Source organism: Tachypleus tridentatus, chromosome 12 (assembly GCF_004210375.1).
Source record: "Tachypleus tridentatus isolate NWPU-2018 chromosome 12, ASM421037v1, whole genome shotgun sequence".
NCBI classification, from domain to species: Eukaryota; Metazoa; Arthropoda; class Merostomata; order Xiphosura; family Limulidae; genus Tachypleus; species Tachypleus tridentatus.
The window spans coordinates 56,995,879-57,140,057 of NC_134836.1; the positions used below are offsets into that span (position 1 = coordinate 56,995,879).

The 144,179-nt window shown below is 34.7% G+C and overlaps 1 protein-coding gene across 1 annotated transcript; it reads left to right on the plus strand.

Moving 5' to 3' along the window:
• Positions 1-11,095: 11,095 nt before the first annotated feature.
• On the plus strand, positions 11,096-110,182 carry LOC143235627 (lysosomal protective protein-like). Its single transcript, XM_076473860.1, has 4 exons — positions 11,096-11,114; positions 13,092-13,286; positions 13,976-14,138; positions 110,033-110,182. The coding sequence occupies exons 2-4, from the start codon at positions 13,120-13,122 to the stop codon at positions 110,180-110,182; spliced, it is 480 nt and encodes a 159-aa protein (XP_076329975.1). The 5' UTR covers positions 11,096-11,114; positions 13,092-13,119.
• The last annotated feature ends 33,997 nt before the right edge of the window (positions 110,183-144,179 follow it).

A 144,179-nucleotide genomic window follows, 5' to 3' on the forward strand; every position in this document is an offset into this window, starting at 1 on the left:
GGATGGAAGAATGACCCATCTCATGAAAAACCCATTTGTAAGAAACATAAAATTAGTATTGTGTCCATAAGCCCACCACGGGGATTCGAACCCGTGACCGTCAAGTTACGAGTCCAACACCTTAACACGCCTGACCCCTACCGGGCAAAAACGTTTGAAATCTTTTCTCTTTTTCTGACTTACAATCGGATATTAATTAATGGATGACCTGATAGCATATTTCTATGAATTGTGGGAAGTTATTTCCATTTATGAAAGATCCGGCATGTTCAGGTGGTTAAGGCACTCAACTCGTAACTTGAGGGTCGCGGGTTTGAATCCCATCACATCAAACATGCTCGCCTTTTCAGCTGTGGGGGCGTTATAATGTGACGGTCAATCCCATTTTTCGTTGATAGAAGAGTAGCCCAAGAGTTGGCGGTGGGTGATGATAACTGCCTTCCCTCTACTCTTACATTACTAAATTAGTGACGACTAGCGCAGATAGCCCTCGTGTAGATTTGTGCAAAATTCAAAACCAACCAACCAAGCCAACCTTTCATAAATGCAACACGAAAGAATAGTATTGGGCCAATTTGAATAAATTATACTTTTGGTCACACACAAATATCCTGTATAAGTCCATGTTAAGAGTAAATAACGTAATATAAATACAAAAATAAAGTTCATATGAAAACAAGACAATTATTATGAAAAAATCAATAACCAAATGCAAGATATGATTAATTTTTGAAAAGTCCAAATATCATCAGAGTGAGTGCCTTCAAATTCTTGTATTTTTACAAGAATTTTTCTGGGCATGCGTGCTACGTTGGTGGGAATGAACTGCGCGGGAAACGCACGAACATTTCTGCACGTTAAACACGTCGTGTTTGAACAAACAAACTATGTAGTTTGCATTCATTTATGATTGGCCCGGCATGGCCAGCTGGTTAAAGCACTCGACTCGTAATTCAAGGGTCGCGGGTTTGAATCCCCATAACATCAAACATGCTCGCCCTTTCAGCCGTGGGGGCGTTATAATGTGACGGTCAATCCCACTATACATTGGTAAAAGAGTAGCCCAAGAGTTGGCGGTGGGTGGTGATGACTAGCTACCTTCCCTCTAGTCTTACACTGCTAAATTAGTGACGGTTAGCGCAAATATCCCTCGTGTGGTTTTGTGCAAAATTCAAAACAAACCAAGCCACTTATTATAAAATATCGGTGTAGTAGAAGACAGTAATAAATATCTCATAAGCCCCGAATACATCTGAACAGAAAGTCACTTACGTGATATTCTTTATTACGATGTCAAGTAACTTGCATTACTTTGAATTCTTACCAATCTCAAAAGGGTTAAGTAAATAATAAGTTAGGATATAACTTTTCGAACTCACCAATATAAAATATATGCAATCCAAGTCACCGCTGATGACTGTCCTCCGAAATTCTTAGCTTTTGTCTATTGATTGAGAGAAAATTCCAAAATATCAACTGAACATTTGTCGACATCATTTGTAAATGAATGTTCCAAGTTTCAAGTGATTAGTTTGAAACAACAACAAGTCAGATTTTATCTTCTCTGTAGACCTACAGACATACGAGACAGCTCTAACTCAGTTGTCCGTCCAGTTGCAAGTACTGTCGCCACTACATGTGCAATTATATCGCGTTTCCGGAAGTGAATGGAATGATATGGGAGTTCCGTAGTATATCTCGGGTAACATCAATTTTGCTAACTAGTTATGTATTTATAACAATAAAAATAACTTCACACTGCTTCCCTTTTTGGTGATTTTAGCCGGTTTCAACGTATTCAGTGTAATCACACACGTAAATCGAAAACCGATTCACTTTCCGCTTCAGAAATGGGGTTTCAAAGAAACAAAATAAAACATGTAAATACACACACATTTATATATCTATCTATACATACATATGTATGTAGGCGTTTTAATTTTGACAGTTTTCTGTAATGTTAAACCATTTAGTCTGTTGTTGCTCGCACAACAATTGCATTTATATGAAGTGTTTTTGTTTTTTAAGTTAGTGTTTATAAATATATATACTTGTATTTCAAAGCGTTGTTTTTGTATAGAAATACGGATTTTTTTAAAATACTCTCATTTACCTTCGATTAATAATTTGTTTACTTCATCTCAGAAAATAAACGTTATATTTAGTGTACAATCCTTACAACACAAGATCAAAAATAGTACCTAGTTTCCACTGTCATAAAGTGACCTTGTTGGGCGTCGTGCCAAAATTTGAAATATTATTTCCCAGAATGCGCTGACTGGTAGAAATAAACTATTTAACTCTACGATTCAAAATCGTTTCTCAGATTTGAAGTACATGAAATGTAAATAATGATACAGCTGTATATAACAGTAATGGTTTTAGAGGTTTCAGCGTTTCCATATTCACCTGAATCAATATCATACACCTCACTTTCTTCTAATCTAATTCGATTTTGACCTCTCAGGGCACGTGTCCATCTCATAACTGTTCTCTCTAGACTTTCGCTTCCGATTAATATGATTTTCTTCATTCGAGCAAAATTCAAAAGTAAGTAACATCTATAAACACCACCAACGTCATCTTTCATTCTTATGTTTATGTTCCTATCAAGGCATGTTACAGATTTCACTTATCAGTATATATTTCGATCAGAATAAGAAGTTGTTTTTTCATAAGTTGTCTTATTGGATGACGGGTTTTTTCATAAGTTGTCTTATTGGATGACGGTTATGTAGTCTTTCGCCTCCAATCCGTTTTTTTGATTTTGGCGTTTGATTTTTTTTTGCCAAAATTTGGATCGATTTTTCGCGACCAGGGATCTTAAAAAAACAAGAAGTTTCAATATTTGATTAACGTATTAACGTTATACAACGTATAACACAAATAATGTTATCAATTTTACAAAACGAGTTTTTGATTAACCGGAAAAAAATTCTCGCTGTGGAAATTATTACTTTAAGCATTACCATTACAAAACCAAACGTAATATGTTACAAAGGGATGGAGGTGTAACAAAAACACGTTCTCAAATACGTATTTACATGCATATAAAACATAATCCATAATTGTAGCTCAAGCACCATAAAAGTAACTCGTAAATTTACATCTCAATTCTTCATGATGTCTTTCGCAAAATTTTACAGCACATTTTCAAGACCACTTGTATGTTGTGGTAGTATATATATGTGTAAATATAATAACACAAAAGTGCTCACTGTCACACTAACAGAGGATAATATAAGCGACACAACTTGAATTAATTCATTTGGTACGTCGGAATTTACTGTTTTTTTGTTTTGTTATGTTTGAATTTCGCGCAAAGCTACTAGAGGGCTATCTGCGCTAGCCGTCCCTAATTGAGCAGTGTAAAAGTAGAAAGAAGGCAGCTAGTCATCACCACCCACCGCCAACTGTTGCGCTGTTGTTTTATCAACGAATAGTAGGATTGGCTGTTATATTATAACGCCCCCACGGCTGAAAAGGCGAGCATGTTTGGTGCGACGGGGATTCGAACCCGCGACCCTCGGATTACGAGTCGAACGCCTTAACCCACCTGGCTATGCCGGGCCCGATATTAACTGGTATATTCACTGTTCCTTCTGATTATTCGGCATAAGTAACATAGAACATGCATACGAGCAAGAAAGAAAACATAGCTTGTTGTGATAATTTTAGATACGGTTTGTTGCCTCAGGTAAACAGCATTTTTGTGTGGATGTGTGTGATGCAATTTTCACCCCAGGAGCACAACTAAATAACTCATTTGTTGCATCACAATCTCAGACTTCGCCCCAAACTGGAAGTTATATGTGATCGGTTTTAGTTTCTGATGAAGTTCGCGCAAAGCTACACGAGGGTTATTAGAGCTAGTCGTCCCTAATTTAATAGAGAAAGATTAAAGATAAGGCAAGTCATTATCACCCTCCAGGGCCAACTCTTGGACTACTCTTTTGTCAACGAATATTGAGATTGATACCGTAACATTATAACGCCCATACGATTAAAAGCGTTATCATATTTTGTGGGGCGGGGATTCGAACCCGTGACCCTCAGTTGCTACTCAATATTCTCTGACTACCTAGCCATGGCCGGACCATAATGTTTGAACATGGAAGACCATGATATAGTTTTCTATTGTTAAGGTTTATCTTTAGGTTTAAATTTAACTGTGAATTACAATATTTTATTTTATCTCTGGATATATACGCTAAAAACCCTCAGGACTACATAATATGCTGAATTTGCATTTATCCAGTTTGTTTTGTTTGTTTTCTTATGGCAAAGCCACATCGGGCTATCTGCTCAGCCCACCGAGGGGAATCGAACCCCTGATGTTAGCGTTGTATGCATTTATTCAGATTATCAGAGATTGTGTAAAATAACCAGGAACACTTTCACCAACAAGAAAAGTAAAATCATAGTTAGTTATTGTTTCTATGATGCTGGATTGTTTTTTAAACCCTATGTGGCTCAGCTGTAAATTTAACGGCTTAAACCCGAAATCTACGGTGTTGTTTTATTTTGTTGATTTTATCGTACAAAACGGAAGTCCCGATTATGTATAAACTACCCTGATAAGCACGATTCTTTATTTATTTATTTATATAATACAATGCAACATATGCCACGACTTCAATATTAAACAAACATGCAGAAAAATGGAAACCAGAATCAAAGAACACAAAAAAACATCTTCACACGTTTTTGAACACTGCAAATCAAATAAACACAACATAACCATAGAAAACACCCAGGCTTCAAGAAGGGAAACAAATATAAACAAACATAAAATCAAAAAAGCTCTACTTATACAACAACTAAAACCACATTTAAACCAATGTAAAGGAGCACCTTTATACCTATATTAATTAATAATCTAACATCTAACTGCAACGCCCCCTATAATTCCGTACTCATTCATACTCTGGTCCCGAAGACACGTTTTCGGCAACGATCAGTTGCAAACTCTCTCTTTGTTAACCTGAAGATGACTTAGGAAGGTCGAAACGTTGTTCTCTGCTTTATTAGTAAAAGTGTTAATATTCTTACCAACCGTTTGAGATACATTTTTTACTTTGAGGACCAGTGGCGTATTTCGGTACAGACTAGAGGGGCTCAGCCCTAAAGCCCATGGTCTTAATAAAGGCCCATTGATAATTTTATTCTATGTAAAATTACATGGGCTGTAGGACCCACAAATTCTTAAATCCGTCACTAAGGAGGACAGTGGTAAATCCTTTTTAAAATCTGGGGAGAAAGCGGATAATTCAATGTGGTTTTACTCTAAAACAAACAAAGACAAACACTGCTCCAGTAAACGTTCACAAACGTTTGTTAAGAGTTGACTTCATTAATCAGCTTATGATGTTGAATTTATCGCAGCTACAAATGCGTAAATGCTGTGTACTGTTCAACCCTGAAGAAAAAAAAGGCCCACCTTTTGAAAGCACTCTTGTTAAGTGATTTCATATTTTTGCCTTCATCAACATAAGTTATTAGCAGAGAAGGCTTTGATACCTTGGAGAGTTCTCATTTGTTGAGCAACATCTTGGTTTTAGCTCTGCTTACACGTTTTTACCATTGTTATAAGTAAAAAAAAAGTTATAATATATATATATATATATATATACACACACAGTACTGTGCAACAGTCTTAAGACAAGAGAATATATTGTCATTCTTTCTATTTTATGTGGATAATTCTTCCACACTATTATAGAATGTAAATTTCAACACTATGGTAATACTTCACTGATCCAAGTTGACAAATGAATGATCCAGGATGAGAATACTTATTATTCTTAAGAATTCCCATATACTTGTATCCAAGGGTATGTCATAAGGGTTCTGTTTGGATAAACATGCTGAGCCAACTTAGGGTCTGAAATGACTATACAGTGCTTTAACTATATAGAAATAAGCTAGCAAAGAATTAGCATATGGTACCGGTATATGGTACTGGTATATGCTGGAAGAAATAAATTTAATAACACTCCACAAACAAACCTTGATTAAAACAGTGTTTAACACTGTATAGCACCTACAACGAAGCATAGGTGAAGAGTGTTCTTTGCTTATATGACAGGAGATATTTTTACAAAACAGATGGAACTAGCGCAAGTCATAACGCGATCTTTTTAAAAATCACTATTGATGTCTCCATTACTGTACATTACAAAGCTGTTTATATACATTTGTATTTAAGCATCAGTTCCTTCCATTCCGGGACCCAGCATGGCCAGGTGGTTAAGGCACTCGACTCGTAATCCGAGGATCGCGGATTCGAATCACCGCCACACCAAACATGCTCGCCATTTCAGCCGTGGGGGCGTTATAATGTGACGATCAATCCCACATGAGTTGGCGGTGGATGGTGATGACTGTCTTTCCTCTAGTTTTACACTTCTAAATTAGGAACGGCTAGCGTAGATAGCCCTCGTTTAAATTTGCGCGAAATTCAACCCAAATCAAACAAACAAACAAACTTATCTTTCCATTCCCTGAAACCGAGCACGCTTTCGTAGCGAAAGACCATACATCAGACACGTGCGTACTATCCTACCCTTAATTTCTTTTATGCGTTAAAGGAATTTGAAAGGCTATTTGGTTTCATTTCAAATTACAAACCGAAACAGGGCAACAAAACTGGACCGTGTGAACGAATTAACTTCTGATTAACTCACTAAATTATCGACTTATCCATTAATACATCTACATTTCGCGTAAATAGCCAATCCTGAATATTAAGAGCATTATTTATTGTATTTGCAGCGTCAGTATGCAATGGCACCCTTCACCACCAAGTTTTCAAACAATTATCTTCCACGACCGTAATAAAAGTAATGACATGGGGGTACGTGATTTACAACAAGCGCTCACAAAAATTCTGATTGCTGAAGCCTAAAATATAAATTTATTTTAAAATAAATTATCAAACTTCACGTTGAATTAATAAATGTTTCTATTTTAAGTCAGTCCACCGCTGGTACAGCAGTATGCCTAGGGACTTACAACGCTAAAATCAGGGGTTCAATTCTCTCTCGGTGGGTTCGGTAGATAGTCCAACGTGGTATTGCTATAAGAAAACACAACACACCTATTTTAAGTTATTACAGCTTCCGTTAACATCGCTTTTAAAACATAGTTTATGTTCTTCGTCTTGACAAATTTTACCGCTTTCGACTCGTAATCTGAAGGCCACGAGTTCGAATCCCTGCCACACCAAACATGCTCGCCCTTTCAGTCGTGGGGGCGTTATATGGTGACAGTCAATCTTACTATTCGTTGGTAAGAGGGTAGCCTAAGAGTTGGCGGTGGGTGCTGATGACTATCTGCCTTCTCTCTAGTCTTAGACTGCAAAATTAGCGCAGATAGCTCTCGTGTAGCTTTGTGCGAAATTCAAAAAACAAACCCAAATCTAAACAAACCCATTTCACTGAGAAAATAATATTCATTTTTTATTTCTCTTGTTTTGTTATATCATTTATTTATTTTAGTAACTGTATATAAATGATTTCTGAATATTATTGTTTCATTTCTGCCAGGCCCTTTTAGTTATATTTTATTTAACAACTACTGACTTATTTTGAGCAAAAATTCACTTGTTGCTGGAGTGAATGGGAGAGACCTGTATTTAGCTCTTGAAGCTAAAATGTTACCAAAAAGAACCAATCACGTCTTTCATTCTACCATTTTTCCTTCCGTTTCTGGCCCCCGCTGGTACATCGGTAAGTTTACGGACTTACAACGCTAAAATCAGGGGTTAGATTCCTCTCCGAAGAATCAGCAGGTAGCCCAATGTGGCTTTGCTATTAGAAAACACACACACGTATACCTTCCGTTTTTAGTTATTTTTGTTATTGTAATTAGGTCTAAATGAATTAGCGTGTTTTCACTGCAAAAAATTTCGTTTGAAAATTGTTTCTGCGACGTCATGTACGTATGGTAACGGCCTTGACAATCGAGCAACATTGAAGTGATTTATTTTTCAGGTTTTTAAGACAACATGTGATACGCTATTGGTCGAACGCAGCAAAGAATCTACACCGCTATTGGTCGAACGCGGCAAAGAATCTACAGCATGGGTAAAATAAAGTTAATTTTAAATACTTAATAATTGTATATCTGACTTTTGTCAGATGTAATTTGATGTTTGAACCTGTATGAAAATATTTAAGTTTAGTTTAACTTGAATGTGAAATCCATGCCCACTGTACTGTCTCTTGTTCAATTGTTCATTTTTAAGTTGCATTCGATGTTTAGTACTTAGATACAACAGTTTAAAAATGTTGTATTATAAAACCAGAACTTGTAAAATTTTCTAATCTTTGCATTAGTTGTATTTATAATTGTCTGTATTTTTACATAAACTTTAAACATATGTCGTTTTGGCACCTAAGCCTGATGGAAGATACGTCTGAAATATAGCAAATAAAATAAATTATTGTTACTGTGTCTTATTGACGTATATTTTAACTTTTCCCTATATTTCAGTATCTCTAGTGACTCAGTGACAAGTTTGCAGCTTAAAATCGGTTTTCGATACCACTGGTCGGCACAGCAGAGATATTCCATTGCGTAGTTTTGTGTTTAACAACAAACCAATATTTATTTAAATATTCTTTTTGTGTTTAGGCTTCTCGATTTCTACCGAGTTTTACCTCTACGGATATTACGCACCGAGTATTTATATATACGCATGTTTGTATGTTTCCTTAGGCTTATTATTTCAATAAGAATAAGGTTGATACAGAGAGAATAAAAGTAAAGTAGAAGGATTGGATCTGTCCAAACTGACATTAAATCGTGGTGTATTTGATATATTATTACTTATATTATATGCTCATTACGTTCATTAGAAGCTTTCATAAATTGCTCACTCAGTTAGAAGTAGTACCAGTACGTGTAAATTGCAGCTTTCAAGTTCTTAATCCTATAATATATTAATATTTGTGTCATTTGATTTTTTTGAAAAACAGTATGAAATTGGAACTTTTATTGTGTGCATATTTTATTTTTTATCATGAAATTCATACCTAGTGTAATGATTCTTGTTGAGTTGCACCTGAGGCTGAAATTATGTTACTTAAATGTCAGTTTTAAGTTATAACTTGTAAATAATTGTTATTCGCACATTGAATTTTCCAGTTAAACTTAAAGATTTTTAATTCTGTCAGACAAGTTTCAAGTTACATTAAATGATCAGTTTCACTAGTTCTCATGCTTTAATATTCATGCCTATGCAAACGTAACGTGAAACAACAAGGGTCCATTTACTGATTTAGTTGGAGCTTAAGGCTATATAACTTTTCACACCCACCATAGAGAAAGTTATAAATTTAAGTCTGCACTATATTGGCATATATTTTGGAAATCATTCATTCTCTTCATAAAATTTTGTTTAGTACTAACCACAACTCATTCCTTAAACCTGTTTCTGTTTCAAATGGTCTTCTGGATAAGGCACTTGACTTTCTATCTGCAGGCTATGACTTGAATTCAATCACCAAGTGTCCAGACATGACCAGGTGGTTAGAGAGCTGGACTTGCAACCTAAGTGTTGCCAGATCAAATCCTCGTCCTACTGAACAAGCTTGCCGTTTTAGCCATGAGTGCATTATAATATGACAGTCAAACTCATATTTGTTGGTAAGAGTAGCCCAAAAGTTGGTGTTTGGTGGTGACGACTAGTTGTCTTCTCTGTTGCCTCTCACTGCTTAATTAGGGACATGTAACCATTGTGTAGCTTTGTCCAAATTCAAAACAAACCAAACTCATCACCAAACATACTCACCCTCTTCAAATATCGGGGATGTTATAATTTTATGGTCAAACTCACCAGCGGTAAGTAGTTACCCAAGAGATGGTTATGGGTAATGTTGATTAGCTGGTTTCCCTCTCTTCTATGTCATTGATCCCTTGAGTAATATTGTAGAATCCATTAAAATTACCTTATCTATGTCATTAATACCTTAGATAATATTGTAGTATCCATTAAAGTTATCTCTTCTATGTCATTAACCCTTGGATAATATTGTTGAATTCATTAAAGTTACCTCATCTGTCATTAATCCCTTGGATAATATTGTAGTATCCATTAAAGTTACTTCATCTATGTCATTAATCCATTGGATAGTATTGTAGTATCCATTAAAGTTACTTCATCTATGTCATTAACCCTTGGATAATATTGTTGAATCCATTAAAGTTACCTCATCTGTCATTAATCCCTTGGGTAATATTGTCGTATCCATTAAAGTTACTTCATCTATATCATTAATCCCTTGGATAATATTGTAGTATCCATTAAAGTTATCTCATTTATGTCATTAACCCTTGGATAATATTGTAGAATCCATTAAAGTTACCTCATCTGTCATTAATCCCTTGGATAATATTGTAGTATCCATTAAAGTTACCTCATATATGTCATTGATCCCTTAGATAATATTGTCGTATCCATTAAAGTAACCTCATCTATGTCATTGATCCCTTGGATAATATTGTAGAATCCATTAAAGTTACCTCGGATATTTTTACTGTTTTTTTCTCAAGGGAAAGTAAGAGATCTTCAAACCACAGGTGCAAGCTTACTGAACAGTTAAGAACTTCTTAAACAACCATCATTACATGATTAATCTGTACAAGTGTTACGGACACTCACTAAAACACTGGAAACTACAAGGGATTGTTTCAGAATAAGTCCCATAATGTTTCAAATTAACAGTACCTTTATGAATTTTGTACATATGGCTGTAACCTATACCTATAAGAGAATTCATACATACTTACAACTATCCTAATAAAATGGTTGTTCTATTAATGAAGGTATTTTTAGCCCCACTGAGGATGTTGAGGTGGTACTTAATTTTTCTCAATTAATTAGTAAATTGTTGACAAATAACTTTTAATTATGAAAAGTGCAAGGTAGTGTATTATATTTATTAAACTCTGGATTCTGTGTTATATCTACAAACACATGGGAACCATCTGAATAATATGACTGAAGAAAAAGGACTTTGATACAGTAGCGAACAAGTCATCCACACTAGTATCAATGCTAATTGAACTTTAGGATGTTCTTATAGGAAAAGTGGTTATAATGTAAAAAGGTAATTATTACAATACAAGTTGCTTGTCAGGTCTCTCTGAAAATATTGTATAAAGTTTTGCTCTTGTAATCTAAGAAATGATATTAACTTATTAGAAAGGTTTCAGAGAAGTGTTACTTGGATAATTCAGGAGATGGAACGGTAGGTTAAAATCTGATAGCATGTATTAGGAAGGTTAAGTGCTGTTTTCTACATGCTGTATTCTGTACGCCATAAATTGAGAGGAAGAACACAAGAACTGAGACGACCACACAGATTCTATTTAAGTTTTACTGTAGAATGAGTTGTTCTTAGCACTGGTAGAAGTCAATGATTTATGGCATTTTAAGATGGGATTTGATGATTTCCTAGAAAATAAAAGGGGACTTTACATTTTGATTTAACATCAAATGTAAGTGTACAAGAATAACCTAGAGGAATCCAGTGGCTCCTAGTTGTTATGTACAAGAATAACCTTGAGGAATCCAGTGGCTCCTAGTTTGTATGCACAAGAATAACCTTGAAGAATCCAGTGGCTCCTAGTTGTAATGTACAAGAATAACCTTGAGGAATCCAGTGGTTTCTACTTGGCATGTTTGACAAAAACCTAGAGGAATCCAGTAGTTCCTAGTTGTTATGTACAAGAATAACCTTGAGGAATCCAGTGGCTCTTAGTTGGTATGTTCAAGAATAACCTTAAGGAATGTAGTGGCTCCTAGTTGTTATGTACAAGAATATCCTTGAGGAATTTAGTGGCTCCTAGTTGGCATGTTCAAGAATAACCTAGAGGAATCCAGTGGTTCTTAGTTGTTATGTACAAGAATAACCTTGAGAAATCCAGTGGCTCCTAGTTGGTATGTTTAAGAATAACCTTGAGGAATCCAGTGGCTCCTAGCTGTTATGTACAAGAATAACCTTGAGGAATCCAGTGGCTTCTAGTTGGTATGTTCAAGAATAACCTTAAGGAATCCAGTGGCTCCTAGTTGTTATGTACAAGAATAACGTTGAGGAATCTAGTGGCTCCATGTTGGTATGTTCAAGAATAACCTTGAGGATTCCAGTGGCTCCTAGTTGTTATGTACAAGAATAACCTTGAGGAATCCAGTGGCTCCTAGTTGTTATGTACAAGAACAACCTTGATGATCCAGTGGTCCCTAGTTATTAATAAGGCATGATGCGATGTAGAATACAGAATGTGTCTCTTAAGTCTGATTCTTTATTGAATGATTAATATTTTACTGTTATATTTTAAATAAATTGTCTAATTTACTCTAAAAATATGAGTGGCATGCTTTGAATGACTCATTTCTTGACATTTTTAACTTTCTCTAATTAAGGGTTGATCCTTCTGTGCTTATATTATGATTCAATATGAACATTACCAGTAAATATTCTTAACTACAGAATAATCTCAATGATTTTTTCTAATATGAAAGGATTTTATATACACAGGTTATATTAGAAATAACTGATAAATGATGTTTTATAAGTTCTAATATAAACAGTTTTGTTGTGGATGTTGGAACTGTTGCATGGATTGAAACATCAGTGTTTATAAAACTTTCTAAGTGCTGTGTACATGTGACTGTTACATTGGAATGAAAACTTTATACCTTAATAAGGTACTTTGTAACCCCCAGTTGCATAGGTTTCAAATTCATACTTTTATAAGTTACTTTATAATTCAAAATCTTGTAGACTTCTAGGTTATCAGATGTGAAATTTGTTGTGTACGAATACTGACATAGTTTTAAAAAAATGCAGAAAGATGGCATTACATGGTCATGACAAAATTTTAGCTTGTGTTTGTAATGTTCATAATAAAGTAGGCCAGTTTAGAATATAACAACTTGAATATGTCTATAGTGTTTAAATTTATTAACATTTTTAATTGAGTTATTAATTTTCTTAAGCTGAGATATTCGTAGGTGTACTGTACTGTAAGTAAAGTTGTATTAAAACATAGTGTTAATAATGCATTTGGTGTTTTAATTTCAGAAAATTAAATAAATACCTAGCTGTGAGAATGAAACAACATCTTGTTTTGTTGGTCCTTGGATTGAGTTTGATTCAAAATGTATGTAATTCTAATCCCGATGAGATTCACCGACTGCCAGGACTTGTCAAACCACCAAACTTCAAGCAGTATTCGGGGTATTTGAATGCTACAGGAGAGAAAATGCTTCATTACTGGTACATAAATTTTACCTTTATCTATAAACCACAATAAGTCACAAATAATTGTGGAATATTATCAGTACCTTAATAAACATTACAAGTTATAATGAAATAATTATTTATATATAAAGCAACACCTGTCATCTTCCTTTAAATATCAGAGTAACATAAACAGTTGTATAGATTTGATGTTTCTTAAGTTATTCTGAGAAGTTTGAGAACTGAATGTTCACTGTTGAATATTGTGTTTTTGTACAAAATGATTTGCTACAATATTATAAACCACCTATTCTTTTGAAGGTATAGTAAGTTTCTATTTTGGAATTTTTCTTTTTTTAGTTTTCATTTCAGTTTTAATAGACATGAACCTTAATTAATATCACTTCTGTAACCACTTCAAAGCTTCAACAAAAGACTGAATACAATTTTATAAACAGTTAATTTGATAATGGCTTGTTAATTAACTTTATTATAGAAGTAAGATTAATTTTGTTGGGATGATTTAAGATGTTATGTTGATAAAATAAGAACTATATAGTTCACTTTAAATGTTTCAAAACAGTTTTGGAACTTTTCCTGTAATGTGTTTAAACAAATCATAACATGATATTTGACAGTAAGATTAAAGAGAATCATAGTGATGTTCATTTGATTTTAATTTGAACAAAATAAGTTGTTTTAACTCTTTCTTTTACATATTAAAGGTTTGTTGAAAGCCAGAAGTCTCCTACAAATGACCCAGTGGTGCTTTGGATGAATGGTGGTCCAGGTTGTAGTTCTCTGGATGGACTTCTTAATGAATTAGGACCCTTCCATGTAAAGAAAGATGGAAAGACCTTGTATGATAATCCTTACAGTTGGAATAAGGTTAGTATCTAGTTGTCTGTTTCTCATCTGGAGTTATGAATACTACATTTTATGGTATTCAGTTTTTACAATTTTGTTGTACAAGTATGAATTTTATAAGTTTACTTATTTGTACTTGCGACATTTTATACAATTCATGAGAAAAAATATTACTTTTAAATGTAACAATATAAGAAACATTTTACTTTCAGTTGCAGATTTAATTTGTTTTTAGAAGTTACAAACCAATGTTCTGTCAAAACATACATGTTCCACCATGAATAAAGTTCTTCCTTGTATATCAGCCGTTCTGAGATACGCTCATAAAATACAGTGTTTTACAATTATGTTTTAAATAAATAGTATCACCTAATATCCAATAGATGTCGCAAGCGTACTGTATCTTACACGGAAGGCAAATATCACAGAAGTGATAAAAGAATCCAAGAGCACATTTAACTAATTACCAACGATTAGTACGCTGGTTTGTCCATTGCGTGACTAACTGGGTGTCAAACCTTTTAGTGCATCTCTCCAAGGGTGCAGCGCAAGTGAAGGGTTTAACAGTTCATCACTCAATGTATTAAGAACCAATCTCAATGATCGACTTTCCCAAACAACTCGCAACCGAAGTAATTAGATATAAACAGGCGGTAATTAAATAATGTAACACACTAAGTTTCAAAATTGAAACTTTAATTAAGTCCTCTTATCTTGGAATGAATTACTAAGTTAAGTTTTCAGACAACAGATTGTTGAAGAAGTTTAACACTGTGGCACGTTTCACATGATATTGTTAGGTATAGACAAAGCTGTCTTAGAAACTTCTGTGTCTTAGACAAGAAACTGGTCATTAGTTCTAAAGTGGCTAAACCATGAAAAACAAGAAGTAATTCTAAAAATATTGTTTGCTCTTTTGGTTTAATATTTCATCTAAGAACGTTAAATTAACAAATCCTAATGACAAGTTACCTTAAAGCGGTGAAAAAAACAATTTAGAAAGAAGTATTTCATTACTTTGTTAATTATAAACTTTATAAAAATATTAAACGTACCCGTGTTTTACGTTAGCTTCTAAATGAGGGTGGCAGATTCGAATTCCCGTCGCACTAAACATGCTCGTTCTTTCAGCCGTGGGAGCGTTATAATGTGACGGTCAATCCCATTATTCGTTGGTAAAAGAGTAGCCTAAAAGTAGGCGGTGGGTAGCGATGACTAGCTGCCTTCCCTGTAGTCCTACACTGCTAAATTAGGGACGGCTAGCGCAGATAGTCTTCGTGTAGCTTTGCGCGAAAAGCAAAAACGAGCAGTCTTACCGCTGTACCAGCGGGGGAACCAAATAACACAAACGCGAGTGTGACTTTGGCAAAATCAAACAAACAAACAAAAAGTAGCAATACCATGTATAACGTGCCACAGCGTTGAACTCCTTTAACAATTTTACGAATTTTTTTATCTAAACCCTCACACGTAACTTAATTCATTGTGCGAAATTCAAACCATTATTATTGCCCTGTTGTTTCTAAGCTAATACTGTTGTGGCAACACATTTGGCATGAACTAGTTGAACCTCAGAATGAAAGTTTCAGAGACAACGTGTTATGGGCCCTAATTTAGGCGTATATTATGATATAAAAAACAGCTTTCAGTGTTTCACACTTGCTTCACAACGATGGGAAAAAAATAACGAATTTTGATTCACCCTGTATTGAAACATCTAATTTGTTTTGGTATACTACCTCTGACGTTGTTTTGGGTATACAACAGATTTTAATAGCATTTTTAAAGATATGTTCTTAAATGAGGCCATTCATAATATTGTTGTTCAGGTTCTCTTGAATTAGTTTCCAAAATAATATCAAATCCACCGTATTAATTTCTTCAATAACATTCTCTGTCGCTTGGCATGGCCAGGTGGGTTAAGGCGTGCGACTCTTAATCTGAGGTTCGCGGGTTCGAATCCCAGTCGCATCAAACATGTTTGCCCTTTCAGCCGTGGGGGCATTATGATGTGACGGTCAATCCCACTATTCGTTGGTAAAAGAGTTGCCCAAGAGTTGGCGGTGGGTGGTGATGACTAGCTGCCTTTCCTCTAGTCTTACACTGCAAAAGTACGGACGGAGAGCGCAGATAGCACTCGTGTATCTTTGCGTGAAATTCAAAAACAAACATTCTCTGCAGGCTACGTTTATTTTGACGTAAGCTGTAGGCCTGAGTTCTGAAACAACGTTTAACTGAACTGAAATTAATTGTGCTTGTATCAAAGTTATTTCTGAAATTCCTCAACTAAACGAATAAAGTAAATGAATATATTCGATAATTATCATTACTAACTGAATCACGTACTAATCACTGATTAATCCATTTTACTCTGATATTTATATTGTTTTCGTTTTCTATACATAACACGGAATTTCTAGGTCATAATGTCACCATTATGATGTAATGACACACTTTCTCAAACAAGCAAAACTAAATTAAAATATTAAATACGTGTTTTACAACAACATTATGCAAGGTAGGCCCATAACACTTAATTACACACCAAATAAAAATTATGTTTTATTCTTTCTATTTTGAAGTACTTGGCTTTCCGTCGACTTCTGAATCATAGTGTACATACAAAAATCAAATCTAGAATAGATTTAATATTACTACATCTTTGTTTACTGGCGCCATCTATATAAATATAATAGTACTGTCTGTTGTGCGTCCATGTAAATACTTCGTAGAGTGTGGATGGATCTTCACCAAAATTGATATGAAGGTTCATTAATATCAAGGGTAAATCCACACAAATTTTTAATTTTTATTTTACGAGTGTTTTTTGCGGTTTTTTTTTCACATCACTTTGCCTCTTTTGATGGATCTTCACCAAATTTGGCATGAAGGTTTCTTGGGTCCATGATGAGATACATTCAAATTTACGATTTCACATTTTGTGTTTTGCTGTTTTTATGGGTGTTTTAGGTTTCTTTTAAAATTATATATAAGGGAAACAACTTTTGATGTCCCAAGATAACCATTCATTAATCATGAATTTACGTAACTTCCGTCCAGGGTACAGGTACCCCAACTAGTACATATAACTACAGATATTGAGATCGTTAATTATATCCGTGAAACAAATTACAATAAAAAATGGTGTATTTTTACTTGGATTTAAATTCTACGTTAATGATAAACTTATGTATCAAACAATCCATACAGGTGAAATCTTTAGTAGATGGAAAGTATCGTAAATTAGATTTCCTAAGGAAAGACCAAATATTAATAATGTAGACCTTGTTGAAGGGTGAATAAACTTATACTACAGACATAAGAGAAGAAACAATCTTTCAAAAAAGGACGTGAATATGGGGCCAATATACATCCTTTAACAACAGTACAAATAAGATGGAGATGATGTGTCTATTATCCTTATACGACACCACAGGCACATAGTGTAGTGGAATGTTCACAGACAAAAACGGATAAATTCATTTGTGATTGAATGGTCAGGTAATTGTTACCTGTTATATAATATAGAAATGATGCAAATACCATCTCTATTATCTTTGTATTGTTTTTGTCGGATTGATATTTTCAGGGCGTAATAGTAACATTGTTCATACCAGAATTACAATGTTATTGTTGTTTTTTAAATTACTATTTGTTATTAATAGTACTTATAAAAGCGGATAATCCGTGTGGAACTATGTCACCTCATTGGAATTGTTTTAATTTTTGATGTATTATATAATACAAAGAAACAACAGAAAAAAGAACAAGGAATTCAAACTTTTAACTACGATATTTACAGACATTACCAGAACCTGTGACTTGGTCATTACATAGATATTGTTATAAAAGGAAACAATGTTTAGTATTGTAAGCTTCTGATAATTTATTAAGGATATATTTAACATATAATTTTGACGAAAAGGTCGAGCCATCCTCATGTAGACAGTGTTAACTACCGTTTGTTTGTTTGTTTTGAGTTTTTACCTGAAGCTACTAGAGGGTTATCTGCGCTAGCCGTCCCTAATTTAGCAGTGTAAGACTAGAGGGAAGGCAGCTAGTCATCACCACCCACCATCAACTCTTAGGCTACTATTTTACCAACGAATAGCGGGATTGACCGTCACATTATAACGCCCCCACGGCTGAAAGGGCGAGCATGTTTGATGCGACAGAGATTCGAACCCGCGACCCTCGGATTACGAGTCGAGCACCTTAACCACCTGGCCATGCAGGGGCCCGCTACCTTTTGCCTGGTATTTATCTCATGCTCTTTCCATCTTAGGATTATTAGAATTTCGGTTCCTAGCTTTATATGAGACTTACGGTTACATATATATCTCATTATGTGGCAGATGTAAAGGTAAAACCGGTTTTCTAAACAGTTCGAGACAGATTCTTTGTAGGCACATCTAATAAGAATGTATTTCTGTGGGCACATTTCAGTGGTGTTGATTCTTATCTGTTGATAATAACAGAAATAAATATTTTGTGTAGTCCTCTTAATGATGTAGTTGAAGCAATTATTGTATTAGTTTACTGGAGCTAGACGTAGCTTAAAGTTAGTCGATGTACTTTTATAGTTGAGACCGGTACTTACATTCGGCGTGATAACTGAATGGGTGGTTTAACTTACGCTATGACAGATAACGTAATGATCAAATGTTCAGCGGAACAGGAACTTAAGTAACTGATCACGTGAAGGATAAATAACTGAAACGTCGTTTAATAATCGCGTTGTTTCCTCAGAAAGGTAATATAGTTTAAGATGTTTTAAACACTGAGGCCAATCGCAGAATGTTTTGAATACCGACATAAATAAATAATTTGGTATCATTATTATTTTGTAGTTTGAAAACTAGCATATATTTGGCGTTATGCTGTATATTTTATGCTCTTACAAATTTCATTTATCTGACTATGTACGTGAGCATTAGGGTTTTGTAATCTGGTGGTGGAGGTAGTCTTCCACCGTCTCGTCCTTCTGGATCTTATATATAAGAAGTGGTGTGGAAGCATTTGATACGTATGACAGTGGAATATAAGTGGAATGACAATGGAATATTATAATAAGCAAATTTTGAACAAAGTTTCAAAAATAAAGTTATTGAGTTGTGAAATCGTATGATTTTTTTTTTAGCTTTCATTGGATAGCTTTGGGTTGAGAAAGTATTTTACGTAGAGGAGTGAACAACGTTTCGACCTTCTTCAGTCATACTAAAAAAATTTTCTCAACCCAAACGAGCCGTTTTTACATAAATATTTCTCTACAAGTGGGTTTTCTCGACATCACTGATTGGCTAGCTTGTTTATTTGTTTGTTTTGAATTTCGCGCAAAGCTGCCCTTAGGGCTATCTGCGCTAGCCGTCCCTAATGTAGCAGTGTAAGACTAGAGGGAAGGCAGCTAGTCATCAGCATCCACCGCCAACTCTTGGGCTACTCTTTTACTTAATAATAGTGGGATTGACCGTTACATTATAACGCTCTCACGACTGAAAGGGTGAGCATGTCTGGTGCTATCGGGATTCGAACCCGCTACCCTCATAAAACGAGTCGAACACCTTAACCCACCTTGCCACATTGGCTAGCTTCCTACTGCTTGTACCCTTCATTCAAACCAACTGTGTCCTGATTTAATTTTGGAAATACCATTGTTCAAATCTGACGAAATTGATAAATATACCCTTTACAACTGTATATTTCGTCAACAATGAAACCAATCACTACCAATATTTATGACAGGACATGCGTGAAAGTTTTAGAATCTCGAAGAATTATTTTTTTCCAGTTTACCAACTGTTGCACGGTTGAAATATATTAACTGACATCTCGTTTTTCCATGATGCTGCAGAAACAGAATAGACTCGAGGACCGGATACGCGTCACAGGATATGAAATATAATACTTTGATAAAAGTGAGAGGACTGTTAGGTAGAAACTAAAGAAGCGGTAACTGAATCCATATGATCTTGAACTCTTCCAAAGCTAAACGCTGTTTTAAGAAATTATAAATTAAGTGTATCACGCACAAATTGTAGAATGAACGTTTATGTTAAATCAGGAAATGGAGGTGAGATTTTAACAGCAACACAGTCGTAGGTTATCCTCACTCTCGGGGTGATGCTGGATAGAATTATACAATGAAATAGCAAATACCACTCGTGACAAGCTCATGCTATTGAGTGGAGCATTTAAGGCTAAGTTTGCACACAAGACAAACCAGATTCATCGTGTTCTGAGCCAGAATTCTAAGAAAATGAAAAGAATTGTTACTATATTAAAGACCTAAGAGAAATAAAGATAATTCGTATTATTTGCACACACCTGGAACTTAACTATCAGTCAAGCAAATTACAAACTTAGTGCTAATATACTAACTTCTAGTCCTATGATGCTTAAAAATCAAATAATAATTACTTTGGAAATATGACAGTGTATGTTTTAAAGTCTAACCTAAATTATACCACATTAAACTTTATGAATGTTATGGTATAATATTTATAATTTTTTTTTAATACACATAAAACATGTTTAGGAGATTTGGAAGAACATCACCTTAAAACATGTTTTTATGTAGATATATTTTTATGTTGATATGTTTTTGAAACCATATGCGACAGAAAAACAAATAAAATGGACAAAATAATATGCTAACTGACATGTACTAACGGCTGAAATACCGAAAGAGGCACTTCGCATTTAACACTGTCGGTAAGTTATAACTGTTATGATCAACTTTGTTGTTCAGTTAAATATAATTCCTCAGGCAGTTAGTGCTACTTACTGGTAACTTTCTCTCTAGCCCAGCATGGCCAGGTGGTCAAGGCACTTGACTCGTAATCTGAGGATCGCTGGTTCCAATCCCCCTCGCACCAAACATGTTCGCCCTTTCAGCCGTGGGGGCGTTATAATGTGCTGTCAATCCTATTATTCGTTGGTAAAAGAGTAGCCCAAGAGTTGCCGGTGGGTGGTGATGACTAGCTGCCTTCCCTGTAGTTTTACACTGCTAAATTAGGGACGGCTAGCGCAGATAGCCCTCGTGTAGCTTTGCACGAAATTCAAAACAAACAATAAAGTCTAACCAGGTCGGTCAGTGCTTGTGAACCTTGAGGTGTCTGACCTTGTGGCCGTTGTAAATGCTAATGTCGTTTTTGTATTATTATTATTATTTTATTCTTTTTCAAAGCCTGTATGAGAAACTATAAAGGCTTAAAACAGATAGTTACACATTTCTGGTTGTGTTTGTTTGTTTGTTTTGGAATTTCGCACAAAGCTACTCGAGGGCTATCTGCGCTAGCCGTCCCTAATTTTGCAGTGTAAGACTATAGGGAAGGCAACTAGTCATCACCACCCACCGCCAACTCTTGGGCTACTCTTTTACCAACGAATAGTGGGATTGACCGTCACGTTATACACCCCACGGCTGGGAGGACGAGCATGTTTAGCGCGACGCGGGCGCGAACCCGCGACCCTCGGATTACGAATCGCACGCCTTACGCGCTTGGCCATGCCAGGCTTCTGGTTGTGATTACAGGAACACTGATTCCAATCTTCAATATTCATATCATAATAAAGTTCACATTTTTCACTTCATAACATCGTGAAAACAAAATAAATTACCAGTTACTTTTGTCTTGGTTTACATGTTACTTCTTTTATTGTTTTTAATGAAAAACCTTCCGTATTGAGTTGCAAAACAAATTTGAAATCAAATACAAAAATATATTTATTTTTCTAAGTACGAAGACTTAAGATCTGTCGTGACTACACTTCTATTTTCAGTGAAAATTGAGTTAGAGAAATTAAAATACAATTATATTTAAATCATACTAGATTACAGAAATTATCAAAGTCTTCTTCGGCTCAAATACTATTCAGAAACGATAGTTCTATTTTATTCATTCAAATATATTGGCATTCAGAAAATGATTGTGGCGCTTTTGTTTTTATTGATCACTGAAAAGAAAATTGTCTTTTTTAAGGAAATCGCAACCTAGGAACTTCTGATGGTTTGAAATTTGATAAATTTAGAACGTCTACATGTATATTCTATATTTATTGAATTAAAAGATGCGGTGTAATACACAGTTTGAGCTGTGATGAGAATAAAACTACATATCTCAGGTGTTCATTTTTTGAAATGTACGAATACATTGAGTGTTAAAGAAACAATTTATAAAAGTTGAAACGTCTAATTATTATGTGTGAAAAATGTCACCTTTCCTTATTGTTTTTGTCTTGAAATAAATCTGTTTATTCAGAATAGTCTGAAATATTCTGTTTTTTGTATTTATACGTTTTCTGACGTCCTTCAATTGACTTCACAACATTTAAAACTGAAATTGCTGGCCACAGATATTCAGTTGCATTTTTCCAATATTCAGTCATTTACCGAGTGCTCTTTCAGTGTTTAAAAAGTAAAAATAAAAAAATACAAGACCCTCAGTGGATCGATTACCTCCGTCACTCAGTGTTCATTATATTCGGCTCTTAAAAAAAATAGGAACACGTGTCCTTATCAATGGATCCGGAAAGTTTTGGCAGAACAATGTGGAATATGCTACATATGTCCACCAAGATTCATCAAAATTCATTTTTCGCTGAGTTATAGAACAGAAATAGCGTGACAAATCAGTCCCTATGGTAACAAGTAATGATTTTGTTTTGTTTTCGTGACTTACTATGACCTTTAGTCTCTAAAAACTAATTGTTTTAAGCTGGGTTATCGTCCAAATGTTCACTAGCTTTCATGCAAATTAATTCAGCCATATTTTTGGGAAATTTTGTTGACAAACCCATACACTAAAAAGACTCATAATAATTACTTTAGTAAGATAATAGTGAAAAGTTTGATGTAAGCATTTGCTCATGTGTGAGTTGGTGTTATACTGGAATATCTGCTACGCCCACGGAGGGGAATTCAACCCCTGATTTTAGCGTTGTAAATCCCGAAAATTACGGCTGTTCCAGCGGAGGCCCGTTTGTTTATGAGATAAGACTGTTGGTTGTTTGAATAGTAAGTATTGTTTCGTATTTACAATTTCAAATAGCCTTAAACAGAGTTAAATGGTAATTTAGATCTGGAACTTAAATAAGTGTCGATATGTATCTAATTTACGAGACTTTTCAACAATATTAATACACGTACCTTTCTAAATGAATATAAAAGTATTTAATATAGAAAAATAATGCAATTTACAAAAACGATTATCACAAATAGTCATCTATTTACAAACTTACAAATAATATCAAGTCATCTTTTTTTAGTCTGGAACTTTCTTGACGTCTTATCGAAGGTTAGCGATGAGCGAGTTAATTTCGAGTCGATGTGATCAATTCACTTAACAGCGAGCTAGCTAGCTCTGTGTTCTTCGTTGATCACACATCGAGTTATTCACCGCTGAAGTTGTATAATGTCTTAGTAAAAATACTAACGTCAGATATGAATCACCTGAAGTTAAATGGTTTGTAATGCTTGGAATGTTCCGGGTCAAATATTTGGAGTTCCCGAATAATAAGCGTTAATCATAATTATGGTTTCCGAGGCATAAAGTATTCCAACTATTGTAAACCAATAATATATATCATCTCTTGGGCCGTCGCGTTGGTTACATATATAAGCGAGAGGAGAGCTTCTAGAAATTTCAGCCTGCACAACAATACTGAAAATAGACAAGTGTTTATGCACGCACATATATTGGTGATTCTTACACTCAAGAATCTTCTAAAACTGCACTGAATAGGCGGGAATTTCACAATATAGATTTAACACTTTAAGTTATTTATATTTTTAAATATATATTTAACACAAACAAGCATCGATATCAAAATAGATAATATGACAGTAAATCCATCACAATTTAAGCTGGGGTGAAATTATGTAGACATTTTGAATTGATTGGGGGCTACTAGTAAGAATATGCGGTACTGCAAGTTAGTTTACAGGCAGTTGCAATAAAGAATGGTTACATTAACCATATGTAGTTGTAAAACTATCCTAGAACGATTGAAAGATGCAGGCATGTTGACAATCCGGTAATGTTTTTCAGATTATCATTTCAATATTTTTTATGGAAAACATGAAATATGTGTTTTTATCATGACTTATCGGGGGATATTTAGGGTAGCAGCTTTCCCCCATCTTATTATAGAGCTCTCTCTCAACAGTTTTATATATATATATATATAGTCTTCTGATATTATATATATATATGAAACATTTTTGTTTATATATGAAATAATTAAAATCTATCGTTTTTCTGACTTCATCAATACTTTTGGTCATAGTTATTCACTCAGACATTAGATGGCAGCACTAAAGTAATCTTTGTAAACATGTTATTTGCAGTGGAAAAGCGTAAAAGCGCTGAGTCTGTAACGGCGTCAGCCCATGAAAGACGGCGACGTAGAATGATAAGCGATCACTCAGCATTCAGTTATAGGTGACAGAAGTTCTTGCATACCAAGCATGTTATAATGGTAATGTGATCTGAGAGTGCACATAGTTAAGGGAAAGCAGACACTTCAATTGGTCCTAGTTAATTTCACCGGCCTTAATTACGACTTCTATTGGTCGATTTTTTTTTTGACAACATTGGTGTAGTACTAAGATTTAGAGGTAAAATGATGTGATTTCGACCTTAACAGAACGTCTGCGATGTTTAAGAAATGGTGCATTCTGGAGGAGTACAACTAATTTGCAGTGAGGAGGGATTGTAACTACTAGTTGTTGCCAAGATATTGGAAATTGAAAATAAATGATGGTTTTGAAAGACTCTTGCCATATAATAACGCTGTTTGCTTGTCTGTGGACTCTGAACGCAGGTAAGAAATTGATTCGTGTATTAAGTTATATGCCACAGGGAATTTTGATCTTTGAATTTGTTTTTTTAACTATACGTGTTTTAAGAATTAAAATTACCAGCTTTGGCACTAATAATGCTGTGATTAAATTCATTTAATGTCATTTTGACCTCAGTCGCTTTTGCAGCTTTGAAAACAGTTATGAAACTTGACTAAAAATAATAAATCGCTGATTGTTTGAAATACCGATGAACCCTTATGAGTAGCCATGAAGTGCTCTAAATTTAAGGTCTCAACTGGCAGTTATGTTTCTATATAGTTTCTTACCATCTGTTTTGTGTTTGTCTTTAGAACAATCTAGTCATTTTATCAACGGTATTTTACCATTGTATGGTAAATCATACTTGTAATACCCGCCATAAAATCATCGGCAGTGATACTTGCTGTTATAATATATGTTTTAGGTGACAGAATGTTTAAAATATTACATATAACCACTTACACAGTTTAATAAAATATTTGAGATAATGTTGCTTTACTTTAAATCTACATATATGTATATATTTAGGTTTATTTTATGTTATATGAAACAGGAAAAGATGAACTAGTTATAAAAAGTGTTTTGTATATGTAACAATTCTCATGTCAAACGAATGAATAATTTATTTTGAATTATAGGAAACAGCTTTTAAAGTGAAAATCCTGGTACATATAGAAACTATAGTACTTGGTCTATTGAGAGCCACTCCAATCTACCAGACTTTGTATGGTTACTTGTTTATCACCTCTTGTGTAGAGTACAACTTCCTATGCTCCTGTTAACATATTGAAAGGATTATAATTAATTGGTAGATAGAATTCATTCACATAAGCTTTTCCGTCACAACGTAAGCTAGATTCAAGTATTTCGTAATATTTTCCTTCCACTGTTCATTAACGCAACTCATAATGAAACAGCAAATTATAGACTTAGTTATTAACTTGTCAGCATGTATAAAGTGATAAGTCTTGACAAATAAAGTATTATATTTCTGTGGTTTCACAAAAGGTAAAAAATATGACATTGTAAATGGGGATTCAACTTATTGTATGATGCTTTCTCTCGAGCAATTTTTGATCGTTTATCAAGCTGTTAAATAATTACTAATAGATGTGATTAACTGAAATGCATTATATTATTTCAAAATTCGTTCTTTAAATGACGAGAACTAAAGGTCATAAACAAACTTCATTTTACCTCCGAATCTTAAAATCTTCCTTCATTAACTTACAACTTTATATGTCCAAAACGATGTTTTAATTATCACTTTACATAACCTGCCTAAAGAATAATTACATTAATATCCCTTTCTTAATGGGCCCAGTGCAAAATGATTTTATTTCATGATTAAAAAATATTCTTCCTCCCAGAAACCTCAAATACATTTCAGACGTTTGTTTTTAGTAAGACTTTATATTTTATGTTATCTTCTATACCTTATGTGAGTTCTATCGACTGACCGACCTCGTAACCATTATAAAATTAATAGGCAAGTGTACGGAAATGTTACCTTTTTTTATATGTTTCATATCAATGAACCATATAAATATTTTTAAGAAGAATGACTGGACTGAAACAACAAGATTATGTTTTGTTTCCAGTTTTTTTGATTTATGGAATATTTTGTTTGAACCGTAACGAATTTCACTTTAATATTTCGTTCTCATAGTACTAGGGCTACATCATAGACCATTAAGCTATATGATCTTGCAGTACAAATCTGTTTAGTGAGCGGAAACATCTGAATATTAAATAAACGTATACCTTTAATACACATATGGCATTATGTCATCACCATAACGTACAGTTTACAGTATGTTGCCGGTAGAGGGTGTCTTCTGTAACTTAAACGTTTTTTCCACGAATATCACTTTGCTAATAATTTTACCACTAATACGTATGAAAAAAAGTAAATTTTGGGTTTTGGATATATATATACACACATATACCCCTTATGTGTCGTTTTACTATGTCTATAACATTTACATACAATAGACGTGTCGAAAATCAATATTGCATTACAAAATAGAATAGCAAATGGTTACTGACAATGCTTGAAATGTACTTTGGTAGCTTGTAAAGACCTAAAATCCTAAAAGGGGTATACAGTTATTTCATTGTCTGTTTTTGTTTTCTAACGTCTCCCACGTATTTTATTTTAGAAGTTAAGATATCTTGAAATTTATGCCATTATTGTAAATGCTTAATTTTCGGAAGAAAACGTTTATATTCATTGAAAATGTGATTTAAAGTATATTTTCATGAAGGTTCCGAGACGAAAACAAACACAAAGACACGTACACTGTAACGAGGGACGTTCAGTTACACGCAATCTCTTCACATATTATAAGAACGTGCCTTAATAAAGAACATAAAACATTATTACTTCTCGCCATTTTGTGGCGGCAGAATCAGATAACTCGAAGTACTTCTGGTTTTGTTTACGTCATATTCGATTAATATTTCTCTTCTCTGATGATTATTTCAGGAATTATTCTATATTTTTCCCTCCAAATAAAGTTTCGAAGAGTAAATACAAATTGAGCTGCTCTTGGCACAGTAACATGGCCAGTTGTAATATATAGTAAGTAATACTTTTTGTTTTCTGGCACAGAGATAAACAGTAGGCTATCTGGGTTGTTTCCACCTCGAAAAATCAAGCCATGAATTTTAGCTTAGTCTCCGTAAACTGATTCAGTGAGGGTAAGACATTGTAATATCAGCAGGTGCTTTTTGTAGTTCGAAGCTACACAATGGACAATTCGCACTAGTTCTATTACGGAGAATCGAACCATGGCTTTTAGAGCTGTAAGTTTGCAAAGTTATCGTTGACCCATAGGGAGACTCAATACGAACATAACTGTTCCACCATTTGATTTTTCCTGTCAATCACTCTACAACTTAATGGTGAAATTGTGTACATTGTATTTAATTAATTCAAATTAAGGTCCTAGTATTCATTTCACAAGAAACGAACAACAGTAATTCACATTGTGATTTTGAAAATGTTTACAAGTTCGAACTTAAAAGTATTTAACTATTGTTTAACCGTTTAAATTATGTTTGAAATTGATTTGGTAAATTATAAAAATTTGCTTTAAAGCTATTAGTGCTTCAATATGGTATCATGGTTATTCGTATGATTACGAATATTTGTACTTTGTTTTTAGCATAGTAGTTGCTTTGCTTCCTAATTTATTCAGTAAATATTTATATATGCATGTAGTTGATGGGCATAATAGAATGACAACAAACGATTTACAGCAAAACAAGTAAAAACAGAACAACTCACTGCTTGATCTTTTGACAGCAGAACCAATGGAAAAATCCCCTCAAGAAGAAGGAAGTGTCCCTATTTGATTAATTTAATGGATAACTTGTATCATAATTATGTATAAATGCATAGTTATTGGACCCGCTTTTGATTAAAACTGGGCGTACATCCAGACAAACCATTGTAAATTTGTCAAAGTTTTCTTTCGTGTATTTTCTAAATGCATGCTTTGATTTGATTATTTGTGAATTAAACACAGAGCTACATAATGGGCTGTTTGTGCTCTGCTTTCCTAAGGGGAACGAAATTCGGTTTCCAGCGTTTTAAGTTAGATATACAGCAGTGCCTCTGGGGGATCTCAATGCATTTGGTGGCACTTTTAGAGAGAGCAGTAAATTGTGGCATGTGCAGTTGCCCCTGAGTGGCACAGCGGACTCACACCGCGCGAAACCGGGTTTCGATACCCGTGGGGGGCAGAGCACAGATAGCCCATGGTGTAACTTCGTGCTTAATTCCAAAACAAACAAACAAAATATGTGCAGTTAACTAGAGAGCAAATCTAATACATTTGTAGGACATAAACATCTTAGAAGTAAAATGAGTGAAATATGAAATACATATGTAATAAATTCTTGTGTTTTATGTTAGTAGACAAACGGTAGGCATTGCAAAGTTGCCTTATAATACTGAGTGTGTTGTATGTTTATACATTTAGGCTTTTGCATTTTGAGGGAAAGTACGGCTTTTTTTTTTATACATTTTCAACCTGTAGCAATTCTAAAAATAAATTTATGAGTTAAGCATAATCTAAGGCAGAATTTTCTGGAACTTCACGATTACAAAGGTTTTGGTGTTTTGTTTTTTTCAGTAGCTGTTTCACTTCATTATGTACTTACGATAAAGTCTCCTAGCGTACAGTAATAAAAATCCGAGGGTCGCGGGTTCGAAACCCTGTTACACCAAACATGCTCGCCCTTTCAGTCGTGGGGGCGTTATAATGTTATGATTGGTAAAAGAGTAGCCCAAGAGTTGGCAGTGGGTGGTGATGACTAGCTGCTTTCCGTTTAGTCTTACACTGCTAAACTAGGGACGGTTATCGCAGATAGCCCTCGTGTAGCTTTGCGCGAAATTCGAAACAAACAAAACCAAAACCAGTAATAAAAAAGAAACGTGCCTCAATTTAATAAATAATAGAAAGGATAAATAGTAAACGTACAATCAGTTGCAAATTATATAGAAACTTTAATTTTCGTCAGGAAGTTTCGATACACTTTTTAAATAATTATTTTCTTAAAAACGACAACAATCGTTGAGAGGGATTTTCACGTGGTTTAACAAGCTATTTTATTACTCCTTTATATGCAAAGTAAATACCTGGAAACCATTATTTCAGCGATTGTTTTTAATACATCAAACACACTGTTAATATATATTTAAATATATGAGCCTCAACTACAATAACACAAGATTTCTTTGTGATTTATAGAGATGTTCTGAATCTTTTAAAGTAAAAAACTGTTGTGTCTTTTTAAGTATGAGAACAAAGTAAATAAAAAGTGTAAAACATTAAAAGTGATAATCATGTGTAAAAACGTGATTAATATGATTGATTCATTGATCAGTAAATAGGAAAAACGGTGTTCATAACTTGCGGAAAGTGTTCTAATGTAGAATATTTATAAATATTAGAAGCAAGCAGTTTTCAAAGATTATGCGCACACATATGTGTTAACGAAACGGTTAATTTACTGGACATTGAATCTTGAAAAATGTATTTCGAATTTTACGAAACGAACTCTACAGCATGAATGCGTGTGTTTCGTTATAGCAAAGCCACATCGGGCTATCTGCTGAGCCCATCGAGGGGAATCGAACCCCTGATTTTAGCGTTGTAAATCCGTAGACTTACCTCTCTACTAGCGTGAGTCAATATTGAGACAACACTGTGTGTGTGTTTCCTTATTGCAAAGCCACATCGGGCTATCTGCTGAGCCCATCGAGGGGAATCGAACCCCTGATTTTAGCGGTATACATGCGTAGACTTACCACTGGGGCTGTATCAATGTGAAACGACAAATAGAGATGTGTGGTCAAAACAACTATGATTATAGTAATTAATGAAGGTAATTGGGAAAAGTCTTATTATGGTGACACGTATATGAAACTGGTGAATAGTGGGTATTTAAGTTCTGTTACTTTACTTTCTATAAATTTGTTGAAATGGATCAGTTTTATCCGTGTGTTTAAAAAGCAGTTTGTTCACAGTTATTGCTGTTGAAATGTGTTATCTGATACGGTGTAGTCTTATAACACTTTTGTGATAGCAATACGATACTTTAATGTTGTCCATTAAAGTTTTCATAAAACTTTATCATTTAAGTTATAAGCATGCCAAATACTAAAGTTATTTTAAACAAGTACTTATCAATCACATTATTTTCTAATACTGACAAGGCTCAGGTTACAGCAACGATGAAATTATAAGAAAACGTAGACTTATCTTTTCACGAGACTCCAGTTCACAGTTTCTGCATGCTTTTAAGTTCAGTGACACTGTTAGAGCATATCTGAATTTAAAGCTATTGTTTTGCGCTTCAGTTCGGATTGCAAATGGTGTCTTTTGCATGTTTATATAGCTCCATTAATTAAACTAGACTATATATTTTGATGGCATTGAGGTGACTTTAGTAGAAAGTCAAGATACGTTTCTCTTTGGTTGGTTTCTTGTAAATAGAGCCAGCAAGGTGGCAGTATTTCCTTTAATGAAGAAGTATGTAATACGTTGATTGAATCATGAATTTCATGTTGTTGTGTATGAAGTTCAGGCGAGCTAAGGTTCATGTAGCTTTATCCATCTTACAACAGTACGAAATGTCGGTGAAACGTTAAGAGTATTGATACAAAGTCAGGACTCTAAGTCAGAATTCTCCATGTGTAATATCGTTGAGAAATAGTAAGAATGGACAAATGATCAAAGAAGGAATTAGACATTCTAGTTGTTAGTTAATATGTTTCAACTCCATAGTAGATAAAATGGAACTTTCTAATGAGCAATAAAAACAATTGAAATTCAAAGGCAGGAGGAAGTGTTTTGGAAATATAGATATAACAAACGCTTGCAAATAATATATATAGATTCAGCTTTTAAAAAAAATCATACATTTTGATTTAGTTTTTCTAAGTTTTTTAACTTTTCATTCTATTTGTTTAAGTATTTCTTCTGTGAGATATTAGTGATATCACGCTAGTACGAAAAGGGTTAACTAATCCAATCGAACCTCCTGCCATAATGATTTGATAACCTTTACGATACCAGTGCTTGTGTGCTTCACGTTTCTATCTATGTATCACGTTAGTTCTTCTATACAGTTTCAAACAAATTAATAAGTTAAGTGTAAACCAACGTACACTGAAACTTAAGGATTTCTTGTTTCCCTAGGAGTATATTATACACTAAAAGACAGTGTTAAACTCAAGATGACCTAAGAAGGTTGTTCTGTACTTTATTTTAATTAATGTTTTAATAGCCATACCAGCCGCGTTGAGAATATACTAAAAGACAGTGTTTATCCCGAATAAACAAAGGCAACGCAATTGTAATAGTTTAACGTAACAGAACTTTGGTAAAGTTGTATGCATTTCAAGCAGTTCAATCTGTCACCACAATTCTCAGAACTCATTAATGTCTATCAATTATTATACATTAAGTGATAGATAGCGTGAGTGTACCTGTATAAGGCACAACTTCTTGCTCTGTTGTTGTTTGTAAAGTCACTAGGCTTCTATTGCTGTTGAACATTTCTCTCTCTACAATTTCATTGCATATACTAAGTGGAAGAAACTATCAACTGCTAAAAGTCTATAACTTTATGAAATAAAAGTACCCAGTAATTTTCTCAACTAAAGAAACCATACAGGTCAGATTTATTGGCAACAATAAAAACTTGTAGTGCGATAAAAGAGACCTTTAAGTGCTTTGTTTTCCTTAGTGTTGTTCATGAGGTAACTTTTATGACACTTTCACATTGCTTGTTTTGTTTTGAATTTCGCGCAAAGCTACACGAGAGCTATCTGCGTTAGCCATCTCTAATTTAGCAGTGTAAGAGTAGAGGAAAGGCAGCTAGTCATCACCACTCACCGCCGACTCTTAAGCTACTCTTTTTACCAACGAATAGTGGGATTGACTGTCACTTTATAATGCCCCCACGGCTGAAAGGGAGAACATGTTTGGTGTGACGGGGATTCAAATCCACGATCTTTTCATATTCCATGAAAGAGGGTTGTTGGTACCGTTGTAATTTGTAAGCTGAGACTAAACTCATATCGATGTTCTCTCTTATATTAGACAGAGAAAACGTTTTTTTGTAGACCATCTCAGCACCATTACTTGACTTGCCTTGTCTTGTTTCTAAACAGAATTTTGATTTTATCATATTACTAAATGTCTTCAGGCCTGATTAGGATATTGGACTGGAGAAACGTCATCTTTAGTGCAAAGAGTCGTTTTCTCAAACATTTCCAGGAACCTCTGTATACAAGCAAAAACATCTGCTAGCAATAATCAAACATCTTTTACAATAAGACTAGTTTATCCATTTACAGAAGCTGATTGGATGAACACAAATGTCTAAAGGGCTGATCATATTCCCTAGTTTCATTGATATGCCTCTGAAATGTGTTGATTGGATGAACAGAAATGTCAAAAGGGCTGATCATATTCCCTAGTTTCATTGATATGCCTCTGAAATGTCATTTATCACATTCCACCGTTTGTGATTTCCTCTATTCGTGGCCTAAAGCACTCTTGAATTAATCGCTACTCCACTCTTTAAGCTTTGCAGTATATTGTCCAGGAATATGACAAGTGAAGCCCATCCTATTATTGATGGTTGCTTGCTGTAAGGCAATCAATGTCACTGTACACCTTGAATCTTCATTATAGTTCTTTCTGTGACCATCTGAAGTCAAATCCCACTAGAATTGCTCGGCATGGCAAGGTGGGTTAAGGCGTTCGACTCGTAATCTGAGGGTCGCGGGTTCGAATCCCCGTCGCACCAAATATGTTCACCCTTTCAGCTGTAGGGGTGTTATAATGTGACGGTCAATTCCACTATTCGTTGGTAAAAGAGTAGCCCAAGAGTTGGCGGTGGGTGGTGATGATTAGCTGCCTTCCCTCTAGTCTTACACTGCTTAATTATGGACAGCTAGCACAGATGACCCTTGAGCAGCTTTGGGCGAAATGCGAAATTCAAAACAAACAAACAAACAAACTGATTGAAATATCTGATAATTTCTTTCACACAAAAATGTCCACTTTAAAAGCGTTTTCTGAAATTCTTTGATGTGTTATTAACTTATTCAAAAGTTATTAGGCAGTCAGCGAGCATAAAACAGCATGTAAAAATGAAGATGTAGCGGCCATCTTCTTTCATTCTCTGATGTTTTGTAAAAAGATTTAGAAAGGTTTTATTGTTTATCACATGTCGGCAGTTCCGGGTTTTAGTGTTTATCGTATGTCGGCAATTCCAGGTTTTAGTGTTTATGTATGTTAGCATTTTCAGGTTTTAGTGTCTGTCGTATTTTGCCAATTCCTGATTTTAGTGTTTATGGTATGTCATCAATTTCAGGGTTTAGTGTTTATTGTATGTCGGCAATTCTAGGTTTTAGTGTTTATTGTATGTTAGCAAGATTAAGCCATAAGGGGTATTGTTTGATCTTTTTCCCCGACACTAAGTTTAGAACCGTATGATCTAGAGGTCTATAAATGCTTCAAATGACAGCATCAATCCTCATAAAACTTCATTCAATTATTTTGCAAGAAGTATTTACTCTGAAGTCGCAGATACAAAGACAACAGAGTTCACAAATATATCCCGAATACCTCTGGTTCCTATATCTTTCTCGTTGCAGTGGTAGATGCACAGACAGTGTGAAAATCTAAAAGTTGTAACATTGTTTTCACTCTCTCTGATGCTGTTTCATTAATAGAAGTGCACAAGGGCATATAGTTTTTGATCCATTTGGTGTATTAAAGAGGGCTACTTAAGAGCTTGGCTTATTTCTTTGCACTATCATATAGTAGTACATACTTTAGTGGGAGAGATGTCAACATTTAAAACTGTAGATTACCAAGAATGATTGAGTTTCATCTCTCCCAATGCGAATAACTGTAGCCCATATAAACTTACTGAGTTTGGTCTTCTAATGTCCTCAGAAAAAGATATGTCTAAGGTCTTGATAAGATACAAGTAAGATGTCTCTCATTTTAACATCTTAGTTACAAGACATAAGAAATTCCACCACGTTTTCGTTTTGTTTTGTGTGTTTGTTTGTGATTATTCAGGCTTCCAATACCGGTAGTTGTTCCTGAGTCTATTAGAGACACCAGTGAAAATCAGGAGATTGTCTCGTGTAAGGCAGTATAGGGTTGATAAAGTACTATTTCCTGAAGCACTTCTTGTAGCACAGCGGATTTACTACCTAGAAACCAGGTTTTGATACCCGTGGTGGGTAGAACACAGATAGTTTTTTGTGTAACTTTGTGCTTAACTTCAAACAAATAAATCGTTTCTGAAACTCATCACGTCCCACGATGGAATGGAAAGTGTTTTTATCTGTGGTCTCAGTATTGGTATCAATCTCTTATTGCATCAGCAAACCATCCTGATCACAGGATAAGATGTGGAATTTATGTTTAAAACTTGCATCCTGCAGTAGAAGAAGTAATAATTCTAAGTTCATCACTGCTTATATTTAAACCACGAATGAACCTTTGTCCATATCCATAGTGTAGTTGAATAGGCAGTCCAATGTGAAGAGACGTGAAGACCTTATTACTGTTGAAGATGGTGTACTCTGTAAGAGACAGACAATTATGTTTGGAGTCATTGGAAAGAACATAGTTTGTGCTTACAGAAAAGTGGGTTTGTTTGTCAGTCAACCAGTGTAACGTTTGTCTAAGTAATGCAAGCATAGATTTATCTATATGTCTAAACTGACTTTATTACATGTTGATTAATGTTTTTCATCTTTTATATTTCATTTTGTCTCTTTTTGTGTATCTCAAAATTTCATCGTGTAGAACGCTGAGACGAGTTTCTTTTGGAAATAATATGTGAATATCCGTAATATGTGAATAGCTTGTATGGGAAGGACCTAAGTTTTGTCGTCCTTCTGTGGCTTCATTCCATAAGCAAGATAAATTATCCTAATAATATGTAGCTACTTTTTCACTGGTCACATTGGAATTGAACTACGAGGTATTCACAATAAGGATAAATTACTGTCATTTTCCCTTTCTGTAGATTTTGAAATAATATCGTTGTAATAACAGCAGTTCAGTAAAAAATAAAATAGTATTTTTTTTAATAATTACATAAATAAAAATCCAGGTCACCATTTTGTAATATTTCTGATAAACGCCATTTTTTTGAAGAATTTCTTTTCAATACTTGTTTTGGTGTTGTTGTTTTTTCATTCTTGTATGGCAAAAACAAAACAAGAACTGTGCTACACAACTTTGCCAGTGAAAGCTCCCAGTTGCAAACCCAAGATAATGTAATTCGTACTTAGAGCAGCATTCTATCCATTTCACTTTCATCTTGCACGCAAATACCGCAGGGCTGGTTGATCTATTTGGAACATGTTTTTCGCTTGATGTTTATGTCATCGTTAGGCCCGGTATGGCCAGGTGGGTTAAGACGTGCGACTCGTAATCTGAAGGTCACGGGTTCGCAACCCCTTCGCGACAAACATGCTCGCCCTTTCAGCCGTTGGGGACATTATAATGTGACGGTCAATCCCACTATTCGTTGGTAAAAGAGTAATCCAAAATTTGGCGGTGGGTGATGATGACTGGCTGCCTTCCCTCTAGTCTTACACTACTAAATTAGGGACGGGTAGCACAGATAGCTTTCGAGAAGCTTTGCGCGAAATTCAAAAACAAAACGATGTCATCGCTATCTAAGTATTTTTGTGAAGAACCTTCACTTGGTTTGTGTTTCTAAAGTGCACTTCAACTTGATATTTCAGAGAAGGTAATACTAAAGTAGAAAAATCTCAGTTGTTACTGACCTGACCAAGTGAATAATATGACAAACAATACCACACAATTCTAAAATCAACATACGTGAAATAACACAAAGAACAATTTCGGAATTTTCATTTTAATGTTCATAAGAAAGAACCCAGAAAATAATTTGAATGAACTGGAAAGGAAACTAACAAACTACCATCATAACAACATAACAAACTACCATCATAACAACTTAACAAACTTACATCATAATAACTTAAGAAACTACCATCATAACAACATAACAAACTACCATTATAACAACATAACAAACTACCATCATAATAACTTAACAAACTACCATCATAACAACATAACAAACTACCATAATAATAACTGAACAAACTACCATCATAATAACTGAACAAACTACCATCATAACAACATAACAAACTGCCATCATAATAACTGAACAAACTACCATCATAATAACATAACAAACTACCATCATAACAACATAACAAACTGCCATCATAATAACTGAACAAACTACCATCATAACAACATAACAAACTACCATCATAACAACATAACAAACTACCATCATAACAACATAACAAACTACCATCATAATAACTGATCAAACTACCATCATAACAACATAACAAACTACCATCATAACAACTGATCAAACTACCATCATAACAACATAACAAACTACCATCATAACAACATAACAAACTACCACCATGATAACTGAACAAACTACCATCATAATAACATAACAAACTACCATCATAATAACTGATCAAACTACCATCATAACAACATAACAAACTACCATCATAACAACTGAACAAACTGCTATCATAATAACTGAACAAACTACCATCATAATAACTTAAGAAACTACCATCATAACAACATAACAAACTACCATCATAACAACTGAACAAACTGCTATCATAATAACTGAACAAACTACCATCATAATAACTTAAGAAACTACCATCATAACAACATAACAAACTACCATCATAATAACTTAACAAACTACCATCATAATAACTGAACAAACTACCATCATAACAACATAACAAACTACCATCATAATAACTTAACAAACTACCATCATAACAACATAACAAACTACCATCATAATAACTGAACAAACTACCATCATAACAACATAACAAACTACCATCATAATAACTTAACAAACTACCATCATAACAACATAACAAACTACCATCATAACAACTTAACAAACTACCATCATAACAACATAACAAACTACCATCATAATAACTGAACAAACTACCATCATAATAACTGAACAAACTACCATCATAACAACATAACAAACTACCATCATAACAACATAACAAACTATCATCATAACAACTTAACAAACTTACATCATAATAACTTAAGAAACTACCATCATAACAACATAACAAACTACCATAATAACAACATAACAAACTACCATCATAATAACTTAACAAACTACCATCATAATAACTGAACAAACTACCATCATAACAACATAACAAACTACCATCATAATAACTGAACAAACTGCTATCATAATAACTGAACAAACTACCATCATAACAACTGAACAAACTACCATCATAACAACATAACAAACTACCATCATAACAACATAACAAACTACCATCATAATAACTTAACAAACTACCATCATAACAACATAACAAACTACCATCATAACAACATAACAAACTACCATCATAATAACTTAACAAACTACCATCATAATAACTGAACAAACTACCATCATAACAACATAACAAACTACCATCATAACAACTTAACAAACTACCATCATAACAACTTAACAAACTTACATCATAATAACTTAAGAAACTACCATCATAACAACTGAACAAACTACCATCATAATAACTTAACAAACTACCATCATAATAACTGAACAAACTACCATCATAACAACATAACAAACTACCATCATAATAACTGAACAAACTACCATCATAATAACTGAACAAACTACCATCATAATAACTGATCAAACTACCATCATAACAACATAACAAACTACCATCATAACAACATAACAAACTACCATCATAATAACTAAACGAAACAGAATAGAGTTAGGATATAAACTCTAATTAACAACAAAATTGCTGGTATTTACTTTCACCTAATGGTTAAATTGTTCTTACATGAAGCCTCAAAGTATGAACTAACAGTATATACCTGTGAAATAAAAACACATTTTTTCTAAACATGACTAGGCTCCTTCCCCCTAGTCTTAAATTACAAAATTAGGGACGGCTAGCGCAGATAGCCCTCGTGTAGCGTTGCGCGAAATTCAAAACAAACCAAACGAAATCTAAAAAAAAAATAAAACAAAACATAATATACTGTTATATACCAAAGTCAGTTTCCTCGATTGTTGTAGTATGTGCTTTCTTCTCTCTATTATTTCAGCTCAGAGTTAGGAGCAACTATGCGCACATAATATTAGTGCAACTTTACGCAAATGATCTAAAGAAATAAACATAAGCATCAATAATTTTTCCATGTTTCATCAGGGATTAAAGGAGATATAACTGATTACTGAACCTGATAAACTTTAATTACGTCAGAAACTGACCCGAATATCGTACATGGAGAAGAAACAAACCTCATTTTAAATGTTTTGTAAAGTACCGTGTTTATTTCACTGGAAGTAATATTAATCATGTGTAAGTTAGGCTTATATTAGAAGGTTTGGTATTGATTGAAAATACCGATGAAAAACGGTTTTAAAAGATTAAATCCATGAACCATTTTTGCTTTAAAATGATTTTAAGGTAAAGTTAAATTTGTAAAATAAATAAACCAGACGAACGTAGGTTGATCAAAGATAGAATAAACGGGAGGTATACGTTTACAATATTATGTGCACATGCAGGGATACCTGCATAGATTTTTATTATATCTGAATGACGACACACTTTACAAAGAAAAGTAAACGGAAAAAATATAAAAACAGCTTAGTAGTTGTGGCTCACTGTTAAATCGTAAAGTGGTTTTATTTTTTTTGTTTATTGGCGTTCCAGGGCTTAAAGTAGATAGGTAGGAGATGAAGGAACTGTCGTCTTCCTTTAAAGCCTCATGTTGAAAATCTGTACAATACCCATCAGTCGTGGAAAACGTTTTAGCAAAATTTGAAGTTTATTCAAATTATTCCAAGAAAGTTGGCCGGATATATTTTATTTTATGGCGGAAGTAATGATTCATGGTCTCTTGAACTGCCGATTTCCGAAGTCAAAGAAATCAATCACAGACTATATATATTTACATTCGTGACATTCTTAGAGACAAATTGAAAGCTACCGAATATCAGGTCGAGTGGTTAAGATGCTCGACAAATAAGCTTAGGGTCGCGGGTTCGAATCCCCGTCGCACCAAACGTGCTTGCCCTTTCAGCCGTGGGGACGTTATATGTAACTGTCAATCCCACTTGGTCAAAGATAGAAATAGATTTCATAAGATATTCAAAACAGATCACATATATTTGTTGTTCAATTTTGTAATTGCGCATATTGGAAACCGTTAGATATTACTCGCAAATAAAACTTGCAAATAATTTACGTATAACAAGAACTTTCTTTTTACGCACTAGCCCTAAATATATAATTGGCTAACCCTATTTGCTTAGAAACATAACAATTTGAATATGCTTACCTAGTATATACATTAGCATCCAAACGTAGCTTAAAATGTATATATTAGATTAAATCTACATAATTATATAGATAAAGCTGTTATCTGTTATAAAGCTCAAAGCTACAGAAATGGCTATCTGTGATCGAAATCTGGTTTCTGGGGCTGAAGTTCGCAGGCATGCCGCTGTGTTATTGGGGGTACAAATGTCAAGCACAGGAGTGGGGAACTTATACAGTCTTTGATGACTATTTAGGTTGTTTTTCATATCGTTTAATCTTATAAGTTGTAGTAAGTCTGTTCAGTATAAATCGTCACTCACTCTAATCGCAAGGTGCCGTGCTAGTTTATAACAGTGATCACTTTGAATTTCATTACGTGACAAAGTTTGAACGTGCAGATGTTTGTTTGCTTCTAGAGGGCAAGAAGTTTAGTCCTTGACTCTACAACGAGAACCTGGGGAGCAACGCGGACCTGCTTGAAACTACTGACAAGGACTTTTTTCCTGTTTGGATCGGTCTCAGATGATCTAGTTACATAATACACGACGTAAGGACTGTTTTTATAGACAAGCCATCTCGTTATTTTGAAGATTTACTTAATTTAAACTATAACTGATGATGAAGAGAAACTCACTTAAAGTAGTTGTTGTTTTGAATTAAGCACACAATTTGTTCTCTGACCACCACGGGTATCGAAACCTGATTTTTAGCGTTGTAAATCCGCAGACATGCCGCTGAGCCACTGGGGGGGGGCACTTGAAGTGAAAATGTATTCTGAAGACGGCTGATGTGGGTATTAAAACTTTGATTAAAATAAAGTATAGAACAACGTTTCAACCTTTTTAGATCATCTTTAGATGAACCCAAACCAGCCGTCTTAAAAATACAAACTTAAACTGTAATACTTTTGGAACTTAGGCGCCAGATTGCAACTCCTTACATAGAACAAAAAAAAACAAACAGGTTATTTGGTTAAACATAAGATTTGCTATGCCCTATTTTGATTAACAAGAATGGACTGCAATACTTTCATTTGCATCGTTATATCTTTCGAGGGATTTCTTTTTAACAAGATCTTTCTGAAACCTTAATAATATGCTCCAAGAGTTACGTTGTTTCCGAGGTTCATCTACTGGTTGGAATTTCGCGCAAAGCTACACGAGGACTAACTGCGTTCGTTGTCCTTAATTTAGACAAGAGGGAAGCTAATCATCAACAACTGCGCCTCTCTTTCACCAAGATCCGGCGTGGCCAGGTGGTTAGGGCGCTCTGCTCGTAATCTGAGGGTATCGCAGATTCGAGTCCCCGTCGCACCAAACAGTGCTTACCCTTTCAGCCATTGTTGTATTGTAATGTAACGACCAATCCCACTATTAATTGGTAAAAGATTATTCGTTGGCAGTGAGTCTTTTGCTGCTAAAGTAGCGCAGATAGCCTCCGAGTAGCTTTGCACAAAATAAAAAAACACACACGAGAAATTTAAGGTTAGACCGGAAAAGGTTGCTAAAAGTTAAAAATAGAAATACATTTCTCGTGTTGCTTTGCTAGAAATTCAGAAAAAGAAACCAATTTTTTTTTTATATCAAAGAATAATTGGATTCTCATCATATTATAACGTTCCACGGCTGAAACCGTGAGAACGTTGCGTATGACGGTGATTCGAATCGCCAACCCCAGGTTACGAGTAAAGCGTCCTAACTACCTGACCCAACAGGATTGGGCCGTATACTATAAGAATGTGTTAGTGTGTTAGGGTCTGTACAGACGATACAAATGCGAAACATTGTGCAAACACGTGTTACTTGCAAATACCCTCCAGTGGCTTAGCGGTATGTCTACGGACTTACAACGCTAAAAGCGGGTTTCGATACCCGTGGTTGGTAGGACACAAATAGCCCATTGAGTAGCTTTGTGCTCAGTTCAAAGCCAACAACTACTTGCAAGCTTGCTTACAAACTGTATGAACTTTTTTCACTTACAAGTTGTCTTTTGTTGTTCAGAATACTGTCGAAGTGCACAATACGTAAAATGGACGCGTATCTATCGCAATGGATCAGGTGAAACTGACCTTATTACATCAGCTTTAACAATAAAATAAACACGTTTACTTGTTGGGTAACTTTTTCAGCGCCTGTTCAAGCGTGTTAAGGCGTACGACACGTAATCTGAGAGTTGCGGGTTCGCATCCCCGTCGCGCCAAACATGTTCGCCTCTTTTAGCCGTGGGGGCGTTATAATGTGACGGTCAATCCCACTATTCGTTAGTAAAAGAGTAACCCAAGAGTTGGCGGTGGGTGATGTTGACTAGCTTACCTTCCCTCTAGCCTATCATGTCAATATTAGGACGATTAGTTCCGATAACCCGAGTTTGCTCTAAATTCAACAAACAAAATCATCAGTAAATAGGACGATTTGACTGTTACTGCTGTAACGCAACTACGGCTCTAAAGTTCTGTCAAATAGAAGACTGCCAGCAAAGGGTTTGCTTTGTCGTTATAAACCAAGGTGCAAACACTTCCTTTTTCGTGCAACCTGCACATTCGAAAACAAACAACGTGAATTCCAAGAAGTCGTTATTTCATTCAATCAGCACAACACGCGAGCTTACTATCCTTAATAATACTTGCTAACAAGTAGATTAATCTAATATTTTTATTAATAAGGTGCGGCTAAGTGGTTAATGTGTCTGGAGGGGCTAGCTGTGGATCCGATGATTCACAGCTCGTATCCCGTTACGACACAACAAAAGAGATTTGTATTTTGGGTGTGTGTATACTATAATGGAGTTTCAGTTGAACTATTCAGTAAAACAGAAGTCCCATAGCTGCTTTCCCTCTTGTCTCACACTGCTAATTTAGAAATGACTGGCTCAGATAGTTCTGACCAAAATAAAAGTCCCTAATTTTGAACCTATAAACTAGAGATCATGAGCTTGTCAATCGCACCTACCACCAAATATAGATATTCGACTGTAGAAAACTGCACCTACCACCAAATATAGATATTCGACTGTAGAAAACTGCACCTACCACCAAATATACATATTCGACTGTAGAAAACTGCACCTACCACCAAATATAGATATTCGACTGTAGAAAACTGCACCTACCACCAAATATAGATATTCGACTGTAGAAAACTGCACCTACCACCAAATATAGATATTCGACTGTAGAAAACTGCACCTACCACCAAATATAGATATTCGACTGTAGAAAACTGCACCTACCACCAAATATAGATATTCGACTGTAGAAAACTGCACCTACCACCAAATATAGATATTCGACTGTAGAAAACTGCACCTACCACCAAATATAGATATTCGACTGTAGAAACTGCACCTACCACCAAATATAGATATTCGACTGTAGAAAACTGCACCTACCACCAAATATAGATATTCGACTGTAGAAAACTGCACCTACCACCAAATATAGATATTCGACTGTAGAAAACTGCACCTACCACCAAATATAGATATTCGACTGTAGAAAACTGCACCTACCACCAAATATAGATATTCGACTGTAGAAAACTGCACCTACCACCAAATATAGATATTCGACTGTAGAAAACTGCACCTACCACCAAATATAGATATTCGACTGTAGAAAACTGCACCTACCACCAAATATAGATATTCGACTGTAGAAAACTGCACCTACCACCAAATATAGATATTCGACTGTAGAAAACTGCACCTACCACCAAATATAGATATTCGACTGTAGAAAACTGCACCTACCACCAAATATAGATATTCGACTGTAGAAAACTGCACCTACCACCAAATATAGATATTCGACTGTAGAAAACTGCACCTACCACCAAATATAGATATTCGACTGTAGAAAACTGCACCTACCACCAAATATAGATATTCGACTGTAGAAAACTGCACCTACCACCAAATATAGATATTCGACTGTAGAAAACTGCACCTACCACCAAATATAGATATTCGACTGTAGAAAACTGCACCTACCACCAAATATAGATATTCGACTGTAGAAAACTCTTACAACGCATTTTAAGAAAGCGATTTTCTCCAGGATTCAGTGTTGCATGTGATCTGAAAGTTTGTCGGAGAGTGATACTTGACTCGTTTGTATGCACGGCTTTTAGGAACCAAGAAAACTTACTTAAGAAGACAGACCTTTAATTGACAAAATATGGCTAAAATTGTTTAAAGTTTTGTTTTGAACAGATGTGAAGATTTTATTTCCATGTACTTTTATTTTAAAACTTTTCTTTTCATCACAGTAAAGGAAAATAGGTAAATGGAGGAACAGTAAGCCATTTAAAGTAAAAATGCATGAAATTCCAAGAGTTGGTTTTGAATTTTGCGCAAAACTACTCGAGGGCTATCTGCGCTAGCCGTCCCTAATTTAGCAGTGTAAGACTAGAGGAAAGGCAACTAGTCATCACCTCCCAAAGCCAACTCTTGGGCTATTTATTTACCAAGGAATAGTGGGATTGACCGTCACGTTATAACGCCCCCACAGCTGAAAGGGTGAGCATATTTCGTGTGACAGGGATTCGAACCCGCGACCCTCAGATTACGAGTTGAGTTCCTTATCCAACTGGCCATGCCGGGTTTAATTCCAAGAGCCATAAGTTAAAAATATTTATTTGCATTATTTTTTTTGTTTTGAAAATTAAGACCTCTGATTTAAGGTATAGATTTAAATAATAAGGAAACACCAACAACTTGTCTCTGTTTATAATTTTGATTATTTTGCACAACGTTTATTACCAGAATCTTATATTTCAGCAAATCACACTTTTACATTAGTTACGTTACCCTAACAATTAATATACATTTTCTTGGTACGCATACTTCATGTAATTTTATTAAGTTTCGAAGAGCTTGGGAAACACGATTACTGAGACACTTCATTTATGGTAATACGTTGATTTAACTATAATCGTTAAGTGTTCCATACATGGTGCTATTACCAGACTCTTCGGGTTGCCCTAAAGGTTTGTGAATTTAGCCTGGAGTGAAAGAAACAAGTCAATAAAATCGATATGAGAGTAGGGAAAAAGTGGAAATGTTCTTTCCTGATGATTTATTTCCGAAAGGAAATACGATCTTTTGGTAATCAAGAAAAATGGTTGAAAATGTGATTGGGCCAAAAGGGGGAGTCGCTTCAGAAGAGGACTGAGGACTTGCAATTGTTTAAAAAAATAAACATATTTGAATAGAATTAAAGTGTGGACAATACTTTAAAAATTAAATACATTTGGATAGGAATAAAGTGTGGGAATTTATTTGAAAATTAAACATACATAGAAAGCATTAAATTATGGACGATTAGAAAATGTCTAAACAGGATGGTCAGAATTTTCAAATTTGTTTAATACATATCTGTTTAGATGTAAATTTTTGAGCCAAGTTCGTTAGTATTCAAATTATAGTTTAGTCGTTAATAAAGACGAATAATGTATTATAAATCTTAGATATTGGCTCTTACGACCTTTAATGTCTTTCATGAGCAAAATAAATGTTTTAGATTAATGTATAATTAATTATACATACATAACCGCATGCTAGGGTGATTTTTTCAATGCATTACAAACAACAAAGGTAAGCTGTTGTTAAAAAATTTAATATTTTTCTTTAGAAAGTAAATGAACAACTATTATAATTACTTTATCTAGAATTATGAGATTATATTTTTGTAATGATATCTATGAATAACTGAAGGAAGACTACTAAATTATGAATTACAGTTAATGTTTAGGCTTAGCACATTAAGCCGGTATTTCAAAATTAAGTTTCAGTTAAGGGTATTGATTTTCGAAGCCGCTGAAAAAGTTTTATTATCAAATACGTTAAGAGACAAAAAGAAAATCGTGCTCTGCAATTTAATGCTGTTCGTGCGTTGTAAGAGTGGCAGTCATTTCCTACAATTCGATTAGAGTCGCCTAAGAGTTAGCGGTGGGTAGTATTAACTCTCTCAAGAGTTTATAATTATAAGCCGTACTTTTGTACAATATTTAGTTCATAATCGAGCAATTTCTTATAAGTAATTCTTACTCATTAAAAGCCCCACTCTAGTGGCTTGATGGTAAGACTAGAGGCTTATAAGGCTAAAATTCTGTTTTATATGCCCACAACAAGTAGAGCACAGATACTTCACTGTTTCGGTTTGTATTTGACAATAAATGATCACTCATTATTATTAATAACGTAATATTTATACGATAGTTTTTTTTTATGTCCTGGTCGTTAGAAATCAACATCTTTATGTGTAACGTGTTCGAACATCACGACCAGTTATTCTTGACTCACTGAAGTCTACTAATTGTAGATTTTTCACTTAATAGAATGTTTTTGGCATAGTATCAGTATTAGCTCAGGAAAACCGTTTTTGGCATTCAGCAGTGTACAAATAAGTGGCCTTATTCCCGAGATAATAATACAAGGCTAGCACCAGAATGTTATATTGGATTCAAGTATAAGAGAAACTTTATCCTTTAGGTTTGGTTTGTTTTGAATTTTGCGCAAAGCTACACGAGGGCTAGCTGCGATAGCCGTCCCTAATTTTGCAGAGTAAGACTAGAGGGAAGGCAGCTAGTCATCACCACCCATCGCCAACTTTTGGGCTACTCTTTTACCAACGAATAGTGAGGTTGATTGTCACATTATAACACCCCCATGGCTGAAAGGGCGAGCATGTTTCATGCAACGGGGTTTCAAACCCGCGACCCTTGGCTTACGAGTCGAGTGCCTTAACCACCTGGTCATTTATTCTTTCGGAAGTTACCTCCTTTCTGGAAAGCAGAAGTATATTGGGGATTTATATTGAAACAAGTGACTTAGTTGTTATCTAAGCTATTTAAAGAAAACTCTGTAAATAACTTGGGCAACAAAGAGAAGCCCTTAACAATGATTTATTTACTATTATAATAATAAACATAATTCTTCATTTTTTATATAAAATAATGATATAAGAGTTGTTCGTGTCTACCTTAGAATTTTTTTTATATATATATGTATGAGCGTTATGGTGCTATTTTCGCTGTATTAATTTTTGTGGATTTCAGTTTAAATATAATTTTTACTACAGTATTTGATAAAAGTATTCAATTAATCCATAAATATATATTTAAAGACAGCATTTTTATATCATTTAGAACATTTATTTTATATACAGGGAAATTGTAAGATAATTTTCTTTCGCTGTTCATTGTTTATTTTTAAGCACAAAGTTACAAAATAGACTGGCTGTATGCATGTTATAAGCCTTTAGATCTGTCAGAAGAATTCTTTATTATTACAGAATAACATAACTTTTTTTCCAAACACGGGAACTTTTTACTTTAAATGTAAAAGTTACTCATTACAATGTACATTCAGTTGAAAACGTGGCTACCTGCATTGCATTACTTTTGTGAACAAAGTTATTTTATTATGTGCACGATAGATTCAGTTGTTTTCAATCATTAAAGTATTTAAAGCATATTTCTTCTCCATAGACTGAAGTACTGGGATTTAGGTGTAATAATACATTTCTTCTCCGAGTAAATTTTTGTGTGAATAGAATTCTCCACATAATTCGCAAACGAAGTAATTCAACTGAAACATGTTTTTGTTTGTTTTATGTAGAGTTTGAATTTATGAATTGAAGATTGGTATCCGGAGAATAATTTATTTATTTAAAAGTAAAAGAGCAGTGAAAATCATGAGACGAACAACAAACTATCGCCAAGAAACAGAGTAAAAAGTCAGAATTCTGTGATGACTCTCTGTATTTGTTTTTAATTACACTAATTAGTTTATTTTTACATAAACTGTAAAATAAACTCTGTATTTGTTTTTACTTACACTAATTAGTTTATTTTTACATAAACTATAAAATAAACTCTGTATTTGTTTTTAATTACACTAATTAGTTTATTTTACATAAACTGTAAAATAAACTCTGTATTTGTTTTTAATTACACTAATTAGTTTATTTTTACATAAACTGTAAAATAAACTCTGTATTTGTTTTTAATTACACCAATTAGTTTATTTTTACATAAACTGTAAAATAAACTCTGTATTTGTTTTTAATTACACTAATTAGTTTATTTTTACATATTGTTTCATTGATATAACTTTTGAACGCGCCCACACTGATATTTAGTTATAGAACATAATTGATTTACATGGTTAAAGCGGATATCAAATCAGGGTTAGCTCCTCCTAAGACCTGCACTTATCTGATTAATGCATAGAGGGAGGACATTTTTATAGACGTCTACTTAATGAGCAGCGAATATAACTTGATTAGATGTAAACGAACGTGATTGTTCTTTCCACAACTAGAAAATTCAGAATTTGATAAGCGATCGTTTATTAAGACAAGAAGAAGAGAACTTGGTTCATCACTTCTTTATACAGTTCAGCCAGTAGTTTATAAAGAGTTTCGTCTCAGTTCAAAGTAGATTTAGAGGCGAATGTACTCATACTTTATCATTCTTGTTTTTTATTGGACAAAATGCTTCAAGTGGGGGCCCGGCATGGCCAAGCGTGTTAAGGCGTGCGACTCGTAATCTGAGGATCGCGGGTTTGCATCCCCGTCGCGCCAAACATGCTCGTCCTTTCAGCCGTGGGGCGTTATCATGTTACGGTCAATCCCACTATTCGTTGATAAAAGAGTAGCCCAAGAGATGGCGGTGGGTGGTGATGACTAGCTGCCTTCCTTCTAGTCTTACACTGCTAAATTAAGAACGGCTAGCACAAATAGCCCTCGAGTAGATTTGTGCGAAATTCAAAAACAAACAAAGCTTCAAGTAAAGTTTCTCGAAAATAACCTGGTGGTGAGGGCGCTTTTGCAGTCAGGGGGTGACGGGTTCAAATTCCTTCATTGAACATGTTTTTCCTTTCAGCCGAGGGAGAGTTATAATGTAACGATCAATTCCACTTTTCCACTTGTAGCAAAGAGTAGCTGTAAAGTTGACAGTAGGTGATTCTGACTAGCTGCATCTGCTCTAGTATGCTACTTTTTAATTAGAGATGGCTAACCAACATAGTTTCTGAGTACATTAGCGCGAAATTCAAACAAACAAAACTCATAACACTACTACATAATGTTAGATTAAGACATTCTGTGGTTACAAAAATATCAAAATATCTTATGGTACAGAAAATAAATAAATAACTTTTGACAATAAGAAGTTGAGACTAAAATTTAGTGCCACGTAAAAATTCGGATGGGGTCGATTCATTGGTATTGAGCGAAATCTTTGTTTGTTGAACTTCGCACAACGCCACTCAGGAGCGTTCTGCTAATTTAAGTTGTACACTAATGGGAAGGCATCTTTGAGCAATGGGAAAGACAACAACAGTTGTATTTAATGCCATGTCAGTGTAAGGAAATTAAAAGAAGTATTTAATTAATTTTAATTAAATTCGTTTTTGTTGAGAGAAAATGTAGTTCGGGTTAAAGGAGAAAGCACAGATAGGTTTCCTGTTTCTGGTATATTAGAGCACCTGAACTCTACCACCAGGGAACACTGTTCCACTTTTGATATGTAGGTTGAAACAATCTGAATTCAAACGCGAGAAAGAATTCAATATCTGTCACGCTATAGGAAAAATAAAGAGAGACAACAACGTACGTGTTTTCAATAAATAAAGTGACTTTGAAACGTCCATATTACACAGAATCCAAGTTTTCACGGCATTTCATTTGTTTGTGGACAATACAATAAACTAAAAAATTGCTTCTCATGTGATGTTTATATCATTTATGTCAAATCATTTATTACTGTTTTAGAAAGGAGAATTTACTGGCAGAAAATGAAAACTACATGAAAGATATGAATATAGTGTATCCTAGAATTTCGTAGAAGCTGCACCTGTTTTTATGTAACTGTGTGATTTAACCTCGAGGTTATATCCTTTGGATTGTATACAAAACACGCGTTTCTAAACACGGACTTCACGAGCTGCGTAACATGGCTTTGGGGGAGATATTGAAAAATCAGCCTTTTCCGATAAAGTGGGCAGTAGCCATTGTGCACGAAATATACTTAGTGGTAATATAACATTACCACTAAGGATTAGACAGACAAGCGTGAAAACCAGTAACACTGAACACATGATTCGCATACAATTCTGCGTGTCAAAAATGAACAAATTTTATCAATAACAAAACGTTATTATGTTAAAAATAGTCTAGGCACATAAAGTGGACACAATGACGAAATGAGAAGAATCAGTTAGGATAACTTGGCCCACAACAAAGATGTTTGGTGTTGTTTCACCTAACTCGTCTTGTGTGTTTAATTGTAACGGATGAAGATAATAGTTGGAGTTTGAACATTGTAGCACATCTTATAATAACATTACCACTAATTGTCAAAATAGTAGTAGATTCACACTCTCCAATTGTTTTCTATAGAATAATAGTTGGAGTTTGAACATTGTAGCATATCTTATAATAACATTACCACTAATTGTCAAAATAGTAGTAGATTCACACTCTCCAATTGTTTTCTATAGAATAATAGCGATGGAATCCAAAGCGTCAAATAAACGTCATCATCTCCTTTTTGTTAGTTGACATTTGGAGTTCTGTGTGAAGCTTTATTGTAAAAGGTTTATTAGTTTGTTGTAGAGAAGGCAAAAAAGAGTTGAGATTCTACAAGGTTTTAGAAAAGTGGTTATAATAACATAAGATAACATTGAAGAACAATGAGAAACCTCTTGGTCCATCTAGGATGTCTTATCCAATAGATTAAACCAAACACTAAAACTTAAAGCTAGTACTAATCATTTAGTATCAATCAAGCTATTCTCAGAACTCTTATATTCACTTGATCCACAACATTTGTTCTAGAGGTCAATAACCCCGTTAGAAAAATAAAGCTATTTTAGCTGAAGATGGCTTCTACCTTCCCAAAACTTGTATCTGTGTTCTCTATTCACACCATTGAATGTGGCAAAGGTGATGCATCCACACTATCGGCTCCCTTAACTATCGTAAACACTTCAGATTCTCTCTCCAACTCTTTTATTTTTCAAAAGCAAACAAGTTAAAATATTAAACTATTCTCTTATTAGGACTTTTCCATCTCTGACATCATTCTAGGAACCCTCTTCTGAACCCTTTCCAATAATACAATGTTCTTTTGAAGACGAATTGATAAACAGATACACTTACGTCTACAGCCAAGTAGAATAGTAGGTCTAATATGGTTAAGAATTTCAAAATAGAGGATTTCAAATAGGCAATTTACTAGAAGTCGTTTGTACATCTCTATTGATTATGGTGGTATTTGTTATCACACTTAGCCTTGGTGTCAGATATACTATGAATCTAGTAGCGTTTCTAATTTCGGACTAATTTACTCAAGGCGTGTTGATTTTTTCCCAAGATGTTGTTAAGTTGGTACATAGTTGTCAAAAGCTGTGTTTCTTGCTGTTGACGAAAGGGAAGCATAAATCAGTTTCAGTGACGTTATGTTATTGTACTCACTCTTACGTGAACAAAATATTTATTTTCTTCATTTTTGTTTTGTCCACGTAATGTGTTTTCCTGAAGTTTTAATACGGCTTTTGAAAACAACAGCTCTTTGTAACGACCTACAACTGTACGCTCATCTAAGGCAAGTACTATGTAATATGCGCCCCCCCCCGCCAGTACAGCGGTATGTCTTCAGATTTACAACGCTAAAATCAGCGGTTCGATTCCCCTCGGTGGGCTCAGCAGATAGCCCGATGTGGCTTTGCTATAAGGAAACACACAAACAGTGTTGTCTCAATATTGACTCACGCTAGTAGAGAGGTAAGTCTACGGATTTACAACGCTAAAATCAGGGGTTCGATTACCCTTGGTGAGTTCTGCAGATAGCCTAATGTGGCTTTGCTATAAGAAAACACACGCGTAATATTTATAGAAGAATAGGTTTAAAGTTGCTGAATTTTATTTTTTCTTCGGAAAAAATTAGATTTAACTATTCAAAAGTTAGGGCCTGGCATGGCCTAGCACGTTAAGGCGTGCGCTTCGTAATCTGAGGGTCGCGAGTTCGCGCCCGAGTCGCGCCAAACATTCTCGCCCTCACAGCCGTGGGGTCGTTATAATGTAACGGTCAATCCCACTATTCGTTGGTAAAAGAGTAGCCCAAGAGTTGGCGGTGGGTGGTGATGACTAGCTGCCTTCCCTCTAGTCTTACACTGCTAAATTAGGGACGGTTAGCACAGATAGCCCTCGAGTAGCTTTGTGCGAAATTTCAAAAACCAAACCAATCAAAAGTTAGAATGAACTACTAAAGTTGTTTTTGAGATTTTTCAATTTACTGATGAAACTGTCTTTACATTAAACCCAAATTTTAATCTGTTTTAAGTTACAGCTTCCACACGATGTAATATACCTTGTACCTAGTTACCACGTAGTTTAACTTTATATATTAAGATTAAATACGTGCTGTTTTAGAAGTTCAGTCAAATTTATAAACTTGCCAGCTTCTACGATACGTTTGGTTTAACTCATAAACAACGTGCTGTTGTGAAAAATGCACTCTATAAATGAGATGGCCTGACGTGGCCGGGTGGTTAAAACACTCGACTCACAGTCTGATGGTCACGAGATCGAATCTCCGTCACATCAAACACACTCGCCCTATCAGCCATTAGGGTGTTATAATGCGACGGTCAATCGCAATATTCGTAAGTAAAAGAGTAGCCCAAGAATTGGTGATGGATGGTGATGACTAGCTGCCGTCCCTCTAGTCTTGCACAGCTGAATTAGGGACTGCTAGCGCAGATAGCCCTAGTATAGTTTTACGCGAAATTCAAAAACAAACAAAAGAAATAAGAGCTCGCTGATCTATAATAATTTTTTGTGCAAAACCATATTGCTTTCGTTCAGGGTTTTATGCTGCACACACACAACAGATTAGGCGTTATTCGTTTGAAAAAATATGCCTTATCACCAAAACACCGCCAAGTAAAAAACGTGCTAAACAATATTTTATTCAAGAACGTGTATACAACACCACTATTAAGAGGAAACAAATGTAACAGTTTTAAAAGAAACTTTGCTGATGGTTTCATTTCTCAAATTGCTTTACCTCTCTTTAAGCGACATGTTCAGAGTAGTTGTGATTCTAGATTTGTTTGGAAGACCGACTCTGATGAGGTCACGTGTGTTTTGCTTCTTCGCTTCCAAATGTCGCTATTACATGAGGAGAACGAATTCATGGTCTTTACTGTTGCTGTCACTTCTAGAGCATTTAAAGCATAATTTCTTTAACGTTTATATATTTCACAACACGAGTTTTATGTAATATTTCTATGATATATTTCACAACACGTATTTTAAGTAACATTTCTATGATATATTTCACAACACGTATTTTAAGCAATATTTCTATGATATATTTCACAACACGTATTTTAAGCAATATTTCTATGATATATTTCACAACACGTATCTTAAGTAATATTTCTATGATATATTTCACAACACGTATCTTAAGTAATATTTCTATGATATATTTCACAACACGTATTTTAAATAAAATTTCTATGATATATTTCACAACATGTATTTTAAGTAATATTTCTATGATATATTTCACAACACGTATTTTAAGTAATATTTCTATGATATATTTCACAACACGTATTTTAAGTAATATTTCTATGATATATTTCACAACACGTATTTTAAGTAATATTTCTATGATATATTTCACAACACGTATTTTAAGTAATATTTCTATGATATATTTCACAACACGTATCTTAAGTAATATTTCTATGATATATTTCACAACACGTATTTTAAGTAATATTTCTATGATATATTTCACAACACGTATTTTAAGTAATATTTCTATGATATATTTCACAACACGTATTTTAAGTAATATTTCTATGATATATTTCACAACACGTATTTTAAGTAATATTTCTATGATATATTTCACAACACGTATTTTAAGTAATATTTCTATGATATATTTCACAACACGTATTTTAAGTAATATTTCAGTTCTTTTCGGAGTAAAAAACATTCCTGATGATTGAAAATCCACGAATAACCATTAATGATCTAATAATTATTAATACAATGCTGTATGAGATAGTACCCCACCTACTGTAAAACTACAGACACATATATGTTTGAAACTATTTATTGCAAACAGTAATTGTTCCTTTAGCTTGTTTTTAGAAGCTTCTCTGGTGGATGTTTATTTGTTTTTGGTTTTTTGAATTTCGCACAAGTTTGTTTGTTTGTTTTTAAATTTCGCACAAAGCTACGCGAGAGCTATCTTCGCTAGCCGTTCCTAATTTAGCAGCGTAAAACTAGAGGGAAGGAGGCTAGTCATCACCATTCACCGCCTACTCTTGGGCTACTCATTTACCAACAAATAGCTGGATTAACCGTCACTCAGTTACACTCCAACGGCTGAAAGGGCGAGCATGTTTGGTGCGACCGGGATTCGAACCCGCGACCCTCAGATTACGAGTCGAACGCCTTAACCCACCTGGCCATGCAGGGCCACTCTGGTGGAACAATAACAGATCAAAAGGAGTTACATTGAAGATAATATTAATTATTAATTAATTATTAATTATTAATTACTTACCGGTAATTAAAATATAGCATCTACATTTGTAAAATCACAACATTACATAAATCCCTACATTCACATCAAGTCGCATCGGGTAACTGTTGTTTGTTTTTAATTTCGCGCAAAGCTACATTATGACTATCTACATTAGTCGTCCCTAATTTAGCAGAGTAAGAGTAAAGGGAAGGCAGCTAGTTATCACTACTCACCGCCAACTCTTGTGCTACTCTTTTACCAACGAATAGTGGGATTGACCGTCACTTTATAACACCCTCATGGCTGATAGGGCGAGGATGTTTGAAGTGACAGGGATTCGAGGGCTTTAACCCTTTGGCCATGCTGGTCCTCGTATAATTGACACTGAGAAACTAAGTATTATTTAATCTTTAAGATGTTAAAATTAACCAATCATTTAATTGTTATTAATGAAACACTTACTTTCAGTCTAATATTCTTGCTTATGCTTTATCGTAGTTTTCACACAGTGAGATTACAGCAGCACAAATCTATTTTTACCCTTTGTTTAGAACCTCATTTCGTGCTCGTAATACTAGATCACTATTAATTCAAAACGTAAATTACAGCCTTATAGAATCTTAGCAACACGGAATTGAAATTGCATTTTGTTCTTTAAATTTCTTGTGGATTTTTTAACAATAATTTATATGTCTGGAAAACAAGGAAAACTGTTTGTTAGCTTACATCTGTTGGTCTGAGTTGCCATAGTCACATAAACTAATCGTTGTATAATTTAACACCTAGTACGTTATATTTTATTATAAAAATAAACAGAAAAATACGTGCAGGTTTCTTAGAACCAGTAATGTGTTCAGAAGTCAAGATAAAGTTATTAGAAATAATATTCCACAGTGCTGAAATGTTTTGACAAACAGCCGCTCGGAGATGACATATCTAACACTTAAATTGTCTATTTTGACTGGGAGATGACGTATCTAACACTTGAATTGTCTATTTTGACTGAAAGATGACGTATCTAACACTTAAATTGTCTATTTTGACTGGGAGATGACGTATCTAACACTTAACTTGTCTATTTTGACTGGAAGATGACGTATCTAACACTTAATTTGTCTATTTTGACCGGGAGATGACGTATCTAACACTTGAATTGTCTATTTTGACTGAAAGATGACGTATCTAACACTTAAATTGTCTATTTTGACTGGGAGATGACGTATCTAACACTTAATTTGTCCATTTTGACTGGCAGATGACGTATCTAACACTTAAATTGTCTATTTTGACTGGGAGATGACGTATCTAACACCTGTCTATTTTGACTGGGAGATGACGTACCTAACACTTGTCTATTTTGACTGCTCTTTTTGCATATATAAAACAAAGAATTTGGTCTGAATATCAAAATATGTTATTTATCTCATCGTGTACTGAAATAATTAATTAGAATAATTTTTATCTTACTGTATAAGCTTTATTTTATTTTAACTGGTAGATTCATGGGTTTGAGTTTCTATCCAAATCGGAACTTCTAAACAACTTATAATGTTGAGATAAACAAGTGTGGCGCTCAGTGTTAAAATATTGGCAGTCGTGCATAACTCTGATATGAACATTTTAAAATATACATTCCATTCAGCATGGGTTTCCAGCGATTTACTTTAACATAATTAGAACCAAGTGCTTTCCAAACTTTCAGGGGAATGTTGAATTGTTTAAAATATTTTTCAGGGCCTATCGTTCAGCTAATCTTCTCTTCTGTGCTGAAGGAAACTGTTTTTCTCTACTGTCTACTTGGATCAGATTTGAAAGAATTCCTAAGTCGTATGGGGAATATGCTAAACATACCAGTTATAGGATTATGACGAAGCTGTACATATCTCTTATAAAAAGTACCACAGTTTGTTCCTTTTTTGCGTTCTACGATTCAGTTTTGCTAGTAGAAAACTGGTCAATGTACCTTCAGGTTACTTAGCTTTCTTCACGTCTTATTAGTCGCTAGCTTTGATGCATTAACAACAACTGTAATACTGTAAGTGCAATAACACTCTAATAACCTTAAAGGATGTTTATACAAATTTTAGTGGAAAAACCTAAGATGTTTCCCAAAAAACATAATCTGAATTATATATATTTTAATATAGATTAATATATTTCTATTTATTGTTTATTATTATCTTATGCTTTATTAACCATTATCTTATATTAACCATTGTTAATATAAAAGATTCAGGTTGTTTTCAAGACTAAAATATAAAAACTGCCTAAGAAGAAACCGTTTTATTTATCGTGTATTAATGACATGGTAGTAACATATAAATGTTTCACCACTTAGATGTATGGAGAGTGAAGTAGGTGTCGCATTTTGTTCAGAATATTAGATTAATTTATTTCAAAGAGACATCAGATGTATCAGATCAAATTGGTAACAAAATACAGATTAGTTAGACATCTATTTATGGGGCAAATAACGGTTCATATGACAAGAAAGATATATCATTTTTTTTATTATTATTATTCTGTTCCTAAGCGTAAAGCCACACTTTGAGCTTTCAGTGCGGGTATTGAAACTCGAACATTAATGTCATAAGCTCGCTGATTTACCCTTGAATCACAAGAAGGAGGAAGAAAACATTTAATAGGATATTAACCAGTATTAATGTCTCTGGATACATTTCATTATTAGGTATTCTACTCAGTAATATAGTATTAACCAGTATTAATGTCTTTGGATACATTCCATTATTAGGTATTCTACTCAGTAATGTAGTATTAACCAGTATTAATGTATCTGGATACATTGTATTATTAGGTAATCAACTCAGTAATATAGTACTAACCAGAATTAATGTCTCTGGATACATTCCATTATTAGATATTCTACTCAGTAATGTAGTATTAACCAGTATTACTGTCTCTGGATACATTGTATTATTAGGTATTCAACTCAGTAATATAGTACTAACCAGAATTAATGTCTCTGGATACATTCCATTATTAGGTATTCTACTCAGTACTGTAATATAGTATTGACCAGTATTAATGTCTCTGGATACATTTCATTATTAGGTATTCTTCTCAGTAATATAGTATTGACCAGTATTAATGTCTCTGGATACATTCCATTATTAGGTATTCTACTCAGTAATATAGTATTAACCAGTATTAATGTCTCTGGATACATTCCATTATTAGGTATTCTACTCAGTAATATAGTATTAACCAGTATTAATGTCTCTGGATACATTCCATTATCAGGTATTCTACTTAATAATATAGTATTGACCAGTATTAATGTCTCTGGATACATTTCATTATTAGGTATTCTTCTCAGTAATATAGTATTGACCAGTATTAATGTCTCTGGATACATTCCATTATTAGGTATTCTACTCAGTAATATAGTATTAACCAGTATTAATGTCTCTGGATACATTCCATTATTAGGTATTCTACTCAGTTATATAGTATTAACCAGTATTAATGTCTCTGGGTACATTCCATTATTAGGTATTCTTCTCAGTAATATAGTATTGACCAGTATTAATGTCTCTGGATACATTCCATTATTAGGTATTCTACTCAGTAATATAGTACTAACCAGAATTAATGTCTCTGGATACATTCCATTAGTAGGTATTCTACTCAGTAATATAGTATTAACCAGTATTAATGTCTCTGGATACATTTCATTATTAGGTATTCTACTCAGTAATGTAGTATTAACCAGTATTAATGTCTCTAAATACATTGTATTATTAGGTATTCTACTCAGTAATATAGTACTAACCAGAATTAATGTCTCTGGATACATTCCATTATTAGGTATTCTACTCAGTAATATAGTATTAACCAGTATTAATGTCTCTGGATACATTTCATTATTAAATATTCCACAAAGTAAGTAGATTTCCTGATGTGGTTAAAATAGTAAATATAACTTAAACTATTTTGTTTCGAATAAAATAGCCATCTAAAGTAATCACTCTGAAGTTTCCGTATTGTATTCGTTGATATTATAAAATAATTTATGTTTTATATATTACTGCTATTCAAGTTTCAGGTGAGCTATACCTTAATATAATTGTTCTCTTCAACTAAGTTTAACATAATTAATGCATTATATTCACGTTAAGAAAGGAAAGCTTTATTTTTGTACATTAATGACTTAGTCAACATGACTCGAGACATCTCGAATAAAATCGGAACTCAACAAATCAAACATAAAACTTGTTGCACAACTTAAGTTCTCTCACAAACTACTTAAATTCCTGTTGTAGGCATTTCTTTTCAGCTTTGTGACGTTTTCTTATTCGTATTTCAAGTTGACACGAATACCGCAGCAGTACATCAACGGACTTACAAAGCTAGAAATCGAGTTTCGATACCCGTGATGGGCAGAGCACAGATAGCTTATTGTGTAGTTTTGCGCTTAATTGTCAACAACCAAGTCGTTAACTTCTCAACGTGCTACAAGGGGCGCTGCGGTCAGACTGTCCACTCGTTATTAGTCATTTTGTTTAAAGTTGTATTGATTTAACATGATTTTTTTTTACGCTTTGCCACCAACAAGACGTCGTTTATATAGCTCGTTATTAATGCTCGTATCAAAGTTTCATCTAGCATAAAACTATATGGGTTCTATATTTTTTAAAGGGATCGCTGTCGAACAAAATTCATAAACATGTTCTTTATATTACAACAAGGCTTGATACTCGAGTAAGATTGAGAAAGCAACAAGTGTTATTAAACATGTATTACTACTTCTTTAATTATAAGAAGTCCTCTGATGTAGCTAATGTTATCAAGTATATCTGAATATCATAATTCTCATGTATATTATCACTCACTGTTCTTTCAGAGTGAGAGCTATTCGATTATTTTGTTTTGTATCAAATTCCAAAACAAACAAACAAAATCTTTCAGAGTGAGAGCTATTCGATTATTTTGTTTTGTTTTTCATCAGTTATTTTTTGTAAACAGATTCTTTACTATGCTTGATATTAGAATGCTATTTTATTATATATGCACACACATGTTTAGTAATTTTCTTCAGACTAGTCTTGGACTATGGTTTATGGTTCGTCAACCGTTACCTCAGAAACGTTCCCTGTATTTTGGGGCCATGGAAATAAAAAAAGGTAGTTCAAGGTTGGCGGAGTGTACTTTTGACTAACTACCTTCCTCTTAGTATATAAATTCTATATTGGGGATGGATATTTTGTTTTCCACAAAATTCTGAAATAGACAAACAGTAGACAAAACACAGATAGCCCGTTGTGTAGCTTTACAAACTGTTAGTGTACATATTTATTCAAGCGAACAAAACACCCTTTAAATTAAAAATTCATTCATCAAGCTTACTTTGCTATAATTATTTAGTTTTAGTTTCCTAAAAGTTCCATTTTCTCTTTAACTACTCCATAGTTTTGTCAAGTGATTCTGCTTGGTTGATTTGTTGCTTAACGGTTATAGTTTTACAATCTGTAATTTCGTCTACTCATGCCCGACATGGCCAGGTGGTTAAGGTACTCGACTCGTGATCCGAGAATCGCGGGTTCGAATCCCCGTCACACTAAACATGCTCGCTTTTTCAGCCGTGGGGGCGTTATAATGTTACGGTCAATCCAACTATTCGTTGATAAAAGAGTAGCCCAATAGTTGGCTGTGAGTGATGATGACTAGCTGCCTTCTTTCTACTTTTACACTGCTAAATTAGGGACGGCTAGCGCAGATAGATCTCGTGTAGCTTTGCGAGAAATTCAAATGAATTAATTAATTATGATAGCAGATTTTTGCCATTTCAGTTCCGAAAACAATTCATATGTGTCAGAAACAAATGATAGAACTAAGTGAAAAAATATTGAAAATAGTTGTTACTCTATTTGTTGTAATGCTTTTAGTGCAAAGCTACACAATTATCGTTTTCATAACTCTAAAATCCGGGTTTCAATGCCAGTGATGAACATGACAGATAACTCATTGTGTTGCTTTATGCTTAAAGGTAAAACCAACAAAAATAGTTTTTCTGCTTTCCACTTATTGGCTGAATAGCTGAACAAAGATATGCTAATGAAAAACGAGAAATCTTTTCAAACAAAAGATACATTTTATTATTTACGTAATAAAGTATTTGTTGTGTCTAAAGTCTACGTTTAACACGCTGGTGTATTGATTGACTTGAGAACGACCAGCCTTATTATTAGTAGCGTAACTCGTGTACTGTCTTTAATTAAAAAAAAAACAAAGCCTTAAGACACACAGGATTCACGAGAGGGCGATTTGTCCAGCTTTTCTTAACAGTGAGATTTCGTGTTATACAGATAGATACAATATCGTGGCCTTTGTGTAACGCAGAAAGAAATACTGCTAAAGAGATAGCCTCGTTAATGGTTAAATAATCTACAGTATTGAAACAAAGGTACAAAAGGTTTCATTCCTATCAGGACCCGTACAAACTAGACATTATAGAACTTACACAATTGAAACGTTCTTTATATTGGTTCTCTGTGTGTTATTACAAATAACTTATTTCTGGAAAAGGGTTAGTTGTATCAACTTTTCCCTTTTTAAGACGAATAAATTCTTCTTTTTTTTTTACATCGCGAAAACCCAATTCGTCAAGCTTGGTTGTTATGTTCCTTAGGGTCGAAAACATTGTATATTTGTTATGCACTTAGTCCCACAATTTATTAATATTGTAGAACACCAATACCTTTGTCTGTTTTATTGTTTTCTTTCGTAATGCCAATACAAATATAGTATAATATAATGGTTGAAATAAACCTTCGATACAGTTGTGATGGTTGATACTCAAGCGTATTTGGGTTTGAAATGAATGTTGGTGAGGTGCGTCAATAGCTTTTATTAACTTTATCACTGTCAATTTTGAGTTAAACGTGTTATACTTGTTTGGTTCTTTGATCTTCTTTTGTAGTGTTTGTGATTCTGATTTGTATACATTTAGTACGTTACGTTTCTTGTGTTACGTAGATAATTTGTTTTACTTTTTTAGGTGGATTAACTATTGATATCTTTGAATATTTTCGTGAAACTATTATCTATTTCAATCACTTGTATACTTGGAAAACTAAATATTGCTAAAAAACAATGTATTTACAACGTTTCACATACAGAAGGTCCGGCATGGTCAGGTGATTAAGGCACTCGACTCGTAATCCGAGCGTAGCGGGTTCGAGTCCCCTTCACATCAAACATGCTCACTCTTTCACCCGTGGGGTTATTATAATGTGAAAGCAAATTCATCTATTCGTTGGTGGTGGGTGGTGATGACTAGCTGTCTTCCCTTTAGCTTTACGCTGCAGTACCACTGCAGGTACTGCCTACATGATGAAGGTAGTCCTAAACACCCCTTCTCTGATAACTTATACATTAGGTTAAAAATAATAAATAAATAACATTTTTTAAAAAAGGCCACCTACAAACTAGACATCACATTAGCTAGGAACTCACCAGTAAACATTAAACAGGTAATTTACGTAAATGTTTCTTAGTAAATTCCTTCCAGTAAAAGTGTGACATATGGAATTTTAGAGAGAAATAATATATTTGCACCAAATATACTGGTGAATGGTACATGGTCATTGCCCTGACAGAGACTTGAGTAAGTGCGGGCTACTCCAGCCCTCATGCAACATTTATCCATACATTTGTGGTAGTCAGGAAAAAGAGGTCAACGCTCACCTAACCCTCCCCGGGTGTATACAAATACCCAAGGGACGAGAGAGAGAGGTACGCACGCACAAAATGCGTGCTGCTTACGTATTTGTTTTATTGTATTTGCTTAACACAAAAACGGTCAGCGTAAGTTTACATAAATACCTCTTTTTTGTTGTTGTAAATCGTAAAAAAAAATACTCCAGAGAAATTTCTCTTAATAAACGTTTTTTTTAGTAAATTGTGTCTTTTCATCACCAAGAAAACACCATAAGCCCCACGCACGCACTGCTAATACATAGGTTAGCTCTTCCAAACCCAGCTAACGTGTATCACGCAAAGAATCACGTATTCACACTATCAATAATCTGAGTTATTCTCAGAAGTGTAGCTGTTTCTCTCTGCTGTTTCATGTTCTGTAAATATTTAGTTTTATGTTCTGAGTATAAAATGCGTTCAGTTTATGTTCAGTCTTCTTCCTTTGATTGAGTTTAACGGTTGAGTTTGTTTGTTTTTATCACTAGGCCTAATCTTAGCATGTTGTATAATAATGTTAATTAAATACTTCAGTTTTGTTTTTCCATTTCTCCTGGGCCAGCATGGCCAGGTGGGTCGCGTGTTCGAATACCCGTCGTACCAAACATGGTCGCCCTTTCGGCCGGGGGGGCGTTGTAATGTGACTGTCAATCCCACTATTCGTTGGTAAAAGAGTAGCCCAAGAGTTGGTAGTGAGTGGTGATGAGTAACTGTTTTACCTCTAGTCTCACATTGCTAAATTAGGGATGGCTAGCGCAGATAGTCCTCGTGTAGTTTCGCGCGAAATTCAGAAAGAAAGAAACGAACTTCTAGTAAATAATGAGATATTAATTTACATCGATGCAATAACAACAACAAAAAGCAAAAGAAACAGATGCCATTGGAAAGTTTGTTTCCTTGAAGTTATACACAAGTCTACACAAAAGTTCTGCTCACCACGGATATTGAAATCCGTTTTCTAGCGCTGTAAATCTGAAGATATACCCTCTGCCACTGGGGAGGGAGGGGGGAAGCGGTTTGGTTTGGTAGGGACGGCTGGCGAAAATAGCACTCATGTAGGTTTGTGCGAAAATTCAAAACAAACAAGCTCGGCACAGCTATCACTCGATAACTTTACAGCTGAAACCTAAGTACTCCAAAACGCATCTCATCAAAAACCAAAAATTATTCATCAAATTATCTTTAATTCACATCAGTTTAAATAGGTGTGAAAAAATAAAACTGTTTCGTTTCGTTAAATTGTAATAAACATTTTAGATATATTGTTTGTCTTATGGTAGATAATGCATTCTGATAACAAGTGCACAAAGTTATAAGGCATGAGTCACTTAAATAACGTGTTAGGAAAATGATTTGTTGTTCATAAACTCTATAACGGCTTTCGAATTGCTGTTTTAGTGTCTTACTGCACAACTCTGTGAATTACTTGATTTAGCACAAGCATTTCAAGTGTCCATGAAACGTAGGATGGATAGTTTGACCGTAAAAACAGCGTCTAGGTATATATATATATGAAAGGTTAATCGTATTTCATAGGAACACCCGGCATATGATAGTGTATGGGGACTTTGACGTAGGTGCGAGACGTGGAAATGTTTCACTTATCTTTCAAAGACGTATATTTGTACAAACGAGATTTTAAACCGTATAGAGCCAAAACACGACCTTTGGGAGAAGAGTCTTCCATGGAAGCAAGAAAACAGGACGTTGCAGTACATTTAGGGCAGCAATGGGCTAAGAAAACACAACCCAAGCAAAACAAAACTGTGTTCTCACGCAAACGTTGGAATCTATAATTACGATAGAGAAACATTCGACTGAAAATAGCTATTTAACTGACACTACAAACATCTCCTGGTACATTTAGCAAGACAAACCAAGGATTTATAGTTGACGAAGGATCACAGTCTTTCGTGACGAAACTCATACGACCGATACTGTTTTAAGCACTTAATGCCGACTTGTTGACATGCTATTCAATGACAAACTTCGGACAATGTATAATATTAAGTTATTGTATGTTTAGGCCTATCACAACAGCCTGTGTAAAGGAAGGATCGTTGACCAAAGTCATTCATTTTGTTTGCAAAATATGAAATACATTTCAGTTATAATTAGTGCATGTTATTAGGATCGTATAACCGAAACGTCACGAATGACACTCAAATCGATGCATAAATAGCTCAGAAACAATGTATTGCAAATCCTTTGGGACTGACCTCGTTGGTAATGCAAAGGTTAAATATCGTTATAATATTGAACGGTTTTATAATTCCGTTTCGAATTTAATTTTTACCACGTGCACTAAACTTTCTGATCAGTAACAGTTAACTTGAAAAGGTAATTGTGAAGTAACGACTCCAAACGTTTACCACATTATTTAATATTTTATAAATAAAATGTGATCGCAAATTACACTAAACGTTCTTAGTCTAAATGATTCATAACATGTTGTCTATGTTCTTACATAACATTTGTCACACTATTCGTTATAGTTTTGTATATATAGAGAGAATATTAATACTCAACAGTAAAGTAAAATAAATTAAAATGAGTCCCCCAGTGGCTCAGCGGTATGTTTGCGGACTTGTAACGCTACAATCCGGTTTCGATACCCGTGATGGGCAGAGCACAGATAGCCCATTGTGTAGCTTTGTGTTTAATGACATTTTATAATAAAGAAAACAAGCCTAAAAAAATTAAACAACGCTGCAGAGATTAAAAGGATCTCTAAGATGCAGGCTAAAATGTGAAATATATAATGTACCCTAGGCTTAAGAGGTGACTGTTAAGTACGACCCACATTGCTGGTTTTTAATCGAATTAACTAACATAGATACTATTGAAATTGAAAAACAACAATAAAGATATCATATTAAACAACGAAGTTGGTCCATGTCTAACAATAATAAAATACTGGACAAATGTTTTGTAACTCTGGGTAGTTTAAGTCTAGAGGGCGTTACTAGTATTAAATAACTAAGTAGGTATAGAAGATCCAACCTTCAATTTACAGTTATTCTAGATGTAAAACAAGTTTAGGGGCGAGTACTTATTTTTGATAATTGATATTGTGTAATATTTTAACATTGTGTTATACTTTCAATTGTAAATAAAGTTTCAAAACAATGTTCTTTCAAAATTATATGTATGACTTTTTCCATGTTGAAAAGTGATTTATTATTTACTACCTTACAAGTACTTCACCCATTAAACAACCGAATAATGTTTATATTTAGATCATTTATACTTAGAAAAAGAATATATTTTTAATAAGCGAATTTCACCATCTAATTACTAAAAAGAAAACTATTAAAAAGTACATTTCATTGCACGTTGTATGAAAAATTTACGTATGTAAAGTCAGTGAAGACGAGTTTGATACTTCCAAGTTTGGTTTATGAGAATTACAAAACAACACTGAAGAAAGAAGCCTTTCCATGAAAGCTTTAAAAGGACGTACTCCGAAGAGAAACTTATTTAGAAAAGGAAGTTGCAACTCTCACATCTGCCAAATGAAGGTTATAATTAAAAGTCCTTTAACAAAATAGTCAATGAAGATTTCGAAGTTGGCTAAAGCTCGTCCAATGACTCCTAGTCTAAAACCTACGGTTCTTTTCATGACAAGCTTAATAGAATAAAACCGAATAGGGGAATTGCAGCAATTTCCTTTGACCATCTGAGAAATCGAGTATCTATATACACTTCCAATGTCCTCTTGTACAATTCTCTTGTTTTGACCTTAAAGTACTGAAACAGGAGGGGTTGGATGATAGTGGTGCTCTATGAAACAATTTAATAAGGTGATTTGTGTATAACCTACTTCATCGAACTTTCCAAAAGGAAACTGCAACGCTGGACAATAGCACGTAATGATGGCTATTAGAATGGGCACAAAAGATAGTGAATGGCGTAGTTTGAAGAGCTGTACGAACAATAGGTGAGTTATCTTGACATTGTAGTTTATCTTTATTATCTACGAATACAATTGATGAAATGTGTATTCTTGGCAAATGTTAAACTCGGAGTTAAATAATAGACCTATACGACTAAGTACTACTTTTAACCTGACACTTTTAATCCATCAGCTCTGGAGCTGATACGGTACGGTATCAGCTAGTACGGTAGCACTAAAGAGGTACTTTAACCGTAGCATTTTATTAAAATACGGTAGCACTAAAGAGGTACTTTAACCGTAGCATTTCATTAAAATACGGTAGCACTAAAAAGAATACTTTAACCGTAGTATTTTATTAAAATACGGTAGCACTAATGAGAATACTTTAACCGTAGCATTTTATTAAAATACGGTGGCACTAAAGAGGTACTTTAACCGTAGCATTTCATTAAAATACGGTAGCACTAAAGAGAACGCTTTAACCGTAGCATTTCATTAAAATACGGTAGCACTAAAGAGAATACCTTAACCGTAGTATTTTATTAAAATACGGTAGCACTAATGAGAATACTTTAACCGTAGCATTTCATTAAAATACGGTACCACTAAAGACGTACTTTAACCGTAGCATTTCATTAAAATACGGTGGCACTAAAGAGTATACTTTAACCGTAGCATTTCATTAAAATACGGTAGCACCAAAAAGATATTTTAACTGTAGTATTTCATTAAAATACGACAGCACTGAACAGATTTAGAAAATTAATTTAAAAAGTCAATTTTTTTTGTTATGCGATAAATGTTTTCTATGAATCTGTGACAATTTTACTTTCAGACTGGAAATATTTGTGCTTGTTCTGAAACCTAAATGACAAAGAAATTTTGAATGTTAATGACTGAAAAATAATGCAATGGATCTAATCTCTCGTTATATAAAATGAAATAAATAAACTACTCATTTTATGGTGGATATGTGAATCTGATAAATCTTGTGTGAAGATAATTTTTTTTTTCTATTAATATTAACAATGGTTTATGGTTCGTTGCTTAAGCCTAAATCTACCCAATAGGTTACGGCAGATTTAGGCACCGTAATCCCCCAATCAGGACTATTTTGTGAAGAATCACACCAAATTGATAAGTAAATTGTTATCTAGCTTTACGTTGTAAGGATCCCCCCCTTTTAATCGCTCCTTACGGTATAAATCATAGAGTAGAAGGAAATGACAGTAACATATTTCACTCGATAATAAATGAATTTCAGTGTCTTCTATACCTTGAATGTGGTGGTTTAATTTCTCCTATTTCTAGTCACAATAACTTCGTACTAAGTAGGTAGTAACTGTGTGTGTGAAATGCAAATTAATAGAGTATGAATTTTTTTTTTGTACTGCATGTAAGCTAATTTATAAACCACATGTCCTGGCATGGCCAGGTGGTTAAGGCACTCGACTCGTAATCAGAGGGTCGCGGGTTCGAATCCCAGTCACACCAAATATGCTCGCTCTTTCAACCGTGGGGGCGTTATAATGTTACGGTAAATCCCACTATTCGGTGGTAAAAGAGTAGCCCGAGAGTTGGACCAGTGGTTGGTGATGACTAGCTGCCTTCCTTCTAGTCTTACACTACAAAATTATGGACGGCTAGCGCAGATAGTCCTTGTGTAGCTTTGCGCGAAGTTCAAAACAAGCCAATCCAAAACCACATTTCAAATGGAAGATGGAATAAGTTGAAGTGTAATACGTTACATTGTTTACTTCTTTAATAGAGCCGGCTGTTCCAGGTGTAAAACTGTCGGTAGATTTCAAATAAACTCAGACTGATAGATGACATTAGAAATAGACACAGCAGCATCTATATCTTCAACATGGACACATTTATTAATTTAACTTGTTTTTGTTTCTAAGCAAAAGCTACACAAAGTACCATTTGTGCTGTGTCTCCCACGGGCGTTGACACTTGATTTCCAGCGTTATAGGCTTTCAGACTAGTAGCTGAGTCACTGCGAATCTTTTTTATATTGGGAAAGAAGTTTAAAACGACTTACCACTGTTCTTTTACATTATTTATATTCTTGTTCCGTGGAAGTGAATCGATATGGTTATTTTTGGTTACGTTTATGAAGATTATCCATGGAAGCAAAACTTGCTGATTGATTGTTCGCCCTCTGGTCAACAGTTCTAGATCACGGACGGCCATGTCTAAGCCTCGGGTTGTTTAGTCGTTATGTAGGTTGCCATTCATACCAAATATCATTCTTTTGTCTTAAATCAAGATTAAGGTTAACAGTATGAACCCACTGGTATGCTATCTTTAATTGTAATACCTTCGAATACCAAAGAAGTATGTTATATTTCTTCACAGTTGAGTTGGTAAAAGTGACTCTTCACACTAATTTTACAGAATGAAGATGTAAATGACGCAATATATCACGAGGTATGACGTTTGTGATGGAAAATCTTGTTCGAAATATTTATTGGACCAGCTTGATAAACACGCCCTCAAACCAACTGTGTGACAGCAATATTATGATTGAGTAACACTTATTAAACAGCCTTAAGATTACGGTTGCTAAAGTTTTAAGCCTCACTTATTCTATCGCTGAAGAGGTAACATAGCTTCTCTGGTGTGTTTCAGATCGATCAAAATTGCATTCACAATATTTTGTGTGACCTGCAATTTCTTGTGATAATCTAGAGTTTTAAAATGGTAGCTGTTTTTTTTTTTAACTTTATTATTTTGACAATATCGTTCCTCCCTTTCTATAGGCTTATAACATTGAAATTCGAGTTTCGATACCCGCGATTGGTAGAACAAATAAACCGTTGTGTAGCTTTGTGCCTGAGACACTGACAAAACCACCACTTACTGGTTGTTACATTACCGAAGTATCTGAATTTAATGTATCTTGTAATTAAGTGTAATATTATAGCTAGTATATTAAATTAAATGTAAGAACTTGAATGTATTGAAGTATTAAATGAGTTAAGTAAGATACTAAAAGGATTTTGAACTGTAATAAATAATATACAATGTAACAAATGTGGATTTAATCCACTGCATGTCTGGTTTTTAAAGGTGAATTTTACAGAAAAAAGAAAACTTTGCAGCCAAAAGAACTACTCATACTGATTAATTTTGCAGGTTTACATTGTTTATAAAAAATATGTGCTAATAAATGAAACATAGAACTTGGTGCAGAAAGAGTCCTTTCCGAGCGGCAATCCGAACGTTTTAGTTTTTACGTTTGCCGCTAGGAAAAGTACTGTGACATAATAGTTGCCGAACAAACCGTCAATGCCAGCACATTGAATGTAAATAAACATGGCCAGTGCATACGGAGAGACAGAAGCGGAGTCTGTTTTGACTTTGTGTTCTGAACAGTGTTGAGTAGCACTATATCAATTCGAACCTACTCTGAACGAACCTAGAACAGTTACTTTTGACACCGATCTGACAAGTTCTAGTGATGAGGACAGTTCCACGAGCGAGTAGCGGAACTGTGAGTGATACTGAAGAAATAAGATTATATATTAAAGCAACATGCTTTATGAGGTTTATGAGATTTACATTTAATATTACAATGTCAAAGTACTGTGTTAAGATTAATTTTATTATGATGAGTTATGGAAATATGTTATGGAGCTTATATTTGATTGTTTACAAGTCTACAATATTTTTTTTAATGCGTTACATGTATTTGATTACTTCAACATGTTCAAGAGATAGTCTTATTTCAATGTTAAATTTAAAAAATTGTATTTTTGAAACTTTTCTGTATGTAAAAATGATACATAAAGATCTACAGAATGATTTTGATACAGAATAGCTTTGTTCACTGTCTAGACTAGGATATCAAGGTTTCACTGACTTTCAGGTGCCACAAATGCAAAATACGCTCATGAATGTGAAATGTGTATGTCTAGTTACATTCTTCAAAAACTTGTACTCTTTTAATTATTATATTATACAAGTTATTGTTTATCACTTTATACTGCACACATACCTTTAAGTTTGTTCTTTCCGTGATGGCAAGGGATGACCTCAGAGGGGTGGAACCTGTACCCTACAGGCTGAGATCAGTCCTCAGCTCTACACGAGGAAAGATGGTGGGGACGATCCTGTCTACTGCCGATGGTTTTTTTCAGTCTCAACCTGCCTGGCTTGAAACCCACGGAATCCTAACCAGTGGGATCCGACACAAAACATGAGCGTTCAAAGTGATCTTGACAAAGCTTTGCATGGTGTGAAGGAGTCCAGTTCTTCCTATTGACCATCCGCACCCACTGTCGCCACCTTTCCGGTTCCTTCTCCTTTCACGGAAACGAAAAGAAGCTTTTGCCCGATGCCGAACCGTTTTTACAAACATAAACAACTCAGTAAACCATGTTATCATAAAACAAACATAAAGTAGTAATATCAAGACAAAAAATAGTCTCACAAAGTATGTAATTTGAAAGAAGTACCGATAGATTTACATAAAACACCAGCACTGAAAGGAGCAAAATGGTCGGCGCGCAACGAAGCGTGTTTGGCAACTATTACGTCATAGTTGTACAACGTCACGGAAACAGCCGAACGACCGAGAGGAACTTGAGTTCCAGGACCCGCATATTTTGTTTCATTTTTTACTCAAAAACTAAAGTGTTTAAAAATATGGCAACTACACAGGAATTATACCTAACCAAAGTACAGTTTCTAAGGCAGTTATAAAATTTGTTGAAAATTCACCTTTAATCAAAACGATAAATAGCCAGTAATTGAAAGGTTGAACAAAATGTTACTTCACACCTCGTCTGATTTTTTGTAAAGTTTAATGGTAAAAAAAAAAGAAGTATTTATTACGTGAAAAAAATTGCCGTCGAGGGAATACTGTACGTAATATTCTGTATACGGATCGAAGTTACAAAGTTATTGGCCCTCAGCGTCTGTGACAAACCTTTCGCCTAAGGTACAGAAGAAACATGTTTGTATAACATGTAACAAAATCGGTAACTTCGAGGTCATGAAATAGATTTTCTGCTAACATTTGGTCTCGATAAATACAATGCAGGAAGTAATTTATGAGATACAAATAATAATAATTTGAATTGTACTTTTATTTCGTTGAAATATTTTAATTAAGTAGTAGATGTGTAGATTAATCATACATTAACATACCGGTTTTTGTTTATCATAGGGAAAAATAGATTGAAAAAGAAATGCTGGATATACCCATATTTTCTGTTACTGCAGTAAGAGGCGTTATAGTCCAGGAGAGAACTTAATCGACGTCAGATTGGGAAATGTTTTTATTTCTTTTATTTTAGCGTTTCGTGATGTAGGTTGGTGCCATATCGATTTCTGCTTTTCATGGAAACACACCAAGAAAATAGAAACCATCTGTTAGAAAAACAAATTAAAAAGAAACAACAAGAAATAGTATAGCATAGCTGGAAGCGAAAAGTCCCAGCATACAGTTCAGTAATGATGTAATAGCTCTTAAATAGACAAATAAAATCGGAAAACAACAGCATGAGAAACAGACACGAACGTCTGTTAGATCAACCAATTGTCTTATCCAATACTAATTAAATAAAAGCTATAATAAACAAGCGATTGACACGAAAGAATAAAAGGAATCAATAGGTGGTTGACAAGTTGTAACATTTTCAATATACAAATCGTTACGAGAACCATAACCGATAAAAAGACCCAGTGAAACGGCCTGTATAACTGCAGTTGAATGTTTTATTGTATAAACGACTTTTCCACGCAGGCGAAGCGTGGTTTAAACTAATATTTATCACAAGACCCGGCATGAACAGATGGATAAAACCGTTCGACTCGTAATCTGAAAGTCGCGGGTTCGAATCCACGTCGCGCCAAACATGCTCGCCCTTTGAGCCGTGGGGGCGTTAGAATGCGACGGTCAATCCCATCTCGTTGGTTAAAAAGTATCCCAAGAGTTGGCGGTGGGTGGTGATAACTGGCTGCCTTCCCTCTAGTCTTACACTGCTAAATTAGAGACGGCTAGTGCAGATAGCCCTCGAGTAGCTTTACGCGAAATTCAAAAGAAACACAAGATATTAATGTTAGGACACAGTGTAATAGAAGGGTAACAGGACTTGGTTGTGATTGAATATTGCTATATTAGTTCTTATTTATGTAGGAATGATGTACATTTCATCCCTTGTTTTCATTGCTTTTGAAAGAGTTCTAGTGACCTCCCCATTTACCTCCATTTTAAAAGATTCTCTTTACTTGTGTTTTTAATGCATGGTTTTAACAGATTTTGATATATCTACAACAAAGTGCTTATGCAACTGTAATATTTGTTTATGGACTGTTAATTTGTTTCATACTAACTTCAAGTGGTAATAAGTTCACTCAAGACTTGTTTATTGTAACTGCTAGTTATTAATAGTACTTATAAAAGTGGATATTCTGTTAACTGTTACCTCAAGGAAAGTGAATGACTCCAAGTTTTCTGGTTTTTGAGTGAATTAACAAATAGAAACAAATGTAACTTTTTCTTCTCATATTTCTAAACGTTCACTCGGTCCTCACATAGATATCCTTATAAAAGGAAACATTATGTGGTATGAAAAGATGATCATGACCTATTGACGAGATATTTAAAATACTAGTTTGGTGAACACTTCCTGCCACCCTTAAACAGACAATGCTACTGCCTGGTTGATATTGTAGATTTTGACGAAAGGTTTAAGGCAGAAGGGCTAATTACTTAGAAATGGAAGTTCCGAAATTTGTGCTAAAATACATAAGTACTTTTCTTAATTATTTATTTTCCTAGTGGTTGGAAATATAACTATTCTCTAAGTTGTACATCTTTCTATATGACAATAAAACTAAAACCTAGAGACAGTCGAATGCTTTCTGATTTGTAAATGTTAAAGGGAAAATCGATACATCTAGAAATTAAACATTTCTATTTTCCTTTGTTTGTTTGTTTTTTGAAATTTCGCCCAAAGCTACTCGAGGGCTATCTGTGCTAGCCGTCCCTAATTTAGCAGTGTAAGACTGGAGGGAAGGCAGCTAGTCATCACCACCCACCGCCAACTCTTGGGCTAATCTTTTATCAACGAATAGTGGGATTGAGCGTCACATTATAACGCCCCCACGGCTGAAAGGGCGAACATGTTTGATGCAACCGGGATTCGAACCCGCGACCCTCGGATTACTTTCATGGTGAACGAAATACTTTTAACGGCTATTTTTCTTGCGCCAGATTATTTTGAAATAACTTGGATGCTGACGGTTTTAGGTAAAAGCTCGCACACAAAGTTCTAAATGACTAATTGTTTTCCACTTCAGTACAGATGTCAGAAATTATTATTTTCTCTGAAGTCACTTTCTATGTAGTTCAGCACTTCTTGAGTCACTTTCTATGTATTCCAGTACTTCTTGAGTCACGTTCTATGTATTCTAGCACTTCTTGAGTCACTTTTTATGTATTTTAGTACTTCTTGAGTCACTTTCTATGTATTCCAGTACTTCTTGAGTCACTTTCTATGTATTCCAGCACTTCTTGAGTCACTTTCTATGTATTACAGCACTTCTTGAGTCACTTTCTATGTATTTCAGTACTTCTTGAGTCACTTTCTATGTATTCCAGTACTTCTTGAGTCACTTTCTATGTATTCCAGCACTGCTTGAGTCACTTTCTATGTAATTCAGTACTTCTTGAGTCACTTTCTATGTATTCCAGTACTTCTTGAGTCACTTTCTATGTATTCCAGCACTGCTTGAGTCACTTTCTATGTAATTCAGTACTTCTTGAGTCACTTTCTATGTATTCCAGTACTTCTTGAGTCACTTTCTATGTATTCTTGCACTATTTTTCATAAGAAGAGAATATTTGTCTAAAGTCTATTTTCATACTAATTAAAAACCTTTAAACCTTTGCAAATTTTCTATTGAGGAAAACTGAAGTTTTGGAATGTTATAAAAATGTCTCAAACGTTTGTGATGAAAGTTTCAAGAATATGCCAGAGAGTAACTGAGTTTTGCTTTTATTTTGTCAACTGTAGAAAGTTTACCAATAGTGACTTCCCGCGACAGAATTGAGACGTAACCTTTTCTTTCTTTTTCAAATAAACGTTTTTGTTCCTGTATCCAGCAAGTTCTAATACTGTTTGTTCTTGAATTCTAGTAACTTCAAATCCGGTAACAAATCTCGTAACTTCAAATCCGATAACAAATCTCGTAACTTCAAATCTGGTACGTTCAGTGAAGTAAAGGATATTCTTAGTAGCTTTAAATATGTTAACATGATTTATGATATGATAAGTGAAGTAAAGACATTCAAAATGTTATTTTAAAGTGAGGGACTACCACCAACCGCCATCTCTTGGACGAATAGTGAGACTAATCATCACGGTTAAAAAGGTAAGCATATTTGGAATTCGAAGCCGCAGATTTCGTAATATGATAGAAACAAACAATAAACAATGTGTGGAACCCATGCTATGTGTTCATGTTGATACTTAAGCAGAAAGTATTATGTTTTGGGAAATAAAACAGTAACTTACATAACTTGGGTCCATGTTTGCCACTGATGAATAAAGCCTCACCCTTCGAGAGCGTTTCGTGTTTCTTCTAACATACGCGTTTTTCTACAATTATTAATTAAACTCGGAAACTGTAACATCTTCTCCATTTAACTAACTTTTATTCTTGAAACACAAAATACGCGTATTTATCTAAGGCATAATTATGCAATGAGAATAAGTAACTTGCGTCTATTCATCAATGCTTATATTTACAATAAATCAATCAATTTTATAAGATATTACACTTGCCAGGTGTTACACTTTATAAGATATTACACTTGCCAGGTGTTACACCTTATAAGATATTACACTTGCCAGGTGTTACACGTTATAAGATATTACACTTGCCAGGTGTTAGATGTTATAAGAAATTACACTTGCCAGGTGTTACACGTTATAAGATATTACACTTGCCAGGTGTTAGATGTTATAAGAAATTACACTTGCCAGGTGTTACACGTTATAAGATATTACACTTGCCAGGTGTTAGATGTTATAAGAAATTACACTTGCCAGGTGTTACATGTTATAAGAAACTACACTTGCCAGGTGTTACATGTTATAAGATATTACACTTGCCAGATGTTACATGTTATAAGACATTACACTTGCCAGGTGTTACATGTTATAAGATATTAAACTTGCCAGGTGTTACATGTTATAAGAAATTTCGAAGGTGGAACTCGAATGAAAATTTTCAATTACAGCGAACTTGTACATTTCAAATTGTACTCTACTGTACTGTCAGATTTACTATTCTAGTGTAGTAGGTTTGATTCAAAATCTGTGTAGTTGTTTGTAAATGTAAAAAGTATAAATGATCAACAGCAAGGGTAGTAATAGGTCCTCACCTTTCCTGGAGTTTCTTCTGGAAAGATAAATCGTTTTCCGACTGGCAAGTGAAGTCAAATTGGAAGGTAGCTGGTTGCTGGTAGCTCAATCTTTAATGAAGATATCAAGTTGTTCATTGTTGTGATGTATTTTGAGCTCATGTGTAATAGTTTTTAAATTTTTAAACAGTACATTCAAACTGTCTAGTTGCCATTGGTACATTTACTTTCTGCGGTAATATTCCTAAATCCTGTCTTTCATGTGTGATGTTTTTAATATCCTTTAAACGACACAAGTAACAAAGTGTAAAAGATTTTTAATCTGAAACTTTCTTTAAAATTTATGATTGTAAACTAACCGGGAGTTATATCGATGAACTAGTTATTTCAGGTGAATGTCACCAAGGGCGCTCAAAGACTGAGCAGTCTTCCTTTTCTTCGCACGAGGCTTAAGATTAGAAATTAGCTCGTGGTTAAGGGTCTTAACAAGTTGATGGAGCTTAGTTACAGGGATGCTTGGGAAAATAAGTAAATTAGGTGTATTAATATTTAGGTGAGAACTTCGTATTGAATAAAGGCAGGTTTGTCAAATAGTTTTGTGCAACATACACAATGCCAAGTTCAAGAAGATATGTTGTAATTAGTATTTCTTGAGAATATTTTTTTGTTCCACTTGTTATCCTTCAGCAATATTGCTGAAGCCGCTAAAGAACACAGGTGAGTTTTATTTGTTTAAACACAAAACAACACAATGCACCATCTGTGTTGTTCGCCACCACCAATACCGATAATCGGTATTAAGCCTTCGGATTTACATCTGCTATTAAAGTTCCCCCCTCCGGACTTACGACGTTAAAACCCGGGTTTCGATACCCGTTGTGGGTAGAGCACAGATAGCCCATTGATTAACTTTGTGCTTATTTTTAAAAAAATAGCTATTGGATTGGCAAAATAATTTTAAAATACAATATGAAACATATATATATATATATATAACACAAATTAACTATAGAAGTGTTTAGATGCATAATTAATTTCAATTTGTATTTGAAACACTCACATAGAAAAAGACAAACACATGGAAAATAATTATAAAAAAATTTTAATTTTTGTTTCCTGTAGTATGTTAGCCAAAAAAACAACAACAGCAAAACAACAACCGATTGATTTCATGAAAAACGGAATGTGTTGAGAGGAATCACTTTTGAGAATACAATGTGTACCACGTGAAAAGTCTAAACCTTTACACTGGAGGCGCTCGAGGATCGATCGTTTCTCACTTTCAGAGGAACATAAGCAGACGTGCTCATCCACGGTCTCGGCGAGATTATTTAGAACTTTTCTTATCTACGACTTTCCAGTTGTTCGTCTTCTTTCTACAGGGTACTATGTATGTCATTATGTACACAAGATAGAATGTTATTAAAGCTCATACATTTCTGTTACTAACGCGACGAGAGCTAAACTTACTTAGAATATTTAAGTTTGCAAGATTGTTTGTTCTGAACACCTTTAAGTACAGAACTATTATATACTAGTTTCTGTTCATCTTTGTTAAATTTTAACAAACATTAAAAGTATAATGTTTGTTTGTTTGTTTGTTTTGGAATTTCGCACAAAGCTACTGAGGGCTATCTGTGCTAGCCGTCCCTAATTTAGCAGTGTAAGACTAGAGGGAAGGCAGCTAGTCATCACCACCCACCGCCAACTCTTGGGCTACTCTTTTACCAACGAAAAGTGGGATTGACCGTCACATTATAACGCCCCCACGGCTGGGAGGGCGAGCATGTTTGACGCGACTCGGGCGCGAACCCGCGACCCTCAGATTACGAAGCGCACGCCTTAACGCGCTAGGCCATGTCAGGCCTAAAAGTATAATGACTGACCGACCACGATTTAGTAAAACAGATTGGTAATAAAAATCAATTTGAGTGTAATATGAAACCATACAGTTCATAATTTTCTGTATCACTTATTTTTCATTCACTTATGTATTTTGAAAGGATTGGTTTTCCATTAACCCTTAAAATATGGCCATCATCAACTAATGCTGCTACCTACAACATTCTCACTGTTTAAGGGTTAAAAAGTGTTGAGTGTTCATATAGCTACTTGAGTCAAAGTCTCTTAAGTTGTGAAAAACAAAAGATGTTTGTTTGTTTTGAATTTCGCGCAAAGCTAAACGAGGGCTATCTGCTCTAGCCGTCCCTAATTTAGCAGTGTAAGACTAGAAGGCAGATAGTCGTCACCGCCCACCGACCGCCAACTCTTGGGCTACTCTTTTACCAACGAATAGTGAAATTGTTCGTCATATTATAACGACCCCACGGCTGAAAGAGCGAGCATGTTTGGTGCGAAGGGGATTCGTACCTGCGACCCGCATTGTACGACTCGAGTGCCTCAACCACCTGGCCATGCAGGGGCTTAAGTCAAGTATGTACCTCTTTTGTTGGCCTAGCATGGCTAGATGGGTTAAGGCGTTCGACTCGTACTCTGAGGGTCGCAGGTTTGAATCCCCGTCGCACCAAACACTGCAAAATTAGGGACGAGTAGCGTAGATAGCCCTCGTGTAGCTTTGTGCGAAATTCTAAAAACAAACAAACGTTTGATCTTGTAAACTCCAGTTTAATTTTTTCTTCGTTATAATTAAGTTGTTTTTTTCTCTCAACGCTAAGGCATTTGTAATTACTGTTATATTGAAACGAAATGTATATTTGTATATATAAATTATCTATGGCTACGTATTTATTTACAAACACTCTTTGATAATGCAAGATTTTTAATTTTGACCTTTATTCCTGAGTTTTAGTGTTTAAGAAACATTTCGTTACTTGTCTATATTTATTGTTCTGTGTGCTCGGACTTAATGTTACGAACATGATATTAAGGTGAAGCTAATAAAACAACTTCTAGGAAAGTTTCTCGTTTATTCGCTAAAGTGGTTGTCAAGGCAGGTAATGTTATCCGTCATAGAATTTTTCTTGGAGATAAAGGTATCTATGTAGAACCTTGGATTCTAACAAGAATGCTACAACAATAAAACAATAAATTTTTCATACCCAAGTACTCGATATTCAGACTTGTGTAGGTACTAATATAATTTAAAAATTCTCCAAACAGGATGTGAAAATACTTTATCTTTAGAACAATAAAACCGGAAACGTTGCATTGTTAATGTATTGTAGCAACAGTCTTTGTTCTTTACATTGTGTTCACACTGGGTTTTTGCATACTTGTTGAATGTGTGCAAAGAGACATTATTTTAATATTCGTCATGGTATTTTAGCCTCTTTGCAAAATATGAAAAATGTTTCAGAATTTCGCACAAAGTCAGTAACATATCTACTGATAGCGATGCCTAATTTTATTCGCACAAAGTCAGTAAGATATCTACTGATGGCGATGCCTAATTTTATTCGCACAAAGTCAGTAAGATATCTACTGATGGCGATGGCTAATTTTATTCGCACAAAGTCAGTAAGATATCTACTGATGGCGATGCCTAATTTTAATCTGATAGATTGAAGACGACGATGTCTACTCTTTTTACACTTGACTAATCAAATATGGATTTTCTGGGGTCTCATAAAGAGCTCCCACGGTTTCTAAATACGGACAGCGTTTTGTAGCAACAAATTGCATACTGTGAATCTTGGAATTCTGAAGTTTGTGGATCTTACGCAGAACTTTATTGAGATAATACGTGGTATAATACTAAAAGAAAACTGTAATCCCAAACCATCGTTTTCATTGATTAATACCCATAGAATTAATGCAGTTGTTAAGGGAGAGAGGTTAATAGACGTATTTAAAAATATATATATGTGTGTGTGTATGTATATATATTGAATTTTATGTAGATATATTGAGCTGTCATCTAAGGCGACAAGGACATAGAGAATGTTTAATGAAACAAACATTTGTAATAGAATAAAACCAATAAAACATGTGATAATATTATATACAAGAAAATGTTTTTTTTTTAAGCAAAATCATTTTGAGAAGTATTTGGTTTAAAGTTGAGATATAAGGACGTGAGACATGACCTGAATAATAGTTTGTAAATTTGTGGCACATAAAGAAATAATAAAAAACAACAGTTACGTTTGTAAATTTTGACAGCCTTTTCTGGTTTAACCTCACATTTCTCGTGTTTTTCTTTTTTTTTTAATTTTGTGCTAAACTTGTTTTGTTTTGTTTTTGAAATTCGCACAAAGCTACTCGAGGGCTATCTGTGCTAGCCGTCCCTAATTTAGTAGTGTAAGACTAGAGGGAAGGCAGCTGGTCATCACCACCCACCGCCAACTCTTGGGCTACTCTTTTACCAATGAAAAGTGGGATTGACCGTCACATAACGCCCCCACGGCTGGGAGGACGAGCATGTTTAGCGTGACTCGGATGCGAACCCGCGACCCTCAGATTACGAGCGCATGCCTTAACGCGCTCGGCCATGCCAGGCCGTCGTCCTAAACTACACGGAAGTTATCTGCGCTAGCCGTCCTTAAGTTAGCAGTGTAAGATCCGCCAACTTTGCGATTATGTTTTACCAACGACCTTTACATTATAATTCCTCCAAGGCTGAATAGGCTATCCCGTTTGGTGTGATGGGTTTCGAACGCGCGACCCTGAGATTACGAGTCCAGCACCTAACCATCTGGCCATGACGGGTCCAGATTAAGTGTAAATACCGGTAGAATCCTGTCCTAATCTACCGCCAACTCTTGGAGTACTCTTAATGTAAAAACGAAAAATTTTAAATACTTCTGTTCGTTTGTTTTGAAGTTCGCGCAAAGATGCACAAAGGCTATCTGAGCTAGCCGTCCCTCTGGGTGAGACAAGAGAGGAGGCAGCTAGTCATCACCACCCGCCGCCAACTCTTATCAACGAATAATGAGATTGGCCGTCAAATTATAACGCCTCCACAGCTGAAAGGTCGAGCATCTTTGGTGTGACGGAAAATTCGAGCCCGCAACCCTCAAATTACCAGTCGGACAACCTAACCACCTGGCCATGCCAGGGCCTGTTGTTTGCGAATAAAAAAAGTTTAATTTGTTTTTAATATTTAAAGACGTTCCTTGTTAAATTTCATGAAGTTCCGGTTGTATTTTGTTACTGCTCGTTAACTATATGCTAACGAAAATGCTAGCTAACTGTTGCTTGTCAAGGAATTGTTAATGTAGTTTGGTTTTCTCTCTGAAAATATAGTCTTCTGTTTTTCAGTTACTTCTAGCTTTATTAAAGAATGAAAATTAATCAAGTTTTTTATGAAATATAAATAATTCGCATATTTCTGGATAAACTTTTTATGCCCTAAGATATCAGTACTAAATAATTTAATATATTTAAATACTTAAAGATGAAAGTTTTTGTTTTTCATACAAATGAAAGTTCGAAAGTTTATTAAACGATTATTTTTAACATTCGTTTAATCGAACTTTTAAGGAGTTTTAAAGGTTTTGGAAAAGATGTGTATAAATTTTTATATTTGGATTAAAATTTGTAAATATGTAGTGACGTATCTCTTATTACGTCATGACTTCCAAAATGGCGGCCACTAACGTGTGCGGGATTGTATAAAATTTTTATACTTTTCGTCATGACTGATATTGAAATATTTAATTAGACAAGGTTTTCTATGTGCTAATAACACGGTGATATATAAATATATAGTTTACATGGTGCAAGGCAAGCAAATATAAATGTTTGTGAATTACGTAATACCAGTTAAAAACAAATCATAGATTCAATGAATTTGGTCACCACAATATATATATTTTTAGTTTAAACCTGATTGACGTGCATTCCTCTTAACAGTAATATTCCAATACTAAACAATCCAGCGGCAAAGAAACATTTTAATATGCTACCAGTCTTGTTATGACGTGATATTACACAACTTATTACTCTCTACGCCATAGTCTGCTAACATGATAAATAGCTTTTCGCGTATTGCATTTCTTATTCAGTTGATAAACTCTGGTATCACATGAAAAGCCTCTTTGGCAGCAGCTGTGAGGTAATAGGATGTGCGACCGAAATGCTTCTCTTTGGATACCTGTAGTATGTATATGGACTGTGGATAAAGACTGGTAACGAAGAAGGTATAAATATATTCTCGGGTTTATTGTGCATTGGAAGTATCAGTGACACCAGGTTGTGTCGGTGAAGACTAAAAAAGTGACGTAACATGAGCCCAGCGCTTCCTTCACTCCTGAGTAACATTTATAACACTGTACGTTCATTACAAATGGCAACATGGTTGCTGGAGTAAAATGGTTTATGACAGCTATTCAAGTGGATTGTTTCATGTCAGTTAACACCTTTATTAATTTATTTGAACAATGTTATTATTTTTGGGTTATTTTGAGATGACTAGACAAATTATAGGGTGATTAGCCTGTGACATTACCGGAGTAGTATATCCCTTTCCTTTGGGGCATAGCGATAAGTCTGCGGACTTAATTCTAGAAACAAGGTTTCGATACCCATGGTGGACACAGCAGAGATAACCCATTGTATTTCATTATGCATAACTACAAAAAATCAGTCCTATAATAAATAGTATTAAAATCACCTTATATGATGGTGTGACGTTAAACAGGTACATGATAAAGTAATAGTGGGGCTGATGGTCGGTTGCCTCCACGAGGTCAGTGTTTCAAAATTAGGTGCTGCAATACATGAACTGCGCAATCTCAAACATGTTGTGATGAGAGTCGGTGTTAAGTTTAACGTGCAAATCAAATCATGATCATGTTTAGTTATTAAACATAATGAGCCCTCTGTGAAACATGTTGTGATGAGAGTCGGTGTTAAGTTTAACGTGCAAATCAAATCATGATCATGTTTAGTTATTAAACATAATGAGCCCTCTGTGAAACATGTTGTGATGAGAGTCGGTGTTAAGTTTAACGTCCAAATCAAATCATGATCATGTTTAGTTATTAAACATAATAAGCCCTCTGTGAAACATGTTGTGATGAGAGTCGGTGTTAAGTTTAACGTGCAAATCAAATCATGATCATGTTTAGTTATTAAACATAATGAGCCCTCTGTGAAACATGTTGTGATGAGAGTCGGTGTTAAGTTTAACGTCTAAATCAAATCATGATCATGTTTAGTTATTAAACATAATGAGCCCTCTGTGAAACATGTTGTGATGAGAGTCGGTGTTAAGTTTAACGTGCAAATCAAATCATGATCATGTTTAGTTATTAAACATAATGAGCCCTCTGTGAAACATGTTGTGATGAGAGTCGGTGTTAAGTTTAACGTGCAAATCAAATCATGATCATGTTTAGTTATTAAACATAATGAGCCCTCTGTGAAACATGTTGTGATGAGAGTCGGTGTTAAGTTTAACGTCCAAATCAAATCATGATCATGTTTAGTTATTAAACATAATGAGCCCTCTGTGAAACATGTTGTGATGAGAGTCGGTGTTAAGTTTAACGTCCAAATCAAATCATGATCATGTTTAGTTATTAAACATAATGAGCCCTCTGTGAAACATGTTGTGATGAGAGTCGGTGTTAAGTTTAACGTGCAAATCAAATCATGATCATGTTTAGTTATTAAACATAATGAGCCCTCTGTGAAACATGTTGTGATGAGAGTCGGTGTTAAGTTTAACGTGCAAATCAAATCATGATCATGTTTAGTTATTAAACATAATGAGCCCTCTGTGAAACATGTTGTGATGAGAGTCGGTGTTAAGTTTAACGTCCAAATCAAATCATGATCATGTTTAGTTATTAAACATAATGAGCCCTCTGTGAAACATGTTGTGATGAGAGTCGGTGTTAAGTTTAACGTGCAAATCAAATCATGATCATGTTTAGTTATTAAACATAATGAGCCCTCTGTGAAACATGTTGTGATGAGAGTCGGTGTTAAGTTTAACGTGCAAATCAAATCATGATCATGTTTAGTTATTAAACATAATGAGCCCTCTGTGAAACATGTTGTGATGAGAGTCGGTGTTAAGTTTAACGTGCAAATCAAATCATGATCATGTTTAGTTATTAAACATAATGAGCCCTCTGTGAAACATGTTGTGATGAGAGTCGGTGTTAAGTTTAACGTGCAAATCAAATCATGATCATGTTTAGTTATTAAACATAATGAGCCCTTTGTGAAACATGTTGTGATGAGAGTCGGTGTTAAGTTTAACGTCCAAATCAAATCATGATCATGTTTAGTTATTAAACATAATGAGCCCTCTGTGAAACATGTTGTGATGAGAGTCGGTGTTAAGTTTAACGTCCAAATCAAATCATGATCATGTTTAGTTATTAAACATAATGAGCCCTCTGTGAAACATGTTGTGATGAGAGTCGGTGTTAAGTTTAACGTGCAAATCAAATCATGATCATGTTTAGTTATTAAACATAATGAGCCCTCTGTGAAACATGTTGTGATGAGAGTCGGTGTTAAGTTTAACGTGCAAATCAAATCATGATCATGTTTAGTTATTAAACATAATGAGCCCTTTGTGAAACATGTTGTGATGAGAGTCGGTGTTAAGTTTAACGTGCAAATCAAATCATGATCATGTTTAGTTATTAAACATAATGAGCCCTCTGTGAAACATGTTGTGATGAGAGTCGGTGTTAAGTTTAACGTCCAAATCAAATCATGATCATGTTTAGTTATTAAACATAATGAGCCCTCTGTGCTCTGCCAACCACTTAGGGTTGGCGGTTAACATGCCTGTGTTTAAGAGGTGTTCTCAGATTTTTGATTATGTGAGGCTAACATCTCTTGCAGCTGACTTAATAAGAATAAGTGATAGCATGTTGCGTCTTGACAAGCGCAAGCTGAAGTGTATTGCAATATATATGTAAGTTAATCAGAATTTTACACAGGATTTATGGGCGAAGCAATGAAACTTTAGACGTGTGAATACACTATCGTTGTATGTCTCGTCCCGATACCTCGAGATACTTTTGGATTGTTTAGCTTCTGGGACAACCTAGTACTGTTTTGTTGTTTTAGCTAAAAAAATACTTAATGGTCTATCTACACTATACTCAACGCTTGAAATTGAACGCCAAATTTTACCATTGTAGATACAAAAATTAATTATTGACCTCTCGGGAACCAATCTAGAACATCTTGTTGTATTTCATTAGAGCCTGTCAGAAACCAGCGTCTCAATATCCGCCACTAAGTATCAATTCCTTAGCAAGAGAACAGTTCGAAGTACATACAATGCTAAATAAAAACACAGCTTAGGATTTCCCAAATGTCAACATCACGTGGCCAACATAACGTGTTTATTTTATTGCTCGAGGTTCACTGAAAGTATTGAAACCACATTTCTCACCCACTTCACTGCATTTTTTGTTAATATTATTTTCTGTAGTTCCATCATCACTTTGGCTAGCATTGATTCACACGTGGTACTTACTACATATAGACTTGTGTTCATCGTGTTAATACAAAGCCGCGCGTACATTGTGTGCTTGTATTTTAAACGTTTCTTCGTAACAGCACTAAAAACAACACGCGCAAAATGTTCGTAACTCAAGAAAAACAAAGGACATGCATCGAGGAAAACGTAGCAACATCACTTAACGGGATTGCTATATCATTTAAAAATTAGTAAGTAACATAACCAAAACTGTTCGTTAGTCGACATGTATTTACATTTTAGAGTATTGCAATGAATACTTCACGTTTTATGGGTAAATAGATATATTGATTTTTACATATGTGTAAAATATTCTCTTTGGTTGTTTAGGGACAAAATTAAACTACGTTATAAATATTGAGGATCAAATTGAACTACGTTATAAATATTGAGGATTAAATTGAACTACGTTATAAATATTAAGGATCAAATTAAACTACGTTATAAATATTGAGGATCAAATTAAACTACGTTATAAATATTGAGGATCAAATTAAACTACGTTATAAATATTGAGGATCAAATTAAACTACGTTATAAATATTGAGGATCAAATTGAACTACGTTATAAATATTGAGGATCAAATTGAACTACGTTATAAATATTGAGGATTAAATTGAACTACGTTATAAATATTAAGGATCAAATTAAACTACGTTATAAATATTGAGGATCAAATTAAACTACGTTATAAATATTGAGGATCAAATTAAACTACGTTATAAATATTGAGGATCAAATTAAACCACGTTATAAATATTGAGGATCAAATTGAACCACGTTATAAATATTGAGGATCAAATTAAACTACGTTATAAGTATTGAGGATCAAATTGAACTACGTTATAAATATTGAGGATCAAATTGAACTACGTTATAAATATTAAGGATCAAATTAAACTACGTTATAAATATTGAGGATCAAATTAAACTACGTTATAAATATTGAGGATCAAATTAAACTACGTTATAAATATTGAGGATCAAATTAAACTACGTTATAAATATTGAGGATCAAATTAAACCACGTTATAAATATTGAGGATCAAATTGAACCACGTTATAAATATTGAGGATCAAATTAAACTACGTTATAAATATTGAGGATCAAATTGAACTACGTTATAAATATTGAGGATCAAATTGAACTACGTTATAAATATTAAGGATCAAATTAAACTACGTTATAAATATTAAGGATCAAATTAAACTACGTTATAAATATTGAGGATCAAATTAAACTACGTTATAAATGTTGAGGATCAAATAAAACTACGTTATAAATATTGAGGATCAAATTGAACTACGTTATAGAAATATTGAGGATCAAATTAAGCCACGTTATAAATATTAAGGATCAAATTAAACCATGTTATAAATATTGAGGATCAAATTAAACTATGTTATAAATATTGAGGATCAAATTAAACTACGTTATAAATATTGAGGATCAAATTAAACTACGTTATAAATATTAAGGATCAAATTAAACCACGTTATAAATATTGAGAATCAAATTAAACTACGTTATAAATATTGAGGATCAAATTGAACCACGTTATAAATATTGAGGATCAAATTAAACCACGTTATAAATATTGAGGATCAAATTGAACCACGTTATAAATATTGAGGATCAAATTAAACTACGTTATAAATATTGAGGATCAAATTAAACTACGTTATAAATATTGAGGATCAAATTGAACTACGTTATAAAAATATTGAAAATCAAATTAAACCACGTTATAAATATTGAGGATCAAATTAAACTACGTTATAAATATTGAGGATCAAATCAAGAAACGGAAATAATTGAAATAGGAGCGCCACCTACACTTAACTACTGAGTAAATACTAAATATTAGTTGACAGAAGATAGGTGACCATTTTCAAAGTGGACAAAATCTGACACACGAAAAGAAACTGGAGTGTGGAGATAAAAAATAACACCGCACCCAGGTTGCATATTTTGCAGCCAGAGCATAACGCAAAGTAAAGATGTTGTTTTGAATTAAGCACAAACCTACACAATAGGCTATCTGTGCTCTACCCACCACGGGTATCGAAACCCGGTAGTAGCGTTGTAAGTCTGCAGACCTACCGCTGAGCCACCGTAGGCCGAGTAAAGCTGTGAGCTAAAAATAACTTATTTCATTTCTGGAGATATATATTTAACATTAGAACTAATGTACTAAAGTTAAAGCTTATTGAATAAGTAACACAAGTCCCCCACATCACTAATATAAAACTAAGGACAAGTTTTCAACGTGATTCTGTGAGAGAGCGAAATTTACGCATTAGCGAGAATTGACACGTTTTTATAATTGGTTTTATATTAAAGGCAAGAAATATATTTTTTTTACTTCGAAAATTAAATTGTTTGTTTGTTTGTTTTGAATTTCCTGCAAAGCAATTCGAGGGTTATCTGCGCTAACCGTCCCTAATCTAGCAGTGTAAGACTAGAGGGAATGCAGCTAGTCATCACCCCTCACCGCCAACTCTTGGACTACTCTTTTACCAAAGAATAGTGGGATTGACCGTCACATTATAATACTCCCACGGCTGAAAGGCATGTTTGGTGTGATGGAGATTCGAACCCTCGACCCTCGGATTACGAGTCGAGTGCTTTATCCACCTGACCATGCCGAGTCAAATTAAATAGAAAATGCATTGGAGTCGACTACTATATTAAACATTATAAAAATGACAAACGTATTATATTATATTTGTTAATCATTCCAAAGAATATGAAACATGAGAAATGACTTTTGTATAATAAAGCTCATATTTAGTTTTTTCATCAAAAATTCGTTGAAGCCGACATCACTAGGGGGCATCATGAGCTGTAGGCAAATAAATATAGACGTTTATATGTTAAGTAAACAACACTTTTTTCTACTTTCGTATCTACTTTTATAAACTATAAAAAGTTAATATGCTGGTTTATGTAACATAACCATGCAATGTATACTTCAAGCATTTTACAGATGAATGAATTTTATTAATAATAGCTCTAGATAGCTGTTTCAGAGAGATTCTCAGTAAAACGAGAAGTAGAAAGTGTATATTAAGTTCAAAATGACGTAAGAAAGGAATCAAGGTTAACCTTCTCAAAGCATGCAAAAGCTCAAAGCGTTAGAAGCCTATTTACTTCAGGATATCTCTTGTCAAAGAAAGCACGAATCGAAGTTTTACTGGATCTCGCTGCTTAGAAACTTAACGCAACCGATTTATAGGTGCGCGTGAGGAACAACTTTTTACAAAATTTCGTGTTAAAAGGTCTCAATAAATATTGTTAAAGCATGGTTTTGATCGAATATAAAGTTGTTAGTAGCAAAGAATTGTGACGTTATCTTCTGTCCACTTTAAGACAAGTACGTAACTCAGTAAAAACTGAATTTGTTATATACTTAATGTTTCGTTTCGTTGGATTATTTTTAAGAAAAACATTGAGAGACGTGAAAATAAGGTGTGATGAACGTGATTCTTTAAAGAACAGCTAATTAGACTTTTTATTATTAATAATAAAAACTTGACGTTCGTTTGTGAATTTAGCGAAAAGCTACACGAGGACTATCTGCACTATTTGGCAGTGTAAGACTAGAGGAAAAACAGCTAGTCATCATCACCCACCGCCAACTCTTGGGCTACTCTCTTACCAACGAATAGGGGGATTTACCGTAACATAATAACGCCCCCTCGGCTAAAAGGGCGAGCTTGTTTGGTGCGACGGGATTCCGAACCCGCGACCCTCAGATTAGGAGTGGACTGCCTTAACCACGTGGTCATGCCGGACCTTAAAGTTCGACATTATTTTAGACTTTTAGGAATTATAGAACTTAATCAACTTAAGTTTAAATGCCTGTCTTATGCAAAAGGCAATTTTCTGCTACCTTTTCAACTACTAACACATACCTTTATATTGCACTTAACCGACAAATAGTTCAGTTTATAGACCAATTTGCTGTTTGAGATTTTACGATACCCTCAGATTTGCTGATTCAGTATCGAGGATGGTTCACCCGAATCACGCGAGGACTATGACAATTATTGTAAGATGGCGCCATTTACTGTGAAAATGATTTAATGTAAGTGTACTGATATATTGAACACATTTATGGGTTCCACCTTCAAATCTTTATTGAAGAGAAAGTTTATATTAAATAGAAACCAAGAAAACGGATATATTAATCTTAAGTTGTTAGTTTTCAAAGGTAATTAGCTGTATTTTTGATACTGTTTGAAAAATACGCACCAAGTCAAACGAGGTAGCTTAAATGGCACAATTATAACAAGTAAAAAAATAGAACAAATATTTAATATCCTCACTGTCGTCAGAAAAAAAAAAATATTTGTAGTCAAAACTTCACAAATAAAGTAACGCATTTGAATTTTTCGTGGTTTCTTTGTTATCTAAACCTCCGTAAGGTCGAACAGGATCCATACATTAGTGTGCCTGTATTGGGACTTAAAGATGTGTGTGTGTGTGTGTTTCTTTAGCAAAACCACATCGGGCTATCTGCTATCTGATGAAAACTTTAAGGTCCAAGGTTTGAGCTATGAATACGCTTTGCACGTTTTGCTGTATGGATGTTATATTTATGACAGTCAATCCGCGGGTAAACTAGAGTAACCGTATACGCGGCGAGTGTTGCTTACCTATTAACCTCTCGCTCATCAGTAGTGAATCTTGGGAGCTTATAACCTTCTGCAGTTTAACCTGAGTTTTATAAGAATATGTTATAGCTTGGAAATACAAATTTACCCTGAATGTATCGTTAGTGGCAAATATTCCTGACTATTATATTTTAATTGTATATGTTCGTAAATGGATTTTATTCGGACGCTAGATTTTTGCATTGTTCTAAAGATTACTCTTGGGCTGTTTAGAGAATCTAAGGTCACAGTATAGATCGGCGACCAGTTTCGGTTTAAGCACGGAATCTGGGATCAGATTTTAAACATACATTTGGGCTGTTCGTGGAATCAGAGATCACTCTCTATACACTAACGAATATAGATTGTGAATTGGTCCACTCTCCACACATAAGAAGGAATACATAAATACTTTTAAGTATTTATTCCAATAATCACCCTTTTTAAACTCTCCTTAATAATCCAACGTTCTCTAAGGTTAGCTATCGCTTAATCTTAATTCACGTACAAGAGCAAAGACAAAAGAAGGTTTCACAATGCCTCTTCGAAATGAAATATATATTATCATAAATTCTCACAATAGTTCAAGAGACTCCAATTGTTACGACTCTAGAAAAATGATCTAATGAAAACTGCAGTTTAATAGTGTGTTGATTACGTTATTTCTAACAGTGAGAGTAGTTTTGTTTTTACGAATTTCACACAAAGCTATACGAGGGCTATCTGCGCTAGCCGTCCCTAAGTTAGCAGTGTAAGGCTAGAGGGAAGGCAGCTCGTCATCGCCACCCACCGCCAACTCTTAGGCTACTCTTTTACCAACGAATAGTGGGGTTGGCCGCCACATTATAACGCCCCCACGGTTGAAAGGGCGAGCATGTTTGGTGCGTCGGGGATTCGAACTCGCGACCCTCAGATTACGAGTCAAACTCTTTAACCCACGTGACCTTGCCGGACCATCAGCGGGAGTAAAAATATTTCTTTGTGGCTTCATAGATGAGACCAGTTTTTTTTTCTTTAATGTTATCAGTTTGTATTTCATTCTGTTTTTCTATACAATTTCTACAAAACTGTACGTACAACATTTCATTTAACATTGGAACAAGTTTTGATCATAATTCAATCAAATCTTTGCGTCTGTCACAACTTTTATGTCATTATTTTTTCTTCTGAATATTTTCTTATTTAATAAAACAGTTTTACATCATAAATTCTAAAGGTAAACACACCTCAACATCCTTCACTAGCTGATTCATGACAAATCTGAATATGCCCTTTATTTGTAATACAATTAGATTCCACAATGTTCCACCCTTGCAGTAAACCGAAGACTACGCTCAGCTGTAGTGTTCATACTTTCGAGATTCACCGTTTCGTGAAGAAATCTTCATAGAAAACTGTTATTTTATTATTTGTTTTGCCAGTTTCTAGTTCACTGTACATTCGCTTCTTCTCTGGTCTTTTGTAGAGATTAAATTCTTAGTAATGGCTACCCATGCAATTTGAGTCTTTATGGTTGCATAGTTTACTTGTAGACGTTATTTGTAAAAGGCTTTCAACAGCTCTGTTCCTGCTTCTATCTGTGAACTTATTTTTTGAGATGTTTCGAACTGATGTGACGTAAACGTTTTGTGAATGGCAGTATTTTTGCATCTGCACGTGTTTTCTATCTTTCAGCATGTTAATTTATAAATTCTCACTTCGAACAACAAAGCAGGTGTTATTTCAACTGTGTTTGTCAAAACACTGAAATATCCTGGTGGATTTTGCGGTACGTTTGCAGACATACAACGCTAACATCCATGGTTCTATAACTACAGCAAACAGATTGCAACTTGTCCATTATGAGGTTTTGTTGAAAGAAATATTTTTTTTTTTTAGAAATGTCATACAGGTTTCTTTCGGAGATACTGTAAAACACATTTTTTGTTTTGTTTTTTTGTTTTTTGCATAAGTCTAGACCCGCCATGGCCAGGTGGATAAGGCATAATGACATAATGGGTTCAAATCTCCATTACATCAAACATGCTCGCCCTTTCAGCCGTGGGAGCGTTATAATGTGATGGTAAATCCCACTATTCGTTGATCAAAGAGTAGCCCAAGAGTTGGCGGTGGGTAGTGATGACTAGCCGCCTTCCCTCTAGTCTTGCACTGCTAAATTAGGGACCTTTCTCTCTTTTAATCGTTTTGGTATTTCATCGCTCTAAGTGTTATGCAAAAGTATCTTGGCACAGGTATTGGACGTTGGAAAGTTAAGCTTTTACAGATTTTTTTCAGGATTATTTATTATTAATATTATCATTTGTAGTATAATAATAAAAAAATATATACCTTTTGTAAGACTGGTAAATAAAAGTAAAAACAAAGTCTTAAATTGGGGTTTAGTGGTGTGAGCTGTACAATATTGTTAAATTAGGCTTAGTACATGTGATAGTACTTTAGGCTTGGCTATAATTTAACTTGTTGGTAAATCGTAAAGCAGGTTAAATACATTATTTTATTAAATAAATACAGCCTATGGACTATTTTATTGAGTCTGTGATTTAAGGATTACTTTATTTGGACAAAGTTTAATTAGTTTAAATTCAGCTTAGTTATAAGTAGGTTATAAATAAAACTAAGTACATTGTATTATTAGTGTTAAATACGCATCAAAGACCACTTACTGTCGCTTCAGAGTTCTGTATAAAGCAAGACTAACTGATTGTATCAGTGAGAAGACAAAGCAGTGAAGAAAAAAAAACTAATATAATTGGCTCTAAGAGTTTAGGCTTAACACGAACAGTGTTAAATATATTACTGGCATTTACTATTGAGTATTTGTTTCCAGGTTATAAACACTGGTTATGATTGATATGAGAATTCAGCGTTCATGGTTTGTGACGTGTGATGAGTGCAATGAACGAGTTTTATTTGGAAACTCAGGACAGATATATATACTTTCAAAATAAAGATACAAATTTTTTATATAGTTTGAAGTTCGGAGGCTATCCTAATTAATGTAGAGACAACTATCAGGTAAGTGTAGACTTTAGGAAACGGCAGTAGGATTTCGGAAAGAACTTAAGCCTTTACATGCAAGGAATATATTAGGTAACAATGATTTTCAGGAACTTAAAGCAGTGTTAGTGTTAAAGTAGTGGATTTAATTGTAACGAGCCTATTATACTGCGTAGCATACTTCAGCTCTTGGCTTGTGTAGATTAGGAAGGAAGGAAAAGAAAAACGCCTGAAGGATCTGAACGATATACTTAAAGAGGTTACACTTCTAGATGATTTTTTCATCAGAGTGGAATAGTCTCTGGGGTAAATAGGGAGAAATAATTAGACACAGTTTTTGTAAGGATGATCAAATTGGCTGGTTGGGCCTGGGAAAGCAGTTAATTGGAAGAAAGAGGCGTTTTTGGAACGGGTGGTTTGCACTGAAATAGAATAGACAAACTGGTTTGAAAGTTTTAATCCAGATGTATGGGAAATTTTGAAACGTGAATAGACAGTGGTGACGCTCACGATAAACTAAATGCAAAAATAATGATAGTAATAGTTATAAGGGTAGGCTTAATTGTTCCTTTTGCAATGCTAGAAGTAAAGTGGGACAGATCAATCACTTCAGAGTTTTAATATGAATGCGATATTTGATTATAATAAGAGTATGTGGAACGTGGTTTGACAGATTTCTGTGAAATACAGTTTGAGACTTCAATAGGGATAATGAACTGTAAAACTAGAAGTGGCAAATGTATGTTTAAGGTGTGAGTTGCATTTCATCGAAGTTGACGTCAAAGATAATAACAAGGAGATTGAATCAATTTGGGTCTCTATTAGCGAGTTATAAAGAGAAAAAGCTTTTAGTTGGAATATGTTACAGACAACCAGATGATACTGATGAAATTAATATGAATCTTTACAATGGCATTAAGATTTCAACTGTTAATGAAGTTAATTATGAGTGATTTTTATCTCGGGGAAACAGATGGGAAATTCTAGTGTCAAATCATGAGAGAGGTTTCTGGAAACTCTTCAAGATGAATATCTTCACCAGTTGGTCAAGGAACTCACTAGAAACAACACTATTTTAGATTAAATGTAAACTGTAATAGAGAAATGATTTAGAAAGGGGAATATGATGCAGTTAATCATTGCTCTATTAGTTTCAATGTTTTTTCTGCTTAGGGAGATAAGAAATAACATTTTGATTATAAATTTAAAAAAACAATTTGAAGAGATGCGACATGAATTATCAGTTGCGAATTGAGCAACTGAGTTATTTGGCAACACAGTAATGTGGAACATATTCAAATATAGCATTTTAAATATTCAAGCAAACATATTCCTTATATAAAGAAACGAGTGGTTGCAGGTAAAAGAAACAGGTTGGTTTACAAAAATATAAGAGAAAAGGGAAGAAAAGCATTATGAATTTCAGATCTTTGAATTGACTGGTACGAATTAGAATTGACTGGTATGAATTAGAATTGACTGGTACGAATTAGAATTGACTGGTATGAATTAGAATTGACTGGTATGAATTAGAATTGACTGGTACGAATTAGAATTGACTGGTATGAATTAGAATTGACTGGTACGAATTAGAATTGACTGGTACGAATTAGAATTGACTGGTATGAATTAGAATTGACTGGTACGAATTAGAATTGACTGGTATGAATTAGAATATTATATAAAATCAAGAAAGTTGATAAGACAAGAAATCAGGATATTAAAAATGATTTATGAAATAGCTTTGCTGAAAATGTAAAAATGAAAAGATTTCTTTAAATACAATAAGGACCCTTTAGAGATGACAAAAAAAGGCTGGTATCTGATTATGAAATGGCTGGTATATAATTTTCTGAACATTTTAGCAGTATCTTACACCATGAACAGTTGACAGATGGAAATAATATCGAATAAAATGAATAAATTAATTCTGAGCTAAGAAAATTTGAAAGCTTAAATAACAGTAAGGCTCCTGGATCAGATATTTACTCAAGGGCTTTGAAGGGGGTTAAAAATTGGATATAGGAGCCACTTGCTACAATATTTTAAATATCCTTGAACAATGGACAGGTACAAGAGAATTGTAACTTAGCTAATGTCAGCCCTTTTTTTCAAGAAAGGTGATAAAAGTTTTCCCACTAATTATAAGCCCATTAGTCTTACATTAGTTGTGGGAAAATCTGGTAAAATATGCATTACAAGACCATTTAACAAAGCTTAGAACTTTATTGGGTAGTCAACAAAATTTTACTAAAGGAAAAGCTTGTCTTAAAAATTGTTTGACTTCTTTGAGAAGGTCTTACGGCTTATATATATGAGGGTAAGGATATAGATTTATATTTGGATTTTCAGAAAGCATTTAACAAAGTATAAATATGGGAAATAAGTTAGGAAATTGGATAACAGTGATCTAGTTTGATTGAACTCCATCTATAACATCCCCCTGACTTCTTTCATCCAGCCAATGTTACAAGTGGGGCACCTTACGGCTTAGTCTTAGGATCATTTTTGGTCTTTTTGATTTACATCAATAACATAGATGAAGAAATGATTAATCAATTACTTTCATTAATATCATCAGTATAATTTATTGTGTTTTAATAGGTGTGACAGAGAATACAGAGTAAATGTAAAATCATTTAGTGAGTTGAGAAAATAAATGTCAAATATGTTTTAATCATTTTAATTACGTAAATTTAGATTCGAATAACCTGAATAGTGCCATAGATTAAAGGGATCTTGGCCTGATGTTTGATTACTCTCAAGCCATCCACGAAGTGTGCTGCTGCTAGTGGTAGATAAAATAGAACTTTATGTTATATCTACAGAAATATTGAACACATTGACGAGGCTACGTTTGGAGTATTGCATTCAGTCTTGGGCTTTCTACCTTTGGAAGGACATTGAAGTGTTGCAAATGGTTCAGAGGAGGGTTCCTGACACCTGAGATGGAGGGAGAAGTGTTTCAGATGATTCAGAGGAGGGTTCCTGGCACCTGTGATGGAAGGTGAAGTGTTTCAGATGGTTCAGAGGAGGGTTCCTGGCATCTGGGATGGAAATCGAAGAGTTGCAGATGATTCAGAGGAGGGTTTTTGGCACCTGGGATGGAGGGTGAAGTGTTACAAATGATTCAGAGGATGATCTCTGACACCTGAGATGGAGGGAGAAGTGTTTCAGATGATTCAGAGGAGGGTTCCTGGCACCTGGATGGAGGGCGAAGTGTTGCAGATGATTCAGAGAAGGGGTTTTAGCACCTGGGATGGAGAGTGAAGTGTTGCAGATGATTCAGAGGAGGGTTCCTGGCATCTGGGATGGAGAGGTTGTCATACGAGTTAGATAGGATCTGATTTAAGTGTTTAAAGTTGTAAAGGGAATTGATAATGTTGATGCATTATTTTTTCTCATATTTAACAGTGAGAATAGTAGAAGTCGGGAACAAATATAAATTTTGGTAGGGTAGGAGATCTTCAGTTAAGGTGCTTAAATTTATTGACTCTACAACATCTCATTCCAAAAACCAACCACCCTATTACAAAATTTAAATTGAATTTAAGAAATGTTTGTTTAAAGTTAAGCACACAGCTAATGAACTATCTGCCTTTCGGACAGCATGGGACATTTAACCTCGGTTTTGAGCGTTGTAAGCACACAGACATACTGGGGTGCAGTTCAACAGAGAGCTTGACAACCACACGAATGATAAGGGCTGACTTTGAGATATTTTCAAGTTTACTTATTTAATAGTTTTAGTTTACTTGAGAAGATGAAACAGCTGAGATTGCCCGATTGATCCCCTGTCGTCTTTTGTCCCTTGTTATATTTTGGTATTTCATTGGAGCTAGTGCGCAATAAGCAGTCTATACAGCTCGTGCAAAGTTTACACGTAATAAACATAGTCTTCACAGCCCGTGCGAAGCTCAAAGCTCAACTAGCACGGCAACCAATTACGTACCTCAGCCCCAAAAGATTATTGTCAGGAATTTTCTGAAGCATAGTTGATTCAAATGTATCCGATCACTCGAGCAGAATTTCGTTTTCACTTGAAAGGAATGGAAAAGAGTCCATTCGGTATGCATGAAATACAGATCAATTTTTATCCCTCGTAATAATTTAAAACGAAACGGTACATTCATGACACGTAACTTCTCAACTTCAAGAACTGCTTGAGCGGAGAAATCATAGTTATTGACCATGAGGGATCAATATCGGACGATTCTTGCTTCTAAGTCATCAACTTAGTCTGAAATTCACCTTATAGTACGTACTTAGCTTCAAAGTATATTCAGTTGTTTAAATATTGGAGAAGTTATTTTTGTGGCCAGTTTTCCAGAATGTTTAGGTCCTCCAGCTGGTAAACCAACCCAAACTTTTAACCAAATAATGAAATCATCAAACAGTCTAAAACACGTACACATACACACGCATACACTATTTGGTTATGCCTCTTGTCACAGTATCTAACACCTTTACTTAGACATTTGCTGTTTTACAAACTTTCATGACAGCACTGCTATGAAAGAGCGCCACCGCCTCTTATTCCTGCATGTCTTTCTCTTGAGGAACAATCGTTTCAAGGCCATGTTTCATCAAACAACACATTAACAGAAAATCTGGAGTTCCGTTTCTTTTAAAGATAGATCTAATGGCTTGATATTTAGATGTTCTGCTTACGTAATCCATTTTATGCTTTTCTTTTTACGGACAAGGACTTTATAATAGAATATAAATTGTTTGCACACCGGAATTTGTAGGCTTAGCGATAAAAACCGGATCTCTATACTCTTGATGGTTACATCACAAACATCCCATTGCGTATTTTCGTGCTTTGAAAAAATAGAATAAGGGAATGTTTTGCTTCAAGAATGTTAACGCAAAAGGCCTCGTGGGCTGTATACAGTGTGACTGACATATTAATTCTATAAGGTCTTATAAATGCTTGAAATTTTTAGACTGATAAAAATTCTAAATTTGTGTTAGATCCTTCTGATTTATCCAATTGTTATGGAGGAAGTTTGTTTGTTTGTTTTTTTAATTTCGCGCAAAGCTACTCAAAGGCTATCTGCGCTAGCCGTCCCTAATTCAGCATTGTAAGAATAGAGTGAAGGCAGCTAGTCGTCACTACCCACCGCCAACTCTTGGGCTACTACTCTTTTACCAACGAATTGTGGGATTGACGTTAAAATATTATGACGCCCCCACGGCCGAAAGGGTGAGCATGTTTGGTGCGACGGGAATTCGAATTCACGACCCTCAGCTTACTAGTCGAACGCCTTAACCACCTGGCCATGCCGGGTCCTGTGGAGGAAGTTTCAGACGTGTATGTTATCAAAAATAAATAATAGTCGAGACAAATATTCATTTAAGGAACAATAAAAATTTGTCTACAAAATTACCATCCGCCACAGCACACAATTTTATACCCATAGTTTTTTAAATGTACAGTGGAATCCACAGTGACCAAGTATGAAAGCACATTGTGCTAATATAATAAACTGGCAAACAACGATTTATTAGCATCAAGTGATTTGTTTTCAGAGGGCACGTACTATATATTTCGAAATAATATTGTTCGATACCTGAAAAAGACAGACCATTGTTTTATCGAAACATGTATGCGCCCCCCTCAAATAAATTACTTCATTATGCTTATAAATCGACGTTTGCCAATTATTATAGCATTCACAGTAATTTTTATGAAACGTTTCGGCATCAGTGCGAAAGTGTATTAATCTTTGCATTCATTAAATGTGGCTGGAATCAAAAAGGATTCTATACTGTTCGCTATTGCCGAAACGTCAATACTGGTGCCTAATCGCTTCCGAATTATTTTTTCATCACAAGATATAACTCAATTACTTCACTATCTGTCAGTCGTTTCGGTCGAACGAAGTGGGATACAACTTCACATTGATAGAGAATTCTTATGTGATGTTCGTTGGATAAGATGTTTTTTTTGCTCGATGATAAATTGGAAGAACCAACCAGTTTCTGCACCTCCTACTTTATCAAGTTTAAGCCACTTGGTTTCACACAATATGTCAATGGTGGTTTTAATGTCACTTTTGCTGTTGATTGAGTCTCTGATCCCTTTGGTTTGAGATTACTGGCAACTTGCAGCATGAAACCAGAAATTAAGAAATCCGTTTTCAATCCCATCTTGTTTATTTCTTTGCTCTTAACTTTGCTACCGCTTCCAATTGGAGAATAGTTGGATTTCTAGGACCAAATAAACGTTTGTAAGAATTAAAACGTTCATCATTCGCACAGTAATACTGTCTTTTTTTTCTGAAACTTTCAGCAAGAAGATTAATGTTTTATTTCTTTATTTGAACTTCCCTCTCTTCTCTGTTTAATGTTTTTTTTCTTTATTTGAACTTCCCCGTCTTTTCTGTCGTAATTTGAGAAACTCGAAGACACGTATTATGGGTTTAGTTTTAGTGTTTTCTTATAGCAAAGCCACATCGGGCTATCTGCTGAGTCCATTGAGGGGAATCGAACCCCTTATTTTAGACTTACCGCTGTATTCAACAAACCACAGTGATGCTCCTCTGATGCAGAAGAATCACAGTAATTATTTTACGCATTTTTTGTAGGAATTGGACCACAATTATGTACGTGTAACAGGTCTTCCTTTCACTGTACAGATCGGTTTAGAACCTAGAACTCAACGTTTACGAATTGTTTCAACAATATCCTATATTTCAATAAACACCTATTATAGGATAAAGAACAGTTGCAAAATAACAAATGAAATATTCTACTTATACTGAAGTTTGCCCACATGATGCCAGCATCAATTAAAGAGAACTGTGTTATGCGAGAAACAACATGGTTAACGGACAGCTTCTGCTAACGACCTCTGTGAAAGTGTGACGTCACAGTTTCCAGATCATATGTTCTCGAGATCATGGGTGTATGTATATTCAGCTCGCTTGACTACATCTTTCAATAGGCCTATCGTGCATGAATAATGCAACTATTCTACCTATTAAATATATTCATAGTTCGCAGAACAACTTGTTTTAGCCGTTTCATCCTGAAGCATCCAACAGGCTACCGGAATCGATATTTAAATGAAGATGTGCTGTTTTTATCTCTTCTTGTATACAGGTCTTCGCTTATGACACCAACCAGAAAGCAGTTACCATGTTAACATATTCACCAAATACTTTCCCACTCTCAAAGGTGTAGGTCTAGGTGCCAAGGTCCGATCTGAATTATTTCTTGAGGTTTTAGTGTTTTTCAAGCTATTCTACCATTATATAAAAGTATCTGACTTAGATTATGGCATTTTATATTTAGTTATGCTTGTTCAAACCCAATTATAGTGAGAGCTGACGACATTTATACCAGACTAACTCAGAATCAGATAGACTCAAATTTACGTCGAAAAAATTATTGTAATCTTTAACTGAACTACATTCGCCAAAAAGTAATCTGATTTTTGAAAACCGCCAAACTTGGTCACAATCATATTAACACTTTTGGTGGCACATTTCAGTTGGTCACAACTACAAACACCCTGTAGAGAAACACTATCCTTGGTATAACATCAGATACACATACGTGATTAAAAGTAGTGACTTTTAAATCGAAGTTTGGTATTGCTTCGATAACTTGTTACATCCGTATAGTGTTCTTTTAATCCAGTGAAATATCAACATATCTGGCAGTATATTAAATTATCAATAGTTTAAACTCATTACCAAATGCATTTAATGTTTTTTTTCCTACGTTATGCTTCCAATGAATGTGTTTAATATTTTATTTAGATAAAGTTTTTTAGCTTACTGTTTTGTATTCATTTTTATATAACACGCCAACCAATTTTCTTAAACGAGTTGAGCTAAACGGTATTCATAAGTAAAAATTTAAAACAGATTTTGATACATAATATAATTATCTGGGATGCGTGTTTGATGACGTATTTTTTTAATATCCAAGAATGATTCAGAAAGAAAATTCGACGGGAGAATAAATGTTTTAGTAGTTAATAACGTCAAGGTAATTTCCACACAATGTATTAATATGCACCACACATCCTATACGTTAATATCAAATGTATAAACCATTACAAATGAAACTCAACTGTTTAATAAACCTGACAGGTCAGTAGCTTACTAGAACACTAAATGTTGTTGCAATAACTTGATACAACGGTAATGAGGGTTAGGTGATGTTGTTGCAATAATTTGATACAACGGTAATGAGGGTTAGGTGATGTTGTTGTAATAACTTGATACAACGGTAAGGAGAGTTAGGTGATGTTGTTGTAATAACTTGATACAACGGTAATGAGGGTTAGGTGATGTTGTTGTAATAACTTGATACAACGGTAATGAGGGTTAGGTGATGTTGTTGTAATAACTTGATACAACGGTAAGGAGAGTTAGGTGATGTTGTTGTAATAACTTGATACAACGGTAATGAGGGTTAGGTGATGTTGTTGTAATAACTTGATACAACGGTAAGGAGAGTTAGGTGATGTTGTTGTAATAACTTGATACAACGGTAATGAGGGTTAGGTGATGTTGTTGTAATAACTTGATACAACGGTAATGAGGGTTAGGTGATGTTGTTGTAATAACTTGATACAACGGTAATGAGGGTTAGGTGATGTTGTTGTAATAACTTGATACAACGGTAAGGAGAGTTAGGTGATGTTGTTGTAATAACTTGATACAACGGTAATGAGGGTTAGGTGATGTTGTTGTAATAACTTGATACAACGGTAATGAGGGTTAGGTGATGTTGTTGTAATAACTTGATACAACGGTAATGAGGGTTAGGTGATGTTGTTGCAACAGTACTTTTTAAAATGTAAAATTTGTAGAATAGAGATTTCGTTGTCTCCGATTATAATTATTTCATAGGTCTATATGGTTTAGGTCTAATATTTGGCAAGTGTTTATTAATTATGGCCTACATTCGGTAAATAAATGAATTAATATTGTAACTTATATACGCTTTAGTTTGGTTAGGACTAAGCTGTACAGTACTTAATATTGTCAAGAAACATAAACAAAGTAACGTTAGACATTCTTAAAAAAACTTTACATTTTCATCATTTATACTTTACAAAATGGCTGCTTAAATACATTTATTTTACCTTATGCTTATATGAAGTGAGCATCCATAGACGTTTAGGTAAAGTGCGACCGCATGTTCAGGATAGACAAAAACTAGGTATTATTGTAATGGAAGTCGTTCTAGATGAAACGAAATCCTTTTTCATACCTTGTGTAATGGAAAGTTGTCACAATTAAGTCACCTACTACAGTATTGTCACTTGTAAGTACTGACATTCACTGATATAATGTATGTATTGAAAGCCCGCTATGTGAAACAAACCAGTTACTTTTAAACGTCATAGAAGTTTCAGCACATAAAGAATTGAGAGTAACAGTAACCTATGAATTCATAAATTATAAATCTAAATGTCTTATCCAATAGTATTCACGCACGTTATAATGCTTTTTAGCTATTATCTTCTTTAGAAGTTTCTTGGTAGAAGTGAAAACATCATTTGACTACGTTTATGTGCCAAGATTCGCTTTTTATTTTTTTCTCGAGTTTTGACAGTTTATCAAAATACCAGTCTGTTAATAATATAGTTGATTTTAAGTGACCTTTTATTTACATGCACAAAAAGTTAGTCAATTAGTGATTAGAAAACATTCAAACTTTGGTATAAATCAGAACTATTGGAGGTATTCGGAAGATCTTCAATATGACCCCTCCCTCTCTCCAGAAAATTGGGCAGATGTAATTAAACTGTCAAAATCTAAGGTGATCTGTTTAACCACGACCAGGAAGACTCGATCATCTGATAAACAAGGAAATAAATATGTGTATTGTTGCTCTGTTTTTTGTCTATCAGTTTCTCGTTTCATTAAAATTGCTGCTGTCCATAAAATTTAGAATAAAGCACTTCATGAATTTTTTGACGAAGAAACATCTAATAAAATTGAGTCTCTGAATTATTGGATGGATCAGCAGTGTAGGCCTATATCATATATAGTAGAGGATGGATCAGCAGCGTAGGCCTATATCATATATAGTAGAGGATGGATCAGCAGTGTAGGCCTATATCATATATAGTAGAGGATGGATCAGCAGTGTAGGCCTATATCATATATAGTAGACAGAAATTTGGGTAATCGAATTTCATAAACACGGAAGGATCCTAAACCACAATAAATCACAGCTGGAGGATATACAACTCCAAGTAGGAAAACGTTGATATAAACGTTTTCTTGTTGATATGGTTTTCTCTTGTGGGGGGTATGTTATTAACGTGTCTCCTTTGTACCAAAGCTCGGTGCGAAGTTATTATGTAATAGTTACTTTGAACAATAACGCTGTAATGTAGATTCTCTAATAAAGAGAAACAGGACTTTAATATATGACCCACTGCATTATGAAAGAGTCTGATCCCTGGCATTTGATGGTATTCAAAAGTACTGAATGTTTTTTTTTTGTGTGTGTGTCGGATCATAAAACCTATTTCTGCAGGAACAGTATAAGAAGTAATAGGGTTCTAAAAGTATTTACATATTCTACTAATGGAAAATTAGAAATCGGTATTGTCCTTTGATACGACATTTTTAAATAACCTTCAATACACATTTCCGTTATAGTTGTTGTACTGCTATAAACATGGGTGAATATTTCAGATACATTCACTGTGTTATGTACGAGTATATTTAACCTCTGTATATCTTTGTTAATACATTGTGTTTTTATTTTCACAGCTGCATACAATTTGGTAGACCAGTCCAGTTGAGAATGTAACTTAACTACCAGTAGAACAAAACATTCAGTAGATATTATGTTTCTTTAACTAACTTCGTGATGTTTTTGTTGTTTTTTCTGCAGAATTACTTTTGTTTTATTTGTTGAAGAGCAAAGATTCAATGGGTTGTCTGCTGAGTCCAGAGCAGAGAATCGAACTCCACATTTTAATATTGTAAACCCGTAGACTTTACACTGTTTTGGAAACTGTTTGAACAATGAGGCGTAAGTCATTGTCGTTTGAGGCTGGACAATTCTAATGTCGTTGCGTTCGGTGTATTTCTAGAATAATGCGCCACTACCCAAATATATATATATATATATATATACACACACACATATATATATATATATACATATATATACATAATACTTAAATATCACGTGATATTTTATACAGTTCAGTCGTTTCTTTAAAACAAAGTTCACCATTTTCTCTGGAAACGAGAGTAGATCAAGAGATGATGGTGGGGGATGGGGTGACTTGCTTCCTTCCAAATTAGAGACGGGTAGCCTCTCGGTGTTTTAGTTGTTGTTTTGAATTAAGCACAAAGCTACATAATGGGCTATCTAAGCTCTGCCCACTACGGGTATCGAAACCCGGTTTTTAGCGTTGTAAGTCCGCAGACATACCGCTGAGCCACCAGGGGGCGTAACCCTCGAGGAGCTGTGTGAAATTCAACGAAGAAGCAAACTGTTCAAATTAACAAAAAGTGAGTCGTCTACTAAAATAAAAACGAAATCGATGATATAACATTGCTTTTTCTCTTATGATAACTCAGCAGTTATGTTTCTTTATTAAACACATAAACCAAGAGAATAGGGGAAGGATAACAATAAGAAATCCTACGGCGACAGGTGTGGTGGGTAATAAAGAATGTGGTTCCAAATAAGTACCTGGTTTATGGGTTGTTCTTGCTCAACATCTATTTCATACTTTTCTGACTTAAAGGCCTCTTGGAAAAGGCTTTATTTTCCACGAGGGCCTTTCTACCAAACTATATGACTATTTTATCATCATTATCCTCAACGCATAGTTTGCGAACGACCAGAGTTTGTTTGAAATTTTCGCATAAATCTCGACACCAGGTATTTAGTAGAGGATCTGTTATTATTGTATACTGTTGGTTTCAAAGGAGCGTGAAACGTTAGAAATATGTCGGCTATTACAAACTGCAACAGTTTGTAACATAAGTATGTGACTATTGAAGTCGTTGTAATAATCACTTGTTTACCCAGTCTGTGTTTTACATTAACAGTACAAACCATCTTTAGATCCATTTATTATGGAACCATACATCAGAGTTCAGACAACATATATTTTGATAGTTCACCAAAGAAGTAATAATTCTCGTAATAAATCGAATAATAACCTGATTTATCGGTTGTTCAATTTACCATTGATGTTTGCTGTAATATTAGCTTACGCCACCAGTAAAAGATTGGAACATCGTTGGTGTTGTAATCAGATGGATCCGGATTCTTTTGAACGTTCTTGTTATCGTCATAGTCTGATACGTTTGTAGTCCAGGGGCGTAGATCCTGGGGTGGGATACATCTCCCCCTTCATTTTAAGTGGGGGGCATGGTGCATACAATCATCCCCCCTACAGTTTGGTCTGTTGAATTGTTTTATTGCATCACAGTCCTTCAAATTATGTGTTTGTTCTTGTGATTCTCGTGTTCTTACCAATCGAATTACAATCAAATTAGGCCTAGATGTAGGCTTTTTCAGTAGCCGAAATGTACATCTTTAATATAGGCGTGCTTCTAAGCTTTTCGATCCAAGCGATAGTTCGTAAGTATTCAGTCAGTAGGCCTAAGTATACATGCAAGTATCGTGGCAACAAGATTACTCTATGACTGCATATTTACAGCTTTCAGGTTCACGTAGTCAGAGATTACCAATTTGCAACTTGAACAGTCCACATAAATGGTTGTAAAATCATCCCCCCATCGGGTGTAAAAAATCTACGCCTCTGCTGTAGTACATTTGAACAATGTCGTTTTAATAACTGAAAACTTTGGTATTGCGTTGCTGTTGTTGTGATAACGTGAAATGTTAGTTGTCCACCAGGGCGTTGGTTTTGTTGTAATAACGTGAAATATGGTGATGCTGATAAATCTTCAGCTCACTCGACTATTTTATTCTTAAGTTTCTTTTTTGTAATCAAAACATTAAAAAAACAAAGTCTGTTTGATATTCGATGAGAAATGTTTTTCTACGTTCTTAATTTTAAGTTCCACCCACTATCATTCAACCTTGTTTTAATGATCTAAATTCTAGAGGAATTTTTGTGTTGTTAAATATATTTTTTGTGTGTATGGATGAATGAAATAAAAACCACAGATCGTTTTACTGATGAAGTCTCAAAATTGTTTTACATTTGCCGCAGAAATACTTTATAAAATTAAAGACAGGCAAGCGTAAATAAGCGAATCAAACTATTCTAATCAATTCGAACTGTTTATAATTAGTAATACTTTATAAGACGTTTAATGTCTTAAGAACAACCGTCAATATAAATTTGTTTTTTACTGGTTTATAGTATTTAGTTCAGAATTATATATATACAATAATTTGACAAACCTTCTGTACGAAACGCTTAATTAACACAAGTGAACAAAAAATCACAGTAGTTATTATTTCTATGCAAAAGCCCCGGCATGGCCAGGTGGTTAAGGCACTCGACTCGCAATCCGAGGGTCGCGGGTTTGAACCCCAGTTACACCAAACATGCTCACCCTTTCAGGCTTTATAATGGGAAGGTTAATCCCACTACTTGTTGGTAAAATAGTAGCCCAAGAGTTGGCGGTGGGTGATGATGACTATCTGCCTTCCCTCTAGCCTAACACTGCTAAATTAGGGACGACTAGCGCGAAATTAACAAAAACTTCTAACTAATACAACTGACTTTTGTATTTTCTCTAGTTTATTTCTAGGGTGGACGTGGCTAGTATATCTGATTGAAAACTTTAAGATTGAAACTTGCATTACACCTTAGAGCACGCCCCACACTTTCAACTGTGTGCGTGTTATAAAAGTGACAGTCAGTCGTGCAGTTTAAGCAGCGGTACTGCCGAGTAATTTTCCTTCTAGCTAGCAGCTTAAAACTTAGTTACGATATCCCCGAGATGCGGTTCAGGTTTACTTTGTTTTGAAATTCACAGAAAGATACGTAAGAGACATCTGCTCAAGTTACCCAAATTCTGAAGGATAGACAAGAGAACTTCAGCTAGTCGACAGCACTTATCATCAATGTTTGGATTAATTTAATCGAATAGTGGGATTTGACTTTCACTTTTATAAAGAACCTAAGCCTCCAAAGAGTGTAGCACCAGAGTGCGAACCACAAGTGTTTAAATATTCAGTTGGAAACAATAACCACTGTGCTCTGTGCAGTCCCATTGGGTTATGGGTAATAAGTGCCAAGAGTAATGTTGTCTTGCTGCGTTTTATAGGTTAAATAGTATACATATGTTATGCAATAGCTTTCAATCCATTTCATATCCATCGATCAAATGATCTGTTGTTGTCTTTACATCATCATTACATCTGATGATTACATTTCATTACAGCAAATGTAATGAAAAGAAAAGGACACGAAATTAGATGTTGTACAATGTTAACTCATTTTGGTTAAAGATAATTTTTGAGCAAATTTTGTTACGTCAATATTGGATATTCACTAAATATATCTGTTTTATTCCAATGTAAATACATGTAAACATACTTATAATGGACGTTATGAACAAACAACACACCGGGTAGCTTTTCGCTAGGGCCCGGCAGGGCCAAGCGTGTTAAGGCGTTCGACTCGTAATCCGAGGGTGGCGGGTTCGAATCCCAGTCGCACCAAACATGCTCGCCCTTCCAGCCGTGGCGTCATTATAATGTGTTAGTCAATCCCACTATTCCTTGGTAAAAGAGTAGCTCAAGAGTTGGCGGCGGGTGGCGATGACTAGCTGCCTTCCCTCTAGTCTTACACTGCTACATTAGGGATGGCTAGCGCAGATAGCCCTCGAGTAGCTTTGCGCGAAATTAAAAAAAACAAGCAAATTTTTCGCCAAAATCGACCCAACAAATAGTGTGTGTGGGAGGGGTGTTACATTATTAAGTGGACAAGAAATCAAAATTCCTTCAAACATTTTATTGTACATCACACAGTTTAATGTTTAAGTAAAGTCATTGTTTCGAAGCGCTTTTGTGAAAGAAACAAAGTCAACTTTGCTTCAAGACCTATCGATACAGATATGAATTTTGACATTCCGTTTAGTACGTATAGCATCATTACAGAAGCCAAGTTTAAAGCCATTGTTAACCGTTAGATGCATTGTTCACGAAAGTTACAAAGATCTGACATTTTTAATACCCATAAAGACACTTACATTTTCTTAGTGTGTAGAATTTATTTCAAGACTATCAACTTAAGCCATTCCATATAACGGCTTTAAACATCATCCTTTTTTGTTTTGGTAAACTAAAATGGAAGTTGTACCCCTGGCAAAGACGATTGTCAACAGCTCGTCCACATTTCTACACCAATAGGAAGCGATGAGACGAAGCTATGTTAGTTGTTGTTTATTACTGTCTTACGACATCTTCTAACGTTAAATATACGTTGATCGCTCTAAGTCTATTGTTCCGACAAAAAGAGTATTTTTTTAATATAATATCGGAGTGCAATCAAAAGGTTACATATGTTGTGTTTTTCATCGATATGACAGAGTAGCAACATTCTATATAATAGTTAGAAATTCCAAACTAAACTCCTAAGAAGGAATTTTGAAACAAAATATATATACCATCACAGACTATCTGCATTTTTCTCTTCGAAAATGTTTCTGAAATCCAAGCTTAAATTGTAACACAAACAATTTTCCACCGTTGATCAATTGGATAAAGATTACAGTTTACGAGGTTTCTGGGCCGTTTGTAAAATTAAGATCATCAGGGAAAATTTCCTTATATTAAAATATTTAATGTTTGTTTGTTTTTTGAATTTCACACAAAGCTACGCGAGGGCTATCTGCGCTGGCCGTCCCTAATTTAGCACTGTAAGACTAGAGGGAAGGCAGCTAGTCATCATCACCCACCGCCAACTCATGGGCTACTCTTTTATCAACGCATAGTGGGATTGACCGTCACATTATAACGCCCACACGGTTGAAAGGGCGAGCATTTTTGGTGCGACGTGGATTCGAACCCGCGACCTTCAGATTACGAGTCGAACGCCTTAACCCTTATCTGGCCATGCAAAATATTTAATTACTTAAAAGTTTTAATAATAATAGATAAAAACTAACAAATACGAAATGTATTTTGCCTCAAAAATATAGGTATCAGAATTTAAAAGTACATGTGTGAAGAACTAACAGTACGTACACACAAGTTGTTTATCGATATGCCTATAAAGTGTTATCGTACTGTCGGAGGATTGGCCAGCATCTCGACCGTCATTGGAAATATCAGACTTGTGTAGAATATTCATGGAAAAGTGATGTTTATATTGATTAATACATATTTTATTTCGATTTTCAATGTTTCCATGAAATAGAATTTCAGAATACTGAGTTCAACTTTTCAAAAACATATTTGAAAACAATATTTTCAGTAGATGCAAAAATAAGTGTGGAAAGTTCTTGGGAATGTTAAATGGTGTTTGAGTTCTTTTCTAAAATTACAGTGTTTGAAGCGACATGCTTGAAACAATTTAAAAAAAAAAAAAGATTTATTTTTATCAAACTAGAAAAATGCATACAGGTTTAGTTTAAATGTATTGACCGCCACCGTAGTTGTCTCGTCTTGCTTTTAACCTTTTAACGATTGATCGAGACGTTTATTGTCTTCAGTTTCTTTAGTTCTGTTAATATCTACGTTTACTCTTTTAACATTATTGTTCCCTTTGCAATGATATTGATTTTATATTTACGTCTCATCTTACATAAGTTGATGGAGTTCTTTAAGGTACAACGCTAAAATCAGGGGCTCGATTACTCTCGATGGACTCAGCATATAGCCTGAAGTGGTTTTGCTACAATAAAACACATACACACATACAGTTCTTTAAGACGAACTATTTGATTACTTTTCCAGTAAGTATATAAATATCTTCTTCTGTGGGCTTGACCATCTACATCTAGCTCTATTTCTCATTATTATTTTATTATTATTCATGAATTTCTTGACGTGAGACTGGTAAACGAGGGTTAAGACTGATAGATGGTGTATCCCCACCGCAATGTGGGTCCTACTTATTAGTCACCTCCACATCCTAGTGTACATTTTATATCCTACATCATAGCCTGGAGATCCTTTTGATTTGTGAAGTTTTTTATTTTTGTGTGGGCTTGTTTTTGTTTGTAACAGAGTAACATTAGTTTGAGGTTTGGATTTACTGTTTATAACACAGTTCTTCCTTTCGATTCGATTTTACTTGACTGAGTATTAATATTACACACACACGCACTTATCAAACGACCTATATTCGGAAGGGAACTAGAGTTCTTAAGTAGTACGATAGTGAACCCTCACTGTGTTATTCTGGAACAACCTTATCATGCTAGTTTCCATACTTACGAAGCTGCTCACGTGCACGTGATAACAAGCTGAATAAAAGAGAAAATATGATATCTGCCATTATTTTCTCACTAGAATGAACAGTTGTCCAGAAATAGTCTGAAACGGGTATTCATTTTAGGAGACAGAGCTGAGGAATCGCAGAGCTTGGGTCAGAAACGATTCAACGATCCGTTATTCGATTGCGTGGACAATGGCTTCAGTATTCTTGAAACTATACCATAAGGAAAGAGTAGCAAGTGGAGTGACTAATCAGATGTGTGTGGTACTATCAGGTTAAGATGGGGAGAAACCAGAGGCTTCAAGAATGCTTAGCTCATATGGAATGTGTGTTGAACTACAACGGTGGCGTTATGACACGCTTTCCATAATGGTTTACGTAAGATTCTGTCAAACGCAAATTAAAGAAATATATTTAAAGAAGGCGTAGAAAATACATTTGTTCACATAAATCTGTTTCGATTTTATAAAAGAAAATAGCGAGAACATAAAATCTTAAAAATAACTTCATTGTTTTTCTAGCAACTAAACATTAAATTTATCTAACACTTTCTTACCCGTAGCAACTAAACATTAAATTTATCTAACACTTTCTTACCCGTAGCAACTAAACATTAAATTTATCTAACACTTTCTTACCCGTAGCAACTAAACATTAAATTTATCTAACACTTTCTTACCCGTAGCAACTAAACATTAAATTTATCTAACACTTTCTTACCCGTAGCAACTAAACATTAAATTTATCTAACACTTTCTTACCCGTAGCAACTGAACATTAAATTTATCTAACACTTTCTTACCCGTAGCAACTGAACATTAAATTTATCTAACACTTTCTTACCCGTAGCAACTAAACATTAAATTTATCTAACACTTTCTTACCCGTAGCAACTAAACATTAAATTTATCTAACACTTTCTTACCCGAAGCAACTAAACATTAAATTTATCTAACACTTTCTTACCCGTAGCAACTAAACATTAAAGTTATTTAACGCTTTCTTACCCGTAGCAACTAAACATTAAATTTATCTAACACTTTCTTACCCGTAGCAACTAAACATTAAATTTATCTAACACTTTCTTACCCGTAGCAACTAAACATTAAATTTATCTAACACTTTCTTACCCGTAGCAACTAAACATTAAATTTATCTAACACTTTCTTACCCGTAGCAACTAAACATTAAATTTATCTAACACTTTCTTACCCGTAGCAACTAAACGTTAAATTTATCTAACACTTTCTTACCCGTAGCAACTAAACATTAATTTATCTAACACTTTCTTACCCGTAGCAACTAAACATTAGGTTATCTAACACTTTCTTACCCGTAGCAACTAAACATTAAATTTATCTAACACTTTCTTACCCGTAGCAACTAAACATTAAATTTATCTAACACTTTCTTACCCGTAGCAACTAAACATTAAATTTATCTAACACTTTCTTACCCGTAGCAACTAAACATTAAATTTATCTAACACTTTCTTACCCGTAGCAACTAAACATTAAATTTATCTAACACTTTCTTACCCGTAGCAACTAAACATTAAATTTATCTAACACTTTCTTACCCGTAGCAACTAAACATTAAATTTATCTAACACTTTCTTACCCGTAGCAACTAAACATTAAATTTATCTAACACTTTCTTACCCGTAGCAACTAAACATTAAATTTATCTAACACTTTCTTACCCGTAGCAACTGAACATTAAGGTTATCTAACGCTTTAAATTAAACATTATTTATCTAACACTTTCTTACCCGTAGCAACTAAACATTAAATTTATCTAACACTTTCTTACCCGTAGCAACTAAACATTAAATTTATCTAACACTTTCTTACCCGTAGCAACTAAACATTAAATTTATCTAACACTTTCTTACCCGTAGCAACTAAACATTAAATTTATCTAACACTTTCTTACCCGTAGCAACTAAACATTAAATTTATCTAACACTTTCTTACCCGTAGCAACTAAACATTAAATTTATCTAACACTTTCTTACCCGTAGCAACTAAACATTAAATTTATCTAACACTTTCTTACCCGTAGCAACTAAACATTAAATTTATCTAACACTTTCTTACCCGTAGCAACTAAACATTAAATTTATCTAACACTTTCTTACCCGTAGCAACTAAACATTAAACTTTTATCTAAACATTAAATTTATCTAACACTTTCTTACCCGTAGCAACTAAACATTAAATTTATCTAACACTTTCTTACCCGTAGCAACTAAACATTAAATTTATCTAACACTTTCTTACCCGTAGCAACTAAACATTAAATTTATCTAACACTTTCTTACCCGTAGCAACTAAACATTAAATTTATCTAACACTTTCTTACCCGTAGCAACTAAACATTAAATTTATCTAACACTTTCTTACCCGTAGCAACTAAACATTAAATTTATCTAACACTTTCTTACCCGTAGCAACTAAACATTAAATTTATCTAACACTTTCTTACCCGTAGCAACTAAACATTAAATTTATCTAACACTTTCTTACCCGTAGCAACTAAACATTAAATTTATCTAACACTTTCTTACCCGTAGCAACTAAACATTAAATTTATCTAACACTTTCTTACCCGTAGCAACTAAACATTAAATTTATCTAACACTTTCTTACCCGTAGCAACTAAACATTAAATTTATCTAACACTTTCTTACCCGTAGCAACTAAACATTAAATTTATCTAACACTTTCTTACCCGTAGCAACTAAACATTAAATTTATCTAACACTTTCTTACCCGTAGCAACTAAACATTAAATTTATCTAACACTTTCTTACCCGTAGCAACTAAACATTAAATTTATCTAACACTTTCTTACCCGTAGCAACTAAACATTAAATTTATCTAACACTTTCTTACCCGTAGCAACTAAACATTAAATTTATCTAACACTTTCTTACCCGTAGCAACTAAACATTAAATTTATTTAACACTTTCTTACCCGTAGCAACTAAACATTAAATTTATCTAACACTTTCTTACCCGTAGCAACTAAACATTAAATTTATCTAATACTTTCTTACCCGTAGCAACTAACATTAAATTTATCTAACACTTTCTTACCCGTAGCAACTAAACATTAAATTTATCTAACACTTTCTTACCCGTAGCAACTAAACATTAAATTTATCTAACACTTTCTTACCCGTAGCAACTAAACATTAAATTTATCTAACACTTTCTTACCCGTAGCAACTAAACATTAAATTTATCTAACACTTTCTTACCCGTAGCAACTAAACATTAAGGTTATCTAACACTTTCTTACCCGTAGCAACTAAACATTAAATTTATCTAACACTTTCTTACCCGTGGCAACTAAACATTAAATTTATCTAACACTTTCTTACCCGTAGCAACTAAACATTAAATTTATCTAACACTTTCTTACCCGTAGCAACTAAACGTTAAATTTATCTAACACTTTCTTACCCGTAGCAACTAAACATTAAATTTATCTAACGCTTTCTTACCCGTAGCAACTAAACATTAAATTTATCTAACACTTTCTTACCCGTAGCAACTAAACATTAAATTTATCTAACACTTTCTTACCCGTAGCAACTAAACATTAAATTTATCTAACACTTTCTTACCCGTAGCAACTAAACATTAAATTTATCTAACACTTTCTTACCCGTAGCAACTAAACATTAAATTTATCTAACACTTTCTTACCCGTAGCAACTAAACATTAAATTTATCTAACACTTTCTTACCCGTTCTTACTTTCTTACCCGTAGCAACTAAACATTAAATTTATCTAACACTTTCTTACCCGTAGCAACTAAACATTAAATTTATCTAACACTTTCTTACCCGTAGCAACTAAACATTAAATTTATCTAACACTTTCTTACCCGTAGCAACTAAACATTAAATTTATCTAACACTTTCTTACCCGTAGCAACTAAACATTAAATTTATCTAACACTTTCTTACCCGTAGCAACTAAACATTAAATTTATCTAACACTTTCTTACCCGTAGCAACTAAACATTAAATTTATCTAACACTTTCTTACCCGTAGCAACTAAACATTAAATTTATCTAACACTTTCTTACCCGTAGCAACTAAACATTAAATTTATCTAACACTTTCTTACCCGTAGCAACTAAACATTAAATTTATCTAACACTTTCTTACCCGTAGCAACTAAACATTAAATTTATCTAACACTTTCTTACCCGTAGCAACTAAACATTAAATTTATCTAACACTTTCTTACCCGTATAAGGTAAGAAAAATGAACAATGTAGTGATATATTCACACAACTGTTCATTTAATGTTTTTAAGGCATGCTAAAAATTTCACTTGTATACATTTAAGTACACTCCAGATCATCTTCTGTTTAAAGGTGTTATTAAAATACAGTTAACAGTCAACGACATAATTGCTATGTGCATTACTTTATCGATAAAGAAAACAGTATTTGACAATGTTTGTATTTTTGTTTTGATTGTACCGTTTAAAGCCTATGCACTCGGTGTTTAACCAAAACTAACCATTGTAGCCTCTGGGTTAGTTTGCTCGGATTCTTAACTGTAGATCCAAGGCTAAAGTCTTGGCGATGCGAAACAAAAAATGCGTTTCGAATCTTTTGGGTTGTAGATGTACGAAACAAGTGATGGTCGAATTCAAGTGTTTGCTCAGAAAAGAGTAGTTCAAGTGTTGTTTGTGGGCGATGTAAAAGAATAGCTCAAGTGCTGCTTGTGGGCGCTGTAAAAGAATAGCTCAAGTGCTGCTTGTGGGCGCTGTTGATATTTTGTTTTTTTCTTTTGTTTCGCAGTCAGAAACGAGGAACGTTTATTTGTGTAGCTGTGCGCAAAATTCTGAAATAACATTGGTTTGCGAAAGAGTTTGGAATAGTAAAATTCCCAAGGCGGATACAGCTTCTAGTATAACTTTTGTTGCGTGCAGTAAGAGAAAGCTAAAACGCAGCCGTTTATAGCTGTCTTCGAGCTACGCATCTCTATGGTAGGAAATGTCATTCAGTAAAACTGCACCTGATCTTAATTGTTGAAAATGCCTCGGTTGCTGTTAAGAGCAAAGCCACAGTGATCTACCTACTTGTGCTCTGCCCACCACGAATTTTGTAAGCTATCAAACTTGCTGCCACCTCACCGATTTGATTTATTTTTTCAATGCACACTTATTCTTATTTCGACGTTGTTTTTTTTTTTTTACTTTGTTTTATCTGAAATATTGCGGAACAAAAATGTCTTTGCATCTCTTTTATTCTTGTGTTTAAAACAAATAATGTAAATATTTTCTGACTTATAACAGGAGATAAAAACCGTATTAAAAGTATATAACGTTAATTTTATATATTCCTATATAAATTATTCTTGGTTTATACACTCTCCTGATATTTGTTTTAACATGCGCTTCGCTGATGAGGTTATGGAAACGTTAAGCCTAAATGCGCTTCACTGACGAGGTTATGGAAACGTTAAGCCTTATTCTTATTCAGAACTAAACTTCCAACCAAATTTTTAATGCCTTAATTTCCATTCTGCATGAATTTTTAAATACATATTTAACTAAAACATATATCTATATTAAAATTAGTAATTACGTCACAAAAGTAAAGTAAACGTGCGGAAGGCTTTTTTAAAGCAACTAACCGCACAACAAGAACTCCTGATTCACAATCTAAGTATACTAACCATTTGGCCACGCTATATCAACTTGGTTATTAATTATTGAAGGGCCCCGGCATGGTCAAGTAGGTTAAGGCGTTCGACCCCTAATCCAAGGGTCGTGGGTTCGAATTCCCTTCGCACCAAACATGCTCGTCCTTAAACCGTGGGAGCGTTATAATGTGACGGCCAATCCCACTATTCGTTGGTAAAAGAGTAGCCCAAGAGTTGGCGTTAGGTGATGATGACTAGCTGCCTTTCCTCTAGTCTTACACTGCTAAATTAGGGACGGCTAGCGCAGATAGCCCTCGTGTAGTTTTGCGCAAAATTCACAAACAAACAATTATTAAAGTTTCTTGTAACAAGGAAATACACGTTCTAAGCCTACAATATAAGGGTTAGGCTGAACTAAGATATGTATTAAGAAATATTATTGATTTACGGATATGTATGTGTGTGTGTATATATACATGTGGAACGAAATAATATATTTATCTTTGTTTGAAGTGCAGCATACATGACTACAGACAAAATTAACTTTTTATTTTATCTTTCGTTTATTCGTTAGTAAAAAAATCACACACGTTTACTTCATTTATAATTTAATTAAACAAGAAAAAATTGGATGAGACGAAAACGTTCTTGACAAGGATACCACGTGTTTCTGATATTTCTAGACTGGAGGTTTGCACGTGACAGTCGTCCACCAATTCTATCAATATAGTGTTTTGATAAGTTTTGCTTCTACTGCATTGTGTGAAAGGTTTTTTCTCTCTGTGTGTATGTGTGTGGGATAACAACACGCGCAATTTGCTGACAAATAGCCCATTTGTGGCCATTGTTCTTACGTAAGGTCGATTCATACACTGCCTTCAAAGTTTGTTTCTTATGCTCTGAACCAAATTTTGACTATAACGTTTGAATTGGAGGGCGTCAAGGGGGACCATCCCCCCCGGAATGCCCTCGGTGTTATACTTTAATGATGGTGATGAATTTAACAAAATATTTGATTGCTATCTATTTATATTTTCTTTCTAATATATTTATAAGTACGTTTAATAGAATGGAACAAACACAAATCTGTTCTTCTACGTAATGAGTATCGTCCACTTGAACAATGTTCAGTCAGTGAAGCCATTCTCGGAACAATGCTCCCCCTTTTGTTCTGGTTTCTGACAGTGCTACTTCAAGCCTTGCGAAACATAGTTGATATTTTTGTTTGTTTTAAGAAAGTATTACGGCGTAAATACGAGCAGTCTGTGGACTTATAACGCTAAAAAATCAGGTTTGGATACCCGTGGTGGGCAGAGGACAGATAGACTTTTGTAACTTAGTGCTTTACTTCAAACAACGGAAATCAAATGAACACTTTTTCATCGTAGCTTCAATAAAATATTGTTTTTTCCTTTCTTTCTCATATAAGGAAAACATTACCTTGTTTGTTTTTGAATTTCGCACAAAGCTACTCGAGGGCTATCTGTGCTAGCCGTCCCTAATTTTGCAGTGTAAGACTAGAGGGAAGGCAGCTAGTCATCACCACCCACCGCCAACTCTTGGGATACTCTTTTACCAACGAATAGTGGGATTGACCGTAACATTATAACGCCCCCACGGCTGGGAGGGCGAGCATGTTTGGCGCGATGCGGGCGCGATCCTGGGACCCTCAGATTACGAGTAGCACGCTAGGCCATGCCAGGCCAAAACATTACCTAACGACCTTTGTTATTTTGAGTACAATACAGCCTCAATGTATTAGTTATTCAGCATAAATATACAGAACTGTTTAACCATGGTATCGAATCCTTCTGTGGCACAACAGTATGTTTGCGAACTTGCAACTTTAGAAACCGGACTTCGATACCTGTGATGGGTGAAGCCAAACAGCCTATCATGTTCAAACAAACAAAATTATATCTGAGGTACCAGAGGCACTAATATTGGTGATGAAGATTTTTGTTTGTTTTTGAATATCTCGCAAAGCTACTCGAGGGCTATCTGTGCTAGCCGTCCCTAATTTAGCAGTGTAAGAGTAGAGGGAAGGCAGCTAGTCATCACCGCCCACCGCTAACTCTTAGGCACTTTTTTTACCAACTAATTATGGGATTGATTGTCACATTATAACGCCCCCACGGCTGAAAGGGCGAGGATGTTTGGTGCGACGGGGATGCGAACCCGCGATCCTCAGATTACGAGTCGCACGCCTTAACCCACCTGGCCATGCCGAGTCAGAGCGAGAATGGATCATGCAAACCTCTTCTAATTTAAATCAGTTCGTATTTGCATGCAAAAAAAATATATTTTTTTTTAGAATTTCACGCTAAAGTACTTAACACACCAATTCCTCATTTCACACTCGTATTTTAAATGTAGCTAGCCAACCTTATTTGCCACCAACTTTTGTTATGTGTCTGCTTTATCGGATAATATGATTTGACAATGTCTTAAATTGCATCCTTATTCAATGTACGACAACGGATCGCGAATCACGATTTCTCGGATTCACAGGCAGAGAAACTTAATCACTGGGTAACACCTGGTCCTACATGAAAAGAAAAAAACAACCATGTTTCTAGATATATCTTTTCATTTTATGTAATAACAGTAGATTGTAAACATTTCTATTACGTCGTCAAATAGTAGTGCTATATTATTTTTTAATGTTTATTAAACTGATCATTCAAAGCTGGTAGATTTACAAGAACTACATTTATACTCATGAGAGGGCGTGTTTTATCGAGAGTAGTTGAGTCGTGCAGCAGTAACATGACTGTAGAGGGGACGCAGGTAGTTCAAGATGCTTCTATGACCCCGGCAGTTAAGAAACTAGACCTTGACTCAATTTCGATACATACCGAGTGCAATGACCTAAGACAAGCTTGTGTAATAAACGGGTCGAGGACATTGACCCAACATGTATGTTCACTTGGTTTTATGAGTGTATAATGGGATAATGATAGAGGAACACGTTACTACGTGGGCTTTGCTAGGTGATATTATGGGATTATGTAAACAACACCAGTGTCGAATTTTGATAAGTTTGTGTAATTAGGAATTGATATCATAAGGTATATGTCAACAAAAACTGGGGATTGTTCCGAGCAAACATAATATGATTACAGCAGGAGCATGTTGTTGTGTGCACGTTGCTACTTGGTACAATGGGATTATGTTAGCAATACCAAGGAGTGCATTGCTGTGGGCACAATGCAAGGTGACATCCTATTAACAACTAACTTGTCATACCAGATGGTGCAATATTAGTATCTATCTTTTTCAAATTTCATTTGATTTATAGTATGTGCTTTCCTAATTAATTATCACAGAGACTTTCTGGGATGCTTAAAAGATTAACAGAACAGAAAACTAAACGCACATTCGTGAACTTATTAAAATTTGATGTTACTCCATTCTGTTCTGCTTGTAAGTTACTACTTTATTTTTTACCTAGAACGCACATTTGTTGTCACTCTTAATGATTTGAATAAATCACAATTTTCACCTAAATCAATTGAATTTAAACTCTTAATCACGAATGTTTAGTTTACTAGATATATCTTGAAACACATCTGATATGTTTTCATCCACTTGAGTCAAAGCAGTCGTTACATAAAGCTTGACATTTTTATTACGATCCAACATCACGTACATCTGAGGTGCTTAACTGGAATTATCGACTTTAAAAGCTCAACAATTATATTTTAAGCTTTTTTATGAGAGAGGATAAATGTTCTGTATGTTTTTCTGTTTTTCGCAAAACCACATCAGACTACCAACTATGTTCACTAAGGGGAACAGAACCCCTTATTTTAGCATTTTAAATGGATATACATACCATTTTCCACCAGATGTTCAGTATATAATTCAAATAATATTTTTAATGTAATCGTTAATACAGTTAGATGTTTTTAATTCTGTTTATTTGACTTAGTTTGAGAATGAAGAATGAATGTTTTATTTCGGTTATGGTAACCGTCAGTAAAACATTTATCTGTGCATGCACTTTACGGAGTCACACCACTCTATTCTGGAAATTATTACCGTGAATATTGGACATCTCAAGAGAAAACGTGTCGTCTACAAAGAAAGTATATCTGTCTTTCACATAAAATCAGTTTATAAGATTATTCCTATATAATTGTGTAAAAATTGTCAAACATCACCAAATGATTAGACTTAGCTAGTCTCATGGTTTACCTAATGATATACAAAACGGAATATAATTTCGTGAAATTCTCTATTTTATTGTACTATGGACTACATTTTCTGTTTCTATGTCTTCTGCTTTAGATCTAGAACCCATCTTTTTCATTTAAAAATGACTTTACAAAAATATCTCATTAATATCTATACAAAAGTAACTTCTTAAATGTAACTACTCAGACACTTATTAAAGAAATGACATTACCGTTCATCACCTTACAACCAGGACTGTTCTCCAGGTAAATTTCTTTGACAAGTTCAGTTCATTAACATTTAATAATTACTAAAACTCATTTTTGAAATAAGTATGAATTATATGCAAATCTGGATTTCAAATATTAAATTAATTTTCATACATTTTGCATATATGTTCACAAGTTCCTGTCTTATTACGCAAAGTGCATCAAAGTCTCTAATTTTCTATTCGTGAACACCCTTCTGGTAATGAACACATTCCCAACGATAAGATTCATTAGAAGTAATACCATTCAATAACATAAGTAAAGTCACAAACTTGAAGTAATTTTGTTGCACATATTGAAACATATTTACTAAAATGATATATTATGATATTTTAATAAGAAGCCGTTTCTTCAGGTCAATACCCTTTCATCTGAATGAACCTCATTTACAAAACAGGAAGTCAATTTCACAGCATAACTGAGTGTTCTAGCATGCAAATAATCAAATGTATCTCATTTAATAAATAAATAAATATATCGTTTTATTGATAGAATTAATTAATTGATTGTTTTTGAGTTTCTCAACAGAAATTTTAGGAATAATAAAAATTGAAACATGAATGGGTTATATATATAATAATGAATTGTGAAGGTTAAATTAACAGTTAGATAAGTCTAGTAGATATCAGTGTACAATTCTTCAATAGTTTTCTACTCAATCAATCCCATGAAGTGTTTCTAATACTTAGTAAGAGAACTTTAAGTATTAGGTAGGATATTACAATCTTAGATCAATTGTATAGGTTTGTAGCTACACATTCAATTGTATAGGTTTGTAGCTACACATTCATAGTGAACTTACAAGATGACTTACCGAAGGAATTCTGTGTACACACGGAAGTTACTATTACTTTTATTCTACTTTTGAATTGGTAGTAAAGGGGCAGTAAAATAAATGTATAAGTAAATGCTACCAGTCTTATTCCTGTGCATTTCAATATTCTACTATTCTAACATTCTAACATTCCAACATTCCAACTTTCTAATATTCCAACATTCCAGCATTCTAACATTCCAATATTCCAACATTCTAATATTCTAACATTCTAATATTCTAACATGCTATTGTTCTAACATTCTAACGTTCTAATTTTCTAACGTTCCAAAATTCTAACATTCCAACATTCCAACATTCTAATAATTTAAAGACTCTTGTACTTTTGCTCATTCACCATGGAATGATGATAAACGTTTTGGTTTGTTGGTTTGCTTTTTTGAAAAACATCGAGTGCTGTGTAGTTGATATCCTAATATTTATTTTATCAGCTATGGTTATATTTCTATATTTTCTCCTTGTTTAATACTTAAACTATTTATTCTCAATAGGAGTTAGAAACATTCAGTCGTCCAAATGAGAGAAACAAATATTCAAGAGTTCTACACAAACCAATATCTTCTGGACTTGTATGAAAATTAATTTTATCTTGTCACTTTCAGTTTATTACAGACATATACGACGAATTGTGAAAACAGTCCAGAAATTAGTTTTCCGGTTGTACAAACTCAAATATTATATGGTAAATCTAAATAAATGTCTTGTGAATAACCTTTCACATAATTGTTTCCAAAAAGAGATGCACTGAATATTATTGACATGTTTTAACAAGATATCACTCCCAGGATTAGAAACATAACTATCATATATTAGTGGGTTCCTTAGGATTTGTCCAATAACATGACATAGTGACAAGCTGTAAGTGAAAGAGTCAAAAGTTCTGTTATCCATATTTTCAGTACTGTAGACAGTGTACACATTTATGAATGTATATATTTTGTAGATTTTCTAAATAAAGAACATTTTGTTGTTGTTGTTGACCAAGAGCTGCGATAATTAATTACTTATATGATATGACTCTCGAAATACTCTGACATTAGTTTGATATTTTTCAAACAAGGATTTGTTCAGATGAGGGTTATTTATCTGAAGAAACTTCACTTAAACTATCGACATTTAAAGGTTGTCTTCATGATCATCACAGAAATCCAAGTTTACACATATGACCTCCACTTAACAAGAATTGTTCTCACTTCTAATAAAGATCAACATTGCTTCTTTCTGCTGACTTCCAGTCTATGATTATATTTAAATCTAACAGTTGATCTAATATCGTAATACTTGAAGTTTTGTATATACATATTTCAGTATGTGTGATACTGTTTTATTTTCATACGAGTACATTATTGGATCGTAATATTTCTAATTAAACTTATCACTGGGAAAGTGATTTTAACGAGAGATGTGGAAAGCTAGATATTTATTTGCTTATTAGAACTAAAGTTTTGTGAATATTTATTTAATCTCGTGAATCCATATTTGTATAAGTGATACACATCTCAATTTGTGTTATTTTTAAATATCAAAGTTTATCGAATTGTCAACTTAACAAATTATATTTACTTTTCGGGTTAACTTAAACACAACTCAGACTGCAAGATAATAAAGAATGCATTTGTTTATTTGTGTCAAGCCAATTACATTTTCAAGAAGTTAACTTTAGTACAGATACTGGTGAATTATATTTGTGAAGTTACATTTAAATGACAAATAAGTGTTCCAGATTGAAAACAAAGTAGTAACTCAAAAGCAGAAAATAGTTTATAGTATTATCATAAGATTTTCAATAATTTATAAAACGTGTCATATTTTCAATTGGCGGTCATACACAACAGTTATTCTTTTAAACTACGTCTATAATTACATACTATCTTGTGAAATTGCGTCATGCGTCTCAGGCAATATGTCTTGTATAGGTAATGCAAACTGGAATAGATTTTATTCTCTCTGTTGTTAGTTTCAGTTCGATACTGCAGAACACATTTTTTCTTAAAAATTACAGGAATGTTTTAGGCTATTCTTCTACATAAAAATTGGAGCACTCGTGTGTTTAAATTACAGTTTTTGTTCTCAGCTTAGAAGACATGTGCAGGTGTAATTCACAAAGTAAGACATGTGCAGGTGTAATTCACAAAGTAAGACATGTGCAGGTGTAACTCACAAAGTAAGACATGTGCAGGTGTAACTCACAACGTAAGACATGTGCAGGTGTAATTCACAAAGTAAGACATGTGCAGGTGTAACTCACAAAGTAAGACATGTGCAGGTGTAACTCACAAAGTAAGATATGTGCAGGTGTAACTCACAAAGTAAGACATGTGCAGGTGTAACTCACAAAGTAAGATACTTTTCGAAATGCATCTTGGAAAAGATTGAAATCTTCAAAATAACTGTAAAAAATTGACTGAAAGTCCAATTTTATTGGAAATATTAAATGAAGACGAAATAGCTAAAACAGTGTGGTTAAATAAGTTTCAATGAATGATAGAAATGTTACTGGAAGTAAAAAGAAATTAAAAAATGGAAAGATATAACTGGAAACCGTGATGTTAAAAGAAACACGTAAGTTTGTTTTTTGTTTTTGAATTTCGCACAAAGCTACTCGAGGGCTATCTGCGCTAGCCGTCCCTAATTTAGCAGTGTAAGACTAGAGGTAAGGCACCTAGTCATCACCACCCACCGCCAACTCTTGGGCTACTCTTTTACCAACGAATAGTGGGATTGACCGTCACTTTATAACGCCCCCACGGCTGAAAAGGCGAGCATGTTTAGCGCGACGGGGATAACACGTAAGTTCAAGAGATGAAATAAAAACCTTACAACCCGGTGGACCTTTCTTCCTCGTGGGCAAGTGGAAATAAATTTCCATTAAAGCTTGATGTTTAAACCATTTTACTGAAACTCGTGCTTTCATTTTGAATTGTCATTTTAAAAAGTGATAGTTCGTAATACCACACATGAAGTCCCACATCAGATATCACTGTTTATGTGTTACAAACAATAATGGTATAATTTGGTTTGAAACGAGTCAAATCTTTAACCCTATAACAAATGGATTAGTTTAGAATCGCTTTCCTACAGTAGAACTTCTAACGAAATTTACCACTGGAAATGTCTTCATGATAAGAGAGGTATTCCAATGTGGAAAGCTTCATTTTTATGCTGTTTAGGAAGCAAAGCAATGACTTGTGAGCACGTGCAAAAAAAAATAATATTGGTATTAAAATTAATTTAATCTTGATTTCTATAATTCACACATGTTTTAGTTTGTGTTATTTTTAAATATTGAATGTTGTTTAATTATCAACAGATGAAGAGTACAACACCGGTACTTACAAATAGGGTGCACTGAATTATTGGTAGGCTATTGATCTAGCACTGACATAAGGAAAAAAGGGCATTATTGTACGGCTTTGGTTACTGTAGTCAATAATGTAGAGATATTTTTGCTTCTTGTTGCATAAACTGCTTATGATGTGTAAACAGTTGAGAGAAGGATATATTTGCTCTAATGTTTAACATAACATTGTTATATGTTACCAAATCTACTCCTTGGATAAATATAAAGAACACAGCCCAGATTCTAAGATGTTGAACAATGCTGTTATTACTTCACGTGTGTAAACCATTATAATTTCAAGGGAATTTTGATTTAGGTGTTTGTAAATAACAAATATGTGAGTTCTAGATAATAAACAAAGAGAGTAATTTGAAGGCACAAAATAATCTATACATCTATCAAATTTTGTGAATTTATGAAATTGCATAATTGCATTTAGCTTTATGTATCATTTAGCTTTATGTATTATTATTCTCATTAGTGTTTCAGAAAGTTCACATGATAATTAATTTTATAAAATCAAAGATGGTAAGTGAAATGAAATAACATGGAAATTATAACGTGTTATCTGGCGTGTCGACTTGTTTGTGTGATGTCATCTACCACTGGGCCACAAGCAATGCGCTTCTGTAGTGCTGCTAATGTGATTTTATTATACTACCTAGCAATATGGCCCCTGCCGTAATCCTAGTATATCGGTTAGCAAAAGGCCCTCTGATTTTGTTGAGGTATGTGTTAGTTGAATGCCTTTACACCTTATACGACCTTTTTTCTGCTTTATTAGTAAACATTTTTATTTCAAGTGGGTTTCTCGTCATTACAAAAGTCATATTTGTTAATTTCCGGCTTCATAAGTATGTTTTAACTACTCCTGTTTTACTAATATACATTTAATTTTTTATTTATATAACTTAGTGTGAACCTTTGCTTCGTTTGTTTTGAATTTCGCACAAAGCTACTCGAGGGCTATCTCTGCTAGCCGTCCCTAATTTAGTAGTGTAAGACTAGAGGGAAGGCAGCCAGTTATCACCACCCATCGCCAATTCTTGGGCCATTCTATTACCAACGATTAGTTGAACTGACCGTAACTTTATAACGCCCCCACGGCTGAAAGGGCGAGCATATTTGGTGCGACCGGGATTCGAACCCGCGACCCTCGGATTACGAGTCGAACGCCTTAACACACTTGGCCATGCCGGGCCGTGAACCTTTGCAGTAGTTGTCATCACTGTCTACTGCTGGGATAGAACGTAGAATGTTAGTTATAAGTCCACAATGCTACTTCTGAGCCACTCCAAGACTTTGTACAGTGTTATCGATACTAATGATATCTATTGCTATTTTGTTTAAAAACTTGTTAAAAATTTATTTTCTAGAATAGGTCGAATAGACCAAACTATTTAAAACATACTCTCTACAGAGTGCAAATTTTATCAACTGACTAGCTAACAGTAATTACGTAGTTCTGTCACTTGTCACACAACAAGGGTGATATACTAGATAGAAATCTAATGGATACGTTAATATGATACCTCGGAAAAATAGCTCATAAGATCCCAAGTAAAAATAACCCGGCATGGTCAGGTAGTTAAGGCGCTTGACTCGTAATATGAAGGTCGCGGATTCGAATCCCCGTCGCGTCAAACATGCTCGCCCTTTCAGCCTTGAGGCGTTATAATGTTCGATCAATCCAACTATTCGTTGGTAAAATAGTAGCCCAAGAGTTGGCGGTGGGTGGTGATGACCAGCTGCCTACCCTCTAGTCTTACACTGCTAAATTAGGGACGGATAGCGCAGTTGCCCTCGAGTAGCTTTGCGAGAAATTCAAAACAAACAAAACAAACATAAAACATTATAAAAAAATAAAACAAAATTAAGACGGTTTCAGTTACCACAGTTATTGTATGTATATTGTATGTTAAGAATACGATTTATGCTATTCATTCCTGAACAAAAATTATGAAAAAAACCACCATCGAATAGCCAGATCTTTAATCAAAGCAAACTCTTAACGGTTATTAGCCTTCAGCACTTCCTTTAGACCTAGTTATTAAATCCTTTTCGAATGCTAATTAGGTAGTGTATTAGTTATACATGCCCTTGGGAGTTTTAGGATGAAAGTCGGAACAATTACACGCTCACTGAAGTTTTATTTTTGTCAATTTCTCTCGGAAATATGTACAATCTAACACTCGTTTGTAATCTCAGAGAAAATTTTAACATTTTCATTAATAATACATTTGAAAATTTAATTTGATTATATTTTAATGAGATAATTACAGTCTAGCTCAATCTCGATATAATATGTACTTTGTTGTACTTCGCTATGAATTTTAATTTAAGCACGCACAGAATTGTTTGTTATGTAATGTGTTTTTAATGTATTTGTTTGCTAGTGCTGCCACTGAGTGGTAAATATTTGCATAATGTTTTTCTTCTTTCATTATTCACTGGTCCAGTATCGCCAGGTGGTTAAAGCACTCGACCTGTAATCTGGGGATTGCAGGTTCGATTCCCCGTCACACCAAACATGCTCGCCCTTTTAGCCGTGGGGGGCAATATAAAGGTACGATCAATCCCAATATTCATTGGTAAAAGAGTAGCCCAAGAGTTGGCGGTGGATGATGATGACTAGCTGCCTTCCCTCTAGTCTTACACTACTAAATTAGGGATGGCTAGCGCAGATAGCCCTCGTGTAGCTTTGCGCGAAATTCAAAACAAACATTGTTTACTAGTGAATGACGACGTGCAGTTAGTTTTCCCGTTTGTTTAGATGTTATTGTTTATTTATATCGAGAACAAACTTCCTGACGTTTATGTAAACCTTCAAAATCGTATGTTTACTTCATGTTTGTCACTCAACATTTCGTAATCTGAGGGTCCAGGGTTCGAATCCCCGTCACACCAAACACGCTCGCCCTTTCAGCCGTTGGACTGTAACTGAGTGACGGTTAATCCAGCTATTTGTTGGTAAATGAGTAGCCCAAGAGTACGCTGTGAATGGTGATGACTAACTAGCCTCCTTCCCTCTAGTTTTACGCTGCTAAATTAGGAACGTCTAGCGAAGATAGCTCTCGCGTAGCTTTGCGCAAAATTCAAAACAAACCAAACCACTCAACGTTAAGGTTTCGTAGTTATTGTTTTTTTTAAATAATTTTGCTCTAATTTCAACAGTATGCAAGTAAACAAAATGCAAGAAAGATACCTTCTTGGTGTATCTTACTGTTCAAACTGTTGCCTTTTTATTACTATATTTCAGAGGTGAAAACCCTCACACTCGGAATTTTGCTCGCTATTCTACATTTCCATTTTCCACAAATGTCGTTGGACACACGTACTTTGGTTCTGCTATTAGTCAGAATTAGACTTGTAATATTCTGTTTCCAGTCTCCTTCTGGGTAGGTAGTTTTATTATTTAAAAGGGTTCACACTTTCCATTGGCGGTAGTAACCGAAAGGAAAACATCATTTGAGTTGCTAGTCCATTTACAGTCAATAATAATAAAAATAAAACATGAGAAACTGATGCGATAAAAAACAAAGTTTATCACGTGGAAAGCGCAGTTAAATATAACATCCTTATATTTCCTAAACTTGACTGTCACATAAAATATTAATAGATGTAATATAAAGCACAAGGTACGTCGTCACCGGAGTTAATTACACGATATATAAAGATAAGCAATTTGAATAGTGTCCACCAGAACAAGGCTTCAGCCTGTTTTTTATACATGTTGTATTATCTCAACTAAAGCTATACCTTAGGTTACTTACTACCCAAGTATCGACATATTTTATGTCTCAAGTAATTAAACAGTTTTCAGCGCACCAACATTTTTATTTTAGATCTCAATCACTCTGAACCCTCAGGTTATGGGTATGTTCTATTGACGTCAGTCGAGTCAAACTATTTTTCGTATGTCAACAGGAAGTATATAATGTTGATTGTAGCCTCATGTATAAATCTTTCTGCTTACCCAGAAATAGAAAACTACAACGTTTTAAATGTGAAATAGATTTTTAACACGAGACGTTCTTAAGCAGCTAAACGATGCAGGACTGAATTCGGGTTTTCAAATAGGTCAAGGGTACTTATATATAATTATACTAGTCCTGCAGATTTTGAATGTGAACATTCTAGCGCCACAGACTTGTACTCATAACCTTTTGTTATGTTTGTTAGTTTTGGAATTTCGCGCAAAGCCACACAATGACTATCTGCGCTAGCCGTTCCTAATTTAGCAGAGTAAGACAAGAGGGAAGGCAGCTAGTAGTCACCACCCATCGCCAATTCTTAGACTACTCTTTTACCAACGAATAGTGGGATTAACCGTCACATTATAACGCCCCAACTGCTGAAAGGGGAGCATGTTTGGTGCGACGGGGATTCGAACCCGCGACCCTCAGATTACGAGTCGAAAGCCTTAACCCATCTGGCCATGCTGTGCCACTCATAACCTTGTATCTGCATCATATGAAAACATGTTCTACAGACGCATGCGCTTCAGCTAGTCCTTAACTTTCGATGAAGAAATCCACTTGAAGTAAAAATGTATCTCAGAACGGCTAGTATGGGTATTAACCCTTTTACTCATGAAGCAGAGAACAACGTTTCGACCTTTCTAGATTTTCAGGTTAACCTGTTCTCTGCTTTATCAGTACAAGTGTTAATAATATTGCCAGCCGTTCTGAGATACATCAGTCCTTAACTATTGTTGAATCAGTGTTAAGTTCTTTACGCGAAGACATTAATCTATTGCACTAACTTTTGTCTTTTTCCTGATGATTTTGTCTAAATCCATCTTAGATAAGAGATATACATACTTTCTGTTAGGAGTGAATTTTTTCTAGTGTTTTTCTTACCAATTAATTCTGTTACTTTGGCCTATTGGTAAAAGTTCTCGAACTGCAAATCCACGAGGTCAAGGTTCGCTTTCCGTTGTCGCAAAAAAATGTGTTCCGTACTTTGGAGCCATAAATTTACTGTAAATGTCAGTACTAGACCTCGCTATCCGCACAGAAAACAAAACAGTCTAACATTTAGTGTTGTCGACTAGCTTCCTTCTCTTCAAATTGTAGTCGGATAGCGTAGATAGCTTTCATGTAGGTTTACAAGAAATTTCCACACAAATCTCATAACCTGCATACATCATTAATCTGCCTTCCAGTGGCGTAGCGGTATGTCTGCGAATTTACAACTTTAGAAACCGAGTGCCGATATCCGTCGTGGGCAGAGCACAGATTACCCCCTCTTGTAGCTTTGTGCTTACCTTCAAAGATATAAACAAACGTGTTAATTTGGGGAAGAACTATATTGTTTGTGTGTGTATATATATATTTATGCATACGTGTGCGTGCTGTGTAATGAGAAGTTAAATTACGTTTAAACATTTCTGTGCTACTACAGTGTATACATACATGTCTAAAAAGTAATTTGAACTTTTGTATTAAATCACAAAATATGTTTATAGACGAGACCCAACCTGAGACATCAACATTTGATTAGAACTGGATCTCTCAGTAGCCCAAATGTTCCTCCTTACTACACAAACGTATTGCTATAATAACTTCTGATGCGTTCTTTTTTTTTTTATTTCTTGCCAACATTAATTTTCTTGTTTATTACTATAGATATGCGGGATTGCAGCAGCAAAATAAATGGGTTATCCAATCATAACGACTGAACTACCAAACTACTTTATTATGAATAAAATCATCCAATCATAACGATTGAACTACTGAACTACTTTATTGTGAATAAAAATCATCCAATCATAACGATTGAACTACGGAACTACTTTATTGTGAATAAAAATCATCCAATCATAACGATTGAACTACGGAACTACTTTATTGTGAATAAAATCATCCAATCATAACGATTGAACTACCGAACTACTTTATTATGAATAAAGTCATCCAATCATAAGGATTAAACTACTAAACTACTTTATTGTGAATAAAATCATCCAATAATAACGATTGAACTACGGAACTACTTTATTTTGAATAAAATCATCCAATCATAACGATTGACCTACTAAACTACTTTATTGTGAATAAAACACTAGATTCAAATCTAATTGCGAATGTTTAATAAATCCTTTGTGCCCAGCATAAAAAACCCTAACAAAACAGATTAAATACGAATGAGATTGAAACATGAGTGAATCAAGTTATTAGTGTGTATTGTCAGTTGTTTTAGTGCAAGAAGAGACTGGACCATTAAATAGACAGAGAATAGTGAAATGAATTAGGATATTAGTATGTTCTATGTGTACGTTAACCACAAGTGTTAAACACAGCAATAATCACTTAACTTCAATACTTATTGTCTCTTCAATGTTCTTTTTTGTTTTAAAATGGCGAATAAATAAAAATAACATATCGATCATTGAAGCTTTTTTCAATTTGAGCGACAATTATCTAGCGACGATACGCTATAAGTGGGAAGTATTTAACCGAATTTCGCCATTTTTGTAGCCTATCCTGGTTTATGTTCCTCTTGGAATGTAAAAATATAATCGTTCTCATTGTATAATATTATCTTATCGTCAGTTTCTGCGCGCGCCTCAACTTCGTATATGGCGTCACCTCAAACGTCTTTACAACGTCAGTGGTGACGTTTTTAGCACGTAGTTCCCTTTTGTGCTTCCACTATTCCACGGCCACGCACGCTGCACGTGAAATACAGCTTCAAAGTACTGCTGGGAAAACAATGCAAGAATTTTCTTTCTTCTTCTAGCAATTCCACACATCTCAACTGCTGTTAGAATTTAGAATTAAAACCCTACTTCTTACTGGAGTAATTAGGTTTTGTTTCTTTCACGTGCTGCACACTTTTAGACATAAATAATTGTGTTACTAAGTTCAAAACCACACTTTCTCTGCCTGGTACACGAAACCTACATAATTATTATACATAGCTTTAATTCCTAATAAAAACTAGTTATTTTGGAACATATTTTGGAAATAAGAAGTTTTCTCTGAAATAACCATACAGGCAGTATAACCCTTACTATCTAGCGATATAGTAAAACGGTACAGGGTACCTGCAAACGTTCCATTATTAAAATCGAAGTTTTAAAAATATCACATAAGCTGTAAAGTTCCTGTGTGACTTCTAGCACGTGCTGAAAATTGTGCTGGACCAAACGCCTCGTCTCCTAATTTCTCCTTCCAACAAAATGTTGGATTTACAAACATAGGTTAATTATATATTTTAAAATGTATTCCCGTCTCTGCGTAGCAAAGTTTATCACCAGTACGCGTTTCACCTTTCTCCGTCTGTACGTATTTTATAAAATATTTCATTTCTATTAACTTATTTATTGATTGCGCGATTTGTTAACTTCTATATAGTTTTACATTGTAGACAGTTATTACAACCACGACAATCAAAATTCAATATATGTTGCTGTTTGTTAGCTGCTATGAACCACAAAGCTTCATTTTTGATTTCTTCGTGCGGGATGTTTATGTGTTTTTCTTAACACAGGGTTTCTCGAATAACACTTCCCGTTCTGTTGATTAACACGAAAAGTAGCAAAGATGTGAACAATATTGTAACAATATACCGTGTTTCTCCGAAAATAAGACAGGGCTTATATTAATTTTCACTCCAAAATATGACACTAGGGCTTATTTTCGGGGGATGTCTTATTTTGATATATTAAAAAAATGAAGTTACAAAGTAAAACTATTAAACTAACCATTTAAAATAAACAATTATTAAACTATTAAACTAACTGATTAACACTTAAACAAACTAATTAACTAACTATTAAACTAATTAATATTTTATTTTTTTTATTTCTTTCCTCTTCCTGCCACTCTCAACTAGGGCTTATTTTAAGGGTAGGGCTTATATTAAAACTATCCCCAAAAATCACACTAGGTCTTATTTTATGGGTAGGTCTTATTATCGGAGAAACACGGTAGTAACAATATTGGATGTATTCGTTATTACACTTTAACATCGTTGTCAGACGTATACCAATACTTTCAAATAGTGCTAGAGTAAATACATGTTTACTACACTCTACTTCAGTAATTCTCTGCCGGTTTAGTTTTCATCACATTCTAAAGATGATCTTAAATAACTAACTAACGCATACTTAAGTTTGTTTACATTTTGTAAATAGTTAGACAAATGTTATTGGTGCCAGCCGTTACTAATTTTGGAATGAAGGAAGTAATCCAACATCACTCACCATTAACTCTTGGACTACTACTGTTTACAAACGAATAGTGAAATTGACCGTAACGTTATAACGTCCCGATGAATGAAACGGTGAGCATGTTCAGTGACAGGTTTCGATCGCGCGTCCTAACCTTCAGGTCACTCTTGCCGAAGGTGTTTGTGTAAGGCAATCTTACATCCGAAAGCAAATTTCAACAGCGTACTGACTATGGGGTGGAGGTAGGTTTAACACCATCATACACCTGAAAGACAGTTTGAACAACGTGCTGGTTAGTAGGAAAATTTAACACCATCATACACCTGAAAGACAGTTTCAACAACGTGCTGGTTAGTAGAAAGTTTAACACCATCACACACCTGAAAAAAAGTTTGAATAACGTGCTGGTTAGTAGGAAGGTTTAACACCATCATACACCTGAACGACAGTTTCAACAACGTGCTGGTTAGTAGGAAAATTTAACACCATCATACACCTGAAAGACAGTTTGAACAACGTACTGGTTAGTAGAAAAGTTTAACACCATCACACACCTAAAAGACAGTTCGAACAACGTGCTGGTTAGTAGGAAGGTTTAACACCATCACACACCTAGAAGACAGTTTGAACAACGTGTTGGTTAGTAGGAAGGTTTAACACCATCACACACCTGAACGACAGTTTAAACAACGTGCTTTTTAGTAGGAAGGTTTAACACCATCATACACCTGAAAGACAGTTTAAACAACGTGCTGGTTAGTAGGAAAATTTAACACCATCATACACCTGAAAGACAGTTTGAACAACGTGCTGGTTAGTAGAAAGGTTTAACACCATCATACACCTGAAAAACAGTTTGAACAACGTGCTGGTGAGTATGAAGGTTTAACACCATTACACACCGACCATGAACAACGTCTGAACGTCAGTTTCAACAACGTGCTTGTTAGTAGGAAGATTTAACACCATCACACACCTGAACGACAGTTTGAACAACGTGCTGGTTAGTAGGAAAATTTAACATTATCATACACCTGAAAGACAGTTTCAACAACGTGCTTGTTAGTAGGAAGGTTTAACACCATCATACACCTGAAAAACAGTTTGAACAACGTGCTAGTTAGTAGGAAGATTTAACACCATCACACACCTGAAAAAAAGTTTGAATAACGTGCTGGTTAGTAGGAAGGTTTAACACCATCATACACCTGAAAGACAGTTTGAATAACGTGCTGGTTAGTAGGAAGATTTAACACCATCATACACCTGAACGACAGTTTGAACAACGTACTGGTTAGTAGAAAAGTTTAACACCATCACACACCTAAAAGACAGTTCGAACAACGTGCTGGTTAGTAGGAAGGTTTAACACCATCACACACCTAGAAGACAGTTTGAACATCGTGTTGGTTAGTAGGAAGGTTTAACACCATCACACACCTGAACGACAGTTTAAACAACGTGCTTTTTAGTAGGAAGGTTTAACACCATCATACACCTGAAAGACAGTTTAATCAACGTGCTGGTTAGTAGGAAAATTTAACACCATCATACACCTGAAAGACAGTTTGAACAACGTGCTGGTTAGTAGAAAGGTTTAACACCATCATACACCTGAAAAATAGTTTCAACAACGTGCTGGTTAGTATGAAGGTTTAACACCATCACACACCTGAAAAGACAGTTTGAACAACGTGCTAGTTAGTAGGAAGGTTTAACACCATCACACACCTGAACGACAGTTTGAACAACGTGCTAGTTAGTAGGAAAATTTAACACCATCATACACCTGAAAGACAGTTTGAACAACGTGCTTGTTAGTAGGAAGGTTTAACACCAACACACACCTGAAAAACAGTTTGAACAACGTGCTAGTTAGTAGGAAGGTTTAACACCATCACACTCCTGAATGACAGTTTGAACAACTTGTTGGGTAGTAGGAAGGTTTAACACCATCATAAACCTGAATGACAGTTTAAACAACGTGCTGGTTAGTAGGAAAATTTAACACCATCATTCACCTGAAAGACAGTTTCAACAACGTGCTGGTTAGTAGAAAAGTTTAACACCATCACACACCTGAAAAAAAGTTTGAATAACGTGCTGGTTAGTAGGAAGGTTTAACACCATCATACACCTGAAAGACAGTTTGAATAACGTGGTGGTTAGTAGGAAAATTTAACACCATCATACACCTCAACGACAGTTTCAACAACGTGCTGGTTAGTAGGAAAATTTAACACCATCATACACCTGAAAGACAGTTTGAACAACGTACTGGTTAGTAGAAAAGTTTAACACCATCACACACCTAAAAGACAGTTTGAACAACGTGCTGGTTAGTAGGAAGGTTTAACAACATCACACACCTAGAAGACAGTTTGAACAACGTGTTGGTTAGTAGGAAGGTTTAACACCATCACACACCTGAACGACAGTTTAAACAACGTGCTTTTTAGTAGGAAGGTTTAACACCATCATACACCTGAACGACAGTTTTAACAACGTGCTGGGTAGTAGGAAGGTTTAACACCATCATACACCTGAATGACAGTTTGAAGAACGTGCTGGTTAGTAGGAAAATTTAACACCATCATACACCTGAAAGACAGTTTGAACAACGTGCTGGTTAGTAGAAAGGTTTAACACCATCATACACCTGAAAAACAGTTTGAACAACGTGCTGGTTAGTATGAAGGTTTAACACCATCACACACCTAAAAGACAGTTTGAACAACGTGGTGGTCAGTAGGAAGGTTTAACACCATCACACACCTAAAAGACAGTTTGAACAACGTGCTGGTTAGTAGGAAGGTTTAACACCATCACACACCTGAAAAACAGTTTGAACAACGTCCTGGTTAGTAGGAAGGTTTAACACCATCACACACCTGAACGACAGTTTGAACAACGTGCTAGTTAGTAGGAAAATTTAACACCATCATACATCTGAACGTCAGTTTCAACAACGTGCTTGTTAGTAGGAAGATTTAACACCATCACACACCTGAACGACAGTTTGAACAACGTGCTAGTTAGTAGGAAAATTTAACACCATCATACATTTGAACGACAGTTTCAACAACGTGCTTGTTAGTAGGAAGGTTTAACACCATCATACACCTGAAAAACAGTTTGAACAACGTGCTAGTTAGTAGGAAGATTTAACACCATCACACACCTGAACGACAGTTTGAAGAACGTGCTAGTTAGTAGGAAGGTTTAACACCATCACACACCTAAAAACAGTTTGAACAACGTGCTAGTTAGTAGAAAGGTTTAACACCATCATACACCTGAACTACAGTTTCAACAACGTGCTGGTTAGTAGGAAGGTTTAACAGCATCATACACCTGAAAGACAGTTTGAACAACGTGCTTGTTAGTAGGAAGGTTTAACACCATCACACACCTGAAAAACAGTTTGAACAACGTGCTAGTTAGTAGGAAGGTTTAACACCATCACACACCTGAACGACAGTTTGAACAACTTGCTGGCACGGCCAGATGATTAGGGCGCTTGACTCGCAGTCCGAGAGTTTCGGGTTCGAATTGTCGCCACACGAAACATTCTCGCCCTTTCAGCCATTGGGTAGTTATAATGTGACGGCCAATACCACTGTTCGTTGGTAAAGAATGTAACTGAAGAGTTAGCGGTGGGTAGTGATGACTAGCTGCCTTCCCTCTTGTCTTACACTGCTAAATTACTGACGTTTAGCGCAGATAGCCCTGGTGTAGCTTTGCTCGAATTTCAGAAACATATTTATGTAACACAATTTGTTTTTGACTTAGTTTGAAGTACACAACAATGTTCAAAAGTATGAGTGTGTAATTTTCTCGTCGAAGAGAAAAAATGTGACGTTTCGGATTACATTTCATATTTACTCTTACGCACATCTCATATGTATACATAAAACTTACATTACAGTGTTACGGCTTTGTTTGTTTTTAATAACAAAAATATTTTACTTGTTTGTCAAACGCAAGGCTTCACTATGGGCTATATGTGCTGTGCTCACTATGAGCATATAAACCCAGTTTGTAGCGTTATGAGAGTTTCCACTTACCGTTCAGTCGGAGCGGAATTAACGTTAACGAGAAATATTAGTCGAGGTTAGTGGTTCGTTTCGTAAATGTTTCATGTAAACCTGAAGGAGACTGTGAAGTACATCAGGAGAATCTCCTTGTACGTGTGAAACCCCAATGTTCGAATAACAATTAAGTGAGGTGTTTTTAGATAAACACAAAAGGACAATACGCATTTGTGTGTGTTCCTTAGATATTCAATGTAAACACAAAACAACTGAGTACCAAATACGTATGTATTCCTTACATTACGAAAAAGTAAAGTTCAGAAAACATGAGTCTGGTGTGCCACGTGCGAATCTATATGTATGATTATTTATTACTCAGGAACAAGGAACTCTATTTTTTTTTACTATATTGAGTTAAAAGCCATCGTTTAATATTTAACTGAACGTATTACTAATTATTATTTTAAAAATACATATATTTACTAGTTGAATGGTTTTAAGGCCTCTTACTTGTACAGCGGTAAGTCTACGGATTTTATACATATTTACATTATAACGTTGGTAGCGAATGGTTTTTTTTTCGATATTTTTACCGTATTTGAATCTATAATTATTGTTATTTCTGCATAAAGAATCACATCTTTAGTTTTTTTTTCAAGGTCTCCTAAAAAAAATATTTAAGAATGAACACTATTTGCTATTTCTACTCAATATTTCCGTTAGATTAAACTATTTGCATAAGTTTTCAGTGTCTAATAAATCCACATACGTTACAATATGTGTGTAAATAAATTTGAAACGAGTAACATAATTGAACAATCGTTTCTTGTATACATATGTAATCAATTCGGAATCGTTCATTTTTAAAGCGTTATCACATTATAAGGAGTATATACTTAAGACATTAGTTGTAGTTAAAATGACTTTAATTTAAACAACTGATTAAATGACCAGTTGACACATGCCTGTTTGTTTTGTTGTTGTTATTTTGCTAAAAAAGATATGTTTGAAAAATATTATCAAAATTTGAAAGGTTTATGCAATGTAATGAATTTATCCATAGATTTGTAGATGGTTACTACAATTTGCATATATCTACGGATTTACAACGCTAAAGTCAGGGGCTCGATTCCCCTCGGCGGACTTAGCTACAAGAAACACACACACACGCTTTGAATATTAACTTAGATTAATAAAAACTCAGGCAGTAGTTACTGTATATTTTTAAATGTTTATTTGGTTTGTTTCGAATTTCTCGCAAAGCTACACGAGATCTATCTGCTCTAGCCATCCCTAATTTAGCAGTGTAAGACTAGAGGGAAGGCAGCTAGTCATCACCATTTACCGCCAACTCTTGGGCTATTATTTTACCAACGATTAGTTGGATTGACCGTCACTTTATAACGCCCCCACGGCTGAAATGGCGAGCATGTTCGGTATGACGAGGATTCGAACCCGCGACTCTAGGATTACGAGTCGAGTGTTTTAACCACCTGGCCATGCCGTGGCCCGTTTTGAATATATTAAAACTCTTCTAGGTTGTTCATGCTACTTATTTATCCATATCTTTAATATTTCTCAATTGGATGATTCCAACTTTATCAAGAAAACCATAATAACACGATCATGTTTATTTTCTTTTTAAAACACCCTCTGATGGTCAGCGGTACATCTGAAAAGTTTATAACGCTAAATATCGTGTTTTGATACCCGCGTTCAGTAAAGCACAGATAGCTTTATTTGTTTTGGAATTTCGCACAAAGCTACTCGAGGGCTATCTGTGCTAGTCGTCCCTAATTTAGCAGTGTAAGGCTAGAGGGAAGGAAGCTAGTCATCACCACCCACCGACAACTCTTGGGCTACTCTTTTACCAACGAATAGTGGGATTGATTGTAACATTATAACACCCCCACGGCTGAAAGGGCGATCATGTTTGGCGTGACGGGGATGCAGACCCTCAGAATAGGAGTCGAGTGTCTTAATACGCTTGGTCATGCCGCGCCCCAGATAGCTTTGCGCTTAACAATAAGACATACCAAAACACATTGGTTTAAATATTCATTTTTCTGTTATTCAAGATTCGTAAAGTGAAAGGTTTTCTTTTGTCATGACAACTAAGTATGTCAGTATTTGTAATGTCATAACAACTAAGTAAGTCAGTATTTGTAATGTCATGACAACTAAGTATGTCAGTATTTGTAATGTCATGACAACTAAGTAAGTCAGTATTTGTAATGTCATGACAACTAAGTATGTCAGTATTTGTAATGTCACGACAACTAAGTATGTCAGTATTTGTAATGTCATAACATTAAATAATCACTTTTTACGCCCTAATATTTATTAGGCGGTTACAGCACAAAGCTACGCAGTAGACTATGTACCCTCTGTCCATTAAGAGAGAATCGAATAATCTTTAGTGTAGCCGGTCCGTAGATTCCGCTAATACAAAATGTAATTACATAATAGTAGAAAAAGTTCATTAATGCTTAGTTCAGACCGATAATCAAGTTAAACGTGCATTCTTTTTCTTTGTGCTCAAATTACTAAACACTGCCTTTCCTTCAAGTACTGTCTCGTTGAGTCAGCGGTATGTTAAGAGACTTACACGGCTAAAGTACTGAGTTCGATTACCCAGCGACGAGCAAACTGTATTTAGTCTATTTCTGTATTTTTATGCTAAGACTAACAAACAAATTATCCAAATGCCTTGCCTGGCAAAGGCCAGATGGTTAGGACGCTTGTATCGCAGGTTGCGGTTCACAGACTCAAATCCTCGACCCACCAAACCTGTTCGTCCTTTCAGCTTTGAGGCGTTATGAAATGAGGGTCAATCTAACTGTTCGTTGGCAAAAGAGTAACCCAAGAGTTGATGGTGGGTGGCGATGACTAGTTGGCTTTCATCTAGTCTTTCGCTGATAAATTAAGAACGGTTGGTACACACAACCCTCGTGTAGCTTTGCGCGAAATTTAAAACTAACCAAATATCATGGACATTGGAAACAACTTTGTTTTTCATCAACGCTTGTTTGTATTTAATAAGGAAACATAAGCAATTTCTTTTGCATGATTTATTTACACACATTTTACTTTCATTAATTTATAATTATATAAAAGTTGACGTACCTTGCATCCTCTGATCAGATGCCTATTCTATATAATAATTTGTTTATCTACTGATTTTTCTATATGCGTGTAAATTGCAATTATAACTCTGTACTTGTAATTTCAACTACAGCCATTTATTTTATTATCTTAATGAATTCAATGAATACATAAACTACGCGTTATGATGAGAGGCGATCGCAGAATATTTTATATGAATGTGTAGTTACGATTGCCTGAGGACTGAGCATCATTAAGTTCTGTGGAAATGAGTTATAGCGCTACGCTTCTTAGCGTTCACCCGTAAATTAATTTCCTTTTAAAGTTTCAAAAGATGCTGTTAGTTAAATTACTAATTAAGTCCTTTTGCGTGAAGAAATTTCCAACCGCAGACAACACGGGCCATGAGCACAGATAAGAATTTCATTATATTTTAAGTATGAAGATGGAAACACGTTCCAATAAGAATCTCCCGCTGCTTTATTAATTAAGACTTCATTGATCGACGCGCGCATTACGAAACGTTCCCATTGTTTTGCATGTCGATTTATCCGTTTCCCCTCTATTTCATAGTTACATGGATTTGTGTGGAGACATTCTAAGCATATGCTCATTTCAAGTTACTCAATTACGTTTCTTAGATATGAAGAAAGCATAATTATGTTACACTGCTTGATTTTTGTATGAGATTAAATCTTTTTTCTTGTTATATTTTATAAAATATTGAGGTTGAACGGTCGTGACTACGACGTAAAAGGGATAAAACTCCGAATTTTTTTTATGTAGCGTGAACAATGAGTACAGTGTGTTTCCCACAGATTGGGCGTATGAATTTTATTGTTACAGATGCAGATGCGTCACTTTAAAGTTTAATAAGCCGTTTGTGGCCTACTACTGTATTGTCATGCTCCAGACATATTTTTAGTGTGTGTTAATAATCCAGTTTGAGTTTCATAACAGTATTTGTAAAGTACACATAAGTTTTCAGTTAGTTCCAAACTGTACTAGCAGTATAGCAAATCGCTTTTATGACCTTTGATAAAATGTATTTTTATCACTATTTGACACGTAAATTTGTGTCTGCTTATAACTGTCGAAATACAGTGCTTGTCTTCACCAAACCTAGCACGTATGCGTAGGACCCCTGAAGGATGACATAGAATGACTCCTATGTTACTTTTGGGGACTTCGTATGTCATCCCAGGCATTGAACTGGTACGCCTGTTGTTAAATTGATTCATGTTTATATGCGGTTATATGTGCATAACTCAAAATAACTTTCTTCGTATTAAAAAAACGGATGTCGTACAAAAGTCAGATTTAGGTTATTATTGCTGAAAGGTCATGGTTACATTTCCTTTATAATGGTAGTAAATTGGAATTTTGAGACATTTGCAACAAAACCTCTATTTTGGAATATAAATAATTCTTTGTTTAAGGGTTTTTAGCCTAAACCATTTCGAGGAGGGGGCGAGTTGAGTGACCTTCTAGTTGCCATTGGTCGCTGATCCAACTGGAATGCTATTTACATCTTTATAAATACATTTTGGAGCGTTTGAAACTTACACCTGTAATTACACCTATTTGCTACTGAACCATATTCTCATGCCATTCTATTTATTTTTATTTGTAAACGTGTGAAAGGTTTCTACAAATCAGCTATATCTTTATCATTAATGAATATGTAGTTGTTTCCGATTCGCAGTTTGTTTGGCTGTTTTTCACTAATCAACACGTTTATAGATCAAGCATTCGAATATCGTTTATTCGCCAAACACTAAACCTCTACTTTAACTACTTAGTCGATTTTGGGCCAACTATTAGAAGCTGAAGTCAGTTGTAAACTTTTGTGTAAAATTGACTAAAAACTCTATTTGCATAATACAAACTCAACAGTTGTAGTATAAACATTTTGAGTAAAACATTAGTGGAAGTAATATATCTAAAGAGAGCAAAATAGACTAAAGCTCTTTATGAAGTGTTTGGTATTATAATACTGGTGCTATATACTTCTATCAGTGGACTCGGCATGGCCAGATGGGTTAAAGCGATTGATTCATAATCTGAGGGTCGCGGGTTCGAATCCCGTCGCACCAAACATGCTCGCCCTTTCAGCCGTGGAGGCGTTATAATGTTACGGTCAATCCCACTATTCGTTGGTAAAAGAGTAGCCCAAGAGTTGGCGGTGGGTGGTGATGACTAGATGCCTTCCCTCATTAAGGACGTCTAGTGCAGATAGCTCTCGTGTAGCTTTGTGCGAAATTCAAAACAAACAAACATAATTGTTATATTAAAGGACTGAACAACTGAAATAGCAAAGTAACAGTGTTGTTTGAAATTGCTCGAGACATTGACCAGTTCTATATTTTCTGTTTTTCTCAGTTCCACAAAATACAGGAGTGTTGAAATGAAAACGAAACTTAATGAATGCTACTCTTAACACCAGTATTGATGCAAGTGACTTGGATAATAAGGATCCCTCATCGGGTTTAACGTTCCCTTAGGCAGATCATGAGAACACACAATACGTAAATTCGTAGGATATGTTAAGATGCTATATTATCTTGGAAGATATCCAGTTCAAAATTTCTGGTGCATCACGTTAGCGTGAACTAATCAATATGACATTAAACATGTTGCTTGAGGAATGCCATCAATTACACCTAGACAGTACCGACGTCATTACAGTCAGGGTTTTAAACATTAATAGGTTAGTCATGATTAGGGTCTTTCACTTCGGAAATTGTCTCTTTCTTAATTCTTTCTAGTTAACTACCCTCTTCTGACACTTCTCGCCTGTGATGATGTATTTACCCAAACGTTCATTCAATTTCAGAGATATCAATAAATACTTTGGTTTTCTGTTTCAGAAATATCTTCGCATCTTTTGGAACATATAGGATTTATTCGACGTCTCAATACCTTTAAGAAATCGAGTACAAAAATTGTCATTTTTTTTCTGCTTCAGGTGTTTTCAATTTGTTACCGATTATCATACAAGAGTCAGTTTAGTGGAATAATCCTTGTCTTTCCTACTTCCATTTGTCCTCAAGAGTGTAAAACACATGCAACACACGTCATCTGCTCGCTAATTAAAAACGTATTAGGCGATCATATTTAAAAACGTGTGTGAAAAATTTAACCCACACTTTTGAGAAAAAAAAAAGAACTGTGTTAGAAATTAATTCTGCAACATGGTATAAACATTATACTTTGAGCGGCATTAGAAATGGAACACGTAATAAAATAAGTTGTTTCATACAGAGTGAGGAAGATCGGTGCAAACACGCCGTGAGTGTTGGCTGAAAACAGTTCAGTAGTTCAGATAATTTTAATCAGCGCGATCACGTGTCAGTATTTAAACCAATCAAAACTCACCCATCCCTTGCTGTTGTACATAATGTGAAAGTATGGAAAAAAACATTTGTTGGCAGCACAAACTGTTCCTTCAGCCTAAAAAATGCCGGATTTTAAAAGTTTAATTTCCCCACAGAGAAAGATGCCACTGCTTGCGAAAGAAAGCAGATATCAAGCGGTGCGGATGCTAATGACGGGGTCGCGACACACTTTGGGACGCACTTTTATGCACGGCAATGCACGTCCGCACACGGCGAGGGTCTGTACAAATTGTTTGAATGACAAATATGTGAATGTTCTGGACTGGCCTCCATATTCGCCCAATATGAATCCCATTAAATATCTCTGGGACAGTCTAGATCAGCGCATCCGTCATCAGGATCCTGCTTCCAGCTCTCTCGCTGAACTATGTGCAGAATACCTGGCTGAGTGGGACATCATCCCCCAGAGGCAGATTGTCAATCTGGTGACATCTACGCCACGCAGGATCCAGCATCCTCCAGAGGCAGATTGTCAATCTGGTGACATCTACGCCACGCAAGATCCAGCATCCCCCAGAGGCAGATTGTCAATCTGGTTACATCTACGCCACGCAGGATCCAGCATCCCCCAGAGGCAGATTGTCAATCTGGTAACATCTACGCCACGCAGGATCCAGCATCCCCCAGAGGCAGATTGTCAATCTGGTGACATCTACGCCACGCAGGATCCAGGACATACTCGTTTTTAATGTTCTAGACATTGATTAAACTGTTTATGTGTAGTTCCTAATCAAATTTGAATATCGTGTAGTGCAAAGACATTATGATTTCATGATATGTACATTCAAAACTTATGTTTAGCCTAACGTATTAAATTGTTTCACTGTATGTTTCATGCCTCTCAGTATACATGGAAAAGGTTGAGAGGACTGTGAGCTAATTTACTTTTGTTTTATATTGAAAGTACAAGTGGGATCGTTCCACGTGTATGAAGTCAGGATTTTTGCGAGAAATGGTGGAAAAGTCTCGTATTATCTCGTTCTTACGAGACCGTAAATCTTCATTCAAAGATCATTAAATTTGAAACATTATAGTATTCCTGACTGTTGTGCTTCCAAATAGGACTTTATTCCAAAATGACTATTTCAGTTGTCATACGATATAGCCTTCCTCGGCCCAACATGGCCAGGTGGGTAAGGCACTCGACTCGTAATCCGAGGATCGCGGGTTCGAATCCCCTTCACACTAAACGTGCTCGCCCCTTCA

Bases quoted from the DNA above. Each gene is read 5' to 3' on its own strand.
- LOC143235627 (XM_076473860.1), top strand. From the start codon at position 13,120: ATGAAACAACATCTTGTTTTGTTGGTCCTTGGATTGAGTTTGATTCAA. The intron at 13,287-13,975 runs GTACATAAATTT...TACATATTAAAG, and splicing joins GAGAAAATGCTTCATTACTG to GTTTGTTGAAAGCCAGAAGT. The intron at 14,139-110,032 runs GTTAGTATCTAG...TTTTCTCACTAG, and splicing joins ATCCTTACAGTTGGAATAAG to AATGAACAGTTGTCCAGAAA.